Consider the following 121,896-nt stretch of genomic DNA (forward strand, 5'->3'; position numbering starts at 1 on the left):
TTTTTTCATTACAAAAATCACAAGATAGTCAATCTTACAAATCACTTAAAGTTTTCTGTCAGGTATATCGCATGGAATTTCGTCAAAAAGTTTCAGAAATTTGTTGACCTTTAGGTTTTAGTATTTTTTCTCAAATTCAATTTAAGCTGAAATTATCTCACAAATTTAGTAAGAAGTTCTTCCATTTTTTTGTATGTATTACTCTAGAAATCTGACATGAATTGAATATAGATATGTGGTGATTTGTCTAGTAATTTGTAAAGACATCCTTGAAAATTATTGAGTTTTTCCTGATGAAAAAATCATAGAACCTGAGAGAATACCTGATGCAATTTCTGGAGAATGTTTTTTAGAAGTTCTAGAATGAATTATATAATCCTTTCAGAATGTCTGTTAAAAAGATTCTTTGAAAAATCCCCAAACAAATTGCTTGTGCTGCTTAAAAAAAAATCTCTTGAAAATTCTTAGATTAATCTCTGGTATTTTTTGGAAGAATCCTAGGACGACATACCGGGGGAACAATAATATAATTATTTAAAGAAGATTCTAAATAAATTGATTGGGAAATTTTACAGTATTTTCACGTGAGAGTTTTTGAGAGTACACTTCACTTTAACGTATTCCGCCGCAAAAAACCTAGGAATGTTAGAAATTTTTGAAATTTTCTTTTGCAGGCATCTTTGAAGATATTCTAAAATATTATTTTCTGGAGAGTTTTAACGGAACGCGGGGAGCAACATCATTGATTTGTAGAGAAATATAAAGAGTTAATTTTCTGTAAAAATAAGCAGATAGATTTGCGAAGAACTTCTCTGTGATATCGCTAAGAATATTGCATATGAAAAACGTGTGGAACATTAGGAGGAATCTATAAAGTAACACCTGGAAGAGTAATTTATTGTTTTCGCAGGGAGTCCTGGATAATTACTAGTAATTCCAAAAAATTATAATAAAAATATTTAGGAACAATTGGTTGATATTTTAAACAAACAATTGGAATTTACATGTAATAAGTACGTAGAGGGTCTTCCTGGAAAAATGTTGAAAAGAATTTCCAGGTAGAAAGAATGTAGAATGTAGAATGTAGAATGAGAATGTAGAAAGAAGTATACTTGAGCAGGATTTCTTCACGAGTTTTTTTTAGCAAATTGATACAGATTCTTCGAAAAAATTTCTGATCTGAGATTCCGAGATCACAAAGCCTAAACTTTTTTGAATAAAAACTACTAATCCTGGAAATGATTTACCATGGTAATCTCAGGAGGAACTCAGTAAAAACTTTTAAAGGAGTTTTTGGAGAAAATATTTTAAAAGTATATAAATAATTCATGAGGAAATCCTTGTATCAATTATCTGCGGAATCTCTTAAAAACACATGGTGGAATACCTGAAGAGTTTGTGGAAGAATCTCAAGGGAGATTCCTTGTGAGTTCTTTGGACAAATTCTTGAAAGATTTTTTTACTGGATGAAACAAATGAATATAAGTATTCCGTAATGAAGTGCACTGAAGTGCAGCGATAAGAAAAAAAATCACGAGCAAATAAAATCATAACAAATCTACGCAAATTATGAAATTTGTAAAAATTGTGATTATTGCGCCCGGGATTACCTCTGTAGAACAAGAAATTGCTAGCCCCTCTCCAGAAAAAAAAACTCTAGCTATGCCAATGTGTTTGAGTACAGGTTTTCATATCTACAAGCGTTCCCAATAAACTCTCGCAGGTTTATGAACAATATTTGAACCTATATAAACATATGAAAATATATTATGTCAAGTTTTGATTTAAACGACTATAAGGTTATGCAAGACCTTCTTTGAGTACAGCTCTTCAGATCCACAAGCGCAGTCAGTGATCTTTCGAAGGATTATGAACAAGAGTGATACCAACACGTGCTTATTCAATTAAACTCTACCAATATAGGTTGTCCCAAAAAGTATGGGCACTACTTTGCCGTACTGCCATTTCGAGACCAGTGCAGATAAAAATCTGATTTTCACATATTTTATTATTATTATTATTTTTCTGTATTAGAGAGACTTTAAGCCCGAGGCTGGTTCGCATACATTTTATTCTTGCACTTGCACTTACGAACAGTAGATTTTGAACTTTGAGCGAATTTCTCACGATCTGTTTGTTTATGGTGTTACATATCTCGAAGCTTCTTTTATCAGTTTTGCACAAATCGCGTTATATCTGAGCAACTTTGTCGTACGAAATTTGTGCTAGGTCATAAAGTACGTACAAAAAATATATGGAAAAATATAATTATCATTGCCTATATGATAAATGATCAGAATATCACTTATTTTATTCGAAAATATAAACTTAAGTATATAATATTCGAATAGAAACAAAAATACGATTTCAGCTGTGGTCAATTTTTAAAAGGGCCAAAACCAAGTCCTTGTATATCCGTTAAAACAAAGTATAGTTGTTTGACATAAGTCAACATCAAATTAATTATTTTTTATTTCTATATTTTTTGTTTAATACCTGAAAAGCTATGATTCCATGAAAAATTTTATCATTCTGACAAATGTTTCCTAGCAAAACCAAATGAAATTTAGAACATCTTAGAATGCAATGTACTTGAACTCACTACCTCTGTTGGGTGAGCTACGTTACTCCCAAACAACATCGAAGGATTTAGATAGAAGCATTAATTACTATTTAAGCTCCAACAAATCACAAAAGTAGGGTCTGTGCTTGCTAAATAAGAAGTGATTTTCTTAAATCAAAAATTTCAATATAAAAGGTAATTTTATCAATCATAATTTTCATAGGGTGCATTCACGCCCCACAAAAAAAAATATTTGTTTGAAAAAGTATTGTGATTCTTGTTATCAAAGTCGTGCCCATACTTTCTGGGACACTCTATAAGACTTTTCAAGATTATCGAATAACTTATTGGAGCACAGGTCATCAGATTCACAAGCATAACTTTCAGAACCTAGTTTGATACCCAATGGTATTATCCATACAGGCTTATATTTCTTATAGTTAGGTTCTAAACTAAAGGGGTGTTTAATGAACAAATAGATTACAATTAGGTTGCTAAAAATTGCATTACCAGAAAACATGGAAGTTACTACCAATTCGCAGCAAAATATATCACCCTAATGGCTAGATAGCGTTGTCGTCTATGAGAGTTGTTGCTTTTGAATGCACTTTCATAACATACTAAGCGAGAGAGTGAATATCAACACTCATAGGGCTCTCCAATTGCGATGGAAAGTGGGGAACAAAACAAAATGCTCGCGAGCATCAGAATGCTGATTTCCTCACATCTGTCTTGTTTGCGAGTAAACGATTCTAAAGCTATCTTTAACGTGTTTGGAGCTGTTAATAGTCAATTACGCTTTTGAAAAAAAAAAAGCTGTTTCCCCTCAGAGATTTATGATTTTCAAGTGTTTGACTACAAACTGGTAGTTTACTGACTATTTGATGAATTCACAATTGATGTGTCTGTCAAAAATATAATAAATCACACCTTGTTCGGTAACTCGCGATTAAATGTTCGCGAGATTTTGCTATTTCTTTTGGTATATTCTCCCGAGCAGACTGATGCGAACTTACTCAGATCAAGCCTGTTCGCGTGTCTGTTATGTTTTGCATTGGTTTACATTCGTGATGCGATTATTTCCACCACCGGTTATGGTTCACGAATTGTTACACTCTCTGAACATGGTTTTATTGGCTTATTCGGATCAAAATCTTAAATATATTGTCTAAGGGATTCATCAGTTCAAGAAGACACATGTTAGATCATCATAGAGATAGATAGATGGATATCTATATTTAAGATATTTGCAGCATGGCTCATCTCATTAGAAAACAATCATCATAGAAAATTTAGCTAACACTAAGACATTATCTTGGCTTCAAACAAGCTTCAATGTTCCGTGTATACAAAACATTCATAAGTGTGTACTAAAATGATGATGTGTTGTCTCAATGCATACAAATTCCATTTACGTAGTATCGCTCAAAAGGGATCAACTGCACCCTATTCTACGGCACCTAAGAATACTGCTATTCACCCTATACACACTAATATCAACGGACGAACATTCGAAAACCGATGTTCATTATAATGCTCCAGACTGCCATGCAAAACACATATTCTTTACGAGTCTTATCTCCGGCGGTTTCTGGGTTTTCCAGTTTGTAGAAATTGGAAATGGGATACTTTTCGTCTTACTCCGTTTGCATTTCGAGAAAGCTTTTTGCATTGCTTCTCCCAACTCGAATGGAATGCGAAACCGGCGGAACGGATTCAGTGAAAGTGCACATTACATATACAGTACAGGAAATTCAACTCTCCGATGCTATTTCTGGTACCACATTCCGCACCATGCGTTTTTTGCCTGCCCTGGCTTCTTGTGAAGCCGGAGAGGATTAACTTTTAACAAGTAAAGTTACTCAAAGCCAGCCACATGTAGGATGTATGAGAAGCTAAAACGCGTTGCAGCCTATGTAACTGAGAAGCCAACCACAGTAATGAGAACAGTCCGATGTTTTTATGCAAAAAAGGTTTTGCACAGTTCGAGAGAAGTAATGACGTGTTTTTGCAATGCAGACGGGAATGATTAGTGGTAGAAATAAGAATGTATTAATGACCTTGCCTTATAGCTAGGGCTTTCAATTGTATGTAGATATCCCACAGAGTAAGAATATTCAGGGTTGACAGTATTAGATGTAATTTGGTCAAATTATTAGATGTAATTTGGTAGTATACAGTAAGTTGTGAAACTTTTCTTGCTTTGATCGTGCTTCAAAATCAATAATTGAGAACGAATTCTGCAATGCATAATTATAACTATTTGCAGACCAAAATGCATCTTAATTTTCCAGAGGTATAATACGTACAAACTAATCTCATAGTTCTTCAAAATCAAACTAATAATGCCCAAATTACTAAGGCTTTAGTGTCCTACTTTCGTTTACCCCTCCCATCGTCTCTAGTCATTCAGGACGACTCACGATTCATCAGTCACCAGATCCCATTTTGTTTGCCATGGTGATCCCTTTCTTTGCCATGGCGCATCAACATTCATAGGCCACTTCGATAGTCTTGGACTTACCATCTCTATCTCTATTTCAGCGATTTTAGCAGCCTTCAGTTTTATTTGCTCGGTTTGCCTCGTTTCAGCAACCCAGAAACGATGGCAGACTTGCAAACACGCGAGAAAAAAGAAAAGCTTTCGACGTGAACGGGGAGGGGAAAAAATCAGCAGCTTCATCGTCATTCCACAGTTGTCTCCATCGTTATTCGTCTCTCGGTCAGAGGGGTTTTCCGCCAATGCTCTGCTCATACCAACCACACCGACCCACAGTACTTCCAACACAGTGTGTCTGAAACTGTTGTTAACTGAAAAATGTCCATCAATATGGTACCCATAATTCGGAAAATATAGTATTTGAGTTTCATTTCCCTGAATTTGAAAGATACTTGGGGAAAGTAATCGAGAATGGACACCTTTGAGCTCATGAATTTGAAAGATACTTGGGGAAAGTAATCGAGAATGGACACCTTTGAGCTCATTTGAAGAGACTTCAAAATATTTTGAAGACATGCTTCAAAATATTTCTCTTATTCATCTCAGCATTTCATCATCACAGTGATAAAGCCTGCTTCTCAGCTTAGTGTTCAACGAGCACTTCCATAGTTATGAACTGAGAGCTTTCTTTGCCAAAGCTGCCATTTTCGCAAATAGAAAACTAGAAGTCGAGTCTAGTACACGACACTGTAGAGTAGATGGTCTTACAGTTGATGTTGAAATACGCGTAACTATCAAAGGATACAAGCTCTAGTGAAATAACATGTTATAGTATTTATTTCGGTTTTCATTTATTTATAGGTGTTCGAATAAATAGCTAGAAGATTTTGTATCATGTTTAAAATAGCTTAAGTGGTCAAACCACAATAACTTTCGATACGCCTGTTGAAATATTTTCAAGTTCAGGGGAAAGATACTCGAATGCTATAATTTTCTAATGGTGGGTGCCAAATTAGTGGATATTTTTTGTTGATAATGGTTTCAGACACACCGTGCCGAGGAATGGAACCACACTAGGCACGTGACCGCGTTGCACGATCCAAATATGGTCCCAAGAGCAAATATGCCATCATATCGTTGATGGAGTGGGTTTGGCGCACGAAAGAGAGAGAGATACCTATTTGCAGCAATGATGTGGCAGGACGACGCTAAGAACCAATCTCGCTCCACCATTATAGGTCATATATATTTTGATTAAACTATTTTATTTTCATTAAAAGCAGCTTTATTGGATTCCTGGTACTGTTGTTGGCCAGAGTCATCACTCAAAGTTTTATCACCACGTCATAGAGATACCGTGTAGATGGGAAGAGCTTTTGATGTGATACTATACAGAATTGAAATTTCTAACCGAACCCAGGTATGGTAAACAGTTATTGGAACGCAAAGAGAAGAGTTCAAATCGGAGGCTGGATAAAATCATAATATGCATTTTTTAACATAAATATATTATCATGAATGACGAATTTCTGGTTGGTTCATAAGATTCATTCCGTGACAACTCAAATCGCGTATTTTCAATAACATATTGAGAGGTACAGTCCAAACTTCTGTTATCAACAGAACATCGTGAGGTGGGTTGCCGGGAAGAGTTGGAAGATTGAAGAAAGGTCACAACACGACCCAGTATGTTGTTTCAAGCTTTCAAGATGACGTAATATACATTACCCACCCATTTCAGAAAGCACACCCCCAAAGTGGAGGAGGAAAAGAAGCACCGCTCCGTAGTGCAGCTGCAATTGAAAAGGGCAAAATGTCCACTCGGTTGAACTGGGTCCAACCATCGACCTGTGTGCAATGGTCAGGCGAGTCGTGTTTTCCACATTCAATGTGCGATTCTATTTAGAAAGTTATACACCTGTCTTGCGAGGAACATGCTTCCATTTGCTCTCGAAACACTGAGCATGGGGAAACGGGGCAAAACGCGCTTGTTGAGTAAAGTGTCAACCCATATTAAGAGGGTTACGCAAGCAATAGTAAAATTTAAAGAAATAATTACTGCAAAAATACAGATAAACATTTGAAACGAACAGTATTAGTTACATGTGCTAAAAATAATTCGAAAGTTGAATTTTTTTTGTCTGAGTAAAGAAGCAATTGATAAGCATTACAACATTATGAAAACTACATGTAATGTACAATTCAAATACAATTTTCGTCCAAACGAAAAGGCCTCGATGGTAGTAGGAAAGATTTGGTGGTTTAGCACTTTTTCCCCTTATGAAAATAAAGAAATTAAAGGAAGAATACTGCATGGAATGGCAAAGGTATATTCCTACCATCGTTGTTGGTTACACAGTGTAGTATCGCTCCATCCCGAGCATAAGGATATAAGAAAGGTATGTTTTTTTTAATAGGGATCACATGTCTCTCAACGATCACTAGATATACAAACCTAATAGAGTATGAACGATTAAAAATCTCCTTAAAAGCTAAACAGTATATGAGCACTTGAAAACCTTATAATCAGTTAGCCTTCTTCTTCTGTTCAATAAGTCCTAGAATGAAGTACCTGTAAGAAATAAGAGAAGAAAAAAAATTAGTACTGTAGCATATTATATCAATTGAAAAAAATGTTTGCTATGATTATATAGCCTTGCATAAGGTGCAACTCAATCATGCCATATATGGGCTAGCTATTCTCCACAACCTCACCTTTATTTTTATCATTTAACAACCAAATTCTGTGGTAGAAATAAATGTAGTATTAAATTCAAAAATGTAATTTGTTGAAATTGTACATGATTTTCACCCTTTTCGAATACAGTGAAGGGTAATGCAATATCAACCTTGATATGCAGGCATAAATATGTTTGTCAAAATCGTATATTTAAGATATCCTAAAATTTTGTGTCCGGAAAGCTATGAATTCTCTAGTTAATAAATTTCTTGTTATTTCTGATCATTAGCAAAAATTTCTGGTCAAAAAGCGCCCCGCATCATTGATATCTCCATTTCTTCGGGAGAGGCTTGTAACTCTTTTCGAAAGATTCTCCATATCCTTTGCTTGTTGTAACTGTGGATAGCAACAACCATATCCCACCGACGACCTTCCGCTGCTTTCCCCAAACATTGCTCTTTTATCTATTTATATCATTTCAGTTGCACGGTGCTCGACAGTGGTTATCTCTCGGCGCTCTATATTACACAGGCACCTTACAATTCTGGCTTTGCAAAACGTAGAAAATCACAATAACACACACCGACCGCACTGAGGTGGATTTTGAGCGAAAATTTCTACATGAGATAGCGATTTTGCCTGTCAGAAACAATCAGAGCTCGCTGTGCTGAATGCACTAGCTTAGGCTACACATATGGTGCACTTACAGGTATGTAGGCTACTGGTACGTAAAGATTTTCCTAAAGAAATTTTCAATTATGAACTGGTTCTTTGCATGGTAGCTGCATCACATATTTATGGAAATTTTTCGCTTTGAGTTGAAGTGGGCTTTGAGCTCAGGAATTCACTAAGCTAAGTGAAATCCTGAAATTCCTTCACGTAATAAAAAAGCCAAATAATGCTGTTCATATTACTATATTAATATCACTCACAAACTTCAAATATTAGCAGACATTGTTCATCTAATTTCCTTGAAACAAAAATAAACTCCCATACTCCACAATGCATCTGAAAATTTCCCACGCTAAACAAAAATCTGAAAAGAGCAACAAGCACTTTCCATGGAAAACAAGAAAACTCGCCAACCTGGCAAAGGTAAACGGAAAACTTGTCATAAAATTTTAGCAAAATAGAACACCCCGCCTCACGGTGTAGAGCGACAAGCAGAAAAGCAAGCCCCAAAATGAATGGATCTAACGTTACACAGCAACACAGCCCGGTTCCCACGTTTGCACTTGTAATGCTCGAATTACCACCGAAAAAAAGGCTTCTATTCAAATTATGCCGCACTACAGGAGCAAGTGAGTGTTGGGCATGTCGGTAAATTGTGTCTGTTTGGCTTCATATTCTCTCGGAACTTTTCTTTTTGGACAAGAAAATTTGTTGGCCATTAGCTGTCTCCGAGTCATCTGAGACGGTTGAAGGGGTAGGAATGAAGCTATAGAATCTTGAACAGAATGCTTTAGGTTGAGCTGAGTGTCCTTAGTTACGTACTACTTCGAATTAGGATGATGAGTGAATCTTGGGCAGCTCTCGGATATTCTTGAAGCATAAAATAGTTATCATCCTGTAGAGAACACTGGAGATATCCCCAAAGGAATCCCTGGAGGTGTTTCTAGAGATATTCCAGGAGGTATTTATGGAGGAAATGTAGCAAGTATTTATGGAGATATTTTTGTTAAAATCCCTGGACGTATTCCTGGAGGTATTCCTAGAGGAAGCCCTAGAAGTATTCCTGGGGCAATCCTTTGACGTAATCTTAGAGGTTTTTTAATTGAATTCCTAGAAGCATTCCTTGATGATTTTTTGCTAATATTCCCGGAGGAATTCTTGGAGTTATTCCTAGTGGTATGCAAAAGAATTCCGGTCGGAATTCCTAGAACAATTTCTGGAGATATTCCTGGAGAAATCCCTGAAAATATTCTTGGAGGAATCTCACGAGACATAATTGAAGGAATACCTGGATATATTCCTGGAGGAAACCCTGGAGATGTCCCTAGAGGAAGTATTCTTGAAGGAACCCCTACAAATATTCCTAGGAAGTATTCCTGGATCAATCGCTGGAGGCATTTCTGGACGCATCCCTGGAGGTAGTCCTGTAAGAATCCCATGAAGTATTCCTGGAAGAATTCTTGGAGTTTATCCTAGAATAATCCTATGATGTTTTCCTGGAGCAATCTCTGAAGGAATCCCAGGAAGGAATCCCTGGAGGTATTTTTGAAGGAATCCCTGGAGGTAAACCTCTAAGAATTCTATAGAGTATTTCTGGAGGAATCTTTGCAAGTATATCTGGAGGATTCTCATGATGAATTCCTGGAGGAATCTCAAGACATATTCCTGGAGGAATCCCAGGAGGTACTAGAGGTATTCCAGAAGGTATTCCTGGAGGAATTCCTGGAGGTATTACTGGAGGACTTCTCTGGTATCTCTGGAGAAACCCCAGGAGGTAATCCTGGAGAAATTTCAGGAGGTACTCCTAGAAAAATTCCAGGAAGTATTCCTACAGGAATATCAAAAGGTATTCTCAGAGGAATCCCAGGAGGAATCTCTCAAGAATCCCTCAACGCACCATCAAGAGTCTAGCTTAACCGACTCATTCAACGGAAAACAGTATGGATTTTCCTCTATGGGCCATTTTATTTTCATGCAGTTCGTTTTGAACCATTCAGCCCTATTATTGTTTAAAAGTCCTTTCTTCTCATCATTCTATTCCTAGGAAGGTCTTCCTTTTCCGCATTGTTCAGTCCAAAACTCTTCATTCTAACTCATTCAATGAATGCGGCAGACATCGAAAAACGTGGGCGTAATACTCCCCTAGCCAGAGAACGGACACTCGAGACAATTTTCCTTGTTTTGTACGATTTCTTGTTGTCCTTCAATGGGCTTTGTTATGATTTTATGTTTTCTTTTTTCATTCATTAGTTTCGTTCGCACTCTTTTTCGGTGCGTCCCTCAGGAAGTGCTCAGCCGTAATAGGATTAAATATTTTTCGTTCGTTTTCCGACCCCCGAAATGAAGAACCTTCATAAGCCTGCTTCAAACTCACATTTATTTTGAAAAGCAACGATACATGAATTCTTCAATTCACCGTTTCAGACAATCACGGGATCGCGTGAGAGGCTGACTGTCTTTTGGGAATGTGAGCTTTTGCCATCGGCCTGCCCCCAGAACATGCTGCTCTACATACACGAGATGCTGCCGAGTGAATTCCTGTAGGATAAATCTGCTCAAAGTTTTACAGATGTGTTTCATCGTGCAAACAGTAATCTCATTTATTTCTGAACAAGCCAAACAAGCGGTCACATCCGGTCCGTAGTTGGTGCGGCTCGGCTCTCCTCGTCATGGCCAGGAACAATGGCTTTCGGAATAGGAGCACTTATCGGAGTGGTTCCCAAATGTGAAGGGTGCCATTCTGACGTACCGTGTTTAGAGCAAGAGAACTTGATTGCAAAAAAAGTTAAATGTTGTACTTAGATTCTAAGTCATAGAATCTTTAACATTCGAATCCCTCCCATCGTTTTCGGGACGCCGAGAAGTTTTACAGTTCGCGTTGTGAGTACGAAAAGATATACGTGTTCAGTCGAGGATGGATTACCAACTGACGAGCTCGTTTCATGCTTATGATAACATATTTTTTCGTGACAGCGTTAATTTTATGTAACAATCAAACAAACTTTGTATGGTTCGTCACTACAAGTGTCGACATTATGTCTATTTTATACAATTTCAATATGCATATTTTTTGACACTACTGAAAGGAGAATCGCAGTAGGCGTTGCCGCGAACGGTCGTGTTTTGTTTTGCTTGCCACACTTTTTTCGTGCTCTAGTTTTTCGCGATTTTGCCGATGATTTGGCTAGTGCTACGCCATCCGGATTGTAGTTCGGATGTTAATATTGAAAAAACCTCGATATCTTATAGTGAAAGAAAAATCCAGCGCGTTTCGTGCGATCAAAGACTTCATTAATGTAATGTTTTATGACCGGTTCTAATTGGCTTTGCTAATGAATTTCCACGTGATTTTGTTGTTGTTGCTGTGTTTGTATTTTGACTGACAAGCCACCGGATGGTTTCGACAATGAGAAAAAAAAAACATTATTGTAATAATTGTGAAAAATACGCGAAAGAAGAAGTAAAAAATGTGGTCTAGAAATGACAAGTGGTATATGCGTCACGAGAGCAGATTATTTTTCGTTTAAAATGTTCAAGGCTTTAACGCAAAATAAAAATCTTTTCACAGCATAACTCAAATGAACAACACATTTTCACAAGATAACATTTGTGGCGGATCTTTTTAACGATTCAATAGATTATTTTTATTTTGGAAGTGTACGTCGTTATCGGAAGAAGGGAAAATTTGTGATAGAGATAATATTCATTCCAGCATATCTCGAAAGGCCTGTGTTTGCAAATAAAAAAAGTTGAATATAGGCAGGTTCTTCATTATAACAGAACGTCTTGCAAGAATTGATAAAACAGCAAAATATAAAAATGGGTAACATCTAGCTTTGCTAAATAATAAAATTTAAAACAGTACAAATGTTAAGTTACAGCCTATTTTTAAAAGAAGGCAAAATTTATGATTAAACCAATAGAAGATTAGAAGCCTAAAATTATTTCGGCATAATGAAACGAATAGATATCATCAATTGCATTCAGAATCATCGAAAAGATTGTGCTACTTTTCCCCAAATGGCGTTTCTCCGAATGTCGGTTCTCCGAATGCCAGTTCCGGCTTTTTTCCCTGAATGTCATTTCTCTGAACGACCGGTTTTCCCGAGAAGTGGTGCAGTTTAAATAGGTTCTATAATAGTCTTCAGTGGCTGGTTAGTGAACGAGAAAGAACGATAAGGAATCAAAAGAAGGATGAATTCTGTCATTATCGGCTTACACATGTTGGAAAAAATGCTAAGGACGGTAAAGCTCTTTCACCACCCTGAAATGTATAAAGTTAAGACAATTATGAGTGGTAACAACTTTTCGGGGAAATGGGTTGATCGGGAAAACGGGATATTCGGGGAACTGGCGTTCGGGAAAGCGACATTCGGGGAACCGACATTCAGGGAAGAGTAGCACAACCCATCGAAGTAACTGAAGTAATCGATGTCTCTTCTCGCTGATAACTTGAGCAGATCAATGTTATCGAATGCCAGTTTTTGTCAGTTGGGAACAATAAAATATATAAAAAATATAGCTCCAAAGAACAGCCTATGTATAAAAGAAGGTTAAATTTATTTAAATTTTAAATCAACAGTTTTTAAACCTATAATTATGGTTTCATCAAATTTAGAAAAAAAAAAACATAGAACGTTCAAAAGAAGGGTAAATTTGTGCTAAAAGCTTCAGTGCAACACTTTATTCCAATAGCGATACTCAAATGAAGAATTAATATTAATATAGAAGGGTTATTTCTGAATAAATAATAGAATACTATTGGCAATAACTTTCCTTATATGCTTTGGTTTATTCAAGAGCATATGATTGTTGAATTTTGTCATTTTGTGTCAATAGACTCCAAAACAAGCTTGATATCATCAGAAAGATTCAGTGGGAACGTAAAAACGAATGGCATCTTAAGAAATTTTAGACTCATTATGCCAAACGACTTGTGCCAAATGGCCATTATACCAAACGGATTTATGCCAAACAACTTTATGCTAAATGACCTACCACCGATTGAAGTGTTGATCGTGGAATCCCAGTGTGAATCCTGGTTTTCTATCCACGTGGTTAACTATCCACGTGGTTAATGGACAGCCCCTTTGGAGTCTGGGATTACAGTTTGGACGCTAGGAATCCAGTGTGGATCCTGGGATTGCAATGTGGATCCGCTCCGTTGGTTTATGTTATATCAGAATGGATTCTAGGCTTTCAATGTGGAAATTGGGATTCCAGTATGGTTTTTTGTATAACAGTGTGGATTAGCCTGAGACACGATTATATGAAAAATTTAGATTCTCGATCCAGCCCGATTTTTGGATTGCATTTAGGTCCCATAACAAGTTTTCCCCTAGTAAACCCCATACAAACTTTGAACGGCTGGTACTGAAATATAGTTTAACCGATCGAACTGAAATTTTGCACAGTTGTTATGGGATCTAAATGCAATCCAAAAAGTGAGCTGGATCGAGAATCTAATTTTTGTCCAAAACTAGTGTGGATCCTAAGACTGTTGTGCGGATCGTAGTGTGTCAGTATGGATCTTGGGATTCCAGTGTGGAACCTGAGATTTCAATGAGGATCTTGAGATTTCAATGTGAAATTGATGTTTCAGCAGGCTCGATAAAACTCTTCAACCTCATCGGAGTTCGGTGACATACTCCAGCGCAGAATGCTGCCTTGGCCTCTTTGCGAGGGAGCGAAAAATTGCTAAGCAGAGAGGCAACGGGAAATGAGCGATACTCAGGAATTATGTGGGAATTGTATAGAAATACTGCGGGAATTGTGAGATCACATAAGCTGCATAGCAAGTTTTTGAGCTTTTCCGCAAATAGTTAGAAATAATTTATTTTCCTTTTTAAATGCCGAAATTTGCTTCTGAGGTTTTGTTTTTCAAAATTATAGATAATTTCCAAAAGATCTTATAGTCAGGGTCCAATTGGGAAATTTTTCTTTTCAAAACTCTTGTTTCCTAATTGTGTAGAATATTTTTAATTTTATCTTTTTGCGGATCCTGCCATATAATTGTCATATCAGGATCGCGAGTGCGTTGAAATTGCATTCTTAAGACGGTTTAAGATGTTAACATTAAGATTACTATCGATACATATGAAATATATGTATTCTAGTGACGTTTCGCCCTTGGTGAGTTCGCTACTCCCATTCATCGCTTTACCATCGAGGTTAATTATTGTCTAAAAGAAATTATTTGGAAGGTTTAAAATTGCTACTCTTCGAGATACATTCAATCTATATAATGAAGCGAAATTGTGGAATTATAGTGGAAATAGATTTGTAAAATTTTCTACGATAAGCGATGGGACGCCAGAAACACCCGTTGGTGAACCACCGTTCCTCACGGACCGGACAGGAAACTGTACGATCTCCAACTATGTTAATTATTTGTTTGGGTTGAAAATTGTTTGCAAATAATTACGAAATAAAATTTCTCCCGAAATATGTGCGATTTTCAAACTCCGCAAGCAATCGTATGCCAGGGACGTAATCGAGCTGGAAAATGAAGGAAGGTACACTCCCGTGCAAAAGTTTTAGATCACCATCTAAAAATCATACAAAAGTGTTTTGTCCATATTTATGAGATTATAGGTTTAATTGAAAATCTGTATGGGTAATTCAAAAATCAATAGTTTAATCATACTTTGTATGTATTTTGACAAAAACATTTTTTGTAGTCTGTTTGCCATGTTTTTCAGTGGAATTGTTGGAAAATGCAAAAACTTCAAATAAGAGTTTAGCTTCTCTTATTTGAAGTTTTTACATTTTCCAACAATTACACTGAAAAACATGGCAAATTTTGTCATCCTAAGTTTCACCCAAATTTCAAACCAGTACGGCATTAGAACCGTAATTTCATAAACTTTGAAGACCGCTTGCAAAAACTAAACATTGCCTTATGAACAAGCTTTTGATCTTCAAACAAATAATGTTATATGCTGTACCAATATGGTCTAGCCACAGACGTAACAGCTTGAACAATTATCAATTTAAAACATAGTCACGTGAAAATTTACGCCCAATGCTAAAAATACTTTGGCCATCCGCGAACTACAATATTCTATTATCACGTTTGATCCATTATAAATTAAGGTTAAGTTAGTTAAAATCGTTTTTTTTTTATTCTCATTTTTCAAGAACCTCAAACTTTTGCACAAGAGTGTGCACAGCAGAAAAGTGAAAACTTTTGCATTTGCACTTATCGCAGACTAGTAGCCCATACCTAGGCACTGAATGAAGCGATATGTTCGTTCATGTCCTCTCGATGCCACTTTTGCTACCACTACTACTACCATGCTGCATGCTGCTAGCCATCGCTCTTGATTTGTATTAGCGACAATCCTCGGGAATGAAAATGTGCTATCCTCCGGGCCCATGAGAGATTCAATTGAAATGCAAATGTTTGTCTAAAAGTTTAGACGATTATTTGCATGTATATTTCCCTGTTTAGCATATATTTGCGAGTATGTCGGTGTGTCCCCATCGCACAGGGTATGTGTGTCGTCTGTTTGGGTGGATGGGTGCCAATTTCCAGTCAGTTTTACGTCTCGCTTCCTGGTATGCCGGGACAACCAACACTGTGATTACGAATAAATCCAAGAAGTTAGAAATGCATAACGGTGGAATGGAGTGAGGATTATGACTACTAACGACAATAATTGGCACTTCGAGTGAGTTAAGGAGAAATGATGGAATGCAAGTGCTTCGAAAGTATTTCCGTATGATTCTAGCATTCGGTTCAACGAAGCTGATTAACCTGGTTTTGCGCGGGGTAATTTATTGCTTGTTATTTAATACTTTTCTAGTTAAGACTAGAGTAAACAACTAGATTAACTGTCGAGCAAAAATAATGAAATCCAAGAAATTTGTACATAGATTTTGTAATTCGTTTTACTAAATAATCAAATATAGCAAAATATATCTGAAAGATTTGCAATAATCTTAACTCAAGAGCGGTCGCGCATTCAACCATTGCCGACACCACCTCGCTCGAGCTGTGCATGAAAAGCGAACTTTTCTCAGGGTGCGTGTACTCAGTACATGCATGCGACCGATCTTGGGTTAAGTTACACCTCTTCCAAAATTTGTGCATTCGGACTCCCAGAAGCTACTGTAAAAATATGAACGGAACTCGTCAATTCTAAGTGGGAGACTCAACGAGCTTAAAATTTGTATGAGAAAATCTAAAAAAGTATCGAAACTGTCAAACCGTAAAGAAAGCATTTAAAACAAGACGAATTGTATAAATTTAAGTTATTGGCCTTAGTGATAGGAGAGAACCTGCCAACAATTTCCCTACCTAAGCGACAATTAAGAATTAAACATGGACTTAGAGCTGAATAAAAAATTAATAAAAATCTTTAAAGTCACCATAAAACCAAATTACAAAGAATGATTGTTGGAATCATCCAATGATCTCTACACATCTCTACATTTTTCAAATGCATGCTCAAATGTCCAAAATTGAATTTTCGATTGAATCGAGTATTGAACAATTTTCCATTGGCATAATCATTTAGAACCATTATTCTTGCGATACGCGTGATTTCACAACAAATTTAACCACTAACAAAAAAACCGGAAGTTTATAAACTAATTCTATTCAAGATTCTTAAAGTCATTAAAAAATAAAATTTTGGAAAAAAAACGCCGAAATTTTCTAAACGAAATCTGTTTGTTGTGTGCATAATTAAAAGCATGTACGCTTCTGCAAGTTTGGCGATATAGACGAAATTCAAAACATTGTGAAGCATCATATTAGCTTAGCTTAGCTTAGCTTAGACTGACTACACATATCAATGGTTGCTATTCCGTGATTGACCGAAGTCAGTGAAAATGCACAAAGAATCAACTAGAAGTTCGGCTGGGATTGGCCATAATCTTCTTCAGTGTGCATAATTCAGTGCCTCTATTTATACAGGGTCAATAACGGCGCCGGCCACGTCCTTGCAGTCAGGTGGGATTGGGGGAAGGAATGTTAGTGTGTAACCTTTGCTTTTTGGAGACCGTGTTTGCCTCTGCATCTCCACAAAGGCTACTGGGAGGGATGTTTGTTAATGGGGAGGATCGTTGGGTCATAGGATTCACTTTGATAAGCGATTAGACCATGATAAACAATGATTTGTGAGATATATACATACTTATACGTAAATATAATATTTTCATTTGATATGAACAATTTCTATGTAGAGGAAAATAATGCCGACACTTGAGGTGACGAACCATTCAAAGTTTGTTGAACAAATACCTAAATGTAACATTCCTACAGCTGTCAGGACGAAAGCATGTGTTATTATATTTTACTCATTTGAAAAGAAACAAAAAACTCGATTGGTTGGGACATCATAGAACACTCTTATTATTATGCCGACACTTACAGTGGCGAACCATCCAAAGTTTGTTGAATAAAGTGAACCTTTCGCAAGTCTACACTTGTAGTGTCGAACCATTCAAAGTTTTTTTAATTACAAAAATAAAGGTATATAAAAGGTGTTCTGAAAAAAAAAATGTTAAACATAAATAAATCATGAATCAGAGTTTGTGTCGACACTCACAGTGACGAACCATCCATAGTTTGTTGATAAATCATATATTTTATAGATTAGAAATAGTAGCATGAAACGAGCTCACCAATTGATCCGTTATCCTTGACTGAGCAGCCACAATCCACTTTCGGCTTCACTCGTTTGCTCGGCTATAAAAAAGCACTCAGGAAAAAAAATAAGCGCGCGACCCAAAAAGAATAAAAAAAAACTGTTCGGGCTTTCTTGACGCACTGCCCAGGAGCAAGCGTCAAGGTCGAAGGATCAAACAGAACTAACCGATCGCGGCACTTTTTCAGTTACTCCAACCGAACTCACCGATCACGCCACTTTTTCACTTACGAGACCGACGCGCGACATGTTTGATCCTGCCCTCGTCGCTTGCCCCGGGAAAAGCAAGTGTCAAGGTCGAAAGATCAAACAGAACTAACCGATCGCGGCACTTTTTCACTTACGAGACCGACGCGCGACATGTTTGATCCTGCCCTCGTCGCTCGCCCCGGCAAAAGCAAGTGTCAAGGTCGAAAGATCAAACAGAACTAACCGATCGCGGCACTTTTTCACTTTCTTCAACCGAACTCACCGATCACGCCACTTTTTCACTTACGAGACCGACGCGCGACATGTTTGATCCTGCCCTCGTCGCTCGCCCCGGCAAAAGCAAGTGTCAAGGTCGAAAGATCAAACAGAACTAACCGATCGCAGCACTTTTTCACTTTCTTCAACCGAACTCCCGATCACGCCACTTTTTCACTTACGAGACCGACGCGCGACATGTTTGATCCTGCCCTCGTCGCTCGCCCCGGCAAAAGCAAGTGTCAAGGTCGAAAGATCAAACAGAACTCTCAAAACATTGTGAAGCATCATATTTACCCTAAATTGTTCGTTTTCATAATGTCTGAGAATCTGAATTTTGCCATATTTGTCAAAATAACGGCCCATTGTGACAATAACTTTATAATTCTGGCATATAATTAAATGATTTTTTTACAGATCTAATTTGAAATTTAAGATCAATCAGTTCGCAAGAAGTTAAACTTTGCCATTTTGTATAAGAATTGGTCTGTGTGAACCTCATTCTTACCAGTACTGTAAATAACTGTTAAAACACGCTTCATATAATTGTAAAAAATGCGCATAAAAACCAATTGCTTCGCAACCTTTAAATATATTTAGCTTTTGAAGCTTCCGATCAAACAAACATGAAAACTAAGATTGAGTTATGCAGACACAAGATTTGTCCTGCTTTGATGTACCTATGTAGATTAGCAGCGATAATTTGCAGAACACTGACCGCATCGTTCCAGCGCCAAAGTATCCCTCAAGTCTCTCCGATTTCTATAATTCGATTCGGTTGTCACGAATCGATAGCGACAGCAAACATTCTGCTGTCTAATAATTCGATTAATATCCTAATCAAGCAACACAGAGAGTCCTACATTCCGCATTCTTCAGCGGCTCTCCTCGTGATCAGGATAGATAGATACATGCCAACATTGTGCTGCATCGTGCCAGAGAATCGAGGACGTCCATTTATAATTAAGGCTTGCGGTCGCCGTTTTCCCCAACTCCTCACCAAGCAGAACCTCATCTGTTGTTCCCCAAATATTAAATTTTAGCCCAGACCTTGCGTCAACCACACAATTGTACGAACGGCTCTCTCTACGCTGTTCTTCATTGCTCGATTGGCAGCAGAAGGCTCCTAGTCTCTCGTTCTCTCTCGCCTTTGGTTTTTGTGATAAAAATATGTTATTGATTTTGGATGATGATAAATGAGTCTCTCAAACAGCCGCCACCACCACCAGCATTCCCACTAAAACGCTACAGGGTGACCTTTCGGAAGACGATGGCCCCTACTCTGCTGGCAATACCGACGTGGTTTCATTTACTCTATATAAAAACTTCCCCGCACTGTGTGTGGAGTTGATTATTATGTGGTCAAAAAAGTGGTTTTCTATCTGTTTGCTTTTTTTTTGTTGAGGACCTAGCAGGGGAAGGGGGCAGCAAATTCATACATTACGAAAGTAATGTCGGTCGATATAATCACGATTTTACCAAATGTTGTAGTTTGCATAGATTCAATGTACCTAAGTGAATTGGTAGTTCAGTAAAAAATTCTTCAAGAATTCTTTCAATGAATTGACGATTCTCCTCTGTGAAAATTTTCTTTTGCTTTTGAAAGATTCCTATGAGAATTCCCACGAGGATTTCTTCATGAATTATATCCCTACTTTTTTAATTGTTTGCTTAAAGAATTACTTCACCAGATTTACCGAGGAATTCTTTAAACTTTCTGATCTTATAAGGAAGTGTTTCAAAGAATCTTTATCAGATTGATACAAATCAAATACAAAATCCAATTGTTAGTTTGAAATATCATCCAGTACATTCATACTGAAAAATGCTCAAAGAAATACCACTAGTAATTCTAGGAGTCTTATCAAAATTGTCTTCAGGATCATCGAGCAAGGATTCTTTACGCAAATTCTGCACAAATTTCACCAAAAATTGTTTCTGAGACAAAAGTTTTTCTCCGCATTTCTTCAACAAACCTTTCAAAAAACTATTCAGTACACCTCCAAAACCATATCACATTTTTTTAAGAGTTCTTCAATTTCCTTCCTTCTTATTTTTCTTGGTACTAACGTCCTCACTGGGACAGAGCCTGCTTCTCAGCTTAGTGTTCTTATGAGCACTTCCGCAGTTATTAACTGAGAGCTTCCTTTGCCAAAGTTGTCATTTTCACATTCGTATATCGTCTGGCAGGTACGATAATACTCTGTGTCCAGGAAAGTCAAGGAAATTTCCATTACGAAAAGATTCTGGGCCGACCGGGAATCGAACCCGGACACCTTCAGCATGGCTTTGCTTTCGCTCATTTCATAAACGAAGTAGAGCCAGATTAACAGCATTAAATGAATTCTGTCCACTTCGTTCAGATTCCTCCCCGCTGTGTATCGTTTTACATGATGCCAGGACCAAGTCGAACTCGTTTCAATCTCAAGTGGGATTTTTGGAAACTTTTCGGTCGAGGGTGATTAGTCAGCGCAAAGTTTCAGTCGGTTCTGACATTTGTTAACAGCTTTTTAACTTGATTAAAAGTGATTACAATGAACGGGAAGACGACAGTGACGAGAATATGAAACGAGTATATGCAGTCGTCCTTCTTTCGAGACGCGGAGAAAAAAAAGTTGGTTCTAATAATGAAGGGAGAATTATTACAGCAAAGTTTGATACTGTATAAAGCTGCCACCATGCTGGAATGTGCAAGGTAGTAATCATTCTGCATTATATCATCCATTGATTTTGTTGATATGTAGAGAAGAGCGTTCTTCTGTTCAACCTGGAGCAGGTGACAAAAATTTACGGGGAAAGCCAGTTGACTGACATGTCATCACCGCACAATCGAGTTTCGACGAAAAAAAGAATGGAGACAAAAGCTTGATGTGGTCAGAATATCCACCAAAAAATCTGCTGGGCAAAACAAATGGCTTTCCAATCAAACATAAATGAACCGCAGTATCCACTGCATCACATTCCATATCTGCACCATATTCTATATCGAGCTACCTTACAATTATATTTGTAATAGGTACAAAAAGCTTGAATAAGTTTTCGAAGATTTATTATTTTATGCTATCGACAGGCAAAATATTCATATGGGGGCTGCCCACTGATTACGTGAGGATTTTTTGTATGGTGTAGACACTTTTTTATGTTTGCCAAAAAAATGGTATGCAGAAGTTTGATAAAAATATACTACTGTTCCTTCTTCTTATTGAAATTCTTATTCTCCTTCTTTTTCTGGTAGTTCTTTTGGGATAGGTCTTGTTTCTTAATGTTTAAAAAAAAAACATCGGAATCTTTCAGTAATGCTAAACAGTAACTGTTTATGGGATCTGGAAAATATGGTATAAAGCCATTTAGCATAATATCATTCGGCATAACGCTGTTTGGCATAAAAGTCATTTGACATGACGGTCATTAAGCATAATTGTCATTTAGCATTTCTTTCATCAGGAACAGGCATCTTTTGAAAGAAAGGAAATGTTGGAACGTAACGCCATGAAGATTAAGAAGGGGCTGTGTCCGTTTCTTAAAGTTCACGTAATTCCAGCCAAAGTCCACAATGTCTGTGATAATTTGCTCTTACCAAGAAAGAACATACTTCAATTCCAATCCTTGATATAGAATCGAATTGCCTTCCCTTCATTCGATATTACCACCCATTGCAACCCTCTTACAGATTCCAACAGATATCTCCAGCATGCATGCTGGGTGTGAATGCACGTTGTACTTTAGCGCAGATGATGGCATCCCATCACAGAATCCGGCCAGTTCAGTGGCAGAATTGATGGTGTTTGTTGGTTATTTTCACTATACACTTTTTTTTCATCTCCTGTACTGGCTGTCTCGCCAACAAGTTCAATCTATTTTTCGATACTTTACTGCGCGCTTTCACATCAGACAGGGGAGATAAATGTTGGTAGTTTCGTTTCTACTATGTGTAGCCCATACAGACTACTGTCGTTGATAAAAAGGCCCGAGGGCACTTATGCCATCAGGATTGAGTGAGAGTACACTGGACAAGGTGTCCCTTGGACGAGTGAGTAGGATATCCACAGACAAACACACATTTTCTGGCCAGCATGGCATATGTGGGCTACTAGGCCTGTCCATATTTTTAAAATGTTTCCAAGTCAATATCTCAATTTTTTTCTGTTTTTTTTTTTGTATATAGCCTAGAGAGACAAAACTAAATTATTGCACCTCTTAATCTTAATGAAGTTCGCTGAAATTGTGACCTGAGACTCCTTTTAGGATGCCAGTCAGAATACGAGTGTGGACTTGAAAATCAAAGACCTTTCTTTAAAAAAACGGACATGCCTAATGGCCACCACACTGTAAACCACCAACGTAGGACATCATCGACACACGCCCTCCACGACACACGACTCCCACGTACTCCCACGAAAATCTGAACCTCACGGACCGAAAATGGAAGGGAAATGTCCATCCGACGGGGTGCTTCCGTTACTTTATGATCTCAATAGCGATAGGTGCCAGAAGCAAAGCTAGTGTTAAACGATGTATAGAGACGGATGGACTTTGGCTGCTGATGCCGGGCAACTATGCTCGTCTTCACACGGTCGGTATACTGTCGGTGGATGCATAAGTGTCCTATGTGCAATTTTGAAAATGAAATTTTGTAGTAACGTTCAGTAACGCCATCAATTCACATGTATTTTCAGAATTCTAGCAAATGAAAACAAATAGTTTGTTATGGAAAATGCTGATAAAAAATGGTTCAACCCAAAAAAATTGTCTTAACTAGCTATTGCAGTACTGAGTGTGGTCAAACTTTTTGTGTACGAAAAATTTATTTCAACGAAGCATTAAATGCCCGAGCATTAAAAAAACTAATTGAAAACTAGTTTTGATGTTGTGATATCATCACCAATTCATCATAAGGGATTATATAAGATCAAAGTTTTGTATGAAAATAAACAGAATAATATCCAATTTTGACAGCACTGCACAGTGGTACCACCCACTGGCCAAAATAAAAAATGATTTGTATTGTTTTTCATTCCCTCACCTTTTGACTGATCAATTATGATCTCAGAGATGTTAAAACATCAATTTATACATGTCCTTCTACATGAGCAGAGTCAGAATTTCAGTCAGGGAGGGACAAGTGATCATGAAAGTCCATTCACATCTATAACCCTTTTTCATTCCCAGTTTTAAATCTTGTGTGTAATCAAAAACACTAAATAAATCAAATTGTTCTCTGAGCAACATGTTCATTAATGGCTTAAATAAATCCTTAAGAAACATTCCATCCGAAACTAACTCCCAAATTTTTACAGAAATCCGAAAATTAGTTTTTTGAAGTATGGCACTAAAACATCCGTTAGAAATTTTCTAATAAAATGTCTCGGGATTCCTGTAGAGATTTCTGCAGGATTTGATTTCAGTTTTTCATTCCATCAAATGATAAAAAAATCAAAAGCACAAAGCATAAAGTTCACGATATTTATTCTAACATGTATTGTAAAGATTGCTTTGTTAACTACTCATAAGGATTCTCAAGTATTTTATTAAGTGTAGAACTAGCCCTCGTGCGTTAAAATACACTCTAATAAAGATTTAAAAAAAAAAAAAAAAGTATTTTATTGCTCTAAGTATTTTCTAACAGTTGCACAAATCGTACATTCAATTTCTCAATGTTTCCTCTTGAATTCCTTCAGGAATATCACTCAGAATTCCTCCAAGGATTCTTCCATGGATACAGCCAATGTTTATTTCAGGAATCAATACAAAATAGTTTAATTTTTTTCAATTATCACAAGTAGAGATATTTCTTTTGAAATTTAGCCTATGTATTTTACTGGGACCCTGCCATATAGGTTCCACAATTATATCATTAATTCTGCTATCGAACTCTTTGGAAATTATTGGTACAAGACATCTACAGATTTCTTCATAAGCTCTTTCAGCGATATAATTGAAAACAAAAACTGTAAGAAGGCTTTTGATATGTTTTTTTTTTTCTAGAATTCTTTGGAAATACCCCAACAACTATTCCTAGAATCAAGATTTACTCCAAAACCACCCGGGTCATTTGGCAGAATGCCATTTGGCCGAATGCCGTATGGCCGAACGCCGTTTGGCCGATCGCCATTTGGCTGTAACTGAAAACAAAGTGAACCACAGTTAGCATGGATTTATAATGAATTTCAAAAGCTGATTGATTTGAAAGAACTTATTCGACTTATTCATAAAGAAGGATAAATAATCATAGATATACAAATAATTGGCTTTTTAGTTTTAGTTTAAGAAACAGTCAGTGCTGAAAGAAAAACATCACATATGTGAGACCATCCTAATGTAAGCAACTATTCACTTCTCTGCTGGAGATAGTAGCCACCAGCAGAGGTTTTCGCATCGCGTTTGTAGTCAGCTTTGACAGTAATTAAAACGGTTTAACCCGTATCCGACCGGATTAAGAAAAAAAATTCAAAAAATTCTCATGAAGCTATTTTCTATCCGATTTGCAAACTTCTTTCACTATATGAAATCCAAACTCTTCTATTTTCCTATGCTGGAGAAAGTGGTCAAAAATTTTGCCTGTGGCCGGAGTTATTCCTCCTGGGTCAAGTCGGGTAAAAAATTGATCAACTTCCTTTCCCGAACAGTTTTATAATACTAAACTGTCATTTAACAACTCAAGTTTTGTAGAAACAGTCAATCTTGCAACATGAAAGATATTCAAGTGATTTAAGAAGTCACTTTCATGGAAGTTTCCTTGAAAAACTGAAATATGCCTTCCGGAAGATCCGGAACATCCGTAAAAGTGATCAAATCGTTCAAAATGACTTGGAAAGCCGCGATTTTTTTTCAATCTCACTAGTTTTTCAACATGAATGGACATAACCTATGCTTTGAGTGCATAAGACCACTCAAAGACTGGACTCCCTAAAAGTCGGTGTCATATTTCTTTTCGCTCGGGTGCTGTCAGTTCAATCGTGGATGGCGTCGAAACAGCAAGCACTCGGGGAGCGTGTTGTACGGTTTTGCCGTACGTGCCGAAAAAAAGGAACCCGACCAACTTGCTCCAGTGGCTTTTTTTCTGGCTCCCGCAGTGCCCTAGGGTACAAAAATAAATGGCGGGCCAAGGATACGAATAAGTTGACCACAAGGGTCCGGAATTGTATCCGTAAGATTGACGTTAGTGTCGTAAAGCGCTCTTGCGACTAAGTTGACTTTTTTTTTGAAGAACAAACATTATGTTTTCAATGAAAAATACTAGATTTGATGAATATTTTTTTTTTTACTATTTTAAATTGAAAATTCCCGTTATGGTACAACATTTTTAACTCATTTCGCGATTATCTCGAATGTAAGTTTTCCAACATGAGACAGTTTTGCCTCCACCGGCAGTATAACACTGAGCGTTTTCCCATTTCCAGCGGTTTGGCTGATAGCAAGAGAAATAGGTTTTTGCACAGGCGAGCGAACAACGCGCTCAGTTCATGTGGCCGGTCTTGTGTATTGCGCTACCTCTACCAGATACATTTTCTGGACAAGTGACTTTTAGGTTATTTTCTCCTGCCAGTCTTGAAGCATCCATTCCAATTTATCTCAGGCTCCAGCACGGGAACGGAAATGACCCGCACCCAGAGGCGAAACCTTTCAACATCCGAGACACATGTTCCATTTTACTGTAGTAGCTACCACATGCTTATTCAGTTTGGGCATCTTCTGAACGGAGTAAGCCAAAAGTGATACACAGTAATTAGAAAGGAAATTACTGGAGCGCTCCAAAAAGTACATGAAGTAAAAAGCAACATAGGTAGCAATCGGATTTGTTACACTCAATAAAACAGCTCCTTGAAATGCTAAAGCAAATGCATATACTTTGCCTTCTTTCTCATTCTTATTGATTTCATTTGTACCATATATCAACTAAGTTCTAAACAAATTGTATATTTTTGTTCGGTGCATATGTACCATTTAAATCACATCCAAAGCATTTGCAAGGTTAATACCTTGTGCTTCAACAATGTTGGAAAGTAAAGGCATCACAGTAAAGGTTTCTCGTTTCGGTAATATTTTGGCTGAAAGTTAACCTATAAAAAATAATTTGAGCATTTAATATCGTTTTTGCAGACACGATAATTTATTTTCATTGATTACACAGTGTAACACACAAAATAAAAGTATACACAAAGCATAGACTGACTGTACATTTCAATGGTTGGTACTCCGTGATGGATCGGAACTGATGAGAATTGCACTTCGATCCAAATGGATAAGAGATAGGCACTTCCGCTTATTCCGAAGTACACATTGGAACAGATCTCACATAGTTGGGAAGGGGAAGGAGTGTTAGTGTAATGAGTGTTGCTTCTAGAGACCGAGAATACCTCTGCATCTACACAATCATCACGGGACGAGTGTTTAGCAGTGAATGAGGAAAATGATCTGGGAGTCACATTTGATCGGTGATTCGATCCATGGATAAGGAGGAAAATTACGACTCTTAGTTGACCTGAGTTTTGAAAGATGTTCAACAACGTTTTATTTGCCGTTTTGTTCTTTTCGTCATGGGGGATATTTGTCGGTCAAATGTTCTGAGTTCGGCAGTAAGATGGGCTTATATGCTAAAATGATTGATGCAAATGCTTAGCTTACTTATTTAGTGAAACTGATCTCGAAAACCTAAGAATATTCTGTTATTTTTAACTAGTTGTGGTAAGCAGCAATAGGCTCTTTTTACACTCATGCGTTTTTTTTTTCACTTTCCGAACCCATTGTGTGGAGCTAATGATTTACTATTTACTCAAATGATTCCCTTTCTGTTCATTTCTGATGATAACTTGAAAGAGCATTAGCTTTTTATTAAACTTTTTCGACCTTCGCATAGCTTCTGTGGAAGCCTGCGCGTGAAATAATGCGACACGCTTCACAGACATGTAAGTACGATTCGTTTCCTAAATTCCTTTAATTTTAAGATAATTATAATTCAGCACATACATCACATTGGTGGAACCACGATGTGCCCGGAATTCCACTCCGAAAGCCAAGAAATTGCACAAAGACATGTTCTAAATGAAGGTCCTCCTTCGAACCAAACGACAACCTTGCACCATATACGACTCAAATTCAGAAATAAAACAAAAAAAAATGCTCACCACTAATCCACTGGGCGATATTTCTCCTCCATCTAACTACTTATCGCGCGAGCACTAAGCCCCCATCATCATCATCATCATCATCTGTTTCCATTAGGCATCAGCCGGTCAGGGATTCAGCAGAATCTATTTTCACATGCCGGAAAAGGCAGGGGCGAATAATTTCCCCCAATAATTTTAATGAGTTTAGGTCGACGACGGCGCGGTGTGTCCTTCTATGAAAAAGGGAATCGTCGTCACAGCAGACACACGGCTGCGAATCCTAACTATCATTAGAAGGAGAGACAGAGGGAATGTGTCCTCGACCGTTGTTATTGTCCTTTCTGTAGCATTCGTCACAGTGGGAACAGACTTTGGTTCTATCTACAGAGTGAAACGTGAGCAGAAGGAAATCGATACAATAAAAATAAAAGTGTGCCTAGTCAGCGAAAGATTGTTATGAATGTGTTTTATGAGAAGACAAACGAAAACATAGTTTGAGCGATAAGGTTACCATGAAACACAAAATTTAATTGAATTTGTTCATGTGTTCTAAATAAAATCATATTTATCTCCCAACAAATATGTTAGCTAAATTCAACTAAATTATGCTTTTTTTGCTTTGAATTATGCAGGAAAAAAGTTCCAAATTTATATTTTCAATCGATGAACAGTACTTCTTCAATACAGTGAGAGGCAAAATAAAGTGCCCACCTTACCAGTTTTCGAATTTCTCTCATTGATTTGGTTCAAATTAAAGTTAACACACCTAAATCTTTTGTGATATTTTATTTTTGATGTTCTTTTAAAGTTGCACTTACGAAATTTTGATAAAAAAAAGAATTTTACTTAAAGAAAAAAGAAAATCAATTTGTATTGAAAAAAAAGTAGTGACAAAAATAAGTGCCCACTTCCTTCTTGGCCCCAGAAAAGATGATTTAAGAAAAATAAAAAGCAATTTAATAGTTAATGTGTCCTCCTTTGGCCTTAAGGACTTGCTGGAGGCTCTTCGGCATGCTTTTCACCAGGTTTTGTAGGTGTTGTGGATCTAGTTCTTCCCAGGCGCGCTCCAAGGCTTCAAAATAATTATTTTTGTTGTAACACCAGTTTTTTTCAACCCTGGCATCGAGAATCGCCCACAAATTCTCGATGGGGTTGAGGTCTGGGCTTTGTGGAGGCCATTCCAGCGGTTTAATCCGACAAGACCGGAAAAAAGACTTGGTCTTCTTTCCAGTATGCTTCGGGTCGTTGTTCTAGAGAAATATGAATTTCTCTTCAAGGCCCGTCTGGATCAGCGAAACCTCCAGATTTTCCAGCAAGATGTTAATGTAGGAATCTGCCATCATTATTCCGTCGATTTTCACGAGGTTTTCTACTCCACTCCATGAAAAACACCCCCAGACCATCACATTTCCTCCTCCATGCTTCACCGTTCCTTGGATGTGGTGCTCTGCATCACACACGAGCCCGCCGCTCTCGGTTAGACAGCTCGAGCTTCAGGAGCGCCACATCCAAGGAACGGTGACGCATGGAAGTGTGATGTGATGAAATGTGATGGTCTGGGGGTGTTTTTCATGGAGTGGAGTAGGAAGCGTCGTGAAAATCGACGGAATAATGACGGCAGATTCCTACATTAACATCTTGCTGGAAAATCTGGAGGTTTCGCTGATCCAGACGGGCCTTGAAGAGAAATTCATATTTCTCTAGAACAACGACCCGAAGCATACTGGAAAGAAGACCAAGTCTTTCTTCCGGTCTTGTCGGATTAAACCGCTGGAATGGCCTCCACAAAGCCCAGACCTCAACCCCATCGAGAATTTGTGGGCGATTCTCGATGCTAGGGTTGAAAAAACTGGTGTTACCAACAAAAATAATTATTTTGAAGCCTTGGAGCGCGCCTGGGAAGAACTAGATCCACAACACCTACAAAACCTGGTGAAAAGCATGCCGAAGAGCCTCCAGCAAGTCCTTAAGGCCAAAGGAGGACACATTAACTATTAAATTGCTTTTTATTTTTCTTAAATCATCTTTTCTGGGGCCAAGAAGGAAGTGGGCACTTATTTTTGTCACTACTTTTTTTTTCAATACAAATTGATTTTCTTTTTCTTTAAGTAAAATTCTTTTTTTAATCAAAATTTCGTAAGTGCAACTTTAAAAGAACATCAAAAATAAAATATCACAAAAGATTTAGGTGTGTTAACTTTAATTTGAACCAAATCAATGAGAGAAATTCGAAAACTGGTAAGGTGGGCACTTTATTTTGCCTCTCACTGTACAACCAACATAACAACTTATCGTAGCGCTAACATTGACTCCGATCACTACCTTGTAATGGTGAAACTGCGCTCAAGACTATCCGTCATCAACAATGTACGTTACCGACGCCTGACTCGGTGCAATCTAGCACGATTGAAACAACCAAATGTCGCCAATGCGTACAAGCAGCATCTTGAGGCAGCGTTGCCGGATAGAGGCGAACTCGTGGGGCCTCTCTTGAGAACTGCTGGAATACAGTCAAAGCAGCCATTAACGACATTGCCGAAAGCATTGTGGAACGGACCTCAATAAACGATTGGTTCGACGAGGAGTTCCAGGAGGTTTTGGAGGATTGTTGTTGTTTGAGAGGGACTTCAACCCGAAGGTCTAGTTTTGGAGGAGAAGAATGCAGCGAGGGCTACAACGCTACAAACACGTGTAAAGAGGAAACGCTCAGAAGCTGGCAGCAGGAATGAGATAACTTCACTAAAGGTAGATGGACCCATCGGCTAATACCAAATGTGTCAGATTGGTATGGTAGAAACCATAGGAAAGTGAACTTCCACCTGACGCAGTTTCTGTCAGGATATGGTTGCTATAGACAGTACCTGCATAGGTTCGGGCACTCAGAATCTCCTGCGTAACCCAATTGTGCTGGTGTGGAGGAAACAGCGGAGCATGTCGTGTTCGATTGCCCCCGTTTCATTGTTTTGAGAGGTCGCATGCTCGCTACATGCGGAGGGGACACGTCCCCCGACAATATTATAGAGAGAATGTGTGCGGATGCTGAGTGCTGGAATGCAAGTAACTACGGCTGTCACTCACATTATGTTAGAATTGTAGCGCCTATGACGCGCCAACCAAGAGTTGACTGCAGAGGATTAGCCCTATCGAGGCTGGTCGCTTGGAACATGGTTTAGATCGGCAAGGAGAAGCAGTTTGCCTAGGCTACTTCTGCTACACGTGTTGTGCTATATGCACAGGCCCCTCCCCGAGGAAATACCGTAAGGTGGTTCCGGGAAGATAAGGGTCTGAGGCGAAGGATAATGTCGATGCACTATACACCACAAGTACAGTGCATAGGCTGGTTTTAGCGGGTCGTCGTTGGTGCGTCATCCCCGCATTCCCTGAGTTTACTTTCCCAGGGCATCTGATTGCAGATTTCCCCCTTGAAAAAAAAAACCCGAACGCCATTACCCCCGAATGCATACCGTTTTGAGACGTATTTCAGTTAGAAAGTGGGGAGATAATTGTACAATTCCTTAAGGTGAAGATGAATCGAAGCTTCAAATTTTCAAGAGCACGGATCTTACATACTAAGTTTTGTTTGGATGTGTCCTCTAATTTTGGTGAGATTCACACAGCCACATTGCAATGCTCTGAAGAACAGCCTATTTCTAAAAGAAGGGCGAATTTATTATGAAAATGATACATAGCTATAATATGCACAAAAATTAGGGTGTAGTAAAGGGTCATATTGGACATCGGTACCCACTTTCTTTGACTCATTTTTGTAGGTGTCGGGCTACTAGCATTAAGATCTTCTTAAAAAATTTGTTTAGTAAACGATGATAATGGAAGAGATTATCCTGAGATAGCCGCTGCATGTTTTGTTCAATGGAACTCGCCTAAAGATCAACCTGATAGACAACCGTACCGCTATAGCAAGGAAACTTTAATACACTTGTACATGTTAGAAAAACGGGAGCCTTTGATTGCCGCTACAGTAAAAACATTCATTGGGATCATTAATTTGAATTTGAAATGATATAACTACAAAAAAAACATGTTTTTATTTATGATAATGAAGAAATTATAATGGCAAAAAGTGGTGGGCAAATCCATAAGAGACCTGTCTATTTTAATACAAGAAGATAAAAGAAAGGGAAAATATCTGATTAGAATTATAGCAGGTTTCACTTTAGTGAATGCCTTCAGGATATATTCCTTTCAAAATAAGCTGTTCTACATGGAAATATTAGTGACTATTATCCAACGACAACTTGAAAGAACATATTTCAAAATGTTTCCAGCTATGACGTGAATGATCACTGCAACAACGTGATGCTTATGACACAACCTACATATATTCATAAGAAAGGAAAATATTTGTTTGAAAACAAAATTGAAATATGAACACCACCAAGAAGTCCAAATACCGGTGATCACGCAGCTGTCCAGCAAGACTAAAGCGACCATATTTGTCCCGCGAAACGCGGGACACCCTGTCAGATCTCGTTCCCTATTAAACATTATTCGTATTGGATGTGTATTCTACAAACATTTTAGGTCTAAATCATAATCTAACTGCTCAGTTTAGTCAAACAATTAGATTTGACGCAGTAATATCATGTTGAAAATTGCCGTTGTCCCGCGAAACGCGGGACGTCTGGTCACCTTAAGCAAGACCATATTTTCGAATTCCTCCGGAGGCGGATCTTATACATTGAATATGTCCTTGACGTCCTTGGCCATAGAGGCACATGTACAACAATGGTAAATTGACAAGGAAAGCTCACAGTTGATAAAAGGTTTATTTTATTAGAAGCCCATTCACAAATTTCGAAACGTTGAAGGGGGCAAAAAATGTTGTGGGTGTGTGTCCTCAAAATGTTACAGTCCATCCACAATATGTAGAATTTTCATACAAAAAATGATACGAGGGGGTGGGTACGCTCCATTTATTACCAGTTTTCATTAGAGACGCATTTTTGCCCGCAAAACAAGATACTGCGTTGTATCTCATACTGTTCGGGGTAATGGCCCATTCGGGGTAGTGGCGTTCAGGGTAGTGGCGTTAGGGGTAATGACGTTCGGGGTAATGGGATGGAGCCCACGGACCTGTAACATGAAAAATGCGTTTTTACAGTTTGATCGTCGATAGAGAAGCACTCAAAAAATAGGACTAAAATAAGACTTTTTATCGAAGCGTTGGGGGTTTGGGGCTACAAATGGACAGAAAACAATAAAAATGATTAGGTATTATATATCTGTTAGAAACTGTTATCAAGGCTCCTTCCCATTACCCCGAACGCCACTACCCTGAACGCCCACTGCCCCGAATGGGTCACTACCCCGAAATCCATAACCTCGAATGGATCATTACCCCGAACGCCACTACCCCGATTGATCCATTACTCCGAATAGTATGAAATTCAGTGCAGTATATTGATTAGCGGACAAAAAATGTTGACCATACTGTTATAAAAGATTAACCATGCCTGTATGCTTCTCTAATGTAACTTAATGGTGCGTAAAATTCACATATTTTTTCCCCAAAATTTCATCATATTTTTGCCCTGGGACAATGCCTCTTCTTTGTTCTGGGACAGTGCCTGTTCCTCAGCTGGCATTTACGCAACTCAAGGGTTCATTCACAAATTTCATGACGCCATAAATGGTCGACCAACGCATACCCAACCTCTTGTAACACTTCGTGTAAGAAAAATTTAAAAAAAAATCTATTAGCAGTAATATTATAAGGACAACCACCCTTACGTTATGAAATTTTTGAATGGGTTTTTAAAAGAATATGCCTTTTATTGACTGAGCTTTTCTTGTCAGTTTACCATTCTTGTACATGTAAATCTGTGTCCGGGGAAGTCAAGGAAATTGTCAATTCAATCAATATCATTGCCACTGGAAGAATTCGAACTCATAACCTGCAATTTCTTGTTTTTTTCTTGTTGAACAGCTGCGTGCTCACTTGTATTTCGACTTCTTGGTGGTGTTCATATTTCAATTTTATTTTTTTAACAAAGATTTCCCTTTCTTATGAATATAGGTTGTGCCACAGCATCATGTTACTAAAGTGATTGTACTCGTCATAGTTGCAAGCATTTTTACCAGAAATTTGCCCTTCTTTTTTAAATAAGCTGTTCTTTTAAGTTTCGTTATTTTCAATATGGAAAATCTAAGTTTTTTGAATGCAGGATATTCTTCTGGAATTTATTAAAGTTAATCATGCTATGAATTTATTCAGAAATTTTTCCTTCTATCTTTTTGAATTAAAACAGTCAGGTCTCAGGTTGGTGATCAGAGGCCGCCATTATTTCTAACATGTAAAAGTATATTAGTGTGTTATGTCACAGCGGAACGATTGTCTTTCAGGTTGGTTTTTAAGCTAGTTCCATACAACAACACTTGCAGCGATATTATCAGGGTAATATTCCATTGCCACAAAATTTCATGGAAGATCCTTATTGCACATCTAAAACAATATTTGCGAAAGTAGTGAATAGCAGTGTGCAAAAGGAAACTTAACTACATCCTAATTTTTAATCCTTTTCATAATAAAATCACCCTTCTTTCCGAAATAGGCTGTTCTCCGGAGCATTGCAGTGTGGCTGTGTGAATCTCACCTAAATTAGAGGACAAATCCAAACAAAACTTAGTATGTAAAAATATTTTATGTCAACCTAGCTCCTATTTAATCTCCTAACACTAAAAAAAACTGTTAGACCACCGGTTAGTAACTCATAAGGAACCGTACAATTATATCCCCAAATACTAATCACAATTAGTTCAAAAATGTTATGAATTCGGGGTAGTGACTCATTCGTGGTAAAGATGTTCGGGGAATGACCCACTCGGGGAAATGGCCTTCGGTTTAGTGTCAAAGAGTCGTTATCAAATGTTGTCTTTCAAATTAAGAACGATTTGTCTACAGAAAATATACTAAAATGTTTTAAATCTTTTTTTATCAGCCCGATGATAGTTTTTTTTTTTGCGATAAAGTATGGTTAAAAAACATTAAACGTTAGTGGAATAATCAATATTTCCAAAAAAGGTCTCAAAGAAATGAATACCATTCAGTGGACCTTTACTGTATTGAATACAGTTTCGCTCAACAAACTTACATAGAAATATGTATCCATTCTTAGCTATAGCAGTTTTAAAAATTGATTGTCTAAATCAAAAACCGAATAGTTTACCGGTGGGGTAAAAATCAGAAACAAGTGTTGGACAAAAAATCGCTGATTGAAACAGAAAATTTTAATATTTGTTGTGATATGACTGTTTTAGTGATAAAGTAAATGTTTTTCAATAAATAAAAATGCACATCGTTCAGATTAAAAATGGTTCACACGTCATTCAGCTCATGGAATGGAGTAAACTGAAATGGAACACTGTGGAACGGAACGCAGAATCAAAACAAAACAACCAAAAGGGTAACCAGAAGAACGATTTTCTGTTGTTAGTAGGATGATTAAAAGTTCAAATTAAAAATGAACCCCGATGGTTTGTATTATGTTCAAATTAGTTTCACGGCAAAACTAAGGCAATGCTTAAGATTTTCCTGAGTTTTTTTATGATAATATTAAGAGTTTTGGCTGTTCGCAGTTATGTGCATGAAATATTATAAGGTACATCTGGGTGAATCTAATGGGTTAATGAAATGCAAATTTTGCCAAACGATGCCAATAAATGCTGGCCGATTTTTTCCCCCAAGAGTGTGCTCCATCTGTTGACTTAATGTTTAATTTAACTTTTAACTTCTTAATTAAACTTTAACTTTATTAACCTTAATTTAACTTCTCCTCTTTAATTTTCACAATGGCATCTTACCTTTTCATTCTACCTCATTAGTTTCATCTTGCCCTGGTGTACCTTATGGCTCAAACTTTTACCCTCACTATGGGCCAAAATATGATTTTAAAACATTTATGCAAACAGTGATGCACTCGAATCATCTTTATGACTACCCAGATAACCCATAAGCCGTATATCGGGCCCAATCCCCCATATATGGCTAGTATAGTGCTATTTAACGGCTTATTGGCATTATATCAGCCCTTAAATCAACATTTTGGCCCAATATACGGCTTATTGGTTACCTGGGTATGCATGAAGACATACATGGTGCTTCATTTACCGTTATTATCAAATAAAAATGACCATCAAAACTTTAATCTTCATGAATTATCATTTTTATCCTTTTATTGGCCCCTTCCAGTCAGCTATTACGTTTAAATAAGATGGGAAAACTTGAAATCAGAAATAACAATTTAAAGTAAAGAAATTTCTGGCCTTGGTGATATTCCAACCCAAGGCTCCGTGTATGCTAGACTGGCACATCAACCAACAAGAACTCATCACAAGTTCTTTGAAATGAAAATACAATTTGGATCAAAAACAATCATGTGTTACATGTTTCTGTCTTTTCATTTCGTTAAAGGTTAAAATCAGATTAAGATTTAACTCTATACAGACGAATACATTATAATTTCAATATGTGTTTACAAGTGTTTTTAGTTTTTTTTTTTATTTCTGATATAAATATTTCCTCTTATATGCTTACAATTTATCCTTTCCAAGCGACTCATAGAAACAGAAACCATTTAAATGGGCAAAAATTGTCTTTTTAAAATTAAAAATTGTTGTTTTTTTAATAAAAATATCTCTGAAAAAAACCACTAAACGAAAACTTAGACCTTCCTCTTGAATTTGGTGCTAAAATTAAAAATGGCCTATTGGGCATCACCATATAAACGTAGGCTAAATACGTTACGAATTAGCGATTATAAAATGTTCACATTTGTTCGTATTGTCAATCCACAACAATAGTAAATTTTAAAAACTTCGTAATGAAGTTGTTGAAATCTTATATCTTCCTGAGCAGCAGCAAGTTTAAAATGCTTCAATACGTTTTTCACGGCATCCTGAATCGCAGAAAGTTATCCCCCATGTGCAGGTAATTGAATGATGGGGTGTTGCGTAGATAAGCCACAGAATCAGTCGCGCGTGAAGATGATGTGGTAAACTAACTAGATTCACCTTGCTACGGTACACGTAAGTTCGGTGAGGTGCATCGCTTGGAATGAGATGAGACTGTGAGGGAAACCCACCAAAATTCTTGCTGCTCCACGAGCGGTCGCGAACGAAACACTTTTCATTGAATACAACTTGTGAGCTTCGCTCGGTTCGGGTACAGAGGAAAAAATGTAATCTAATTATACATTCATATCCTGGCAGACTTTGGGGGTGTACTTTCCTGGTCGGGGTGCGCGAAAGGGGTAAACCGGATTTCTCACCTTTGATATTTTTTATGTTTTAGTTGATGAAACTCTGTTCGGGTCTAGTATTTCCAGATGATGCTCTTTTCACAGGATTTCCATAGGAGCTGGTTCAATATTTCACTCAGAAAAATCCACTAAACGACTGATGTCGCGACTATTTTCCACTGCTTGAGGTGATTTTCACAAACAGAAAAAATCGATAAATTAGTACACAAACATTTTCCTCTTTTCCACCAATCTTTCCACGGCAAAAAACTTCAATTTTCACAATATTTCACTGCGTTGGATGGATCCAACTGATCACTGGTCGAATGCAGGGCTACATTTTGGTCTTAATTTTGCCACTTTTTCTTATATTTTCCACCGAAAAAGCCCCCAACAAAGGCTCCCAACTCCAATCACACACTTCCACTCACGAGGGTCAGGATGGTAAGAACATTTTCCCTTCGTCCCTTCGGAAGAGATTCACCGCTTATGTAGGATATAGTGATTCACACCGCAGCCCGCTTCGAAAAAGGTTATGAAACAGCTCCGTCTAGCGTACAACTGAGAAAAGTTCTCCTGCGTGCGGTGCTGATTAGGGTGCGATTTTGCTGCCACTCAGCGACACTCACTCTCACTGGAAATCCACCCTTGGTGCGAGCATGTGTCGTACTCCCACTACTGAGTGATATCCCACCCCCCTTTACTCGCGCGCTTTCACACTGCATTAGAAATCCTACCAGCCAAAAGAGAGTGTATACGCATGTTCTTCGGAGTTGTATGAGTTTTTGAATGAAAATGCAAATTCATTACGGACGAGAGCGCTTCAATCGTAGTTTTTTAAATTTACCCGTAATGCAAACGCAATCAACGATTCTTGCTAAAAATATCACTACTTAGTACTTACCTTAACTCTTTGCAACTTCTGATTATTTTTAATGGCTAACGTTCAGCAATACCTTTCACAAAATTAAATTCACTGCCACTGAACGACAAACGCACTCCCCAAATGCATCCATAATATGTCACTGATAGTACTAGTAAACTCGGCGCATGAAGGCTATCAATTGGATGTACACTATCATTGGTGTACATAAGGGTGGGTCAAGAGGACCTTAAGGAATGTTCATTTTATAAAGTGGACACTTTGGACATGCAATATATTTTTAATTTATCAATGAAATCGAAATCGGTTTTCTGTACATCGTTCGACTAATATTGTACAATACTGTGGTAATAAAAAAGTTACCAAAATAATATGATTTCATACTAATAAGGCACAACGTTTAGAACGGTCGATTTTTGGAGGTTATCAAAATCAAGGATTATTAAAAATCGGCAGGAAAATTCGACAATTTATATTTTTTATTTTCAAAAACTGGTTGTACTTAGAAAGCATCATCAATTAGAAGCTTGCTAAAAAATATCAAGTTATTTTTGGAGAAGCAATTTTGCAGATATAATAAAATCATTTTTTATCAATTTTTTTTAAAGAAAAATATCTTAAATTTAAATGGAACTGATATGAGTAGAATTTTAAGGTTTAAAGTACGTCCAGACGGAAGTAATAATATAGTATTTATAATAAAAATAACTTACGCCTTCATAGAGTTGCTGATTTAGTCCCCACGTCATATTTTAAGCACAATAGAAAAACAAATAATTTATTTTCAGAAGACCACTCAAAGCACAATGACAATCATCAAGATTGGGAACACTGCTTGAATTAAATCAAATTTATTTTGCATGTATTATTTTCAGAATGTGTTATTCTGAGACAACCTATCAAAATATTTTGAGAAAAACGCTTACAGTTTGCTCTAGATCGATAAACATGCGTATATAATTTTAAAAGTATGGGATTTTTCAATAAAACGACCATAAAGAGTAAATTAGGTACCCAAGAATGCGGTTAAAACTCAAGATTTTGCTTATATAGTTTCTTTAGTAATCTAAACCAGTTTTGAACACGCTTATTACTTTACTTTTTTGCTGGTAGTAAAAAGATGGTGTATCAGCAAATTTGACCATAAGGAATAGATCACTAAAGTGACTCAGCATCAGGAACTGATGGAATATTATTGATGTTTTTAAAAGCTCTACCTTAAGTTGAATAGTAAAGGATACCAACATACAATTTGTTCATTAAATTTAGGATTTTTTTCATGCGAAAAATAATGCTTAAACTTGACGAACAGTTTTTCTTAGGAGTTTTTGCAAAAACTATTTAGTTCTTCAACCGAAAGCATTTTGTAAGTTTCTGTATTTTCATAACATTGTAGAATGATAGTTGAACGATACACAGAAAACCGTTTACGATTTCATCAATAAATAAAAAAGATATAGCATAAACAAGGTGTCCACTTTATAAAATGAACAGTCCTTAAACCCCTCTCTCCTAACTCATATCGTTTTTGCCCGTTCCAAAAAATCTTAAAAATGGATAACAGAATATTCCACATTGTCAAGCTTTTAAATGAGAAGTTATATAAATCTTTAATGATCTACCACCAGGGGCCGTGCCTTTTCCCTAGGTCTACTTCCTATTCACACCTTGGTACACAACATACCGTCGCTTATCGTTTCCTGTCTCACCCAAAGCCACATCCAATCCAGTCCTGCATCCCCCTCACAAACACACAGCTATCCATTCGGACTGGAGGGAAAACAGGAGCATATATGCATTAATCATTCGTCGACCACATTCTCGAAGGGAAAACCTATCCACAACCACCACCATCACCACCACCAAATTCGAGCAATCGATTTTACGCGACACCAATACCTACAGCACACTTACACCTTAACACGATCGCAATCCGTTATGGGAAAGGATTCCGATTTTCTTGCTTTTGTCTCGCCTGTTTGTCCTGGTCCCCCTTTCGATGATTGTGGTCGCGTTAGGTACGGGAAAGCAAGAGAAACTACTCGCGCTCTCGCCACCTCGCTGAGTTGCCATGGAAAGGACTTCAAGAGTGGACACAAACGAGCTATACGTTTACCACCCCCAGCCCCTCATGGGAAAAGTGGGTTTATTGCAAGCCATAAATCAGCCGTCCGTCGTCGTCGGGACTTTGGGAGAATGGCGGCCATATTTTATTCGGCTGGAAAAACGGCTCTCACTCTCGCTCGGTTTCTGTCACCGTCAGTGACTCAGTAGGTGAGAAAATGCCTTTCAGGATTTGATTGATTGATGAGGCGTGAATCCTGCGAGAGATTCTACGAGCAGCGGAAGGACATCTAGCGGTAACGAAGCGTGGAAGGAATCGAAGTTTGTACAGACAGTTACAGACGGTTTTCTTCAAAAATCATAGCTCAGGTCACGTTATAATTATCTAGTGATCAGTTGTCTTTTTGGGCATTATGTTCACACTAAAATAGAGCCATTTCAAGAGAAATTACAAAGTTTTTAACTGAGAGCTTTTTTGCCATTTATATATGGAGCGACAGGTACATTTTTTTAATTCTTTACATTTATTACAGTTATTCCTTACATCTAGGTGCTTTGTGTTAGAAAACACTAACATCCTAATTTGGTAAGACTAAATTAAGCATTTATTTACATTTTGTTACAAAACATATTGGGGGTATTCACTAAAACCTGCGTCAAATGAAATCCTGCGTAACTTTAGCACTGAAACATTTCAAATGAAATATTCCTTTTCAGCTTCTCTTCAATGTCAAATCGAAGAAATATAATCTAGTTATCCACTGAAAACGTCAAACCATCCTCAAAAATTTGTTGTTCGAATTCAAACTTGCTGTCCACCAAAGGAGGATAACTCTTGAAAACTAATGTTTATCGCGGTTAAATTTTATTCAAATTTTTGTTCAAATAACAATCAAACCTATGTAACAGCAGTAAATGAAAGACAGTGCACTGTTTATTGTCACTCAGGATATTTTTGCGCGTGTATGGTGATTGTGTAAACGAAGATGTCCATGATGTGAATGTGCATAACTTGGGAGATTAATGGTTGCGATTTCGTTGAGGTATTTAATGGGGATTATGTCCATTATTGGTACACCTACCCTACATAATAAACCTAAATAGCTGCATTTCCTATCTCACATGCTACAAAGATCAATATGCCCGGTTCAACAACGTTGACTGGACGTAAGCGGAAACCACGTAGACTAGGAATGGCCAACATGCGATTTTTTATATGCAAGTGTACACTTCAATTTGCTCAGCATCTTGTATTTAAACCTGTTTTTTACAATTTCCTGCAGTCTTTAGGATAAAAGCCTTTTCCATAACAGTTTTCGGAACATGGTCCCGGTCAACCAGTCAGTGATTTTCGATAGCGATCGATATAGATTCGTTTTGAACCGTTAGCGATCGCCATCGTTGGTTAAAGATCTATAAAGAATTATGAAGACTGGTTGGTCGGGGTATTGTTATTTGTTTGAAATCCCCATTGTGACATACAGACTTCACCAAAGCATTCTACGATGGACCAATATACGAGTTCATTATTTGACGTTTTAGCGGTGCCGTGTTATTCATGTGACCATGGAAACGAGTGAATTTGGCACCGCTCAAACGTCAAATAAGTGAACTCGTGCATTGGTCCATTGATTTTCAATATACTGAAAGGTTTCATTGATTATGTACGCAATTTCATGAAACATTTCAGATAACCAATTTAGCATGACTTACGCAGTGGTTTGCGCTGTTAAGTGAATACCCTTATTACATTTCGTTTGCCGTAGCAATTAAGAATATTTACAGGTGAGTTGATTTCATCTGCTTATAAGAGAAAAAAAACGCTTTCAATTAACTTAATCTAATTAAACCTAGATATATAACGCATTTATCGTGGCAATATAAAAGTGCAACGATTTTTGTCTAAAATTATTATTAATTTTATTCGACATTTGTTCCAATGTTTCAACATTGGATATTCTATGTAACTCATTAGTACTATACCAGAAAGGGAGCTTCAGAATCATTTTCAAAATTTAATTTTCATTCCTCTGCAGAGTTTTCTTCCTGGTATTAAAGCTAGTCCATATTGGTACAGCATACAACATGGCTGGCCTGAAAATTTGTTTTGTTTAAAAATTTGTTTAAAGATCAAAAGCATTTTCTTAAGACAAAGTTTCGATTTTCTGTTAATAAGTGGATACATACATTTTACATATTTGTTACATATGGCTTGAATGCCCACAATGCAATGAGATGAGAGTAATTTTTTACCTAGAATGAGCTGTATTTCAATAGAAAAACTTTAGTTTAAAATGACGAAAAAGTCGATGTTTTATACGCCTAAGAATGATGATTGCAACTCCACCACATACTCTATCCAGTCGATCATTACATGGTTAACCGTAGAAAGAAAGGGGGGAAACTGAAGTTACCTGATACATCATTCACATAAGAGTTGAATCGGGTATTTCCCTTCAAATTGAAAAGATTCTACGGAAGAAAATTTGTTTGTGATTGAGCATGATTATAATTTATCTGATGGATTTGATTGTTAAGCAAACGATCGTTAACTGAAAAATGACAATTGTTTGAGATTCTGCCTGAAAAGTTCCGACTACGAAAACAGTTGCCGTTTATCTGCCTGGTACGAGCCTCAGCTAATCGTTTACGAGAAGGGCAATCCCAAAAGTTAGACTTATGGTTGCCCACGCAATTTGCGCATACAATTTGTTTTATCTTTCTTCGCAGGACAGACATCCCTAGCATGAGAAGAACCTTCGCAAATCATACATTTAGCATCAATGCGGCCATGTTTGGTACCATGACCTCACTTTTGACACCGACGGCACTGAGTGGGGTTCTGAAAATTTCTTCCAGGTTTCTGTAATTGTTCCTATGTCACACGAAGATCGAACATAAGTCTTGATTTTTCTGAAGCTTTAATACTATTTAGATCACTTCTGTTAAAGTGTGCTAAATAATAGTCTCGAGAATGCTCTTTCCGACGAATGCCAGATTGGGTCCTCTTTTTCAAAAGGATTACTTATACTGGAGACAATCCAAGTAAATCATCCATTCCATTTTTGATTCCTCCAGTCGACTTACAGTCTCTTGAGAGACCTTTCAAGATGACCTTGAACAAACATTCAGTTTTATCGTCATAAGTAAAAAAATGAGCTTCTTCTTTTCAAGATGTTTGAGAAAAAGTTCGCGATTTTTAAAAGTTTTAGGTAAAACGCAACAGTCTCTGTCTGAGTGTTGTGTCACATCGACGAACCCCTCAGTGCAGCATGAATCATTATCGAGGAAGAAGTGCTACATTCGAAGACGATAACGAAGCCCCAGTGGATTTGGGAATCCAGTAGTGTAGAATACGTCGGTACAAGGTTTAGACGGAGCCAAGGAAAAGGAATGTGAATCCCGATTCAAAACGCCAACCATATGTTAAATGTTAGTATAGTTAAATAAATGTAGTTGTTTTAAAATAAAGTGTTTGTAATGTAATGAACCTTGTGAATAATTTGTCAAGTGTAAATGAGTGAATTTGAATTGAATTGAATTACTTTTTATTAAAGGGATTTTCTGCCGTAGGCAGGTTCATTCCCAGTCAGGTTAAAAAAGATAGAACAAGCCTGAATGGCCATCCTGAGAAAAAAAAACAACTACAAAAGTGTTGTAACTTAACCTAAGAACACAGAGTTGTTACACAGAGTTTTAAAGTTGACACGAATTAAACCAACAAAGAGCTAGACGCACAATATATACCCGTTTCGTTTGTGACCACGTGATCAGTTTTTTTTTTAATTCCAGGCCATCCCCTTCCCCCTCGTGGTCATTTATCCATACACAAATTCATAAAATTTGTATTGACCGTGATAATTGGCCAGACCCTCTCTCTCCCCATGAATGACCACGTGATTTATGTACACAGGCTGGCGATTCTGATTTGGAATCGAATAGTCCAACATTTGTAGTCAGCTACTGTTTGTGCTGTCTTACCTGATATCGATGAGAGCGTGAAAACTTGAAAAATACTGAATTGGATGTGTGCCCATCTGGATTCTCTTGAAATGTTTGTTGGTGCTTTTAGAGCTCATCCAGCTGAAATGGCATTTTTCGAAATAGCAAGAAATATTGTAGGCAACTCGTTGCAAAACTCGATTTTTTCAGCACTCGTTGTATTTGTAAATGTACAACTCGTGCTGAAAAATCATCATTTTGCAACTTGTTGCCTAAATAACTATTTTGGAAGGAAGTTGTGAATTCAGATATTCACAATTCCTTTTTGTTCATGGTTGCCCATGTTTAGTGAATGAACGAGAGAAAACATGACGTTCTAGAGGTTGACGGTGCAAAAAGGAGCTTTCGCTAATGGGTCCAACGAAAAATCAAAGGCACGGGTCTAAACAAGAATCGAAAAGTAAATAGTAGAAAAATAGTACTGAAAAGTAATGTGTTTTAGCACTGAGAAGTATTGTTTTTAGCACTGGGAAGTCCTGTTTTATTGCTTTAGGTTACTTCCGAGAGCAGATACAATTTGTGTACACAGAAAAAAATCCGTGAACAGCAGACGTGAAGACGTCAACAAGCAAAAATACACCGTGAACTAGATCATGTTTATGTGAACGCGTTGCCTAGTTCCGAGAACGATGATGGTAGTTCACGTTGTATTTTTGACAGTTCACGTTTTCCAGTTATAACTCTTTTTTGAGCGTGTACGCACAGCACGGATGTGCGCTGATGAGTTAGAATTATTTTTGTGATTTATTTGACCTTTTTGCATTTAGTAAGAAGAGATAGTTTGTGAAATGCTCAGTGCTGTTTTGTTATAGATGAGCCCCTCATATGATTCACAACAACAGTAATAGTTCTACAATGATTACATTTAGCAGGGAAATCAAGAGAAAGCATGCATATAAGTTCAATCTCGCATCGCATGCTAAAATAGGGCACACATCTGGAATTGAACTGACGACCGTTCGATTATTGGTCGTCTCACCTATAGTCAAGCTCAATCAAAAACTGATAAGAGTTATAATTACAAGCCTAGATGAAACGTATACACTTTTTCCACTGATTTGCTTCGAAGAGGATTTGTGATTCGCATGAAATGAATAGCAAAACATAGATCAATTAAAGCATTCACGTCTAATATCGCATTAAATGTAGCTGTCTTTTATATTCATTATTTCCGTGAATTAAGTTGTCGATGGCCATTTCAAAGCGAAATTCTAAAAATATCACTCTTATCAGCATTGCCGTTTGAACAAGCCAATCGACCACCAATGATAAGCGATTGATGAGCACTTTACGGTGCGACCACCGCAATCGATGTGCAATCCATGCGTGACTTTCTCAGAATGTAACAGGGACCGTTTTCCATCCTATTATAACTACCTAGTTTGACTTTCTAATTAGACTTGCAGGAGTTTGATTAGCCTCTAAAAAAATTTTGGCATTCATTTGCATATGTTTCCCCTGCTGACAATGGTTTGCAGTGGTCTCGAAACTACCTACTGCTAGTTGCTGCACTATGCACAGCGCGAAAAACTGCACATATATGCAGTCGATTTGAGATTTGCAAATGCCGTAGTTAACGAGACCATTTCAAACGCGATAAGATCACTGTCAGTAGTGCACTTTAAGTTTAAGGATTGTGCAGCCATTATCTTATCAAATGCATCGCTAGTGACGATTTTGCTGCATCGATAAGCTCCGAGATGGTTAATAACTGTATTGCATTATGAACGATTGGGAATAAGTCCTCTCAACCAACCATTTGCATATGGTTCATTTCTGTGCTAAATCAATCACTTAACCGCCACTGCTGCTGATCGACGCGAGATGATAGTCGAATTCTCCGAAAGAGGGCAATAAAAATTGTTAAAAAAGATAAAACGCAAAAATGGGAATTAACTCGTGAAGTCTCGAATACCAAAAATATCCAATGTAGGTACGTTCGAGACCACAGCGAATTGATAACATTGGTCGCCCAAATGGAACACCCCAAAAATAGATCACCAAGTCTAGCTGTCGACCAAAAATTAAGTTCTCTATAACAATGGACAATCAGCTGCTCGATAGGGCTATCAGGTGTAGAAATGATGATTGGCTTATCAAAGGAAAACTGGAAGCATTCGTTGGAGGCTGGTCTGGTCAAGCATAACTGGCGGCAGTCTTATCGAACATTGATAACTTGATTAGAAGTGGTCACCGGGGAATGACATTCGACAAACATCAGGTGTCAATTTCTCACTTCAGTATTTTTTTGTGAAGGAGTGATAAGTTTAATAAACGTGCAAATTAAAACTACTCTTACTTTTGATTAATTGACCTCGCCACAACATCTGTTAGAATGATATATAGAGCCAATTTCGTATAACTCAAACATCAATTTGCTCATCTTTCATACAGGAAATTTCCTCTGGCGATGACAGCGAAAACACATTTAAGTGCTTTTAAAATATGATACCGCACGCAACATAAATTTCAACAGACCAACAAGTCAGAGAGCTACAATAGAACACCGACCGAGTGCACACCTGTTGAGTTTGAAAATTCATATCTATAGAAGCACGTCGTAACCTATTTGTTAAACATAAATCGTCCGTTTAGGAGCCTCCAACCGAGAGAAAAAAAAATCATCATGCTGTTTCCGACTTTTTGCCTCCTCGCGGTTGGCGTTTACATAAATCAACACGAGGCACGTTAGGTACCCATGTGAAACAGTATCGTTTATTTTTGAGCGCCACCTGAGCCTTGCCCTCCTTGGCGGCGAAGATGGCAAATAACTGCCTCCCGACAACATATTTAGATGCCGTGCATTATGTTGTAGGTTTCATGGTGCGTGATGAATTAGATTAGATCTAGGTCTATAGTTGATTTTTAGATGATCCAAAACGTACAGGCTTGTGAATCACAATAGAAAAAATCAGTTTATGAAATGCGCTTATTCGAAATCTCTGCTGAACATAATGTTAAAAATTCCATCTTTAGACTTTTACTCTACTAGTTACCGTAATTCGGGATGTAGTTGATCAGTGGGATGAAGTTGACCATTACCATACCCACATACATTGTCTGTCAATAGAGCTATAATTAGATGTCGATTATCAAAATTTCTTTGATGTCGCATTGCCTGATAGCTGCTCTTGATTTTCTTAAATTTGGATTAACTTTGTAGATAATAATACCATGAATAAAAAAGGATTTTTAGGAAATATTTGATGAACTGTTGTAGGGTTTTTCTCCAAACAATCGACTTTTTCCGAGCCTATATAAATATACCTTTCAAAAAAACTGTCTCATAAATTCCAGATTAATTTTTTGAACCAAGTTAAGAATTTAAATTTGAGTATTAAAATTCAATTCTAAAGAAAAGAAATTCTTATTGTGAAAGTTCGCCAATTACATTTAGGCGTTTAATGTGATTGATTGTTAAATTCATAAACTTCAATTCCAAAATTTACCGATTTATCAACAAGTTATAACCATTAACTTAATGAGAAACATTATTTCATCGCAGTAATCCACGGCATGCCAGTTAAAAATAATACCTTAACTATGGACCAATGCACGAGTTCACTAATTTGACGTTTGAGCGGTGCCAAGTTCACGTGTTTCTATGGTCACGTAAATAACACGGTACCGCTCAATCGTCAACGAATGAACTCGTGCATTGGTCCATTGGTACACTGTTCCTTTAGTTGCGGTATATTGTTAATTTGTGTTCCTATAGCTGCGGTATCCGTGGTTTTCTTATGGGATCCTCCAGTATATGAACACTTTACCGCAACTATTGGTACAAGTAAGAGAAGTTTTAGCAATTTGAGTGATATTTCATCAGTTTTAAAGCGTTTAGAGCGTTCAATCTTTCCAGCTATTTTGTGTTTCGACAAGCCAATACGTCGATTGGCAGTGTCGAGTCCGTGACAAATGTAATAAAATCAGTGAAAATAGCACTACCACAACTATAGGAACACCCACAACTCAAATAAAGATTTTCTATCTATCTATCTATCTACCCACAACTAATGGACCACTTACCCTAGATGTTCAACGAACTCGAGAACAACAGATTTAGATAATTGTTGTGGTCATGCAAATATTGATTGAAGGTATGTAAAATATTTTGCCTTAAACACTGATACGAAGCTCTTTGGTCCAGGTATATTTGCGAGGTCCAAGAAGGGACCTGCCAAAGCCCCAAGCTGCTGGTCTAGAGCCGACGGCAACTTCCGGGGTGGGTGCTCAATGCCTCTTTTGTTTAACCTGGATCTCAGGGTCGTTTTAGGACGGTTCCGGGAGAATTTCTGAACTGAGTGGTGAAAAGCCGAACAATACAAAAACGGATGGACAATGGAAAATCAGATTTTTCTTTACATAACCTTAAATTCTAATAACTGAGGTTCAGACGGGCCATACATCAATTTGAAACAGAAAGAAACAGACTTTTTACAATTCTGGACAAACATTTCAAAAGGGCACATCGACATTGGTAAACATTGGCTTTGCTAGACGCTGTTGAGCCCAATTCAACTCGATCACGCTCACCATTACCACTATCAGGAAGAGCTAACACCAATCTTTCTAATAGTGGTGTTAGTTTGCGTGGGCGGGCTAAAAAGGGCTCAACAGCAACGTTTCTAAAAAAAGGCTCAAGACCTCTTGGGCCCTTTTCAAATGTTTGTTCAGAATTAACACTTTTATTTAGAGACTTCAAATGGACTTCACGATGGATGGAGCTCACCGGTACGTTGCGGCCGTTACTGCTTCAGATGTCCTTGTAGGCGATCGATGCTGGAGTTCCTTTGTTATGGTTTTCATCTTCTTCGTGCTTCTTCTTCTACAGCTACAGCATCACATAATAGACAAAGAAGGGGGGTTGATGGTATAGGCCTTTATAGCGAATGGCCAAATCTCCAAAATGCCCGGGAAATGGTACACTGTGCATATTTTGGTTTGTGGTCTTCGAGCGAGTAGCACCTTTTCTCTGACCGATACCAACAGTCTTAGCGTAACACCACAAAACACAAAATATCTGTCGGTCACCACAAAATCTTCTTACTGACGTCGTAATAATGTTCATTAGCAACAAGTACTCGCTCGGCATTAATTGCACGTTATGGCCAATGGTGCCTAACTCGACCAGCACTGACTTTGCGATGACTTATCATCTTTGAGGTGCACTTTACTGATCGTCCGTGGTGCGGCATAATACTGAACCGTCCTTTTTAGCTTCTAACGTTTTTTACGGTATTATCGCTGTTGGGTTTTAAATTTTATTTAGTACGTAAGTTTTAATCACTGTGGACTAATTGCTCGCGGAGCTAAATCGGTTTGTATGATAGCGGACAAAACCGAACCGTCACTTCCATCACTTCTCCGGACCAAACTTAAAAGAGACCTCATATGTTCTTGATAAGAGATATCAAGATGTAGTCTTCCTTTCTAATGATGAGTGGGTCTTGGTAGCGATGAGTTCCTTACACGCTAAACATATTTCAGTTCTAAAGGTTGTAACCTGCTCACAACCAACAGCCTCGCGAGGGAATCAAAGCTCCCCACTGTCGCCGTATGAAATGAAGGCATAGGTCTTTCTTACCATGTACAATACACTACACTCACCACAACAGAACAACAGAACACACACTCTACATCCAGCTGTAAGTCCCATGCAACACATGTTCGTCATCTCCCGATATGGAGAGAATCCCGTGCTCCAACAGCCCAACACGATATGCATAGCGCACCAATAAGCACCATAATCATGTATCAGTAACCCTCATGTATGCCCCTCTACTCCCAGAGCCGAGGATCTCACTCTCCACTGATCATCTGCTCTTATCACCACCCACAGACGATAAGAGATTACGATCTCAGCATCCATACCGAAAGGTAGAAGTGGAGCTCGCTTTAGCTGGTTAGTTAGTTCTCGGTTAACTGTCAAGCAGGCAGAACGCAGGAAAGTTCGTGGAGTGCACGTAGACGTGAGATAGCCTGACCGCTGTAGAACAAAATTTCCATTTTTTAATTCTGTGGCAAAAAGTGAAGTGGAAAGCTAATTAAGCTTATTGGGCTCAGAGCAAGGTAATAGCAGTGAAAGTGATTGGAAAGAGATCTTGTTAATCGTTAAATTTATTGCATAGCCGCAGATGTTCACTACCTTTATGCATGCTGCTCTGTAGTGCTACAATGGAGTAGAGGAGGAGGATACAATGAGATCGGTAAGCGTGAAGCTAAAGCATTTCCCAAATTGAAATCGTCTTTTGTGGTGCGGAATTAAGTGTTCCATAATGTCTCCTATATTAGGCCTTTCTATCATGACCAACTTGTGCGCCAGGCCGGGAAGGTGTCCTAGCACGATCATGGATCGGTGTGCTAGCGTTGGAGTAGCTGGCACGTCGCCGGTGAATTTGCTTCTGTCCGGGCAAGCATGCTGTCCACCAATCGCCGCGGGATACACTCGACACTGACGCCCATGCACACTAACACAGTAGGGTAATCGTAGGTTAAGCGGAAATTAAACGTAAGTACTAAAATACACCATTCTTATTATTTGCATGTGAAACGTATGCTTTTATTTTAATATGGATAGACTCGATTCATTTTCGTCAATGGTTCCGCTAGTTCGAACCAATTTTAGGCTGTTTTGGTACGTGCTTGGGGATCAGTACCACCAGCCCCTACTTTCCACCTATTTTGTCTCCGTCTCATGCGACCTTTCTTTTGGGGAGGTGACAAATGGCGCCCAACGTAAATGTAACTGTACAGTGGATAACCATCTTGACGAAGTTTTTCTATCATGGAGTCATTCGCTTATAATAAAGCAAATTCTGAATTTTCATATGCAATGGTGGATGTCTTTTGTAAATATGTATATAATAGTTTTCTTTGAATTGAACCTTTTGAATTATGTATTGAATTTCTTATCTGGATTTTATAAAGAAATTTGAATTAAAGCCTTGCATTTTCAGAGTTTTGGCAAGGAATTGTAAATATGTAAATAGATGATTAGTGTTATTGAATTGAAATTAATTGAAATCAAATGAACTTTCCTAGTATTTTAAGATTTATTTTCATTTTTAAGCAAATTTCTTATTACATTTCATTGAATTTCCATACATATTACTATAATTTACACATTTTACACAGTTTTTTAGAATAATGAATAGATTGGCCGATCTCAAAGTAATCGTTTCGTTAATTGAATAAAAGAAAGTGATAGTGAAGTGAAAGGACACTAATGGCGCATAGCATTGAAAGTGAAGATTTCGTGGATAATTTAACTGATTTTGACGGTGAAGCTAGTCCGGTAATGAGTATTAATAAAATGAGTCAACGGCAAGTTCGTAGACTCACAATCTCTCCCACATTTCGGGATAGATTAAACGAAGTTTATGAGAATAAAGCGAAGCAAACTGCGGATTCGGTTGTGGAAAATCAACGGGATAAACGCGAGCGCGAGAAAAATCCGGATAATGAGAGGCAAATTGTTCCTCCCCCGCCGCCGCCAGCAATGCAACGTGAAAAAGTAACGCACGGTGAAAATTTGGATAGTATTCGCGAACCAATGATAGCAGGTGAAAAGTACACGGGTACTAAGAAGAAAATTTCGTCGGTAGTTCAGGAACAAAATGGTGCTCCTGATTTAGATTTGAATTTCAATCCTGAAGTGATTTTAGTTGAAGACCAAAAGGATTCGGTTGAATTTCTTCCACCTGGTTTCAACATTACTTCTCAGTTTTCAAATCCAGCTTTGTCGAACAATCCCCTATTTTTCAACCTTCCAAATAGCAGCTCGAATAGCAGAAAATCGCTTCCGGTTTCACAATGGCCGATCAAGTATGCAGGAAATGACAATGGAATTGGTTTGAATCTTTTCCTTCGAAGAGTTGAGTTCTTTGCACACTCTGAGAAGATGTCGAAAGAAGTATTGTTTGAATCAGCCCACTTTCTCTTAGTAGGGCCTGCTCAAGACTGGTTTGTTGCAAAATGGCCGATTTTACGCAACAAAAACTGGGATTACTTTATCCAAGCCTTGAGACACCAGTTTTTGCCAAGTAACATTGACCACTATATCAAAGTGCGTTCATTTTCAATGTTTCAGGCGAAAGCTGAATTATTTTCCAACTTTTTGGTTCGCATGGAACAGTTTTTTTTGTGCAGAACCACTCCAATGTCTGAAGAAGATAAATTCGACATAATGTGGCACACAATGAGGCCCATCTACCGAGACCGATTGGCCTTAGTGGACGTGAAAGATTTGCACACTCTTGAACAACTGTGCACTCGAATTGATAACAACAATGAATCAATCATGAATAAGTTTGTTCTCTCATTCGAAAATCAAAAAATCAATGAGATCAATTTTAGTAGCAATCCCAGAGCAAATCTTAATTCCTTTGTCAGACCTCAATCAAACAATAGTAATCAAACCAATCAACAACGAGTTCAGCAACATAATCAAAATAATAATAGAAATAACCAAAACAGCACAAATCAAAACTTCAATTCACAAAGCAATAGACCAAGAAACAATTCTAATTACAACAATAATCAAAATATTCAGCAAGAATACCAACCAGATTGTGGATGGAGGGAGTTGTCGTTGGATGATATTCTGAGACACTATAAAGTTCCTGATCGTAGAATTTGTTTTAATTGCCGAAAATTTGGTCATCATTTCACGAAATGTTTCTCAAGGCGCAATGTATTTTGCTGCATATGTGGACTTCCGGAATTTCATTACGAGGAATGTCCATTCTGTGAGGCAAAAAACCAGAGAAGGGGAGATTGAAGGAGGTGATTTCCCCAACCTCAGAAATTCCTCCAGTTCGTCGAGATCCAAAAACCATTAATGTTTTTCAGCAAATTGTTTCCGAATTTCAGAATACAGATTGTACCGATGAGAAACATGAAACAGATGATTCAATAAATTTCCATGGTTATTTTCATCAAGTTGAAACCGTTTTTGTGAATTTAAATAACGATGCTAGATATTTTTTGAAATTTACTGTTTTAGGATTTCAGTTGCATGGATTATTGGATAGTGGGAGTAATGTGTCATTAGTTGGAGAACTCTTTGGAAATTTAACCAGCTTTCTGCAAATTCAAGATCTGAACAGAGACCTCAAAATTTCAACTGCCAGTGGTGAACCGATGCAAATCAAAGGATTTGTAGACGTTCCATTTACTGTGAATAAATCAACGAGAATATTACCTTGTTTAGTTGTACCTGAGCTTGGAACTCGTTGTATTTTAGGAATGGATTTTTTCAAACTATTCAATATCAAGCTTACTTTTGATGACATTGATAATCTAGCAACCTGTAATGTAGAGTTAAGCAATGAAATTCAGCCAGCTTCTCACGTTCTCAACACGGAAGAGACTGAATTACTAGAATCCGTTAAATGTTCTTTCAAAATATCAGAGCCTGGCACTCTAGAAGCTTGCAATGTTATGAAGCATAGCATTGAACTTACAGATAAAAATGCCATTCATTTGAATCCCCATCCATGGTCGCCCACAATTCAAAAGAAAGTCAATGAAGAAATAAATCGATTATTGGACTTAGACATAATTGAACCCTCAAATTCAAATTGGGCCTTGCAAGTTGTACCAGTTACCAAAGAAAATGGTGATATGAGGCTTTGTTTAGATGCTCGTAAGTTAAATGCTAAAACTGTTAGAGACGCATATCCTTTGGCAAGTTCCATGAGAATCTTGAACAACTTAGGCAAAAATCGCTACTTTTCGGTGCTGGACTTGAAAGAATCGTTTCTTCAGGTAAAGCTTGCCGAAGACTCCAAGAAATATACAAGCTTTAAAATAATTGGCAGGGGTCTTTTTCAATACAAAAGACTTCCCTTTGGTTTAATCAATAGTAGTGCTACAATGTCTCGTATCCTTGACAGAGTTTTGAAAGAAGGGCTCTACGAGCCATTCATATTTTCTTATCTTGATGATATCATAATTGCAACCAGAACATTCAAGGATCACATAAAATATCTCAAAATTGTCGCTGATTGCTTACGAGAAGCTAACCTTTCTGTGAATTTAGCCAAGTGTAAGTTCTGCCTGAAAAGAATTAAATATTTAGGTTTTATTCTCTCAGAGAACGGCTACCAGCCGAACCCTGAAAGAGTTACTGCGATCTCCAAGTTTGCTCGACCGCAAACTCCAAAGGAGATTCGCAGATTCTTAGGGATGGCGGGATACTACCGCAACTTCATCCCGAATTTCAGCGGTATATCAGCTCCTATCTCTGACTTGTTAAAAGGCAAGCCCAAGAGAATTAGGTGGAATGATATAGCAGAACAGGCATTTATCAAACTAAAAGAATGTTTGATCTCGGAGCCGGTCCTAGCCAACCCAGACTGGACAAAAGAATTTACTATTCAAACCGATGCCAGTGATGTGGCAATAGCTGGCATACTGACGCAGGAGTTGGATGGTAAAGAGCACATTATTGCCTATTTTTCACGGAAGCTGAGCTCTTGTGAAAAGAAGTATGGGCCCACCGACAAGGAAGGTTTAGCTGCACTCGAAGCAATCGAGCATTTCAGAAGTTATGTGGAGGGTGCACACTTTACGCTGGTAACGGACTGCTCTGCAGTGACGTTCATCTGCAATTCGAAGTGGCGTCCTAGTTCAAGATTGTCACGATGGTCAATTAAATTACAGGAGTTCGACATGACCATCAAACATCGGAAAGGCCGAGACAATGTAGTCTGCGATGCCCTCAGTCGTGCTGTTTGTGCTATTTTTGCCGACTCGACTTCAGAATGGTACAATGAGTTGAAAAATAAAGTTAGTCATACTCCAGAAAATTACCAGAATTTCAAAATTGAAAATGGTGACTTGTACAAGTTTGTCACTTCCAGATCTCCTCTTGAAATGGGTCGACTGGAATGGAAAGTGGTTGTGCCACCTGACAAGATGACACAACTAGTGGAAGAGGAACATGCCAAAATCATGCACCTTGGTGTAGAAAAGACCCTTGAACGAATAAAATTAAAATATTATTGGCCTAAGATGAAATCTGATGTCCAAAAGATTTTGTCTAAGTGTGGCACGTGTAAGCAGTCGAAGCATTCGACGATTGCTACAGTTCCTCCAATGGGAGAACAGAAGGATGCTACGCGTCCATTTCAAATGATTGCTATGGACTATATTAGTGGTTTTGTACGTAGTAAGTCGGGAAATAGTGATTTGTTAGTATGTCTGGATGTGTTCACTAAATATGTTCGTCTGTTTCCTGTTAAAAAGATAAGTGTTGAAAGTTTGACTCAGTTAATTAAGTGTGATTGGTTTTTAAAATTTGGTGCTCCTCAAGTGTTGATTTCAGACAACGCTGTAACGTTTTTAGCTCATAAGTTTCAAGATTTGTTGTCTAAGTTTCATGTTCATCATTTCAAAAATAGCAGGAGGCATTGTCAAAACAACCCTGTTGAGCGAGTGAACAGAGTAATACTGGCTTGTATCCGGACATATTGTCAAAATGATCACCGTATTTGGGATTCTCAGATCCCTGAAATAGAATTTGCGATCAATAATACCAAGCATTCATCTACGGGATTCACACCTTTTTTTCTAGTACATGGATATGAGTCGATAGTCGATGGAAGAGACCATCTTCAGGATAGGTGCACTTCTGATCCATCAACAGATCAATTCATCCAAAGCAGGACTAAAGCTATGGGTACCGTATATGAAGAGGTCGTCAAAAACAACAAAAAACAATTTGAAAAGTACAAAAAGAACTATGACAGCAGACACAAAGGTCTACCACCTACTTTTAACATTGGTCAAAAAGTTTACAAGAAGAACTTCAAAATTTCAAGTGCTGCTGATCACTATTCAGCCAAACTTGGCCCAGTTTATGTTCCTTGTAAGATAATAGCTAGAAGAGGAGCAACATCATATGAGCTAGAAGATGAAGAAGGTAGAAATTTAGGTGTGTTTGCGGCGCAAGATTTGATTCCGGGATAGATTACGTAAGAATTTATTTGAGATGTGTGAAAAGATCGGAATTAGTATGTTCGTTTGAGATATCGTGTATAAATGAAAATCGCGTGCGTTTGTATTGAAGAAACTGAGATGTGTATCGGATGTTCGAGGAAATGGTGATCACCGAGAGTTTGCGTAGTTTAAGTAGAAAATGTTGCATTTGCGTGAGAGTTTGAGTCAATTAAGTATTCGCGTAAGTTTAATCGAGAGTTTGCGTATTTTAAGCATAAATGTTCGTGTGTATGTAAAAGTTTGAATTAAAAGTATATTTGCGTAGACTTAACTGAGAGAGCGCGTAGAATAAGTATTGAGTTCGTATATGGATGTAATCGATTGAAAAATCGCGTTAGTTCGACTGAGGATTCGTGTTTGATTGCGTAAGATAATTTGTGTAAAAGGTATTAAAATATATGGATATTTGGCTAAAATGAATGTAAGAATTGTGTGTATGATTTGTACTCTTAATAATTTTCTTTGCTTAAAGGATGAAGCTCCTCAGCCAAGGTCCAGTATAACCATCTGTTGTCTGCACTTAATAATAGAATTGAAAAGGTAAACAAACTCTATACAGCCACAGCAATAATTACGAATGATCGTTGATCTGTTCCTGTTTGATGTGGTCCCTATTGTTGAAATACATCGTAGGCTGAAATCGAGCCAGTAAACCAATAAATTGTCCATATCTGGTAAACAACCATCAATACCCATATGAGAGGTCAAAATTTAGCTCAGACAAGAATGTGCTCTGTGTGGATTAACAGATTACACTTGACGAAACCTTACACTACTTTACTAGGTCGGTAATTGTCGATCGTGTGAGTGGATTGCTCATTGTAAGAGAGATACTGCTATATTGGGATGGTCTCCCATATTGCAGTCTGGTGTGGGGGTATTGTAACCTGCTCACAACCAACAGCCTCGCGAGGGAATCATAGCTCCCCACTGTCGCCGTATGAAATGAAGGCATAGGTCTTTCTTACCATGTACAATACACTACACTCACCACAACAAAACAACAGAACACACACTCTACATCCAGCTGTAAGTCCCATGCAACACATGTTCGTCATCTCCCGATATGGAGAGAATCCCGTGCTCCAACAGCCCAACACGATATGCATAGCGCACCAATAAGCACCATAATCATGTATCAGTAACCCTCATGTATGCCCCTCTACTCCCAGAGCCGAGGATCTCACTCTCCACTGATCATCTGCTCTTATCACCACCCACAGACGATAAGAGATTACGATCTCAGCATCCATACCGAAAGGTAGAAGTGGAGCTCGCTTTAGCTGGTTAGTTAGTTCTCGGTTAACTGTCAAGCAGGCAGAACGCAGGAAAGTTCGTGGAGTGCACGTAGACGTGAGATAGCCTGACCGCTGTAGAACAAAATTTCCATTTTTTAATTCTGTGGCAAAAAGTGAAGTGGAAAGCTAATTAAGCTTATTGGGCTCAGAGCAAGGTAATAGCAGTGAAAGTGATTGGAAAGAGATCTTGTTAATCGTTAAATTTATTGCATAGCCGCAGATGTTCACTACCTTTATGCATGCTGCTCTGTAGTGCTACAATGGAGTAGAGGAGGAGGATACAATGAGATCGGTAAGCGTGAAGCTAAAGCATTTCCCAAATTGAAATCGTCTTTTGTGGTGCGGAATTAAGTGTTCCATAATGTCTCCTATATTAGGCCTTTCTATCATGACCAACTTGTGCGCCAGGCCGGGAAGGTGTCCTAGCACGATCATGGATCGGTGTGCTAGCGTTGGAGTAGCTGGCACGTCGCCGGTGAATTTGCTTCTGTCCGGGCAAGCATGCTGTCCACCAATCGCCGCGGGATACACTCGACACTGACGCCCATGCACACTAACACAGTAGGGTAATCGTAGGTTAAGCGGAAATTAAACGTAAGTACTAAAATACACCATTCTTATTATTTGCATGTGAAACGTATGCTTTTATTTTAATATGGATAGACTCGATTCATTTTCGTCAATGGTTCCGCTAGTTCGAACCAATTTTAGGCTGTTTTGGTACGTGCTTGGGGATCAGTACCACCAGCCCCTACTTTCCACCTATTTTGTCTCCGTCTCATGCGACCTTTCTTTTGGGGAGGTGACAAGGTGTCTTGCAAAATTGTTTTAATTAAAATTTCGACTTTTAATTAAAAAGCCTTGACATTTCCTAACCTTACACTTGTTTTCCTTTTTCGTAAATAAAGCAATATGAAATTCATGTAATATGAAAAATAAATAAACAATCTGAATAATAATGTAAATGAAATATCTGGGTAATAAATAAATGAATAAATAAATAAATATAATAAAATAAATACAATAAATTAATGAATAAATAAATACAATAAATTAATAAATAAATAAATAACAATCGGAAATAAATAAAGACACCTAAAGCTACTAAGCGTAAAATAAACATCAATCAAACACTTAATCGTGGAGACAAACGTTTATCGTACACTTAGACATTTGAATAAATAATTTATACAATACAAAATAAAAAAATATAACAAATCAATTAATCTGAACCATCAGCTTGCCTTTTCACCACACAAATTCATTGTTACCCAAACGGTTGGTAACAACACATGGTGCTTTCTACCACAATAAATGCTGGGAAAACACTTTAGTTATTCACATATTCATGAAATTAAACTTAAAATTATACTTCCTCCTGATATCCTGGAGGGCCTGCTAATCAATTTGATTTTGAAGATGTCACAGGAGACTTTTTCGAATGAAGCATTTGCGGGAATTCAATTTTCAAATCTTGATGGTTAAGGTTCAATGGTGTTTTTCCAAAATGTTCGAATATTTTCAAAATAAACCCTTAATCCCTATTTTGGGAAGATTAAAAACCATTTTTCAAATACTGAAAACGGATCCACGACATAAAAAAATAATGAAACGGCGCCTTCAAAAATTTGGGAACCCATGCTCTAGGGAGCAGGATCGTATTAGTGGCATTTTTTATTCACTTCGGCAGGGTTGGTTTCGGAAGTTGTCCGACTCATATTTGACACTATATGCGACATGTTGAAATGCTTCTCTGTGCAAAGTTTTAGACAATGCGGTCGAGAAAAAACGCTCATGCCAAAGTGGATCATGGAAGTTTTCCAGTAGTACTTTTCCCTATGTATGATTCTTATTCTAATTTCATGATTAGATAAAAAATTTCAACAGTTTATGACTGTTTATGCAATCCATTTATTTTAAATATTTATTTGCATTTTAGATTTTTACAAAACATCTTCGTGGGTCACACTATTGCACTTTAAGGACCACATGATGGGAACCACTAATGGCAGTTGTGTTTGATCTTTCGACCTTGACGCTTGCTCCTGCGGGGGCGAGTGACAAGGGCAGGATCAAACATGTCGCGCGTCGGTCGAGTAGTGAAATGAAAAACCGCCGCGAATAGTTAGTAGTGTTTGATCTATTGATCGAGTCGCTTGCTCTTGCGTGGGCGAGTGATGAACACATGTTCGGGGTACAATGCGTTTATCGAATAATATCGCGAATCTGATTAGGCGTGATTATATCATGGATCGCATCACCAACCATTGGTGACTCCCAGATCTTTACCTTATCCCACTAACCCAATATCCTTTCCATGACAACTGTGGAGATGCAGAGGTATACTCGGTCTCTAGTAACAACGGTTGTCTAACTAACATTCCTTCCCTTCCCCGATGACCGTAAGGACGTGGCCGGCGCCGTTATTGACTTTTAAAATTTGAGCTCTCGATTTGTTCACATTGAAGAATGGTAAGCTAATCCCAAGCCCCATTCATAAATTCCCTGTGCAACTTCGATTGTTCTGGTCAATCACGGAGTAGCAACTACGAATTGTACGGTCATCTATGCTCATGCTCATGCTCACATGATGGGAACCACTAATGATAGGTATATAGAACCATAGATTGTTACAATTTTCATAGAGTTTTGCTCGCATTCCCTTAATTTAGTAGATGACCTTCACCGTGTTTTCTATTATCTCGTTTATTTTACGAATTAAAGTTATTTGCATTTAATTTCGTGAATTGCACAAAACAGCCCCCAAAACAATGACGTCAAACCCCATTCCAACGACGAGCGCGCGCGAAGAGAGCAACGTTTCCGTTTCCTTGGCCACCAACAGCGGTTGTTTATTTTGGTCGAAGTTCATTCTCAGCAACGACTGGCTGATGTAGAACCGTACTTTAAGTAGAGCTCCTTTTCGGCCCAAAGCAAAGTTTCAAATTTCCTGTGTATTCAAATTCCTTACTAAGTGCGTGCAGTGATTACTTACATACGTTGCATCATTCAATAAAATGGCCAAGAAGGGAGGAGTCCAGCAGTTGCAGGCTGAAATCAACACCGACGAGGAATTCGAGAAATTCCTAGAACGTGATGGTCTGTTGGGTAGGTTGGCAATGTGATACGATTCAAGCCTCTAGCAATGATACTAACAATGCTTCGCATACCACATTTTCCCTAACGGCGCCAGTAATGGACATCTATACGGACTGGTGTGGTCCCTGCACCGGGATGGTGGGCAGTCTGAAGAAAATCAAACTGGAGCTGGGTGGTGATAATCTCCAACTAGCCGTGGTAAGTAGGGGAACAAGACTCAAGATGGGGTAAAATGAGTAGGGGAACAAGACTCAAGATGGGGCAATCAGAAGGATTGGAGATATGCTCATAGATTTTCCTTTGCTTTCGATACGGAATTCAAAAATTTTTCAGTGTTTGCCTAAAGTCTTCTTCTTCTTCTTGGCATTACGTCCTCATTGGGACAGGCCTGCTTCTCAGCTTAGTGATCTTATGAGCACTTCCACAGTTATTAACTGAGAGTTTTCTTCGCCAAAGTTGCCATTTTTGCATTTGAATATCGTGTGGCAAGTACGATGATACTATATGCCCAGGGAAATCAAGGAAAAGATCCTGAACCCCGGCGCCTTCAGCATGGTTTTGCTTTGTAGTCGCGGTCTCTTACCCTCGGCTAAGGCAGGTCTTTAGTCGTAAGTTGTTTCGCTGATTTCAATAACAAATAAGCGTTTCCATGCTGCGGAGCGAACTCATGGAGAAGCTTAGTTGCTGATTCCAAATGGTGTTCAACCCTCCTTATTGAGTCATTTTGAACAAAACCGCGACACGATTTAAATCGTGAAAAAGTTCAAAAGAAAAAAATGTTTTTATAGTGATAGCTAGCAAATGTTACCACTTTGAATGGCCTTAAAATGTTGCAAAATGTAGAAATGCGAAAAAACAACACACATCCTTAAACTGACACTATGGAGCATTTTACCCTACTACACCTCTACGTGTAGTGGAAGGTAATAGAATGACCCAATCGGGTAAATTAAAACACCGAGGTAAATTAAAATCCAAACTAATTGCGGTAGCAATCAATCTTCTTTTAATTATCTGAGGTTTTGCTCTCTCAAACAAAGAACAGGTGTGTGTCTATCTGTACATAGTTCGACGAAATATCATTGGATAGTGTGGAACGGCGTTGGATCAGAATTGAATGTTCTGTTCATATTTATTCTTCTGTCTGTGTGAAAAAAAGTTACGTTGTAAGTTTTAGGGGTAATATTAACCCCAAATTTCAATTTAAATCTGAACGGTTTTTCGATTTCATTTCAATTTAAAATTCAAACTTTGCTGAAGTACCCTTATACTTTCCAGGGAGCGATGATTTTAAATATTTGATCGCTGTATTTTGTAGTGATGATTAGAGGTTGCATGAACTTCAAAACAATGGCAAAGTTTTTATTACAATCAGATTTTTTTGTATTCTGATTTATTATTTTTTTAATTTCCAGAAATATCATTTGAACGTTGTAACATCATTATTATGGAACCAAATGATGGCCAGACTTCCTAAAATTCCACTTCAAAGCAGATTTCCTTAGGATATGGCTATACTATAAACTTTAAGATCCGTAATATTAATTGTGACAGACGTTCCAAACACTTTTCATTGCTGAAGTATCTTCAATGAGTTTAAAAAAAACTTTATGGATACCATTTGTACACATGGGCCGCGTAAAAGTAATAATCGCATAAGTGCCCTTTATTCAATAACTGATCAATTCCTTACGATAGAGAGTAAGAATACAGAAATTCAATACATTTCATTAGAAACGTATTTACGAATATCGTTTCACGTGTTCAGTGAGTTTAATTTTTTTAATTTATTGAACGAAGACAATATTCGATAATTTGAAAATGGCTTTTCACAATTACGTTTCTTGCATAGTAAGGCATCTTAAATTAAATGATTGACAACAGTCCAAACGGCACATAGAACAGCTGAAATCAATAGCTGTACACATAAAAATATGATATTTTTCTGAATAGAATATTGACCAAGACTGCAAAAAGAATTTCCATTTTCACACAAATGAGTACACAATTCATACACAAATAAGCTTCATATAACCTCAATTGGAAATTAGTTTGATTTGTGTTTTAGAAGTTGAGCTTGTATGTTAATCAACCATATGAATTCAACAAGAAATCGCAGGATCCCGCTATGAAAGTCAAATATAAGAATCTTTAGGTGTACGTAAAAATCCAACCGAGAACCCACCAGAACTCTGAAGAAGCTCGGTAGGAATCCACAGGATCTTGTAGAGGATTGAGATAGGAACTTGTCAAGAACTTTGAGGACATCGCTTGGAATTTAAAGATTTCGCTGCAATATTTCTAATTCTTAAGTCTCCCATGGAATATTTCAAGAGTTCATAAGGACTTTTTAGATTACCTCTAACAATCTCCAAATTCCGAAAACTTGTTCAGAATTCCCAAGATTTTTCCAGAAATTTTGAAAATACAACTAAATATTAACATTATTTCACTAGAAATTCACAAGAACGCCTTAGAGATCTTAAAAGTTCCAAATCTAGTGTTCTATCACCTACCGGCATACCCAAGTGAGCTGGTCATATAACGTGAATGCCAGAGAGGTTAGAGCTCTAGTTGAGATACTCGTAGACAGTAATAACTGCATGAAACGATGTGAACACATGACCATCTAGAATTAAATAGGCGCGTACAGGACCTCTATCAGTTGGTGCGATTTAGGGGAATATCGACGAAAATTGAGCTCTGGAATGCAGTAAGCGTAAAGCTGGCTTGTTTTTCAGATGACTAAACCTAAAGACACAATAATATTTACAATAATTTACAAATTTTAATGGTATTCAAAAATGTTGCCAAAAACGGATCCATTTTGTTGCCAAAATCGGGGGGTGCCAAGAATGGAGCATGCCAAAAACGGAGCATGCCAAAAACGGAATCCCGCTGTACAGCTATTCCATGAATCAAGTGGGTCACCAAATTCCGAGCAAATTTGCTATTTTGCCCAAGCACACAGTATTCACTGTGAAATATAACTAGAAAGAACAGCCTTTGATTAAAAGAAGGAAAATCACCAATGAATGTGTTAGCCATTTGAAATAGAAGACAATAGGGTAACCAATATATTTTGGACCCCTATATATTTTGGACCCACTGGTCCATTTTTCTGCAAATTTCCAAGTTTAAATCGAAAGACCAACTCATTTTGCATGCCATTTGGAAAGATAGGACTATTCCGTACTTGCATCAACCGTTTGTACATAGAATATGTGTTTATTTTATCTGAATTTAATTTAATTTAATTGGTTCATCCATACAACCGTTACAACACGTTACACGCAGATATTAAAGCCGTCAGAAATTTTTCAAATGTAAACAAAAACTTTTTCAAATTTCTGGACTAAAAGCGTAGAATTTCCTCGGTTTTCCATTGTCAATCGATTGATTAGACTATGGGCAAGCATATCATACAACCAGTGTCGTGAGCTTTGTCGCCAAACGATGAAAAACACCGGGGGTCCAAAATATATACTTTGAGGGTCTAAAATGAATTAGTGTGTCCAAAATAATGAAAAGCTGTACATCACAATTCAATTATTTTCGACTGGATCCTACATGACCGTTTGAGCATTTTTATCTTGTAAAGGAAGTTTTTCTCTACATTATGGCATGTTCTTTGACTTGGTTGCGCTGTGCAATTAATTAATTGGGGCAATAAACTTAAATCACTTCCTTAGGGGGTCCAAAATACGACCGTTACCCAAATCGAATGTTATTTCGGCCTAACGATCCTGTTGGCCTAACTACCTTTTCGGTCTAATGGCATTAGGCCTAACGACCTGCACCCAGAACAGCCTTTGATTAAAAGAAGGATGATGAATGTGTTAGCGGTTCGGAATATTTGAAACCCTTTCGACCTAACGGCATTCGGCCTAACGGCATTAGTTGAATTTTGCATCTTCTTAGAAACAAATTAAATAGGATGGTCCTTATTAAGGTTATAATTTTAAACCAAACTTTTTTATTTGATGAAATTTGTGGATGTGTTCTTTAAAACATTTAGAAAATGTTATTATTAACAACCTTACCGAATACACTCTTGATCTAACTCCTCATTTGAGCTCAGTAAATTGATTATTAACGTTTTAATTTAGGATGGACACAAAAAAACAGTTATTCTGGTCTAACCTTTTTGTTTTCAGTTTTACATGTATGTGTTCTTCAGTAGTGAAGAAATGATAAAAAGCATTTTGTTGAACATCGCAAATTTAAAATTCTTGATGTTACATGCAAATATAAGTGAAGAATTGTAAAATTTTGAGATGTCTATAACTCGCAGTGTTGGCTTGGTAAAAATTTTCTTTTGGAGGAATTCGAAAGGCCATACATTAGGCCATTTTTGCTGCAAAATCTGTGAGAACAAGATTTGAACGTTATTGACGTGTTATCTTCGGCAAAGTTGTAGGCATTGCTTAGATCAACAATTTTCCCATATACAATTTTTTGAAGTATTTCTATCTAAAATCCAATCTTCGTTCTTTGCAGTTGCCTAAAACTTTATGGTACATAAGGTAATAGGTAGAGATGGTCGGGTTTCCCCTTTTTCAAACCCGAACCCGACCCGTACCCGACTTATTTTATTTCATAAAACCCGGACCCGACCCGAACCCGAGACTGTAATTGAAAAGCAAACCCGGACCCGACCCGAACCCGAAAAATTTTCGCTGTTCAAACCCGAACCCGACCCGAAACCCAAAAATGTTTTCTAAGAAAAACCCGAATAGAACCCGAGTTTCAAGAGATGAGAAATTCATTGTTTCTGATGCATAAGGAAGCTTTTAGGTTGTTACTCTGTTCACCATTCTCACCAAACCCGACCCAAACCCGACAAAACCCGACTTTTTTCAAGCCCGTACCCGACCCGTACCCGATAATTTTGTAGCATTCAAACCCGAGCCGAACCCGAACCCGAAAAATTTTAAATTTTCAAACCCGAACCCGACCATCTCTAGTAATAGGCTAAATCTAAAATGCCGTAAAAAGTGTACTACGATCTATCAAACTTGGAAACATTTTGCAGTACCAAGGGGCCAAATGTAGCACTAGAAGTTGTACCCAGCCTGATCCCGATTACTATGTTTCTATTCGTCTCTGGTTTGACTGTGTTATGGAATGTTTCAACTGCAAACGATTACTATTATATTGGTACTCATGTTAAAAATATAAAAAAAAATATTTATGACCATAATCTACTAAAAACTATCAAAATTACTCCGATTTGAGATACATTGTTCAAATGTTTTCATCAATACATTTGTGACAGAAACCCACAGTGCATAATACAAATTATTCGTACAATGAACTTCATATTAATTATGGCCCTTGGTTTTGCTTCCTCATAAACTTCTCGAATGTTAACACTAGACAGTATTTTTATCACTTTTGGCTCAGTGTGCCTATACCTATATGTAAGCATCATTCAAGTTTATTGTTCTTAATGGTTTGTTGTCTTTTGTCTTTTGCAGTGCAAATCTGACGATATCGAAGCCTTGAAGAGATTCCGGAACAACAGTGAACCGACCTGGCTGTTTGCCTCGGTAAGATAAAATCAACCTATATTTTTTATTTTTATGAGCGTTGGTATTGATGTGGTCATCGTAGTGTTTCTACATAAAGGTTCAGGCATATGAAATATACCTATTTATTTTGATGATCATGTCTAATGCCTTCAACATTCTGATACGTTTTTTTTTAATATCGTTTCTCGCTATCTAAGTTTATTATCGATTTTTGAAGGCAATTGAAGAAAAGTTTGGGTTTGCTTTTTTCATACGTTTTTCCATGCAAAATAATCCACTTTAAATAGTTTCTCAACCGATTTTTATTTTTTATTTGCCTTGACGAATTACAAATTACCTTCATAAATTACAGATACGTTTAATTTTTACAAAAATAAATGTACCAAGACAAAAAACTACGCGTCGAATCATCTAGGTGTCTTCAGCGGATTTGTTTATTTAGTGATGAAGACCAAATCCGCAGAAGAGCGTCATTGCCAACCTGCAATAGTCTAGATTTTTTAGGTTTAATTTTACAAAAAATGGAAGATCCGGATAAAATTTTGAGGTGAATTTGTAAGGTTCGCCATATACGACATACAAGATCGATCTTATTCCGGATTCCAGATCTAGACTTATTCCAGATGTTATCATCCAGACTTTTGCAAATATGACTTGGAATTCGTACTAAATAAACCAAGATGTTTTTACGGTGAAAATGTTTGTTATCATATTTTTTTTTGCTAAACCAGAGAGAGAGAATGTATCCCACAAATTTATTACTTTAACGTCTATCCAAATAACATCGCAAAAGCGATTTGGTTGCATAATCTATGCTTAGCGAAGGATACGCTATATACCTACTATCTCATATATGAACTGTTGCTCTAACTCGACATGCAATCCAATAACCAATACGTAAATAGTTGAGGTGATGTTCTAACATCTAGCCGATGAAAATGGAACATCACCTCCAACAGTTGGTTTCGTGATTTCTTTAGAAGATACCTTCCTCTGATGCGAAGGCTCCTGGCCAACCCGTTTAGAGAACGTTGCTGTTGCCTACATACTCGCCAACATAATTCCAATAAATGCCAACCCATTAATGGATGTTGCACGCGATTCAGAGACAGAGTAAAGTGGTTTTTGTCCCAGTTTCTTGTTACAAGCTAATGTGCGACAGGCAAACCGAGGCGTGTATGTTTCGTGCCCTGATGATGATGTTTTGCGCGCAAGAAGCTGTTCTTGTAGATATTTACAGCACAAAACAATAGTATATTTTCGAAGCATATCGAATATGGATGAGAAAAGACCTGTCAGTAATAACAGCATAAAATAATTAAGAACTGTTCGGAACAGAGTAAATAGTAGTAATAAAATTTACAAATTCAAGAAGGAAAATAAAACCTTCGAAAACCTTTTTTATCATAGTTAAACTTTCAATGGATACTGAAAACCTCATTCTGCTTTTTACGAAATTATGTAATCGCATGGTACGAAGTGTTTCTGTACGAGCGTGATGTACTGCTACAGTTTTACCATCAGGTCTACGTGTGGAAACGCTCTGTTACTTGTTGCGCTACAAATCTGTAATTTACACTGCAGTAACTTGTACAGCTTAGAGGTATTGTCCATTGTTTGGCTAATAAAGCAATTTGTGAGTGAACATATGGTTCTCACTCGCCTCTGCCGCGTGCTGAGCTATCGCATCAATGTAGGGAAATAATACCTCGAGAATATCTTACATAAATGTAGGGTACATGAATTATGATACCTAGAACAGACACGTATCACGTAGTCCTACATAATGAAGAAAGGAAATTATTTGCGCATTCATTGCCTCGCCTAGATAGAATCACTGTCCTCTAGAATTCATTTTTTACAATATCATTAAGCGTTAGTTCACGAATTGAAATCATCTATGCATTAACCTAGTTCAGTTGCCGATGATTACTGTAGTGTCATTCTACTATCAGGACTGATCCCAACTTAAATCTTCGATAACTACAGTCGCAATAGATTCAGTCATGCACCAGCCAATTCATTGCTCCATATCATGATAAAACACAGGCATGTGGCAACAAAGCGAGCGCAAAACAGAAAATCAATTCCAAAACGGTTAAATTACAATTACGAATATGCCACATCATGTCTTCGTCGGCTGTAAATATCGACATGACCAAATGGTTTGAAGGTTTTATTGCTGGCACAAGTTCTATAGTAGCAGATTCTAGCGCATAACCTTCCAAATGTAAAGATAAAAAGGAGTGATTGACTGCGCTTGATTTATAAACAAATCAGAAAAGTTTTTATGAAGCTGTCAAGCTTGCTCATGGTCTGATTTTGCAAGCATTAACATAGGTCGTTCATGCGCTGTGTTTGTCCCATAAAATGACAAAGAGCGTCACAATCCTATGTAAACGTTTGGTAATCAAATGTCGGATCCATTTTATTGCGTAATTTTCTTCGATACATTGTAGGTCGGTTTTAAGGTCGTAAATTCTATAATAGCTCTTTATAACGTCAATGGTTAGCAATTGATGGTCTTAGGCAGGTTTGTATGATTAATCCTTGGGCAAAAGAGAGGAAAAAGTGTGTAACATTAGGTAACACACAACAGTGCAATTTCTTGTTACATTCTCTTTGTATCAATATTAAATTTTAAGGAAATGCTGTTCCGCAGCATTAGGTAGGCCTGCCACTGTCTCTACTTGCAAGTGTGTATTTTATTTGGATAGAATCGAATTGACAGTCAAACCGTGTCTGTATACAAATCAATAGATGGACAAATTATGAGTGCTGCGGTAAACGCGCAGCTATTCAGCAAGACCAAGCTGAGAGTCGTGGGTTCGAATCCCACCGGTCGAGGATCTTTTCGGGTTGGAAATTTTCTCGACTTCCCAGGGCATAGAGTATCTTCGTACCTGTCACACGATATACGCATGCAAAAATGGTCATTGGCATAGTAAGCTCTCAGTTAATAACTGTGGAAGTGCTCTTAAGAACACTGCTGAGAAGCAGGCTCTGTCCCAGTGGGGACGTAACGCCAGAAAGAAGAAGATGAATGAAATTATGAAAAAAAAAAAATATACACGTGCTTAGGTCCCCCAGTGACTCTTGTATGCTAGGCGAACGCTTTCACAGCTAAGGCACTGAGCCACTTGACGACTCAACAATTCAGAAGGTTACAAGTTTCGAATGCAAATCCCACACAACGCAAAACATTGTCTTCAGGAATTCTTCCAGAGATTCTTTCACCACTCTTTAAAGAAAGTTCTAAGTCCTCCAGGAATTCATCCAGTTATATGTCGTCCAAGATTTCCAGCTAGGGTGTCGTCCATGATTTCCGGTTATTATCAAAAATCCGGAAATTATCATAAATATAATCCAGGCGGGGAATTTTCAAAGATATGTTTTAGAAACTTTTGGAAGAATTCTTGAAAACAATCTAGAGATATTTCTAGAAGTACTTCTGTAGTAATATCGGATGAAACTGCTGTACAAATTCCTGATAAACTTTTGCAAGGATCGCTAAAAAAAATCCTGGGCTCGAAAGGAAGTTCTAGTGGATGTACTAGCTATGGTAATTATTGTAGAGATAATTGATCGAATTTCTGGATGATATCCAGCAGGATGTTCTGAAGGAATTCCTTTTGAAACATCGCACGTAATTTATGAACAAGTTTATGTAGGAACCATCGGAATTTTTGGATTACACTGCTGAAATCGTCATAGGAACTCCTGCAGAAAATTTGTTTGTTTTAAAATAAACCTTTGAGGCTCTTTCTCGAAGAACTCCTGTGGGAATCTTTGCAGAAGCTGGTTTAAAAATAAGTGTGAAAATATCTGGAGAATCCTGGAATAGTCTGTGTGTTTTCAGAATAATCCCAATAAAATATTGCAGCTAGATTTTTTTTCTGGAGGGTCCGTTTTCTGGCAATCCGTCGCAATAATCATAATTTTATACTTATACATAATAGACAGTTTCACAAAAATAAAAATTTCTGGGATTCAACCAGTCACCCCCAAGTCCTAGTTGCAATACTAAAACAAACTACCAGACAAATTTTCATCCAATTTGGAGAAGATTAGGAGGTGCCTCAAGTCGAAATTGTGTTTTTTGGCTATTTTTTGCATTCAAAAAATTCTACCGAGAATTTGGAAAAATGAAAATCAAAATAAATACCACTGGTTGAACGTATTATTAGTACTTTACAACTTTTGAGAACACTGTATGCCGATAAGAGATGGTTTTGACCTCACAAAATTGATTTCTGTTCATTAAAGTACCTGTAAAACATACATTTCTCTACAGTTTTTGTTCTACGAGATTCTAAAACTCATGCCTAATCATAAAAGTTCAATCGTAGTATCATTCCTTTGTCATTTCTGAACATTATTGTAGTACATTATTTTTGTATCCGAATTACAGATAAATTGTAAAAAATCGTCGGAAATACGACATTCCTCATTCCCCTGCATTTAAAGCTGCTGCCAAATGGCGCAATGGCTGACATGTTTAAAAATTGAACATAGTAGCTTTGCTTTTTCAATGATGGATGATGATTGAAGAAAACATCTAGCAAATGTCATCAACGCAGTCGTATTTCAAACAACATTCGCATTTGATGCCAAGCATTTACATATGTGATATAGCCCCGAGGTCAAGCTTCTCGACTACTGATCTTGAGGATCAGAGTTTGATCACGCGAGTTCATTTAGAGTGTTCTTTTTTTTTTTTTCAATGGACCAAATGACTTGAGGCCAACAAATTTCATCACGATTCATTGTTCAAAAGTGTATCTTGTGGCTGAGTCTTAATCAATAGAACTCACAAAAATCTCCCACTCTTAAGTGAATGAAGAGAAATGCTCAGGTAGTGATTTGCGCCTTTAGTCCTTTTTCTATGCTGCATATAATAAACATTGGTTTCACTCGAAAAAAAGAATCACACTCTGATCCTCAAGATCGGTAGTCGAGAAGCTTGACTTCGGGGCTATATCACATATGTAATTGCTTGGCATCAAATGCGAATGTTGTTTGAAACACGACTGCGTTGATGACATTTGAAAGCCGTTTTCTTCAATCATCATCCATCATTGGAAAAGCAAAGCTACTATGTTCAATGTTTAAACATGTCAGCCATTGCGCCATTTGGCAGCAGCTCTAAATGCAGGGGAATGAGGAATGTCGTATTTCCGACGATTTTTTACAATTTATCTGTAATTCGGATACAAAAATGATGTACTACAATAATGTTCAGAAATGACAAAGGAATGATACTACGATTGAACTTTTATGATTAGGCATGAGGTTAAGAATCTCGTAGAACAAAAACTGTAGAGAAATGTATATTTTATAGGTACTTTAATGAACAGAAATCAATTTTATGAGGTCAAAACCATCTCTTATCGGCATACAGTGTTCTCAAAAGTTGTAAAGTACTAATAATACGTTCAACCAGTGGTATTTATTTTGATTTTCATTTTCCCAAATTCTCGGTAGAATTTTTTGAATGTAAAAAATAGCCAAAAAACACAATTTCGACTTGAGGCACCTCCTAATCTTCTCCAAATTGGATGAAAATTTGTCTGGTAGTTTGTTTTAGTATTGCAACTAGGACTTGGGGGTGACTGGTTGAATCCCAGAAATTTTTATTTTTGTGAAACTGTCTAATACATAATTATACTTTTTTTGTGGTTCCAGCGAATACATATACGAATATACGGAATCCCGTTTTTGGCATGCTACATTTTTGCCACCCTCCGATTTTGACAACAAAATGAATCCGTTTTTGGCAACATTTTTGAATACCATTATTTTTTTTAATATCATAGTGTTTTTTGCTTCAGACATTTAAAAACAGGTCAGTTTCGCCCCGACTACATTCTATAGCACTATCTTCTTGGATATTCACCGAAATTCCAGCAATTATTAGGGCTCAGGTATTAGCTTATATACTTCGGTATGATCATGTATTCACAACCAGTGTTGCTCAGACTCATTTCCCCGAAAATAACATTTTCTGAACTACGAAGCCACGAACTACTACAACCATGCTCTATCCTCCTAAGATAGAAAAGCAGATGGTTAAGCTTGAGTACTGCACACAAAATCGATCAATTTTGATCCCAGAGAGCCACAATTCAAGTTTCGGTGAAATGAAATGAATGAGTGAGTGAAGGCCCACCGAGATCGAAACTGTCGGATCCCATGTGCAACACTCAAGCCCAACCATCTCCCCCTCCATCTCAGGAATACAACGCACAGTTAAATATAACAGTTCATGGCTTCACAATTCGAATTTCGGGGAAATGAGTCTAATCAACACTGTTCACAACCTTTCATGGCGTCAATAATATCTTTAAATATCTCAATAACAATCAACATCTTTTCTCAAGCATCCCTATTGTCCCACATGAGTCTTAAGGCGAAGTAGGCCGTCATTGAAATTTGTCTGCGTCGTTGATGATTGTTGCTAAATAAATCATGTCACAATTTCGAATTAAAGAAAATCATTTGGTATTTCACTGATGCATCTGAAAAAGTATCAGTATACTTTCTGCATGTCAGCGCATATAGTGATATTTTTCCGGGCCTATATGAACTATGGACTGAAATAGCGAGCTGCATTGTCAACATGGCTGCCAAAATGAATGACGGGCTACTTAGCCTTCATAAAAACCACTTTTCTTCAGATTTGAAACAGTGTGGTTCGAACAAAGCACAAGAATTGTCTCGCCACAACGCACAAATTTTGTCTTGGCTTTTCAGTTGACAGTTTTCATCATTGTGGAATTAGGTTCATTGCGTATGTAAAAGTATAAATACAGGACCTTATGAGTAGTGTGAAGAGAAAAGTTAGTACATTTGGATATGGAAATGAAATTTAATAAAACAAACCTGGAAAAATATTCATAGCATGTTTCAGTTTACTCTCTGAATGTTTGAAGATGATTGGTTGAACGTGAGAATTTTGCCAAATATTTGTGTGTGTGTCGCAATTTGATTCCATACAGCAAAACGTTGTGTCTCTTAACTTATGGAATTTCGTGAAATAAATTGCGTTATACGAATAAATTTCAGAAGTGTCAATGTACCTATAACCCATACTTTTATAGAAGCTATGAAAATGACGACAAACCGGTTTCTTTTTTGGGCCTACATGTTATGTAGCTTATTTTATCACTTAACATTTTTCAAAAACTTGGGTAAAATCAATCAATATTTTGAAATAAGTGAAATAATACGATGGGCCAAAACAGAAGTCAGTAAAACAAAATATATTCGATACCTTACTGAGTTTAAATGCTTGTCTGTGTAATGAGTGTGTATATTGATCTATCTACATTAATTAACAAGAGGCGTGGTGGCCAAAGAGCGGCCCGCGGATCTCCTGAATATGATAAACTTCGTACAATTTTCGTCAGGAGGCCGTACTACCCCTAGAGTAATCATGAATAGCACACTGATCCATTCGGATAACTATCTTCGATCAGAAATACAGCCGATTCATTTCCCTTTTTGTTAGATATTTTATATGACGTTCGATTTTCTAACATTATTATCATAGGGATGTTCTGGCAGGAGTATACTACGTACCATATCAAGATTTTTTTTATCAAAGATACGAGCCACACAAAATAATCTCAAGATGTTTCTCACAAGATCCTGGGTCTTGAAGTTTCCCAACTGCATCTTGGAGAATCCTTTTTGGAATCCTAAGTTATTCTAGTGGGCTTCTAGGACTTCTCAGCGGATTCTTGAGGATGCTGGGTAAAATCTGGGTATTCTTAGCGGACTTTATGGGTTTCTTGTGGAATTATTATAATATATAATTGGTTACTTGGGATGCTGCGTTAAACCTAGTGATTACAAGTTAACTCCTGAGATTTATAGGATTTATTGTGGAATACTGTGGATTTCTAGTTATATCTCCTAGAAAAACCTTGAAGATTCTGAATTGGTTTCCAGCGGAATTTGGGGGATTGCAAGCCTGACAATAAAAGACTTCTGAAAATTTTCATCGGAAACTTGAAGTTTTTCAAAAATATCACAGCAAAATCTTAAAAACTTAGGTGATAGCCTCAGTGAGCTTTTGGGTATATGACAATTCCTATCGGAATCCTAAGCAAGTTTCTGACTATTGTAGGCGAGATCCGTTGGATTCCTAGCTAGATGCTTCAGAGTGTGGTTTTTTTACGAGCACTTGAAGATTCATATCAAGCTCTTCGAATTTCATAGCAAAATCTTGTAAATTTCCATTGATTTCATATATAGGCTTGAGACACATACGTACATATATAGCTCATCTTCAAAAACACATTTAATACTCATTTACAATTAAAAAGATAAGAAGCCTTTTTGTGTATTCTATAATTACGGGTCGCATTTATGGATCATGAGGACTTCATGCGAATGAGCACCACTGTTCTTTTTTATAATTGTTCTATGAGTTTGACATCCATAATATTATGAAAAATCCTATAGAATGTGATCGCTCTACCTGTGCCAAAACGCTAAGCCCCTCGCCTAATAAGAGAATAAATAAATAAATAAGAGAACAAAATTGATGTTTTACTTCAGTGTATTTTTTCTAGTATTAATAAAGATGCAGTACAGATCGAACGCAATTTATTTCGATTCGACGCAAATCACCCGAAAACCAATTCTGACTGAGCTATTTCTATAAACATTTTGGTCCTATCGAACCTGATTTGATTGAGTATGGTTTTTCGAGTTGATTTGGGCCGAATTTCAGTGAATAGTTGTTCTATAATTACGGGTCGCATTTATGGATCATGAGGACTTCATGCGAATGAGCACCACTGTTCTTGTTTATAATTGTTCTATGAGTTTCACATCCATAATATTATGAAAAATCCTATAGAATGCTTAGTCAAAATTCTATTACACAGCGATAAAAAAGTGACATTTTTGCGTGTGTCAAGGATCTAATTATGTGTCTCTAGCAGATTTGGAATTGCTGTATCTGATGCTGTTCTCAGAAATGTTCCAGCAGGTCACAATTTTTGCTACAGGTCGCCAAAGTTGTATAAAATACTGTTTTCATCGATGTTTACATCAAATTTTAGGTATGATTTATCAAACTTTTCTGTGATTTAATTAACCAAGCATGCAATATATGACTTATACTTTTATTTCAGATATAATTCGATTGAAATTGCACAATTATGGTTAAATCGTGGTTGAATAGCACAATTTTTGAAGATTATTCCAGTGTAGGGGCAAGCTCACCTCTTGTTCTAAATGATGTTATCGATAGATTTCAAAAATATAAGAAACACTTGATGATTTGAGATTTTTGAAAATGTCCCTTCTTATGAGGTTTTTAAACGAGGCACGGGCAAGAGTGCCACTCGTATGGGGCAAGAGATAAAAACTGAGGGATAAAAGTTGACTTTTAGTTAAAAAGTAATTTAACGAAATTAATTTAGTTCTCATATCGGCTGTAACAATGAATGTCCAAAATTCCTAATAGATTTCATTGAGGAACTTCTCTCATATTCCTAAGATGATTCGTGAGTAATTTATTGAAGGAATTCCTGTAAAAATAATAGGGACACTTTTGAAAAAAATCAGCGTTTGAACTCTTGAAGCAGTTTTTGTAAGCTTATCACAAAAATCCCTGAACAAACTTCTCCAAATATGCTAAAATAAACTTTAGTGGGTTCTTCTGGAGAGATTCCTTTAGGTTACATTAAAAGATTTTCTGTACCTAGTAGCTACTGGAAAAATCACTCTAAAAATTTCCTGAAAAATCTCCGGAGGAAATCCAAAACGAGTTATCGGATCAATTCCTATGGAAATCACTGGACTAATACCTTCTGTTTTACTAAAGGATTCTAAGAGAATTGCTTCAAGCATACCTATTGGAAGGGTGCGGGTCATCTGGTATAAATTCATTTGGCATAAGGTTATTTGGCATAATGGACATTTGGCCTAAATCCCGTTTGGCATAATGACCATTTGGCAAAACTTTCAAAATATGCCTGTTCTTGATGAAATTTATTTATGCCAAATGACCATTATGCCAAACGGCGTTATGCTTAATGACCTTATGCCAAATGACCCAGACCCCTATTGAAATACTTATAAAAAATTGGAAAAATACATGCAAAAATTTCTGGTGATATCTATAGAGGAGAATCCTTTAGATGAGTCTCTGAATGTATGTTTTAGGATTTTCTTGTAAAATTCCTGTAGCTCGTTTTTGAGGTATCTATGAAGGATTTTCAAAAGAACCTGTGGATGATACGCGTGGAAATTCATCTTTCGTTTTGGCTATCAAAAGAACATGCCTTTAACTTTCAACACACAAATGCGGCTAAGTATCAGTTTCTATTGAATAATTTGGTACCTTTTTTTAAAATCAGTCTTATTTATTAAAATTCTATTGCATATCCTTCTTTCAATTGCATTTACATTGCAGCATGGTAAAATCGTGAACCTCATGTTCGGCACCAACGTTCCGAAGCTGATCAATCTCATCACCGAAGAATTGGACATCGAACTGAAATGTCGTGCAGGAGAAGTCGAACGAAAGTACTACGAACTGTACGAGTTGACGCCAGAGGAGCAGGAACGGGAAGATGCTCGAAAGGCTATAGAAGATGAAGCCGAGAGGATTGAAAAAGAGGCTGCGATCAAGAAGCGCCGGGATTATATCATAAGTGTAACGGATACGATCATGGAGAATATTCAGGACATGGGAATCACCTTATTTATGCCACATGTCCACAAGGACGTTTACAAAAAATTGAACGAACATGCCGAGAAGCATGATCTGCACTTCAAAGAAAAGCGGTTGGTATATTTGAACCCGAAGATGTTAGAAGTGCTTCATTTTGACTGTGAAAACCGAATGGACGATGAAGTTTTTGAGCAGATTTTCTACAAGGAAGTTCAGGGGTACGTTTGGAAGCGTCAGGACGATGTTAGTCGCGCTCCAGAAGATGTTATTGGTGATTTCGTTCGGTTCCTGACCGAGCCCAATGAAGTTCTGGACAACGACGGCAATGTGGAAAAGGTAATTCCCCCATTGATCGAACCGCTGGAGATGCTGTATAATGCGAACGATGGAACCTGGAAGATGATAGATAAGAATCCAAAGAAAAAGAAGAGTGGTGTCAATTTGAACGCATCTCAAAGCACGTCTTCGAAGGAAACGTTCGACGAGGAAAGTTGTCCAAAAATCTACGTCCCTGGCGTATGGAGTCCCACCAACCGAAGAGCGACGGCTGCGTTGTTTTATCTGCTGTTCAGACATGTAAGATTAACTACAAACATTATGTGGAGAAATGCTCAAATTTGTCTTTCCATTTTAGCTAACTGAAAGCTTTCTCGGACCGGACCCTGTTCCGGAACCACCGCACATCTGTATTGTATTCGACGCCTACAAGAAGCGGGACGTTTTCGAAGTGATTGCCAAGTTCAACCGAGACGTGATGGCTTACGGTTATTTCACGTCTGGTGATCCAAAAACGGCGGAACTAATTGCTAAAAAGACTGAACGCTATGTGCGTTTGAAACCGAATGTCAATGACAAACTGATATTGAAAGTGGCCAAAGCTACCAGTCATGCAATGCTGGCGCTAACGGCAGTTGGACCGTGTTACATCAGTCAGAATGCAGTCGAAGGCCAGGAGGAATGTGCTCTGCTATTCCCACCGAATTACGATAATATTGAGGAGGAGGCGGAAGCTGGGGAGGACACAAAGAAGAAGCACAAAAAGAAGCGACGTGGCAAGAAGAGTGACACATCGCTATCGACCTCGGAATCGGCCACTTCGTCCACACCAACTGCTGACCCAGGAGCGGATGGTCAAGGTGAAGGCGGAGAGTTGGGAACCATTGGAGAAGGTTCAACTGGGGAAGAAGGCGAAACAACGTCTTCGTCTACCAATTCCCCAGAGAAGGTCGGAGGACCTGGTGAAGAGGGTGAAGAACAAAAGACTTAGACTGCACACGATTGATTGGGGATTTTCTTTTTGTTCAACTTCATTAAGAGTGCTTTTGAATGGATTTCTGTGTTGCAAGTAAAATTATTATTTTGTGTTTGCTTTCTTAATGTAACAAAATAAATAAGCAAATCTGGAATACCGGATTTTCTGTACGGTAAAATCTGGGTATCTAGCTCAAGTATGTGTAATACAAATTACTCAATATTACTACATATTACAAGTGTGTGAATCTTTCTACTCTTCTGAAGCTTGATGTTTTACCTTTTTTCGAGTTCCTCAATGTCGAATAATAAAACTATAAGAAAATGTATACACCTGCTATGGATTCGCAATTAGATCAAAACTAAAATATCACCTCTCTGTTGCGAAATATTAAACTATAATCTAAACCGAATCAGTCTCTATTGTAAAACCAAAAAACTTTCGCTTCCCCTTCAGATTCAATTCAAAGCACTTCCAAACTACATACACTAGCCCCTTTCCAGAGAGAATGAAAGATGAAACGGACTCACTTCAGCCGGAAGGGTCGCACACGCACAAAGCCAGCCTGGTACCCGATGGCGTAGTATTGATGGGACTTGTCGTTGGGATTCCACTTGACCTGGTTGATCCGGATGCCCGGGTATTCGTGCAGCAGGGCACGTCGGAACGTTTTCACCTGTAGCGATTTGAGGTCCATTCGAGCGGGGTTCTGCGGAAGGGAAGGGAAACAGAAGACAGGAAGCATGTGAGTTAGAAATTTGGGCTGCATTCGCGAAAAAAAATTGCGTTCGAATCGTTCTTTATACGGAGGCGCATGGTCGCTGGTAAAATGCATTATCAGGATGATTTCACACACGGTGTCGATAAAGCAGAGCAAGGATGCTTATTTAGCTTATTTTTGCTGTATGCAATTATTGCTGGAACAGTGAGGAATAAGAAAACGGATTCTTCTGGAAATAATTGCGTAAAACTCGAATCAGAGAGGTATACCCCTCCCAACCCCACGTCACTATTTTTATATTGGAAATTTGAGGCTTTGTATGAACCATTAACACTGCACAGTTCTTATGCGTTTTCATAGAAAGGTTATTAGGTACTAAACTTACCTTATCGAAGTCCGAAAACAGCACGCAATAGTTCTTCTCGAACTTGTTGTAAGAGTTATCCATCTGTTCTTCATTGACTTTCACCGATATTGTTGACGTCAAAACCTACGAAATATAAATTATGTGTTTCAAAGATCTATTTTTATCAAATTTTTGTTCAAACTTACATATTTAATCTGCGCTGGATTCTTCTGGCCCATGTTGTGAATAAAGGCCATCGGTTTATGGCTCAGCACGTCGCCGCCATCGGTACCGATCACGTGCGTCGACAGATGATCGCTGTTGCTCATGTCAGTTGCTTCCGCCGTATGAGTATACAACGGATGCAACCGCACGCCAATCTCACGGGGCTGATGGAACGTCAAAGCGCACCGGTCGATGGCATACACATCGTCGAAAGCCATCGTTATCAGCGGGAAGTGGATATTCCAACAAGCCGTCGTAACTTTACTACGGGCGTTCAAACTACAAATCTCCATCGGCATGTAGCCCGTGTTCAGGTCGTAGACAACGACCTTCCTGTCCGCATTACATACCAAAAGATAACGAGAATCTTCCGAATAATGAAGATCGACAGCGGTCACGCACGAATCGGGAATGAACACCTTATGAACGGGAAGAAGTGCCCGAACGTTATCTTTCGTTCCGGTTAACAGAGGCGAAGTTGACGTGGCATTCCACACTGCGACCGTTCCGTTCGAATAGCCCGCTGCCAACATCGAGTGGTGTTTGCTCTTGGACCACGCCAACTTCACGGCACTATGGGACTCATACGACGAACAACAGCTTTGGTCCGCTAAGGACAGAGTCAGCTTGAGCACCGGAGCCAAGTTGATCACTCGGCTACTGTTCGAGATCAGGTGTTCATAGCTGCGCCCCAGCGAAAAGATGTGAATATTTCCGTCCGACCCGGCCGCGGCAAGCAAGCCCAACCGATCGTAATCGTCGCCGGAGGTCTTGGAGTTGTAACATCCACTCGGGCAGAACTTCAACGCCCAAATCGGACCAACGTCGCACGCTATGGAGTACAGTAAGGTGGGTTTGGCATTCTCCGCTTTTTTGTTGTAGATTCTGCGGGATGGAGAGAAAAGAATTCAAATTCTATACTGATGGGTAAGTTTATTAGACCGTTACACAAAATCCGAAAAGTCTGATTCAATTGGTCATCTCTTGTTCTAGATTGCAATGCCAAAATAAGCTTCCAGACATATTATCATCCATTTTTTGGAGATGATTCAAGTTGAATTTGTCTATCTAGCTGATAGTGATCAGCCACAAAATTATAGTGACTTTAGCGGACTTTGGGGCAAGTGTGCCACTGTGCCACCCCTGCTTTTCATAAAAACTACAATATGTATTTTTTCTTTGAGCTTAACAATATGTTCCCTTATAGTTCATAATACAATGATTAAAATATGATGAAAATTGCTCTATTTTTCACGTATTTACATCGACTTGTGCGAAGACAACCAAATTTGAGTGGATTTTTATAGGATTTCGTTGTTTCTAAATAGCTAAAGGTAATTTATTAACAGATTTTTCTAACGTACTGTACATCGTGGAACTATTCAAATGTGTAAGTTATTGTGGCATTTGAACCAAAAAAGTATTTCGTTTTACATACAAAATCCAGTTTGGTTGAAATGTATACTTATTGGGGCAAGAGTGCCACCTATTAGGTAAACAAAAATTGTTAGAGTGAAATTTATAAAAATGTAAACATCATCAACAATATCATAATAATAAACCAAAATGAGGCACCAGTAGTAGTTTCTGAAGTGTAGTAGGGGAATAACTGACATTTTTGCCCCCCAAAATGATTTTTTCTCAAAACATTCAATAATAAACAAACATTCAATAATCAAATATAATATTATTATTTAATATTAAACATATTCGTCGTAATATAAGGGCAATACATATATTGTATTGAATGGAGACAAAAATAACCATTTTAGTTATTCAAATTGAGTAATAGAGAGTTACGCATGTTTTGAACCTTGTTATAAAGCATTCCCTTATTACGGTAAACTTAAAATTATTTTTTAAATTATCGATAAGCGTCTGCTTTGTAAGTAATATTAATGGGAAATAAGTAAAATTGTATTACAAGTAGAATTATACATGCGATGTTTATTCGGTGGCCGTCTTGCCCCATAGTGTCGAAAAATTTGTTATTTTGGATGGTATTTGAGAAGCTCCAAAACTAATACTTTTTTAAATTATTTTCTTTTTAAATAGCACAGTGGTTAGGAAAAGATGTGAAACTAACATCATGAGGCTAAATTGGTGGATTTTATAAGCTTTAGGCATAGTTAGAGAACAATTTGCTTAAGGTGGCACACTTGCCCCAAATTCCGCTAGTGACTAAAATTACCAAAATAGTGACCAAACAGCGACTTCATAACTACAAACATTATTACAAAACATCTGTTTAGAAACGAAAACATGGAATATTAACAAACTTTCATATTATGTAAAATTCAGAATGAAGATAATAAATCATGGAGCTGTTTAGTGGAATATCTATAAGAACTGAAAAACCGAATTTAGTACTGCCATCAGTGCACCAGTATCCGCTCATGTTCCAGTAGCCCGCTCACACTGAAAAAAGTAAATTTGATAACTATAGCCTCTACACGTTCAAATCGACAAATTGAATTATACTGTGGACATTTTTTTGTGTATTTACTCAAAATACCCTACTATTTAAACTCGTGAGCGGGTACTGGTACGTTGACGGTATACCATTTAATTCCACTAGCATGAACATGAGCATTGGTGACCGTACAATTCGTAGTTGCTACTCCGTGATTGACCAGAATAATCAGAATTGCACTAGGAATCAACAGACGGAGCTTAGGAGTAGCGTATCGTCTTCAGAGTACAATTTCGAGAATTCTAAACATTATAAAGTCAATAACGGCGCCGGTCACGTCCATACGGTCATCGGGGAAGGAAAGGAAGGTTAGTGTGACGTCCATTGTTACTATAAAGACCGAGTACCTATACCTACATCTTCATGGTTTTCACGGGAAGGAGTTTTTGTTAATGGAAAGGAGTAAGAAGTTACGCAATCTAGATGCACCTTGGTAAGCGATGTGATTAATGTAGTTTCAATTTGATGAAGACTGAACAGTAAATAGGTGACGAACTATTTTTACATTTTGCAAATACAAAAGAGGACATTTTGGGAGGAATGTTAGGATGGCATCCATTATTACTAAAGAATGCGAGAATAAGTAAGCATCTTCATCATAAACACATGGGAAAGTTTCTGCTGCTTCAAGATTATGATGATGAGGTAAGTTTCAGAATATGAATCAAGATAGTCCTCTATCAGTCTGTAATGGAAACGTCTACACTTCTTGTGTTTAATCATTCGAAGTTCCATTTCGTAATTTTAAAACAAGAGCAATGGTATGTATGTTTGCAAAATATGAATTAAAGTATGCCGAAACTTTTAGTGACGAACCAATCATAGTTTTTCTTTTATATAATTTCATAACGTAGTTTTTCTTATGAAGATATAAAGACATATTTTACTCAATTGAAACAAAAGCATGGAACGTTAATTTGCTTAGTTTTCTAGTTTTCTTTTCCTTATCTTCTTATTATTATTCTTAAAATTTAAATACCAAATAAATTAGAAGAATTAATAACAATAGGCTTATTTTTCTAGTTTTCCATCCATTGGTAATCCATCGTCGATAGGGCAGCAACAAATTTCGTCAACCATACGCTTGCATACGTGTCTATGTTACACGGGCTGCCGAGACGCGAAAACCAGCTTGATTGCTCGGGCCTTCTCGAAGCACTGCCCGGCAAAAACGTGCAAACCGAAAGGAAAAAACACACGATTCCTCGTTCCTTCTCGAAGCACTCACTATACCATTTAATTCCACTAGAGCACTAAATTCGGGTTTCAGAATGAACTTATTCAGCAAAATTCATTTAAGTCTTTTTCTGTTTTATACAGTTGCGATACGAATTTCTGGAAAAATGCTTTACACGTTTCTAGAGAAATTCCAGGAACAGTTCTACGATGAAGAATTTTTGGTGGATTCCTTAACAAAATCATAGAATTCCTGACAAGATCAAGAATTCAAAAGTAGAAACACTACTCACTGCACCATCTTATGCACACATTATATATTTAAATTAGGTATAGTCATAATTCTCTTCCCTGCCTTTCCTTTTTGTCGATGATGGCTTTTATCGTCCTTTCTTTGTATCTGTTGATCCTTGCCGTTTCGTAGAAAATATATTCCAGTTCCTTTGTCTTTTCGTCTTCGCTGAGGGGTAGAGTCTGCATCCTGTGGACCATGTGGTGAAACGCTGCCATCTTATGTTGGAACGAATGATTCGATATGTAGGGGATGACTCACTAGGCTTCCTATAGATTTCGAATTTGAACGATGAACTTTCTCCCCTGATGACAAGTAGATCCAAAAACGATAATTTTCCCTCCTACTCTTCCTCGTGAGTGAACTTGATATCCTTGTGTACGCTGTTGATTGTATCGAATATCCTAGGTAGATCCTTCCGCTTGATAACGCTGAAAATATCGTCGACGTATCTCCCAATTTGCCTCAAGATTCGCCATGAATAGCTCACCCATAAGCCATTTTACGAGACGTTCGAATGACGTTTTCTGGCGGGCCGCTCATTGTTGTTGTTCAAAAAACTAGCCTGATATCTGAATGGCGCTGGTCACATTTTTGTTGGCGATGATGTCCCCGTCTCTTTCAGCGCATGTTTCTCATGTTTCTACTCGGTTTACATGTATTATGTTACCTGTAAATGAAAAATATCTTCTCTGCCTGCTGATTTCAATTTTACATACGAAAATTAAAAACTTTGTTACACTGCCACCAGCGCCATTGTTGAATAAGCTCCTTCCAAATGTAGCGCTAGAAGAATTGTAAATAAATCGGCCCGCCAGAAACTTTCAAAGCTGGTAAACAAACGGAAACCATATGATTCGAAACGTCTCATAAAATGGCTTATAAACGGGGAGAGAGGGTTTCCCAGACAACCAGAAATCGCATGAAAGTTTACTTTACAACTCGTTTATTCATACTAATTACATCAAACCCGCAAAACATCGTGGATAAACACGTCAGATTGATGAGTTTCCTCGCATAAAACACTTCTTTTCTGAGTTCATTTAAACATTTTGATTCGTCTCGTACACTCGTACAAAGTAATTCGAATCAATCCGTAACAGCTGTCAAATCAACATTTGTTATCATAAGTTAAGTCGCATAAGATCACAGGTTAGTTCGGAATAATATTTATACACTCGCATTGTATGTTATTAATCATCACAAAATATATGCACGCATATCGCCTCCACTTATGTACGTAGAAGGTCTTCTCGCGACATCTTATAAGTGAAATTTTGCACATATAAAGCCTCCAGGTGATTTCTTTATACGTAAATTTTGGTTGTCTGGGTTCCCATGAGGGCTCGTTTCCTTACTCTATTTCTGTGAGAACTCCTGGTTATTTTTAACTGACCTAGTGGGGAAGGGATTTGGCATATTATGGAAGAATTCCTTGATATGGTTATTTATTGATTTTAAAATTGATGAAAAATTGACCAATTGAAAAATTGTGATGATGTCGAACTATTGCCACACTCCTTGGTTCCAGAAAGTCAGTTGTTAAACCCGAGAAGCAAGAAGATTGAGGTTATAAATCCAGTTGTAAATACACTGTAAATCTTTGCGTTTTATTATTCACGTTCGAACAAATCCCACAACATATTAGAGAAAAAAATATCTGAAAGCTTTTTTTGGTATTACAAAAAGGAATGATTGATTAAATTCCATTTTTTTTTTTGAGTTTTGTAAAACGGTCTAAAGTTCATACATTTGCTACTTACTCTTTGTTGTCCAGTAAGCCCACGTCCCAGATCTGAATCAAACACTTCACCGGGATGATGCGATCCGCCAGGTAGAATTCTTCGAAATCGTTCTTGCAAGCCACCGCCACTATCTGATGTTCATGCTGGCCGTCCGGTATTGGCAGCCAATCTAGAGCAACAACGGGTCCCCCACAGAAGAATATCGTGTCCTTCTCATTCACCTGCCCGGTAAAAACCTCCAAGTTCTGCCACTTGTTGGCGTATTCTTTCAGTTGAATGGGAGCGTTGTACAGATTCGTACTCCGAGCGACAAACCGCAAAGAATGCGTCTGCTTCGGGATGTACTCCTGGGTCATGTTAAATGTAAGAAACCGGACGTCCAAATCCGGTCGTAACGCAGAAAACAGGATGCTGGTCGAATAATGCAACCGTCGGAACTCCGCTGTCCATTCGCGTGCCGTCAGATGGAACTCACTCTTGAGCAGCCGAAGATTGATCACTTCGTCTAGGATCACTGTAAAATAAAAGGATTAAATAAATGTCATGGCATTATTCATATCAGACAGCTTACTCTCTCGATAAACGTCGCTTTCCTCGTTGAACGTATCCCTGGTAGACAATTTGCACGTTTTCAGCAGAGTTTTGATTTTTCGCTTCTTCGGCTTGTCCTCATCGTCAATGCCAATCATGTATGGTTCATCGTTTTCGTCTACACCCGTACCGCCCTCGTCGTCCGATGATTCCGACGTCATCTTGGCATCCGTTCCGCTGCTATCATCGATCGTCATACAAACCAGCACGTCGTTGTGTTTCAGCTTGATATGTTTCACCATTTGGTCGATCTTTTCCGTTTGAAACTTGCAATTCTTGCACTCGAGTAGCTCACAGGGCGAAGGACAGAACTCGTGATGGTGGCGCATTTCTATTTCGTCGGTCCCAGTGAAAGAACACGTCCGAAAAACGCACAGCGCCACCTTAGCCTTGCGGAACTGTGTTTTCCAAGCAGCCAAACAACCCTCGGTAACCTTGTCCTTCGTGACGGAGAGAATCATTTCGCTGAACGATATGTTCTGGATGCGCCTCTCGGCCCTGTGAAATAAATTGTGAAATGGTAATCTTGAACGTATTCACGGCGATATCCAGATCGTTATTATCTGCATCAAATATGTGCCTATCACTCGTTATCTATAATAGCTAAGCTGCATGTCTGAACAACTTAAAAAAAAACGTAGGACCCATTTAGAAGTTACGCCCTTTCGATTGTTTAGGTCCACAGATTCAAAGAAAATCTGAGATATTCAAACAGGTTTTCATTAATTATTGTGATTAGCATAAGAAATCTACCATCAAAACATGATTCAAATTTGGTTTATTTAGTACATATTTTGTATGATCTGAGCGGAGTTTTGAATGAAAATATCGACAAGGTTTTGAGTTACGCCCTTTTTGAGATGTATCCATTGAAAGCATTAATTTTAAAAAGATTCAATGGTTTTCAAAGACAAACTACAATAATATACTGCAATAGTCTTTTACAAATCATCGATTTTTCTTAGGCTCAAGCACTATTAGACATTACGAAGCCATTTTTGTACTACTATTATGTTCATAAAATATTGTTATAGCCGGGTCTACCCCGCTTGGCATAATGCCATATGACATAATGCCGTTTGATATACAGCCGATTGGTATAATAGCTGTTTGGTATAACGGTCGTTTGGCATAATCGCCATTTGGCATAAATGAGAACAACATTAAATTCGTTCAAATTCCTTCCATTAAGCAAAAGGGTGTTGATAAATTGTTCGAATCGTACATTTCGTTGTCAGTTATTGATGGAACAAACTTCTAATCTTCGATTTTTCAAGGAAATCAATATCCAATAAAGCTCTTTAAGAATTGCATCATCCATGACATTCGGGGACTTCATTGTCCGGGATATTATAAAGTATTTTTACCAAAAAAATGTGTCCAACGCCTAAGTGAGGCCTTGTTTTCTTTTCTTTTTTTAAAAGGAACATGATACGACGCATCTAATGGTCCCGGATGTTACTGTACCATTGCAGTATCTTCTTTTTCAAATCATGCAAGGTGTCCATTCATTCAAAAATTTTCTAATTCCCAGATGCCGAAAAAATAGAAAATGGGTAACAAAATGATCCTACTGCATTCTTTGTGAATGTGAATGATCCTACGGCGTTCTTTGTGAAACTTGAAGAGCTTGTTAATAATGAATATGTTTGAATTAAATTTTCAGCTACTGTGAGTTCAAAACAGTTTAAATTTCGAAAGAGTTTTGGACAAACAGCTGCAAACGATTATTTGAAACATCTAGATCGAGATGATCTTATTAGCAAACTTTTATGAATTGTCTAAACGAAAAGTTCACTTAAATTAATTCAACACATAGTAGTTGTTGTTTTTTTTAAAATAAAGTAGTTTCTCTATCATATCACGCATCAACAAAAATGTTGGCGTGATATAATGAAGAAGTATTATCTTATCATATAATTTTCATTAAAACCTCTCTAATCAAAGCAAAAATCGAGTGAATCAAATGCATAGTATGGTATTCAGTTGGAGCTTCTTAACAGCTTTTGCCAAGTTTCCCCTCTACCAGGACCAATACTCAGACGGACTAGGCTATGGTGCCCACATGAACACTGTTTTTTTATTAGTATTGTGACGTGATAGTTTTTGAAAAATACCCATATTCCCTTGCTTCTGGGAAAAGGAAGCATTGTGAAAAACAGCACGTTCATCAGAATTTGTTTGAAATAGTAGTGTAGTAGTGTCATTACCAATACCTACTGTCTAGTCAAAATGGTTTTGAATAATTTGTCATTTAAGTGCTATTCTGATTACTCCTGTCTTTTACGTAAGATTGGAGGCTTAAATGTCAATTGTCGTGAAGTCTTAACAAAATTAGGCTGTTTAGTAGTAGTTAGTAGTTAATTTCATTTTTTATTGTTAAAAGTATTTATTGGCCATTACGTTCATATATCCTTAAAAAAAGTCACTTTCCTTGTCTGTTCAACAATTTCTCGAACCTAGCAAGTGAACCCTAATGATCGATCTCAGTCTTACTTTCCATGATCATTTTTCTAGTGAATATTTACGAGTAAAGTTACCTTAGGCTTCTATAACAGTCTTTTACAAGATTCACTTGTCGGTGGTAAATGCAATGCTTCACAACGCCTACTTTCTACTTGTAAATTTTGCGAAAATGAAGCTGGAATTAGATTGTTTATACCGTTGTTACAAAAGAAGTATTTCTTTTTATGGCAATGTAAAAACCATATTAAAATAAGATTGTCGCCACATATTTCATAGAGTGGCTACGGATCATTCTGGTTAGCAAAAGGCAAACTGATCGTCACCAATAGTATTAATGTCCACTTCGAATATATTGATTATTTGAAATCTCATCCGAGATATTAGTGCGTCTATGCCATATAAATTATGACGCGGCTTTAAGCAAAAAAAATCAGTGGGGGTTGTGTACAAGACACGACCGCATGACGTTAACTACGCCATTTAATTTGCTGCATTTGTATTATAGTCAAATGTCATAATTGCAACCTTCCTTTAGTTATAATGCAGAATGTAATGGTTTGTGAATTTAGAAAATATATATGTTTAAAATAAAATTTTGCGTTACGTAATATTTGAATCATTCCTTAACAATAGAAAATATATTGCATCCCAACGGCACAGCAGCAGCGTCCTCGGAAACATCCTCAAATTGCCGTATTGTCAATTATCTATATAAATAAAAATGGAATGGTGTTTGTATGTCACGAAATGGCTCACGAACGGGGCAACGGATTTGGATAATTCTTCCCCCATTTTGTTCTTCAAGGGTTCCGACGTGTTTGTGTGTATAAAAGTTTCAGGATGTTCACCGGGAAAGTAGGAGAAACGGGACTGAACGGAACTGTCATTTTGTATGGGATGATTCATAGCGGTTTTCAACAGCCTACTTGATGGCAAGACAAAGTTTGCCGGGACCACTAGTTCGTAATAAATCAATTATTGTATGCTGCTATGAGATGAATTAAGAATTTATAGCAAGTATGTGGTAAACACATTAGGGAATATTACACAATTAACTCTTTAAAACACATTTGTTGGCTCTGGAAAGGGCCGATTGAATTGTTGAATTTGCGTAACACGGACACACTTTGACGGCGCACTGGTTGCAATCCTCCTCGCCCGATGAGATTTGCGGTGCGGATGATGATGTGCGCTTCAACAAGCGGCTTTGGTCGATTTTCTTCAGCCATTTCGTACAAACAGCTTGCCTCTGGTAGCGAGGAGCTGAGCAGGTTTAGTGGAGCTCTTACCAGCTCGAAAGCGAAAACAGAATGAAACCGAATTCAACGAAGAAGGGATGCTTTATACCCTTAGAATAGCAGGTGATGCTCCTCCTTTCAAATTCTTCGTTTTCTTATCTGGGAAATAGGCTATATGAAACTGATGTCTGGGTAAGGGATGTACAAGATGAGCATTATGCTGTTATTGCATCCCGACGGCACTGCAGCAGCGTCCTCGGAAACATCCTCAAATTGCCGTATTGTCAATTATTCGTAATAAATCAATTATTGTATGCTGCTATGAGATGAATTAAGAAATTATAGCAAGTATGTGGTAAACACATTAGGGAATATTACACAATCAACTCTTTAAAACACATTTGTTGGCTCCGGAAAGGGCCGATTGAATTCTTGAATTTGCGTAACACGGACACATTTTGGCGGCTTTGGTCGATTTTCTTCAGCCATCTCGAACAAATTAAAGAATATTACACAATGAACTCTTTAAACACATTTGTTGGCTCTGAAAAGTGCCGATTGAATTGTTGAATTTGCGTAACACGGACACATTTTGACGGCGCACTGGTTGCAATCCTCCTCGCCCGGTGAGATTTTCGATGCTGATGACGATATGCGCTTCAACAAGCGGCTTTGGTCGATTTTCTTCAGCCATCTCGAACAAATTAAGGAATATTACACAATCAACTCTTTAAAACACATTTGTTGGCTCTGGAAAAGGCCGATTGAATTGTTGAATTTGCGTAACACGGGCACATTTTGACGGAGCACTGGTAAAAATCCTCCTCGCCCGATGAGGTTTGCGGTGGCGATGACGATGGGCGCTTCAACAAGCGGCTTCAGTCGTGGCGGCGTGTTGTTGTCCCATTCGCGTTCCATTGAAAACTGAGCTGAGAATGCGAAAGGCACTCGAGACTTGCTCGCCGACCATGTTCACAGTCTGACGGCAAAAAGAAGAATGAGCGAAGAAGCAGGAATCGGTCTGGTTTTATAGTGCGAAGCGGAACGCAAAAGAAGCGTGGAAAACTGCTTGCACGTGATTGGTTGCGTAAGAAAGGGGTCGACATTTTCCAAATTTTCAATAGTTTATTGTCGATATTCAATAGTTTTCTCCATTCGAGGAAATTGCTGTATACATTTCCGACCGATTGGTGGGAAAATATTGAAAATCTATCGATAAATGACTGAGTTATTAGCGTTCAAAATCTTTCATAATCTCGTGACGGTCGCAAAATTTTGAATTTTCAATTGACACCCAGTATATTGCCGTAAGACGTAGTTAACGTCAAAAATGCCAAAATGTGATACCACCACTACAGGTTACGCCTTTGGTTTCCATCATATGGGCTAATGGATTATACCCTCCCATCGAGGCAATGAATTGAATAAGTATGTCATTAGAAATTGGATGAGAATGTCGGGAAAAATAAGAAAACCATATCAGGTCAGGTACTTCATAAAGACCTTACCTTCGATTGAGAGCCAGTCACTAAGTAACTAGTAATGCAAAAAAACACCAAGAATCAGCATCAGTAGGGTAAATGATGGCTTCGGCACCCTGAGGGTATTTTCGGCAGCACTAACTTATCGTCATCGTTACAATTTATTATTGAAACAATAGTTATCTTCAGTAAACTCAAAATATACCTTGAAGTGTAATCTTCCATGTAAATCTTATCTTTCACAAAAATATTATGTTACATGGATTTTATCAATTATTTCAATCAGTGCCTACAAGATTATCGTCATTCGTGAACTGCCGAATAGAACAACATAAGAACAGCTTAAAGAAACTCACCATTTTGAAAGGTCGATTTCTCCGCTCTTATACCAATTTTTTTTTTTGTATGTTATTCAGTTGGAGCTGCCTGACAGCTTAACTTGTCAAGGCTGAACCCTCGGTCTGGCTTTTGCCAAGTTTCCCCTCTACCAGGACCAATACTCAGACGGACTAGGCAATGGCGCCCACATGAACACTGTTTTTTATTAGTATTGTGACGTGGTAGTTTTTGAAAAGTACCCATATTCCCTTGCTTCTGAGAAAAGGAAGCATTGTGAAAATCAGCAGCTCCATCAGAATTTGTTTGAAATAGTAGTGTAGTAGTGTCATTATTAATACTGTCTAGTCGAAATGGTTTTGAATAATTTGTCATTCAAGTGCTGTTCTGATTACTCCTGTCTTTTACGTAAGATTAGAGTCTTAAATGTCAATTGTCGTGAAGACTAAACAGCCTAATTTTGTTAAGTAGTTCTAGTTAATTTCATTTTTTGTTGTTAAAAGTATTTATTGACCATTACGTTCATATACCCTTAAAAAAGTCACTTTCCTTGTCTGTTCAACAATTTTTCGAACCTAGCAAGTGAACCCTAATGATCGATCTCAGTCTTACTTTCCATAGTCATTTTTCTAGTGAATATTTAAGAGTAAAGTTATCTTATGCTTCTATAACAGTCTCCTTCAAGATTCACTTTTGGGTGGAAAATGCAATGCTTCACAACGCCTACTTTCTACTTGTAAATTTTACGAAAATAAAGCTGGAATTAGATTATTTATACCGTTGTTACAGAAGAAGTATTTCTTTTTATGGCAATGTAAAAACCATATTAAAATAAGATTGTCGCCACTTATTTCTACTCAGTGAATCTACTAGTCATTTTCCTCAGAGTAATATTCCCTACGTCGTACATGATAACGATGTGTCTAGCTAGCTAATAGTAAGAGTGGCTACGTATCATTCTGGTTAGCAAAAGGCAAACTGATCGTCACCAATAGTATTAATGTCCACTTCGAATAGATTAATTATTTGAAATGGGCATCAATTCTATCAATGACGCAGAATGTCCGTTGGATCACATCCGAGATATTAGTGCGTCTATGCCATATAAATTATGACGCGGCTTTAAGCAAAAAAATGCCAAAATGTGATACCACCACTATAGGTTACGCCTTTGGTTACCATCATATAGGCTAATGGATTATACCCTCCCATCGCGGCAAGGTCGCATAACTAAGGGGAGGGTATAAAAATCAAACAATTAACTTGACGTGATATAATCAAATTGGAAACCGTGCTCAAATTGAGCGTGTTACAATAAGATGAGGGGACGGACCTGGTGTAGTGGTTAGAACACTCGCCTCTCACGCCGAGGACCTGGGATCGAATCCCATCCCCGACATAGTCACTTATGACGTAAAAAGTTATAGTGACGACTTCCTTCGAAAGGGAAGTAAAGCCGTTGGTCCCGAGATGAACTAGCCCAGGGCTAAAAATCTCGTTAATAAAGTTAAACCAACCAACCATAAGATGAGATAAAATTGAGCAGTGATAAAATCGAGAAACTCATGTAGGGTGTCAATGCTAGTAATGGACCCCTTAGTAGCTGAAATTCATTCTCGACGCCTTTCCGCAATTATATCTCAGGCCGATATACGTTTTGTGGAGTCTAATAACAAGTTCAATGTCTTTACTTCACAGTACACCCATGCAACATACAAAATCATACGATTTTCCCAGAGAAATATACATTTGGAAAACTGTTGTCCGAATGCCCATTATGGACCCTCCCGGGGTCCATAATAGGATTGTTTACAAATTTGACGTTGCGTATTATGGACCCTCCATTTGATTCCCATGTAATCCGGCTCGCTGCCGACGTGCCTATTATGGACCCACCTGGAAATGCGTATTATGGACCCTCTTGTGTGGTTTCATTTACAAAACTGTTCAAATATCTGTATTTATGCGCCTTAATCCAAATATTTTGCCTGAAACTGCTGACTAACAATGCAATCGAAGTTCCCCCCGTGGATTTTCATAGGAATAAGGTTGCTTTGAGTGCTAATTTTATGTTTTTCTGTAGGGGGTCCATAATACGCAAAGGGTCCATAACCGGCATCGACTCCCTATATCATTTAGGTTTTCGTCAAAAACACCATAATAAATTTGGAATTCATCCAAGAAAACGTTTGGCATGGTGCGAATAACCTTCTAGTACTAATTTCCAGTCGAGAATCCGAAACTACAAGAGATGCCGTTCAGAAATACTTTTTATAGAAACGATACATCGTCCATAAAATTCGTTTGTTCTCCTATACTGGCTATTTTTTACATTATTCCAAAAAAGCATCTTGTTAGAAATACATCAAAGATTTTGCCATAAATTACTTCAAAAACTAAAAAAAAATCTACTCCCCAGAATACCAAAAGAGCTGTGTCATTTGGTGAATGAATACCAATGGACTCGCCATGAATTGAATAAGTATGTCATTAGAAATTGGATGAGAATGTCTGGAAAAATAAGAAAACCATATCAGGTCAGGTACCTCATAAAGACTTTACCTTCGATTAAGAGCCAGTCACTAAGTAACTAGTAATGCAAAAAAACACCAAGAATCAGCATCAGTAGGGTAAATGATGGCTTCGAAACCCTGAGGGTATTTTCGGCAGCACTAACTTATCGTCATCGTTACAATTTATCATTGAAACAATAGTTATCTTCAATAAAATCAAAATATACCTTGAAGTGTAATCTTCCATGTAAATCTTATCTTTCACAAAAATATTATGTTACATGGATTTTATCGATTAATTCAATCAGGGCCTACAAGATTATGTCATTCGTGAACTGCCGAATAGAACAACATAAGAACAGCTTAAAGAAACTCACCATTTTGAAAGGTCGATTTCTCCGCTCTTATACCAATTTATCACAAAATCTATGCACCGATCACTTAAGCAATATTAAACCCTTGCTTTGTCTTCCAAAGTACCCCAAAATACTTAATTTCAATGCTTTAAATTCACATATAGAAAGTTTTGCACTTTGTTTTCCTAGGCAATCACTTTTTATCATAATATGCATTTTATTGGCTTTTTTCGGTGAACGCGATACTACTCAAAGTGGAAGGGAGTAGGGAAAGTAATGAAAGAACATGATAGATATAATCGCATGTTCATGAGAGAATGTTCATCAGAGAAATGAATAGGAGTTGAAAACTAACAGAGGGCCATATATGAACAGCACAAAGGCGAAGCGCCGTGAGTACATGGGTTCACCAAATAATCCAGAATATTGTTATACGAAAACGTGTTTGATTATATGATGAAATTGGCTCCGTAATGACTTGTAGCGCTTGAGCCTATAAAAAACAGTTAATCATAAAATTAGTTTGTGGCATTAAACTGCAGAGTGTCTTTGAAAACATTTGAACATGATAAACGGTATTGGAATGCCTCATTTATCTATCCAAAATTAATGCTTTTAATGGTCACGCCCAGGGATTGAATCCTGACAAAATTGAGAGAATATCTCACGTATCGCTCTCTGTAACTATCATAACATGCTGCACATTATGAGAGACTGTTTATCGTATACTGCTACAACTTTGATCAGATTGGGGGGATAGCAGAGCATAATAAAACCCATCTAAACATGCTCCAACCCTGGGGGACACTATTGCTATAGGAAGTTCGGGGATTGTTTTTCGTGCCAGTAAAAAACACCTATCCCCAACGGTAAACAAGCGAGAAAAATGGTTTTTATAATCTCTCTCTCAATTAGTCACGCCTCACAAAGGACGTAACTCAAAATTTTGTCGAACTTCTTATAAAAGACTCTGTTCCGAGTATACAAATAACTAAAACATCCAACTTTGAATCAAGTTTTAATGGTGAATTTCTTATGATAATCACGATTATTGAAAACCCGTTTAAATATCTCAGATTTGAAACTAGCAAAGGGCGAGCCTAGATATTTTTTAATTTTGCCCTAACATGCAGTTTTTTCACTAGTACAGATTTGATGGAGATTGTTTTCTGACAATAACGGTCTGGAGGGTATTACAATCAAACGAATCTTACTTGGCGGTCGCTTGGCGCTTAACCGTTCCACGCTGATTGAGCGTTGTTGGTTCCATTTCCACATCGGCCGACGCTCCTTCCAGCTTCGTCTCCAAAGCTTCTTCTTGTTTCTTTCGCTTCAGCACCGCGCAATGTCCCAACAGGTGACAGTTCATACTGACGGGCATCAACTTCCGGCCACAATGCTGGCACGGTATTTTGGTGTTTAGGATCTCTTGCCGCGTCAGGCCACAAACAGGCCGATGCGACACTAATCCGAGGGCCGATTTCTTGGCCACATTGCACTTGTCACAGTAGAGCGTCACCTGCCGGTGGGCCTTCATGAAACGTGTCACAATTGCCACGGCCGTTGTTTCGTCGTTCAGGTCAACCACAGGATCCACGTTCACTCGGTAGGTAAGACCACTGTGCTTCGCATAGTGAGCATCCCAATCATCACGCGAAACGTGCTCGAAACACGAAGCGCATTCAAACTGGCTAATATTCGGATCAACGGCATCCACCTTGACTGGTGTAAAGGATTTAAACACTCTGCCTCGTTGTGCTTCCTTTTTCTTGAGCTCTTCAGGCTTCTGCTCTTCTTCCCTTTTCATCGCTTCAAGTCTTCGATCGTTTTCCATTTCCAGTTTCGTACGACGCTTCCGTTTTGCCGCACGGACGGGTTCCGGAGTGGCAAAGACATGATCCTGTACGGGAGGAGGAGGCTGGATCGGCGATTGGGCGTTAGGAGTGGAAGTCGCTGCCGATTGAATAAGATCTTTGGCAAAATACTGGTTCCGGAAGGGACTTCCAGCGTCGAAGTCTTGTGAGTGCACTACTTGATTGTTTTGCACAGTGACCACAGAAAGCAGTTGCTCGGAGGGATTATCCGGGAATGTGACAGCAAAGGATTCACTCGGAGAGGCATAGTAATCTTGAATATCTTCTATCTCCTCCGGAGGTTCGCTTTTGATGAAGGTAGTTTCGCCCATGTTGGAATCATCTACGATGAGAGAATTGTTGAGAGTTGCGCCTCCTCGGAACAGACGTTTGTTAGCATTCAGATCCCGGATTGCGCTTGGACGGCGCATCATGGAACGCCTCTTGCGAAGCACTTTGCGACGTTTGGCTAACGGGGCATCATCTTCGTCTTCCGAGGATATCGCAATCGGAACACGGTTCCGAATGATCGGCGTAGGTTTAGTGCTAGTAGAGTATTCTTTCGATTCTTGTTCTTTCCGTGCCGCACAAGCGGTTCCCCCTGCTTCCTTTATCACCTCCGGACGACTTCCGCTGGGCTTTTCCGGTGTTACTTCAATCTGTTCCTCAGACGGTTCCTCCACTGGTCGTGATATATCTTCTTGCTGTACCGGTTCTTCTTCTTCCATCAGAGGTGGCTTTTCGGCAAAAACGGATTTAGTACGGCTTCTCAGATTCCTGCCTGCAGGTTTCTGTTTTTCAGTGACTTGGTTAGCCTCTGGTTCAAATAGAACAGATGCGGCTCTTCCACGCAAGCCTTTCCTCCTACCCGTAATGGGCTTCGAAGGCTCAGTAGTTGGAGAACCTTGAATCCAATCTTTGATAGATGTCTGCTTGGAAGACTTCGAACGAGTGGTAGGAGATTCGGCCGTATTTGGAATCTTGTTTTCACTTTTACGAGATTTGCTTGGACTTCCAGTAGAAACTGGAGAGCTTTGAGCCGCCATCTGTGATGCTGGTGGCACTATTTGTTGCTGTCCAGATGATCCGGAGCTGTCTAGTCCGCCCATAAATATACGAGCGACGACTCTCTCCGATTCGTCACCGCTTATTTCATCTCGACTATCCTTCGCCTTACTTTCAATCGTTGGTGATTGATTCGATGGTTCCATCGTGATCTTACTTGATTCTGACACTTCCGGAGCCTTTTTGGATTTCAACTGATTCAACTCAGATGAGCTGAGTCTATCTAATAGCACCCGAGCAACCACTGGAGCGTTCTCCTTTTTTTGTTTGATCGGTGATTCATCCCAGTCCTTCAACAAATTCGCGACGGTTTGACCCTTCGCTTCAGTTGGTGGCGGCGGAGTCTTCTCTCTTGTAGCGGGTTCTACCGGCTCTTGTACGATCTCTGACCGTTCTATCAAATCCACCTTTAGGACGGTAACTCTTACCGGCTTAACGATGTTGGCTGTAGCTTGCACCGAAGTATCCTCAATCGCTTCGTGTGATTCCTCCTTGCGGCTTTCCTCAACAGAAACTTCCAAAACCGGATCGCTCAGTATCGCAGCACGTTTCAACGCATTATTTTTTGAAATGCGACACGGAAGATTACCGTTGTTATCGAACGAGGCATATTTCTGCAATGGTTGCTTTATACTTGTCTCTTCTTCATCAGAATCCCACTCATTGACTAGTTCCCGTACTCTGGAGTTGATCGTATCCATTTGAGACTGGATTCGCTCTTCCTCCGAATCCGGTAGTGGCGGCTTATCTCGATCTGAGAACGGATCACTGGAATCTTCAATGTTGACTTCCGTTGACTTTTCGACTCTTGTTGGTTGTGGTTGGATTTTGGTGACTATCGCTGCTGGAGGTTCAACTTTTCTTATCTTTGATCGAGAAACTAACGTTGGTTTGAGCTTGCGTTTGGGTGCTCTTTGAGCAGGTGCTTTTTTCGGCAGCTCTTTGACCGGTAAGGCACTGTTATCACAGGTTTGATCACATATGGTAGGTTGATTCGATTCAATCTCTGGTCTGACTTCCGTAACTAATTTTGATGAAATCTCAGATGTTTCGGCTTGTTTTGGCACATGCACTATTTGTTCCGCCGGAGCGGCTTCCACTGGTAAAAGTGCCTTTTCTTCTGGTATCGTTTCTCTCTGCTCATCGGTAACCATCTCATTCAATGTTACTGCTTGCTGTTCTGGAACAACATCCTGTTCCTCTGATGTTACCTGATTTTCTGGAACGATTTCTTCCACTGCAGGTATTGAAATAACTTCATCCGCCAGTACTCTCGGCGCTTCTCGACATGCTTCATCCGATTTTTGTGCCGGTTTCTCAGGAACAGCTTCCGCTTCATTCGACTGTTTCACTTCCTCGACAATCGATTTCAAAATGTCATCTGAAGTAGCTTTCTGCGCTGGTGCTGACGGCTTCTCTGGACATGCATCCTCTGATTCCCATGGAACAGCATTCTGCAACGATTCTTGAGTCGCTACGCTTTTAAGGCTAACCGCCTGTTTCTCTTTTTCGACAAGCGTACTTAGAATCTCATCTGAACCAGCTATTTCCTTTGCACATGCTTTATCCGACTCAGCCATCGGTTTACCTGAGACAACTTTCTGCGGCGTTTCTTCCACCACAACTCTTTCCGATCCAACCGCATGTTCCTCTTCCTCGACAAACGGTTTCAAAATCTCGGCAAAAATGTCATTCGTCTCAGATTCCTCGAAGTCACTCGTACACGATGTTTTCCTATCGCCGATTGTTTCCGCATCAGGATCTGGCTTCACTCGAACATCCTTGCAGGTCACTCTCCTCTGCACTGTTCTATCCTCATCATTCTCATCCGTATCCGATAGCTCAATGACAGGCAATTTCTTCTGCTGCGAGGCCACGATATCCGCAATTAACGACTCCTGATTGACATGCTTCATCAAGAGATCCATCAACTCCTCATTGCCATCACTTTTCTTCTTGTGCCTTTTACGTCGCTTTCTTCGCTTCTTGACTTTCTTCACCGTTGGCCCAGCGCGCAAAGCCTTGCGTTCGTTTTCCACCAGAGCCAAAATCTCCCGTGCCAGATCTTCGTCAGCCTGGCTGGATTCGGATCCAGATGGTACCTCTTCCTTCATACACCGATCGAATGCTAATCGTTCCGCGTTCGTTACCGGTTCCTTTTCCTCATTCTCGACTTCCACCTTGAGTTCCATTTCAGATGGTTTATCATCCTGTTGGCTATCATCCTGACTAGTCATTTCCACCTGTGGTAACTGATCGGTTTGAACGTCTCCATCCGAATCATCCACTACAAAGGTATTTCTTCGTCTGGTGATTCTAGGAGGATGTTGTAGCGGAACTTCTTGCTTCACTTCCGGTGAATGCATCTCCATTGGATGCAGCGACGGATCGTTCAGTTCCGTAATGATGAAAGTTTCTCCTTTCAAGCCGTGTGTTGTTACAGCCGTCACCACACTCGGTTTCCGATTTCGCATCTTGGCACGAATTTTCTGGATATTCTGAATTTCAATCATCCCGCTTTCATCCGAAGGTTCTGGAACTTTCCTCCGCTCCAACTGCTGAACCGTTTCGTTGAACTGCTGGAAATTGCGTTGATCGCATTTTATCGCTGCCTGTGGGAAACCATGAAAGCCCGTGTCCGTTTGGGGCTGCCGATACTGTAGGAACTGCTGAGGTGGCTCTGTCTGCTGAACGTTCGAGGAACTGGCCTGTGTGGGTTTTGTGACACTGATTTTGGTGAGGTAAATTTTCCTTCCCTGACATATGTACTGCTTGATGATGCGAGTATCTACCGGTTTGGGTGGTTGCGCTTGTTGTGAACGAATGCGTTGCTGGAAGTCTTGCGGATGGTAAACTACGGTGTTACGAACGGGTATTGTAGGAGGTCCAACCGGAGTTTTTGCTGGTGAGGCTTTGGGAGCCGCTGATGAAGGCGTTGATAGTGGGTTTGGCGGTGGGGTTTCCACAGTTGGGCTTCCTGATTTGGCACTTTGTTGCAGCATTCGAGACTTCAATTTGTCCCGGAGTTTGTTCCTGATCTCTTCCGAACAGGGTGCCGTATTCTGTGTTTTCCATTGATCTTGAAGAGGTGGAGTGTTTGAAGAAGCTGGAGTCCCTCGTTCTTGCTGATCCACGTAGCTGCTGTCGATGACGATCTTCGGAATTACACGTTGCTGTTGTACAGGTTGAGCGATGGAGAATGCGGTGGTCGGTTGCGATTGTTGAACAGGTTGGAATGCTTTGCTTTGATTTTGGGCGATGTCTACGGAAGGACGCTGCGGACGCGGAGGACGAGCCATTTGAATTTGAGGGTACTGTTTGGGGATAACGTATCGCGGCGTTGGTACAATAACTGAAGGCTGATTCTGGTTGACTATTGGCAAGCGATGATAATAGGTTTCTCTAGGGACAGTTAGATGCTGTTGCGATTGTTGCGGCACAGGCTGTGGATGTTCCTGCCGAAGTTGAGTTTGAGCAACTAACTGTCCTCTGATTGGAGTGGGGTGGCGTAGCACAACAAACTGAGCTGTTGGATACCGAGGTCTTTGGCCACTTTGCATGCTGGCTGCTGGATTGATGATCATTCGCTGGGATATCATGCGGGTAGGGTTCATTCCGGGCTGTGATAACACCGTAAACTGTGGATGATATGTTACGGGTGTTGGTTGAGGGGAAGGTCGTTGTGTATTGTTGGATACCTTGGTGAAATAGGCGACGGGGCGTGGCTGATAACTGGAAACGTTTGCTGGTTGTTGAATTACTATCGGAGCTTGAACGTTTGGCCGATGAAGTTGCTGGTGTGAATTCGCTGAGTACGTAACGGAATATTGATGCGACATAACAGTAGGAGCGTTTGAGGAAACAAAAGTAACATTCGGCTCAGGTGGGATTTCTTCCTTATTTTGCTGTTGGGCGCTTTTTGATGGATCATATTGCACTGGAGCTCCCTCACAATCTGAATAGGAAATAATGTATTCGTCGAATTTTTCATGCGATGGATTTGGGATATCTTCATTCTCCGTTGTGACAGTGACTTCAGAAGCGATATCATTTTCTGCCATTGCAACCGGAAGATCTGGAATCGGCGATGGTACCGCTGTAACCGGTGCAGGAGTCTCTGGTTTGCTAGGCTGTTGTACAGGTAAAGAGACTTGACTATGCTGTATCGGCTCACTATGAATTGATGTAGGAACTGGCGCAATAGGGACAGGAGCCGCTTGCCTTCTTCCTTTGTGCATGGGTAACGGAAGAGGCATCGCACAGGATGGCGCAAAGCCTTCAGTTGATTTGCCAGCCAATAGCTCCTCCAGATTGTAGGATGCCGTAGGCAAAATAACCTGTGACAAGATTTCCACCTTTCCTTTGGATTTGGTTGGCTGCTCCTGTGGTTCCACCTTAATTTCCGGCACCGATGCCACGGAAGACGGTGTCGATGGTTCACTGGGAAGTTGTACATCTGATGCAGCTACACTAACTGGTTCGATGGTAGGAGTATCCTTCTTAAGACACAACTTTGGTACAGTTATTCCTTTCTGTTTCAAAGAATCCACCAGCCTCATCGCGACATTGGGAGGCAGTTGTGATATTCGACGGATTTCTTTCGGAGCATTTGTACCACTCTGAATTGTTGTTTGCTTTATTGGAGGAACAACGATGGGAGCAGCGGCCGTTACAGTAGGGTTCGACGACTCGGGTTCAGCGACCGCAGGCTTTTCAGCGATCGTTGCAGGTTTAGATGCAACATTTTTCGCTGGATCAACTGTTCCGGCCGTGGATGTCACAACCACCGGTTTATTTCTACTAACTGCTCCTAACAACTTCAAAGCAATATCTGGCGGAAGTGCTATCCGTTTAATCTCTTTCGTCGGCGCCGGCTTGTTAGATATCACAGTACGCTCCACCGGTTCAGTCTTTTCGGTTCTCTCAACATTTGCGACCGCGCTCTCAGGTACAATTGACTGCTGCTGTTTATCGGCTGTCGTTTCCTGGACTTCCTGTTGCATCGCTTCAGCAGTTTTTATTGGCGTCATACTCGCACTCGGTGAAAGCCCGGATATTCGCCTAATTGCAGTTTGTGAAACTACTGCTGGTGCCGATGATGGTACTTCTTTCGTTGCATGCGATGTTTCTGTTTTATTCTGTGAGGGTTTTACAGACGGTGCAGCCTTCTCCTCTATTTTGTTCCTGGAAGGCTTCAAAGCGACACAGTTCATCAGCTTCATTGCCAAACTGGGAGGAAGCCGAGATATTCGTCGGATTTCTTTAGTAGGATTTGGAGTCACCTGCACAGCAGGCTTCTCACTGATTTGGTTAGCTCTTTCTTGATTTACAGCAGGAGCTACAACACTAACAGGCTCCTGCTCGACCACATTGGATGTTTTAACATTAACAGGATCCGATGTGATCGTGTGTTGAGATTGCGATGGTTCCGCATTCGACTGTGGAATTGCCGGCACCGTACTATGCTGTCGGTTCGGGTTGTTTTTCATCCTCTCCATTTGTCGTTTCCAAATTTCCGGCGGTATTTTCATGGTTTTCCTACTTTCAGCTGCGGGTTTCTCTGGTTCCACACGTTTGGCTTTCTCCTCCTGCTCGAGCATTTCCAACCGCTTTTGTTCCTCTGCAACTTTCCGCTGTTCTTCTTGTATTCGTAGTTGTTCTAGCTTCTGTCGCTGTTCTTCTTCTCGTTTCTTCATTTCTTCTTGTATTCTGCACTGTTCTTCAGCCACTTTTTTAGCCTCTTCTTCAGCTCTCCGTTGATCTTCCGCTATTCGTCGCTTTTCTTCCTCTTCTCGTTTCTTCTGTTCCGCTAATATCCTACGCTGTTCTTCAGCCTTTCTCCTAGCCCCTTCCTCTATCCTTCTCTGATCTTCAGCATCCTTTTGACGTTGCTCCTCCGCTATTCGTCGCGTTTCCTCCTCAGCCATACGTTCTGCTTCCTCTTGCTGCGTTCGCTGGACCTCCGACTTTCCTGTATGATCAGCCTCTTCAACCGTAACGCTTGGCGTGTGCTGCTCGTTGTCTTCCTCATCATCATCGTCCAGCACAATCGTCTCCTCTGGAATCAAATCCTTGAAAGATTTGCTCGGCTCGTTCGATCCCGCCGGGAGCAATTTGTCCGCAGAAGTGGTCTTTTTGAGAATTGACTTCTTCGGACGGCTTGGATTGAGACAGATTGCAACCTTTGGTTTGATTCTGCGGAATGCCGTCGGACGTGTCACCAGATCTGACGGTTCACGTTTCACCAGAACGAGAGGTGGTGGGCTAGCCACTGGTTTCTCTCTGGTCTCGGTTTGCTCCACCGGGTTGGGTTCTGAAGACGCTGCTGGTTCTTTTGCTTCGTGTTGAGAAGATTCAGGTTCGACCGGTTTGGGTTCTACAGGAGCAGATTCAGGTTGTTGAGGTACCTGCTCAACCGGCTCTGGTAGAACAGGTTCACATTGAACTGGTGATGCATCCGTAGGTGATGTCGCCGGGGGAGTTTTTTCTTCACACTGTTTTGGTGCGGGTTTAGTCTTTTCTTTTTGAGCTAGCTTACGTGCTATGGCCACTGGTACTACCTTCTTCCTCCTGAACAGTGTAGAGCCTCCTCCTGCCCCTGTTTTGGGTGGTGCCGACGAAGTTGAAGATGTTTGCTTTGGAGGTTCCTCAACATCGGGTCGTAACGGTTCCGATTCTGCTTCTACAGTCCTGTCGGTGGCTATCACTTCTGACGGAGTTTCTTTTTCGGTCACTGTTGATGCACTTGACGACGGTGCTGCTAGAGGTGGTGGTTTAGGAGCAGGAGGTTGCGCTTTTGCTTTGGCTAGAATCGAAAAGAAGAAGAATACAATAAAATACTTCTACACCCACGAAGGCTGATATGATCGTTTCTTGCTGTATTAGATGAATAAGCGTGGCGAGCACCGCAAACGAAGATTGATGCCCCGTTTGCTGTCCTACGCGAAGGTTTGTATCCCGAGATGTAGCTATATTTAATACCTAGCATTTACCAATTACAAATAGGTTTGAGGCATGGAAGGATGAATTATTTTGTAATTCGTTTCAGATACGAGCAACATAAGGACTCCAACACTCACTTTGCCTTTTGGTTACATCTCACCTTGAAATCTGATACAATGAACGTGCTGCGTTGGTAGATTCTTAAGTAAAAACACCTAATTGAATTGGAGTACGAAAAGAAAGATGATTTGAGAAAAATCTAGACTGGGCCTGGTTAACCTTTTTGAACCGCGGATCAAACCACAGAAAAATTTTGATTAGTTCTTCAAATCGACTTAGGTAACTTTGAGAGAATTAATTGAGAAGAACCAAAATCTTTATTCTATTTTTTTTTTATTTCTTTTCAACATTTTTTTTGTCATGTACATTAGAACGGTTCAAAATTTAAAAAAGTTTGAAATTCCAATCTCCTATATCTTTCTTATCATCTGTTATGTATCTAGATATCACAATGTAACTCATCGATATTGATCTAGGGAAGAAACTCAGCGATAATTAATATTCGCTAATGTTAGATGAGGATCCAATCAGGCAACACTATTGAAAGACTATAAAAGCTATCAGAGATATTGTGTAGCTCTCTTTCATCTATTACTCTTCGAACGAACAATAACCGTGTAAGTATAGTTGGTAGAATAAATAAGTTAAGCCAACAACGCGTGTGTTACTCCCAGCCTCCGAACTCCCCGAATACAACAAAAGTTGGCGACGAGGTAAAGTGGAGAGTGTAGTGACGATCGACGAAAGTGTACCTACCGCATTGCGAAAATCACGTGGAGCGCAGAAACGGAGTGAGATTAAGTGCTACCGTTTGTTCAGTGCACAATAGGCTGATATACAAAAGCGTATTCAGTTTTGAAGAGCACGTATCGCGAAACGAAGTGTGTTATTGCTATTGTTTGATCAGTTTGGAACCTTCCAAATATGACCGAGGAAGACAATACCAAACACGTGGTGGCCGGACCGTCCGGTAGTGTTAAAATCGCGATGAATTTTGGATCGTTTGATAACTACGTCGCGGGTGATGACTTTGAAGTGTATGAGGAAAGAATGCTTCAACACTTTCTTCTGCATGACATTCCGGAAGGCAGAAAAGTGGCGTTTCTTTTAACGCACCTCGGAATGGACACGTACGCCATTCTGAAGAAGCTATTGCAGCTAGCGATGGGCGATTTTGAATCGATGTTCCGAAAATCGATTTTTTTGTTCCGATTAATCGATTTTTTGAATCGATGTTTGGAGCACTCAAAATCGAGTGAATCGATTTTCTTTATTCGATTATTTGTTTCGATTCAAAATGATGTAATTGCTTAGAATTTTTCAAGGAGTTGACATCGTTTTGAATCAGTCTTGAAGTGTTAAATATATAATTTTTAATTTCACTCGTCATTCAATCGGAGGAATTTAACAATTATATGCAATTTCATTTGGTCTTATTTTGAAAGCTTGTTTTTTCTAAATTTTCGCATGAGCTTGACATTCGAATCGATTCAAAAACATCGATTCAAATGATTCGATTTTATCGATGAATCGATTCGATGTATGGAATTTGAATCGATTCAGTAACATCGATGTTCTGGTCAAATTTGCCCAACGCTAATTGCAGCCCGTGAATCCTAGCACTAAAACGTACGCGGAATTAGTAGCAGCGCTCAAAAAGCACTTTAGGCCGGATGTGAATAAGGTTAGTGAGCGATATCGATTCCATCAAGCAGATCAGAAAGCGGGTAAAATAGTGTCGGAATATGTGGTCGAGTTAAAAGCTCTCGCGGAGAAGTGTGATTTCAATGATTTTTTGACGGAAGCCCTCCGAGACAGGTTCGTGTTCGGTATATACGACAGTAGGCTCCGTACCCACCTGCTCAAGCAGAAAAACCTAACTTTCGAAAAAGCGGTGGATGAAGCGTTGAACTGGGAATTAGCCGAAAAGGATAATAAAGTACGGGAAAACGTGTTGAGTGCGCACGTGGTCCGATCTGGTAAGTCATACCGGAGTCGTAGCAAAAGTCGTTCGAAGTTCGCGAATAGCAATGGCGGTCAGAAAAATCAATATGGCCGGCGAAGAGTGTGTGAAAAGTGTGGTAGAGATCACGAACAAGGGAAGTGTCCAGCGAAAAGTTGGAAATGTTTTGCGTGTGGCAGGCAAGGCCATGCTGCAAATGTGTGCTTTTCGAAAAATTCGAAGCAAAATCGTAATGGAAGCCAGGATTCGAGAAGAAACCAGACCGTAGGCACGGTTGGTGCTGGTGAAGATTTGGCAGCAGAAATAGCAAATCTTCGGATGCAGTTGAATTCGGTGAAGAACGAGACCTTGTTAGTGAAGAGCAAGGAAGCAACCGAAACGTTATTTGTGGACAACCGACCGATTGAGTTTGAAATTGACAGTGGGGCATGTGCTACAGTGATTAGTGACAGTTTGTACCGAAAGTGGTTCTCGAGTCGTCCGTTGTTCAGTATAAACGATGATTTTTCAACTGTAACGGGACAAGGTATTAAAGTGATTGGGGGATTCAGTGCAGATGTGTCCAAGTGTCAGCGTGGTCCGAGTGAAAAACTTGCGCTAGTAGTGATCGAAAGCAGCAAAACCTTCAGACCGCTTCTGGGGCGCACGTGGATGGACGTCCTCTGGCCCGGATGGAGGAACAAGTTCAAGGAAAGTATCGTGAGTATGAACCGTGTTGAAAGTACCCTCCTTGATTCGATTCGTTTGAAATACCCCAATGTGATTTGTGACGATAACACTCCAATTCGTGAGTTTGAGGCGGAGATTGTCATGGAAGACAACGTTTGCCCTATTTTCCACGTTGCTTATTCACCACCCTTTCAACAACGACCAGCGATTGAGGCTGAGTTGAATAGATTGTGTCAGGAAAACATTCTGAAGAAAGTCGCGTTTAGTAAGTGGGCTTCTCCCATAGTTGTTGTGCCTAAGCCCAATGGCAGCTTGAGACTGTGCATTGACTGTAAGGTAACCATTAATCCTTACTTGCGTTCGGAACACTACCCGTTACCGAGAATCGACGACATTTTTGCCAAGTTTGCAAACTGTAATTTCTTTTGCGTTATCGATCTTCGTGGTGCGTATCAGCAGTTGAAAGTTTCGGAAAACTCTCAAGCGTATCTAACAATTAATACGCACATAGGACTTTTTCAGTATGTGCGATTGCCTTTTGGCGTGGCGACTGCTCCATCGATCTTCCAAAGTATCATGTATCAGATCTTAGGAGACATAGAAGGATGTGTAACGTATTTAGACGACGTGCTGATAGGAGCAAGAACATTAGAAGAGTGCAAACAAGTTTTAGACAAGGTGCTAGAACGTTTAAGCAGATTCAACGTGAAAATCAATACCGAAAAGAGCAAGTTTTTTGTAACGTCTGTGGACTATTTGGGTCACACAGTTAGTAGCGATGGAATTCGTCCAAATCAGTCCAAAGTAACTGCAATTGTGAATGCACCAGCTCCTACAAACATTAGTGAATTACAATCGTACTTGGGACTGGTGAATTACTATTCAAAGTTCATTCCTAACATCTCTTCAGAGTTGAGAGTTCTGTACAGACTATTGAGAAAAGATGTAGTGTTTAGTTGGGATAGTGATTGTGAGAAGTGTTTTGTGAGAAGCAAAGAGCTGATTTTGAAGAACAATGTGTTGCAACTCTACGATCCAAACAAACCAATCGTGGTTGCAGCGGATGCCAGCCCTTATGGCGTAGGCGCTGTGTTATCGCATATAGTAGATGGAGAGGAAAAACCAGTCATTTTTGCCTCGTGTACATTATCGCCTGCTGAGAAAAATTATTCGCAGCTTCATAGGGAAGCTCTAGCCATAATATTTGCTGTGAAGCGTTTCCACAAATACATTTCTAGCGTAACATTTGAAAAGGGCCTAACTGCAAAATGTAAACAAACTTGATTATTCATTATTCGTATCATTTTTTACGTAAATTATTCCTACATACTCTTACGGGCATGCAAAATGCATTATTAATGGTAATTTTATTCAAATTTAAAAGGGCCTATCTGAAAATGATAAAACTAAAAGGGCCTAACTGGTCATAAAAGGGCCTAACTGAAAATTTCCATCAAAATCAGATTGGCCCTTCCGTGCATTTTTAATTTTCCTCCATATTTTTCAATATTTAGCCATTGTATAGTGTTTTTGAAATATTTGAAAAGGGTCTATCAGCATAACGTAAAAATTGAGAAATGCTCGATTGAAGATTCTGTAACATATTGATTGTTACTATTTTAAACTCATTGCTATCTAATAGTTATAAACTTTTGTTCGTCACTCATAGTCTATTACTGGGCCACGTAACGTTTTAAATCTAACATAACATAAAAACTAGTGAAAAATGTTGAATTCAAACATCATCGGCAGATAGGCCCTTTTACGAGTCTTCAAACCAGTTAGGCCCTTTCAATTAGGCCCTTTAATTGAACATGGTTTCAGTTAGGCCCCTCCAGTTAGGCCCTTTTATTTAACATAGTTCCAGTTAGGCCCTTTTGGAATTTGTTAATTTTATTGATTATTGAATAGATTTTAAAGGTTTTAGAACAAAATCAATCGATTATGTGAGAAAATCAACATTGAATATTGAAAATTCTTTATTGAAGATTCTGTACTATATTGATTATTCATATTTCAAACCCTTTCTCCTATTTACTAGTTTTATACTTGTGTTCAACACTCATAATAGTCTACTAGGTGGCCCATAACGTTTTAAATCTTAAATAACAAAACAACTCGTGAAAATGGTTGAATTCAAACATCATCGGCAGATAGGCCCTTTCACGAGTCTGCAAACCAGTTAGGCCCTTTCAGTTAGGCCCTTTGATTGAACATGGTTTCAGTTAGGCCCCTCCAGTTAGGCCCTTTTATTAAACTTAGTTCCAGTTAGGCCCTTTTGGAATTTGTTAATTTTATTGATTATTGAAGTGATTTTCAAAGTTTTAGATCAAAATCAATCGATTAGGTATGTGAGAAAATCAAAACCGATTAATAAAAATTCTTTATTGAAGATTCAGTACTATATTGACTCCTATTTCAAGCCCATTCTCTTTTTTGCTAGTTTTATCATAATCTTAATGCGAAGTTAGTTGAAAAACTGATTTTTTATCCTGAAAAAAAAATCAATTACATTAAAAATTTTGAATGTTTTTTATTTGTTAATTTTTATTTGTTGCCTCTAGTTGTGGATCGAGTTCCAAAAGTCGCGATTTTCACAAAAACAAATTCGTTTTGTTTTTGTAACAGCCTTGCAAGAATTCTTCTTATACTTCTTCTTGGCATTACGTCCTCACTGGGACAGAGCCTGCTTTTAAGCTTTGTGTTCAATGAGTACTTCCACAGTTATAAACTGAGAGCTTTTTTTGACAAGTTGCCATTTTCGCATTCGTATATCGTGTGACAAGTACGAAGGTACTCTATATTCAGGAAAGTAAAGGAAATTTCCATTACGAAAAAACCTGGACCGACCGGGAATGGAACTCAGATACCTTCAGAATGGCTTTGCTTTGTAGCCGCGGACTTAAACTGCTCGGCTAAGGAAGGCCCTCAAGTATAAAACAAGTGAAAAAGTGAATGGGTTTGAAATAGATATAATAAATAAGGTACTGAACCTTCAACCGAGAATATCCAATATTTAGCTATTACATTGTTTTTCTCTCGCTTTATTTTATTCAAAAACTATGAATATTACTTCAATAAGCAATAAAATCAACAAATTCCAAAAGGGCCTAACTGGAACTATGTTTAATAAAAGGGTCTAACTGGAGGGGCCTAACTGAAACCATGTCCAATCGAAGGGCCTAACTGAAAGGGCCTAACTGGTTTCAAGATTCATTGAAGGGCCTAACTGCTGATGATATTTGAATGCAACCATTTTCACTAGTCGTTATGTTATTTGAGATTGTTCTGAGACGTTCTGGGCCACGTAATAAACCATAATGAGTGTCTAACACAAGTATAAAACTAGTAAAAAAAAGTGAATGGGTTTGAAATATCAATAATCAATATGTTGCTGATTTTGTATAGAATAGTTTCCAATACTTAGCTTGTATGATATTGTGTTGTTTTCTCACATAATCATTAAATGTTGTCGAAGAATTATGCAAATCACTTCAATAATCAATAAAATTAGCAAATTCAAAAAGGGCCTAACTGGTTTGAAAATTCGTAAAAGGGCCTATCTGCGGATAATGTTTGAATTGAACTATTTTTACAAGTTGTTGTGCTATTTCAAATTCAAATCGTTGTGAGCCACGTGATAGACCATTATAAGTGTCGAACACAAGAGGTTATCCGAAAATGACGTCCATCAATTGGGGCCTCCTCCAATGGGGGGATGTACGAAAATGTGACAGTGCATGGATTGGGTATTAGAAAAAGCGTGACAGAGGGGGTAGAAGGGTTCTAGAAATCCCGAAAAACGATGGACGTCATTTTTGGATCTTCCCCAAGTATGAAACTAGTAAAAAGCGAATGGGTTTGAAATAGGAATAATCAATATGGTACTGAATCTTCAACCGAAAATTTCCAATATTTAGCTATTAGATAGTGTTTTTTTTTCACATAATCGCTAAATTTTGTTCAAGATTTATGCAAACCAATTCAAAAATCAATAAAATTAGCAAATTATAAAAGGGCCTAACTGAAACCATGTTCAATCAAAGGGCCTAACTGAAAGGGCCTAACTGGTTTGAAGATTCATAAAAGGGCCGATGATGTTTGAATTCAACAATTTTTACGAGTTGTTGTGTTATTTGAGATTTGAAACATAATGAGCCACGCAACAGACTTTAATGGGTGTCGAACACAGGTATGAAACTAGTAAAAATGCGAATGGGTTTAAAATAGGAATTATAAATATGGTACGGAATCTTCAATTGAGAATTTCTCAATGTTTACGTTTTGCAGATAGGCCCTTTTCAAATGTTACGCTAGATTTATGGACATCGTTTTAAACTCGTGTCAGATTGTGAAGCGTTGAAGGAAATTTGTCATCCTCGTAAAGGAACATCAGTGATTTCAGCATCTAGACTTCAACGTTGGGCAGTGATTTTGTCTATGTACGATTACGAATGGGAATACAGGCCAAGTAGGAATTTGGCTCATGCAGATGCATTATCCAGATTACCTGTGTCAGGTGGCACAGAAATTGAAGAACTGTCCATCAATAGATTGCAAGAATGTCCAGAATTACCGTTGAAAACTTGTGATGTAGCGGAATTCACAGCGAAAGATGATGTTCTTTCGAAGGTATATGATTATGTTCTGTATGGATGGCCTCGAAAAATCCCAGATTCATTGCACTATTATTGCAAATTGCGTAATTCTTTAAGTTGTCAAGATAATTGCTTGTTCTATGGTGATCGATTAGTGATTCCAGATAGGTTGCAGAAAATTGTGCTTAAAATGCTTCACACTAATCATGATGAAATAGTTAGAGGAAAGATGTTAGGTAGAGGATTATTTTGGTGGAAAGGTATGCAAAAGGACATTGAAGAGCATTTCAAACAGTGTTCAGTGTGTGATCAGAGACGAAGCGTTCCTAAAGAAAAGGTAACATCTAAGTGGACAAGTTGTACGCGTCCAATGGAAAGGATCCATATAGACTTTTTTGAGTTTGAAGGCAAGATGGTGTTACTGATTACACTGCGGAACACGTTTTTGTCTCCAGCTTCAAAATATCTCTATTTACTTAATTAAGGGTTGCTGAAGCCATTGCCGTTTACAGAAACATCATAGCACGTCTAGTTTTTGAGATATTGGTTGTTGAAAATGCAAAAATTGACTATTTCAGCCAACTTGCATGCAAGTTTGACAGCTTGTAAGGCAATTTATTTGCTTAATTTGCGACAGAATTCAAACCTTATGTGTATAACAATACTTATCATCAAAGTTTATAATATTTTTGATGCGGAAAAGTTATTTTTTGATGGTTTAGAAAAGTATTGTATTTTGCCATATAAGAGAAACGAAGAATTTTGTATGGAGACTGCAAGCATGTTGAAAAAATCAGTTTAATCTAAATTTAATCGTGTAATTTCAACCAAAATATAGCTAAAACAAAAGTTCAAGTCCTCCTTTGCATGCTTGGTGAATAAGATCACAAAAAAGTTTGATAAAATATACTTCAAATTTTAGGTTAACATCAATAAAACCAATGTTTTATACAACTTTGGCGACCTGTAGCTAAAAATTGTGACGTGCTGGGAAATTTCTGAGAACGGCATCAGATTCAGCAACCCCAAATCTACTAGAGACACATAATTTGATCCTTGAGACACGAAAAAGTGTCATTTTTGTTACGCTGTGTTATAGATTCATTCACAAAGTTCATTGAAGCAAGAGTGATGAATAGAACCAATGCAGAACAGGTTAACGAACGGTTGGAAGATTTTTTCAAGTTTGTGGGATTGCCAGAGCAATGGTATCCGATAACGGGCCTCCGTTCAGTTCGTTTGAGTTTGTGCAATATTGGGAATCGCGTAACGTTCAGATTATCAAATCTCCAGTGTACCACCCACAATCGAATGGTGCTGCTGAACGAGGTGTTCAGACCGTGAAGAACTTTTTGAAAAAGAGATTGTTAGAGAAACAAGGCAACAGAGAACTATTATCAAGGAAACTGAATGCCATTTTAGCTTGGTATAATAGTACTCCTTCGACAGTTACTGAGAAGTCGCCCAGTGAGATGATTTTTAGATTCAAACCAAGAACTGTATTGACAAGTATAAACCCGAAGACAAGATCATGTGGGACAGGGACAGATAAGCTTAATCGTAAAAGCGTAACGTTTGATGAATCCAAAAATGCAGAATATGTTTATGATGTCAAAAAGAAAAATTGTTTGAAAGAAAATTGTACCCCAACCAAGATTTTAAAAAAGGGGAAAAGGTTATGTACCGAAACCATTTTAAAGAATTAGTCAAGTGGATTCCAGCAATCATTCTTGAGAGAATCGGAAAATTTTTGTATAAAATAAAGTTGTTGGAGAACGATAGTATTAAAAATGTTCATGTAAACCAGTTAAGATATCCAAGCTCAATTGTAAAAACGAATATTGCAAAAGCGCCAGAACGATCATCAGAAAATATAACTATTAAGCGTAGGCGTAGTGAATCGTTAGGTGAATCACCACCTAGAAAATTTCAAGCTGATGAGAGACAAAATCGATGCGGATCAAATGAATCAATTTTCCTCAGAAGATCAGTAAGAACCAGAAAGTTACCAGAGTGGTTTAGATTTGAAGATTATGAAAGGTAGTACTAAAAAATCAAAAAAGGGGAAAGTTGTTATGTATCTAGATATCACAATGTAACTCATCGATATTGATCTAGGGAAGAAACTCAGCGATAATTAATATTCGCTAATGTTAGATAAGGATCCAATCAGGCAACACTATTGAAAGACTATAAAAGCTATCAGAGATATTGTGTAGCTCTCTTTCATCTATTACTCTTCGAACGAACAATAACCGTGTAAGTATAGTTGGTAGAATAAATAAGTTAAGCCAACAACGCGTGTGTTACTCCCAGCCTCCGAACTCCCCGAATACAACATGGGAAAAAATAGCAAATAATAGTGTTCTATGAAATTTTCAGCTTTCTAGTTGTGAATTGAAGGTGGTCCAAAGGCAATAGTTTTACAGTGAAACCTCCATGAGTCGATATTGAAGGAACCATCGACTCATGGTAATATCGAGTCATGGAACAGCAATCCTTTGGCAAGCTGTTTGATGAGACCATCATAGTAACCATGAAATTTTGTTTCCAGTATGCTGCCGTGAATCGCAAGTCAGTCCCATCTGCATTTTCGTCAAAATTGAGTTAAGCTCAGTTTTTAACACATTTTTCAATACTCTTTCAGCTGCACTAATGAGATAATATGATTTGTTCGGAAAAAATAGGAAAAAACAGCAAGTCAATTTGTCCCATAATGAAATGTAATCGCATATCAGTCCCACTACAGATTTCGTGTTTGGTTCATCTTCATATTTTTCTCGGAAAGATATCGTAGTGAAACGCAAATTGTGAAAGTTTCATTAATATTTGACCATGGAATTTTTTGAATATTCATATGAAAAACGAGTTTGGGAACTTCAAAGCCCATTTTCTCAATGCCTACTTTTTACAGATGGGACTGACTTGCGATTCACGGCAGTATGGTTCCATGAGTCGATATCGAGTCATGGAACATCGACTCATGGAGGTATCACTGTATATGGAAATTACTATGAAGAAATTTTGAAGTATGTTCCAAATACGTTGGACCTAGAATGTATGTACTAACTTATTATCCCATAGTAAAAACTCATTCTACAAACCAAAATAAAGAAATTAGCTGAAGAGACTAATTCAATGCGACGGATAGGATAAGAGAAATTAATGAATTTGTTTGCTATAATTTAGCTTCACATGGGATTATAGCCTTGCAAACATCTACAAAAATCCCAAACAAAATTAGCTCAAAAGGGCTTTGTTCCTTCATAAAGGTTCACAATATGGGATGAAAAGCACAGAACTAATGTGCTTGGAACATTTTCCAAAATTCTGCCTGGTAATTTCCATATAAACCAACATTGTCTTTGGGCTACCTTTAAATCAACACCGAAAAAGCTGAAAATTTCACAGAACTCTACTTTTATGGTGAGGATGGTAAGGAAGATATTGGAGACTGGATTTTCAAACATTTTTGAACTTTGAATCGCCCTAGTGTACATTGCCTAAATTTGGCATGCAATCAGCTCGCGTTTAAAAGTGGATTTCCGACAAAATGACAAAATGATACACCGTTCTATTCAATTACTTACCCCGGTTTAGTGCCAGTGTAAGATTGACTCAAGTAGTGTTTAGTTTTGATTAATAAGTCCCTTTGTCGCTCCACATAATAGAGCGGTGAAAGTAGTTATTAATTATCGAAAGTGGAACACAATTTATTTTCGAAAGTGGTAAATCGACACTCAGGCAAATGGACTACCGAAATACATAGAAACCATAGCCCTTTGCGTTCGGATAGAAGCGTCCTATGGAAACTCGCCACAAGAGATCGATTTGAATTTTGTAAATTGAGAATTTAATAAGAATTTAAAAACAAAAAAGATGAACTATAATGCAGAAGAACACAGTTGTTATGTGAGAATTTATGCAAACACTGGGTTAAATAACGACTTGAATAATAAAATAATATGTTTTATGACAGTTCAACAAATCATGGTTCTCAGAGCTCCACTTTTCGAATATAGACATTCAAAAAACTCTGATCAGCTTTGAAATTCTGACTTTGCTTAGAATCATGTTTGGCGACGATATTGCAATGAAACTGCAAAAATCTGGACAAACATTAGAGAGGGGCCCGAGAGGTCTTCCGCTTTTTTCAGAAACGTTGTTGAGTCTTTTTTTAGCTCGCCCACGCAAACTAACACCACTATCAGAACGATCAATGTTAGCGTATCCTGATAGTGGTATTAGTGAACGTGATCGAGTTGAACAGCGTCTTGCAAAGCTTCTTCTTCTTTCTGGCGTTACGTCCCAACTGGAACAAAGCCTGCTTCTCAGATTAGCGTTCTTATGAGCACTTCCACAGTTTTTAACTGAGAGCTTTCTTTGCCGATTGACCATTTTTGCATGTGTATATCGTGTGGCAGGTACGAAGATACTCTATGCCCTGGGAATCGAGAAAATTTCCTTTACGAAAAGATCCTCGACCAGTGGGATTCGAACCCACGACCCTCAGCATGGTCATTCTGAATAGCTGCGCGTATACCGCTACGGCTATCTGGGCCTCGACACAACGGCCAACTTGTGCCCCTACTCACGTTAACAAAGACACTAAACTGGAGAAATAGTTGGAAAACGTTTCTGATCTTCTCATTTTAAGCTTTCTGCTAGTGCACAAAGCCAAAATTAAAAAGTGCACGGTTGTTGGATGCTTTTTTCGCTAGATTTGTGTCTTTGAAGTTGCAGTGCTATCTTAAAAGTTGATTCCAAACTGTTTCACCTTAAGGAAGAAATTCTTTGAAGTTACCGTGGATGAAATAACTTAGAATTATGTTGAGTTTCTTGGAAAAAAAATCCTGAACATTTTTTAAAAACTCTGGCATTACATATACATATAGAAAAATAAAGTAATCCCTGAGCAAACAAGTGGAGAGAGTAACGTTAAAGTGGTACAGAATTTCCTGCAGTAAATTATGAAGATTTTCTTTGAAAATCGCTGATAGAATATCTGGGGTAATTGGTAGAGGAATCTCTAGAAGGATTTCTGAAGAGATCCATGTAGGAGTCCTTGGAAGTATTCCAGATCAAATCTCCGGAGAAACCACTAGAATAATACTTGAAGCTTTGCGTCGAGAAATCTGAGATGAAATACTTGAAGAATCAGGTAGGGTAGGTGTACCAATTATGGATGCAATATGTCAACAGTAGTAATAAAAATCAAGTTGTAATTGCGTTTCTAAGACACAAGCATGACTTGTTGGTGTCAATTACTAGTTTAAAGCCTTGCGAATCTGTTGATTTAAACAGTTTTAGTACTAAATTGACTTTAAGCTTCTAAAAATGGATTTTAAAAAGCGTTGTATTTGTACCAATTATGGCAATAGCGTTCCTAGCATTCGACATAAAAGAGTACCAATTATGGACTATCGAATATTTGCACGAAATGAACTCAAACGCCATGAAGAGCGAATGATAATGCAACGCAAATATGTAATGAAGATATTTCTCATAAAATTTTCCAAAAATTTTAGGTTAAATAGATGTTAAATCAAATTTTTGCAATGGGTTCATGGGAGAAAATTAATTTTCGAAAAAGAAGTCAAAATGTAGTGTAAATGCAAACTATGATAAAAAACAGCATTAATGATCTCACATTACCTTTCCAGTGCCAATTTTTAACGAAAAAAGAGGGAAAATTCAAAAATCTAGTGTCGCTGAAAACCATGAAATTAGCATCTTCCGCTCGCGAACGTTTTCGAAGGTGTGATTGAAAAATCTTAGTAATTGAGTACAAAACATGAAGATAATGCCTTACCGAACCGTCCCGTCGTGGAAGTCACCCGTAAAATAGCTTTACTTCTTTTATTTCACTGATCAAAAAATGTAAACAAACCGCTTCCAGAGTATTGCCATAATTGGGCTCTCATACACTCTTTGTACCAGTTATCGACATAGTGGAAATAACACGATTTCCAACTTAAAACAGTAGAATTGATTGCATACCAGATAAATTTATTCATTTGTTCTTACTAGGCAACATACATTCATCGTTTGAAACAGTTTATCCGGATGAAAACATACATTTCGTAACGGAGGTCTCTTAGCCAACTGCTAAGAAGGTGACATATATGTGAGGCAAAATTTTCAAATGTTCATTTTTCGAAGCTTATTGCACGAATGTTCTTTTCAAGGTTTAGTTACCATCAAAAATTAATAGTTTAATCATTCCTGTGAATATAAGCCATTATAGTCTAGTGAAACAATACGAAAAATCTCTTTTTGTTCCCACTATTGCCATAATTGGTACTACAGCCATAATTGGTACTTCTACCCTAAATAGTATCGTAATAGTCGCTGAAGGTTTCTCTGGAGCTTGTAGAATTGTGCATCAGAATTCACAGCAAACAAGATAACGTTAAAACATAAAGACGTTAGAGACCTTTCATCAAAATAAGAGACTTCAAGACCAACAATTGAAAAGGCCTCAAGTCCAAAATGTAAACAAATCGGGTTTCTGCTGATTTAAGTGTATAAGAGCCTATTCTTACTGTATCATACAATAGTCATGCAAAAATATGCATGAAAGTTGAAAAAATATAATTTTTCTAAAAGGCCCCATCTCATTTCCCGATAATTAGGATATTGATCGCAAATGCGGCCTTTTCCCAAAAAGGCCCCATTTCTATATTTACTTGAAACCGAGTTGAGGCCTATTAAACAAACATCAAAATTGCAACTAAAATTACGAAAAAATGTTTCAAATTTACTAAGCAGATACAAGTTATACTTCAGCCGCTCCGCTCCATGTATTATTTTACACAGCGATAGTCTCAACAGCGAACATAATCAAATTTTTCGTCGGGTTCCTGTGGAGTGATGTATTTTGTATCATACTACCTAATAATACCTGTGTCAGCATGTCTGTACTTCACGACTTATTGATAACAACACGACTTCGTTACAATTACATGAAACATAACGTTCAATTGAAATATTACTTCAATTGAACAAATATTTCCATATAATTGCTCGACGACACTCTCGCTTAGCACATCCATTATGTTTATCGATGACGATGATTGAATAAATCACATACTTAATCGACCGCACGAATCTCCTCTTGCTGCAGAGATCCCATGTACCTTGCTTTACCACGTAACACTCTTCTACACTTCAATTATCGTATTTTATCATGAATATTGAATGATTTTCAAAAGGCCACATCTGAAGATGATGAAAAAACAAGCCACAACTAGAAGGCCTCAACACATTTCAAGCATAATTCTTCAATCCGACGTATCTAACATTTTGATGGATTCGAGAAAAATGCGATGCAATATATTGTAAAGCATTTTAAATCCTATTTAAAATGTTTTGCATTTTTTCTATTGTTGTGTCTTCTACAAGTTGAAAAAAAGAACACTGTTTCTAACCACTATTAAACAATTACGATTAGTTTTGAATTAGATTGAAAAACTGGTGAAATTATCGAATAAACCCTTTTGCTTTGTGCTGCTCACATACACCATGGTGATTCGTCGATACCATACCTTGATTGATACATACACCTTGCTACATGTGTCGGTTTGACAGTTCATTTTTCACATGCGTCACGTCATATACACCAGTATAGTTTTGAAGTTGCACATACACCGATTTGCAAATTCCTTTAAAACCTAAAAGAGTTCGTTAATTCGACAGTTTCTACGTTCAACTACAACGAATATTGGTTTGCGAATGTTTCCAATTTCAACTCGACTAACAAGAGCACCGGACGGAGCTGTGAGTAACAAAAGTAGATGGAGAACAGTTCTTGTGAGAAATTTGGTAAGAAACATTGTCTAGAACCGAATACTGATGATGTTCCACATCAGTTTGCCGACGCGTCAGCTAGCTACAATTGTAGAAATCCGAATTTCTCGATTTCCAACATGTTTAGTGATTCGGAAACGGTATGACGTATCTGCTGATTCAAATTTTATGTTTTGATTCGGCATATAGGTCGCTTTACTATGAGCATAGGTACGGTGTATGTGCTAGCATGAAAATGTTGACAGTTGAGTCGCTTTACAAACACATGGTGTATGTAGCCAAATTAAAAACACTGAGTAAAGTGCACATAGGGCAGAATTTAAATTTATTTTAAAAAAATCGTAAAATGGTTTTAGGAATACTTTTGTTGGCTCAATATGTAAATTATGCGTTTGTCAAGCCCATGCATAGCAAATCTCGGTTTGTTTATTTTTGCAGATACGTCGGATTGAAGAATTATGCTTGATTTTAGAGTAAACAAAGGCGTCAACTCACAGGCCTCATCAGCGTCGGCCGGCGTCTATGGGCACAAATGAAAAGGGCTGCATAGCTTTTGGTGAAATAAAAGCCTCATTTCCTTTGACTCGTTTTTTAGCAGGATTTTTTTGCTAAAATGATAGTAATGAATATTCATAGCTATAAATCAGTTTATCCATCGACTTTCTGGACGATAAAATAACATAAAATGCTTAAATTCATAATTTAAATTTGATTTATTGTTTGACAAAACAAGATTGCATTTTTCTCATTGTTTACTTTTTGGAGATGAGGCCTTTTGAATTGTTAGTCTTGATTTTTCATACAAAAAGCGTTACGGAGGGGGGGAGAGGAAGTCAAAAATTTCTAATTTTAGCATCACGTAATAAATGGACGCAGCCCTATTTATTTTCTATTTCATACACAAAAAATCTTATCATGAGGGGAGGGTGGGGATTCTGAAAAAAAAAGATGTCTAAAGATGTCTAAAGCCCCTTGCCTAGTTCGATGGGCACTCTGGGACTAAGGTTATGGTCGATTCCTTCAATTATAATATGTAATCCGCATATCACGTTTATCCATAATACGGTTTAAGTGGGTTCAAGGCTCAAGAAGATGCTAAGAAGTTCACTAGACAAATAAAAGCTCACACTTTTCACCTATTTTCAAATCCATCGCATAGCTTTAATGTTTTGAAATCAAACCATGTAGTTACAACTCACAAATAAATTCTAATTTTAGCCCGAGACGGGATTCGAACCGCGCCCCACCCATATCTCGTTTCGTGATAAAAAGATGTCCTCTTAGTCCACTGCACCAAACTCATCCATCCCCATATTGATGAATAAAACTAGAACACAAGAAAACTTGCAGTTAAAAATAGAACGCAAATCCCCAGTTCCATTCACCTTTAGCATCGAAACGAAAACCCTCCACCCACTTCTACACCTTTAGATCCACAACTTGCACGTTCATTGCATCAGACAGCACTTCATGCTTCCAGCTTCCACCCGGATTAACTTTCGATTATTAAATAACCACTCCCAAGCATAACGTAAGAGCAAAATAATTATTATTGACTGCTGACCAAGTCAAAATGATACCGCAAAATGCAAACCACGCAATCAATGTGGAGATAGTGAATTATTATTGCCTTTTTTCCCCACTGGAACCACAAACCGCACGGTTCTCAGTGACTATGAGTGGACTCGTTTACTTGAAATTACCTGCATTCAACCCGGACAGCAACTTGTTATGGTTCTGTCGGCTGAGCAGCTTCAGCTTCAACGGATCCAGCACCGTAATTTTCCGGATGGTTCGCGCCCCATCGCCGCCATCGGTGCCTATCGATCCCTCGGGCCCTGGGGAAGATTCGCCACTGAATCCGGGCTCCTGTTTGACGTGAACCACACCAAAGTTCGATCCTTCTCCTGGATTTAGAGCTGCTGCTGCTGACGTAGTATCCATGGGGCCCCGTGTTGCTTTACTTCCCTATCTGAAGGAACTTTTTTGAGCCCCACCGATGAGCAATTCTTGTGAGCTCTGGAAATTTTTTCCTCTTTCTACACTGCGTTTTTTACATCACTTGAAGCATTCTTCCGATGTTTCACAAAATGTCCATCATTTCACTCGACTAATTCACTATTTTCAACTGGTTTTCTGGCTAGAAAGAACATCATTTTCATTAATTTTCTTCATTTTCAACTAAAAGCACATTTTTCGCTAGCTGCCTGACTGACTGACTGCTTTCTCGTCGTCGTCGATCCAATAAGAAAATTGCACGAGAGAGACTTTGACAGCAGCAAAACGAAACGAAAAAATCGCGACGACTACGTTGATCGGAGTCACAGTGGTTTGAGCGTATTGAAATTTGTATTTTATTCTAGTTATATAGTTTACGCGAGCCGCACTTTAATTTTTTTAACTTGTCTCGCAAAACTTATGATCTCGTCCTAAAAGCCATTGATATTCGAGCGTGTAGCTAATTGTTTTCAAGCTTATGAATGGATCAAAATCAAAACACTATTATCGCTGGTAGATAAAGCAGGATCTCCTCTTCAGCCTCTTCATCGTACACGGAGACGGGTTTCAATTCCGAAATCCTAACATAGTTTTGAATTGAACAGACCACTGTGTACAAAACCGATCGACTGACCGAACTGCTACCGCAGCGATGAAGATGGCGGGTGAGCGAGAGGTTGGCCTCTGCAAACATGCGAAAAAGGGAAAGAAGCACAGAAAAAAAGAACACGCAACCGAGAAAATCTCACGACGACACGACGGCGTAGTCCCAACAAGAAAATCGGAAGAATCCGCCGAAGCTGGAATCGAACCGCGGCAGGGCCTCTGCCCCAAAAAAACAATCAAACGCTCGATTAGAGAACCTTTCTATTCACTTTTCAACACGACAGAATCACACTCGCGCCACTGAAATGCAATCGATTACCGAACTACTTTTTACCCGATGTTTATCGCGATTTTAAATGCACACGTACGCAAATGGCGTTCAAACTGCGGAATTTTTGTTTTTCGATAGCTTGCCTTTGTGAAATGAATCGCGGTAGTACGAAGCGGAGTTCAGATTGGAATCGGTATTGTAGAGCACTGCCTGACCGACGTTGATGCAGAAAAAGTGAAGCCAAGCTGAAACACCCTCCTGACACTAGTTGTCTCGCTTTGGCATACGATGCGGACCGACGCGCGAAAGAGATAGCGAACTGTCAGATTGACAGTACGAATCGGATTGAGGTGCCAGATGGGAAAAATATCCTAAAACATTGCTACACTGAAAATAAAACCTTACCCGTAGTGGTAATACAGTCATCTCTCCCTT

The 121,896-nt window shown here is 38.4% G+C and overlaps 3 protein-coding genes and 1 long non-coding RNA gene across 20 annotated transcripts in view; 2 read left to right on the top strand and 2 right to left on the bottom strand.

Moving 5' to 3' along the window:
* LOC5568949 overlaps positions 1 to 49,018 on the bottom strand; it is a 279,330-nt gene extending 230,312 nt beyond the window's left edge. For 7 of the 9 annotated variants that reach the window (XM_021854086.1, XM_021854089.1, XM_021854091.1 and 4 more), the window contains exon 1: positions 36,871 to 37,395. The gene's annotated coding sequence lies outside the window, so the exon portion shown is untranslated. Of the gene's footprint in view, positions 1 to 36,870; positions 37,396 to 37,744; positions 37,863 to 48,518 lie in introns of those variants that run through there. The other 2 variants (XM_021854088.1, XM_021854087.1) reach the window with 2 other exon arrangements.
* A 294-nt stretch (positions 49,019 to 49,312) lies between these two features.
* LOC110679462 lies at positions 49,313 to 50,218 on the top strand. Its single transcript, XR_002502507.1, has 3 exons — positions 49,313 to 49,858; positions 49,918 to 49,995; positions 50,081 to 50,218. It is a non-coding gene; the product is annotated as an uncharacterized LOC110679462 (long non-coding RNA).
* A 6,582-nt stretch (positions 50,219 to 56,800) lies between these two features.
* LOC5568965 lies at positions 56,801 to 77,967 on the top strand. Of its 3 annotated transcripts, none has more exons than XM_021854102.1 (5): positions 56,801 to 57,245; positions 57,305 to 57,382; positions 65,670 to 65,741; positions 76,156 to 76,992; positions 77,051 to 77,967. In XM_021854102.1, exons 2-5 carry the CDS (start codon positions 57,374 to 57,376, stop codon positions 77,681 to 77,683), a joined length of 1,551 nt encoding a protein of 516 aa, XP_021709794.1. In that variant the 5' UTR covers positions 56,801 to 57,245; positions 57,305 to 57,373; the 3' UTR covers positions 77,684 to 77,967. The 3 variants fall into 3 exon arrangements, with proteins under 3 accessions (XP_021709794.1, XP_021709795.1, XP_001652618.1); XM_001652568.2 differs by lacking the exons at positions 56,801 to 57,245; positions 57,305 to 57,382 and adding exons at positions 59,758 to 60,198; positions 60,284 to 60,387; XM_021854103.1 differs by lacking the exons at positions 56,801 to 57,245; positions 57,305 to 57,382 and adding an exon at positions 57,666 to 57,684.
* LOC5568954 (titin) lies at positions 77,748 to 121,668 on the bottom strand. 7 transcript variants are annotated; one of them, XM_021854101.1, is made up of 9 exons: positions 121,448 to 121,668; positions 120,290 to 120,726; positions 100,244 to 103,350; positions 94,842 to 100,183; positions 85,218 to 85,735; positions 84,665 to 85,160; positions 78,942 to 79,845; positions 78,775 to 78,879; positions 77,748 to 78,377 (listed from the first exon to the last, which is right to left on the bottom strand). In XM_021854101.1, exons 2-9 carry the CDS (start codon positions 120,528 to 120,530, stop codon positions 78,195 to 78,197), a joined length of 10,896 nt encoding a protein of 3,631 aa, XP_021709793.1. In that variant the 5' UTR covers positions 120,531 to 120,726; positions 121,448 to 121,668; the 3' UTR covers positions 77,748 to 78,194. The 7 variants fall into 7 exon arrangements, with proteins under 7 accessions (XP_021709793.1, XP_021709789.1, XP_021709788.1 ...); XM_021854097.1 differs by having other exon boundaries at positions 94,842 to 103,350; positions 121,525 to 121,668; XM_021854096.1 differs by having other exon boundaries at positions 94,842 to 103,350; positions 121,510 to 121,668.
* Between the last annotated feature and the right edge of the window lie 228 nt (positions 121,669 to 121,896).

This window comes from Aedes aegypti, chromosome 3, assembly GCF_002204515.2.
Source record: "Aedes aegypti strain LVP_AGWG chromosome 3, AaegL5.0 Primary Assembly, whole genome shotgun sequence".
In the NCBI taxonomy this organism is placed as follows: Eukaryota; Metazoa; Arthropoda; class Insecta; order Diptera; family Culicidae; genus Aedes; species Aedes aegypti.

Excerpts from the sequence above, each read along its gene's own strand:
- LOC5568965 (XM_001652568.2), top strand. The coding sequence starts at position 60,108 with ATGGCCAAGAAGGGAGGAGTCCAGCAGTTGCAGGCTGAAATCAACACC. Across the intron at positions 60,199-60,283 it reads AGAACGTGATGGTCTGTTGG|TAATGGACATCTATACGGAC; the intron begins GTAGGTTGGCAA and ends TAACGGCGCCAG. Across the intron at positions 76,993-77,050 it reads TTTATCTGCTGTTCAGACAT|CTAACTGAAAGCTTTCTCGG; the intron begins GTAAGATTAACT and ends TTTCCATTTTAG.
- LOC5568954 (XM_021854097.1), bottom strand. The coding sequence starts at position 120,530 with ATGGATACTACGTCAGCAGCAGCAGCTCTAAATCCAGGAGAAGGATCG. Across the intron at positions 85,161-85,217 it reads AAGCGACGTTTATCGAGAGA|TGATCCTAGACGAAGTGATC; the intron begins GTAAGCTGTCTG and ends TTTATTTTACAG. Across the intron at positions 79,846-84,664 it reads GGCTTACTGGACAACAAAGA|AATCTACAACAAAAAAGCGG; the intron begins GTAAGTAGCAAA and ends TCCATCCCGCAG.